This window comes from Anolis carolinensis, unplaced genomic scaffold (assembly GCF_035594765.1).
Source record: "Anolis carolinensis isolate JA03-04 unplaced genomic scaffold, rAnoCar3.1.pri scaffold_8, whole genome shotgun sequence".
NCBI classification, from domain to species: Eukaryota; Metazoa; Chordata; class Lepidosauria; order Squamata; family Dactyloidae; genus Anolis; species Anolis carolinensis.
Window position 1 is genome coordinate 8,857,261 of NW_026943819.1, and position 133,846 is coordinate 8,991,106.

Consider the following 133,846-nt stretch of genomic DNA (forward strand, 5'->3'; position numbering starts at 1 on the left):
GGTATCTATTTTTATTTCTGAAATTTACCACCCTCGGCTTATACTGGAGTCAATGTTTTCCCAGTTTTTTTGTGGTAAAATTAGGTGCCTTGGCTTATATTCGGGTCGGCTTATACTCGAGTATATACGGTATATCCTATGGATCCGGCTCTACGTGAAGACACAACCACACTATGTCCCGTTGATTTATTATTTTACTTTTACATCAAATCCCACCTTTCTTCTCGTGCAAGGCGTGCATGCTTGATTTTGTTGTATGCCTTCAAGTCATTTCCAACTTATGAGTTTTTCTCGCCAAGATTTGTTCAAAGGGTTGCTTTTGCTTTCTTCTGAGGCTGAGAGTGTATGACATGGCTGAACAGGAGTAGATTATTTAGCCTTCAATCTCTTAAAAAGGTAATAGACAACCAGAGCCAGCAGAAAATTGGGTGTTTTTGATCTCAAAAGTTTATTTTCTAAATCTATAAACACTTATGCACAGATCTGTGGGTGCCAAGCTTGGGATGAAGCAATGGCACAATACAAATTACTTTTAGAAGACTCTCAATACATGTGCCACCCTTACAATTATCAATCACACATAATTTTCTTCTATTGGTTAGGTAAACTAACATCAGCTTACATCATTTTGTTGCTGTGAGTTTTCTGGTCTGTATGGCTATGTTCCAGAAACATTCTATCCTGACGTTTCGGCCACATCTATGGCAGGCATCCTCAGAGGTTGTGAGGTCTGTTGGAAACTGGCAAGTGGGGTTTATATATCTGTGGAATGTCCAGGGTGGGAGAAAGAACTCTTCTCTGAGAGAGGCAAGTGTGAATGTTGCAACTCGCCACCTTGATTAGCATGGAATAGTCTTGCAGCTTCAAAGCCTGGCTGCTTCCTGCCTAGGGGAATCCTCTGTTAGGAGATGTTAGCTGGCCCTGATGGTTTCCTGTCTGGAATTTCTCTGTTTTTGGAGTGTTGTTCTGTATTTATTGTCCTTATTTTAGATTTTTTTAAAATAGTGGTAGCCAAAATGTGTTCATTTTCATGGTTTTCTCCTTTCTGTTGAAATTGTCCACATCAGAGGTCCCCAAACTAAGGCCCGGGGGCCGGATGCGGCCCATCAAAGCCATTTATCCGGCCCCCACGGCACAAGGGCAGAAGGGGGTTGGGCTAAATGACCCAAGGGGTCTCTTCTTTTCTTACAACCATCATCATCATCATCATCATCATCATCATCATCATCATCATCATCATCATCATTATTATTATTATTATTATTATTATTATTATTTGAAACACAACAAGATGAGTCCACAGCAGACACTCTGCCGGCTGTTGTACTGGATCACACGGCAGACACTTCCCAAGGGTCTAGGAATGTGTGATGTATCAGCAAATAATGCGTGCAGGTCCCAGTAAAGTGGCCTTCTGCAGCTGGCAGATGGTAATTTTGTCAGCGCCGATTGTGTTTAAGTGCAGGCCAAGGTCTTTAGGCACTGTACCCAGTGTGCCGATTACCACTGGGACCACCTTGACGGGCTTGTGCCAGAGTCTTTGTAATTCGATCTTTAAATCCTCATATCGTGTCAGTTTTTCCAGTTGTTTCTCCTCAATCCTGCTGTCACCTGGGATTGCAACATCGACAATCCATACTTTGTTTTTTAACACGATTGTGAGGTCAGGAGTATTGTGTTCCAAAACCCTGTATTATCATCATCATCATCATCATCATCATCATCATCATCATCATCATCATCATTATTAACATTGAGGCTGGGTGGCCATCTGTCAGGAGTGCTTTGCTTGTGCTTTCGGTGCACAAAGGCAGAAGGGGATTGGACTCAATGGCCCAAAGGGTCTCTTCCAACCCTCTTTTTTATTATTATTATTGCTGTTATTATTATTATTATTATTGATTGGTGGCCAACTATAGTCCGGCCCTCCAACGGTCCGAAGGATTGTGAACTGGCCCTGTTTAAAAAGTTTGGGGACCCCTGGTCCACATGCTTGTGGATTTCAGTCGCTTCTCTGTGGCATCTGACATGGTGGTTGTGAGAGTGGCCCAGCATTTCTGTGCTCTCAAATAATATGCTGTGTCCAGGTTGGTTCACCAGGTGCTGTGCTCTGGCTGTCTTCCCTGGTTGAGTTAGTCTGCAGTGCCTTTCATGTTCCTTGATTCATGTTTTGCCAATGCTTCGTCTGGTGGCCCCTATGTAGCCTTGTCCACGGCTGCATGGTATACGGTAGACTCCTGCAGAGGTCAGAGGATTCTTCTTATCCTTTGTTGAATGTATGTCTCCTACCCTGAGCATTCCACAGATATATAAACCCCACTTGCGTAGTTTCCAACAGACCTTCCTACCTCTGAGGATGCCTGCCATAGATGTGGGCAAAATGTCAGGAGAGAATGCTTCTGGAACATGAAAATACAGCCCAGAAAACTCATAGCAACCCAGTGATTCTGGCCTTGGAAGCCTACGGCAACACATTACATTATTTTGTTTTCTCAATGCTTTACTCCTCTGGAATGTTCTGGTCATTAAATATATCTAACATCTTCTGTTCCCACTCTTTCTGCCAATAGGGAAAGTCATTCTCATATATTAATTGAGCAAAGAGAAGACAGTTATCACTGGTCGTGCCGGCCCTTCTTTTGCAAAGCAAGCAGGATGATGTGTGCGAGAATGAGATGCCAGAGAAATGATGGAGGGTGGGTGAAGGGGGCTGTCAAGACTATTTAAACATCCAGCAAATGGTGGAAGAGTGCTGAAGATGTTCTTTACTCAAACCCTTTTAGCGAGTCATTGTCTCAACTAACAGGGTTTCTTGTTGAGGCACCGTCTGTGTCTACCTCTTAGACCCTTACTGTGTGTTCTAGACCACTTAATAGATGAGTTCAAGTTGACATTTTCAAGGACACTCACAGTTACCAAGGGACAGAGAAGACGTCCTAAAAATGATGCTATTCCAGTACATTGGAACAGATGTCATTACAGACACCAAGGGAGGTCTTTGATTTAGTTCATGTGTCTGTCTGGAAAATTGCAAAAGTGATTACAGAAAGCACTTTTCCCCCCTGCTAAGATGAAGAAAACATCATTTTCAAGTGCTCAAAAGAAGGGACAGAGTTTGGAAACATTACTTTTGGGGGCGACGTCTCTCAGGAAATCTTGCCAAGAAAACCCTATGATAGGCCTGCCTTGAGTTCAAAGTGACTTGAAAGCATACTGCATCTCTATTTCTAAAGGTTGCAGATTAAGCATTAAGGGGAGAAATCACCAAAGAAGAATTCAAACGTATAGCCAACTCTGTAGGGAAAAGGTTTGCAAGGCTAAAGCGCAAAATGAGCTCAGGCTTGTCAGGGATATTAAAAACAACAAAAAAGGCTTTTTTGCTTACGTTGGTAGAAAAAGGAAGAACAAGGAGGCGATAGGGCCATTGCAAGGAGAAGATGGGGTGATGGTGACAAGGGACAGGGAAAAGGCAGAACTGCTTAATGCCTTCTTTGCCTCGGTCTTCTCACAAAAAGAAAGCCATCTTCAACCTCAACAACATGGAATGGATGAAGGATTGGGGGAAATCCAACCCCAAATAGGGAGACAAGTTGTCCAGGAACACCTGGCCACTCTAAATGAATTCAAGTCCCCAGGGCCAGATCAGCTACACCCAAGAGTACTGAAGGAACTAGCGGAAGTTATTTCAGAACCACTGGCAATTATCTTCGAGAGTTCTTGGAGAACGGGAGAAGTCCCAGCAGATTGGAGGAGGGCGAATGTGGTCCCTATCTTCAAGAAGGGAAAAAAGAACGACCCAAACAATTACCGTCCTGTCAGCCTCACATCAATACCAGGCAAGATTCTGGAAAAGATCATTAAGGAAGTGGTCTGCGAACACTTAGAAACAAATGCGGTCATTGCTAATAGTCAACACGGATTTACCAAAAACAAGTCATGCCAGACTAATCTGATCTCTTTTTTCGATAGAGTTACGAGTTGGGTCGATACAGGGAACGCCGTGGATGTAGCCTACCTGGATTTCAGTAAGGCCTTCGACAAAGTCCCTCATGACCTTCTGGCAAACAAACTAGTCAAATGTGGGCTAGACAAAACTACGGTTAGGTGGATATGTAATTGCTTAAGCGAGCGAACCCAAAGGGTGCTCACCAATGCGTCGTCTTCATCTTGGAAAGAAGTGACAAGTGGAGTGCCACAGGGTTCCGTCCTGGGCCCGGTTCTGTTCAACATCTTTATTAACAACTTAGATGAAGGGTTAGAAGGCACGATCATCAAGTTTGCAGATGATGCCAAACTGGGAGGGATAGCCAACACCCCAGAAGACAGGAGCAGAATTCAAAACGATCTTGACAGACTAGAGAGATGGGCCGAAACTAACAAAATGAAGTTCAACAGGGACAAATGCAAGATACTTCATTTCGGCAGAAAAAATGAAATGCAAAGATACAGAATGGGGGACTCCTGGCTCAACAGCAGTACATGTAAAAAAGATCTTGGAGTCCTCGTGGACAACAAATTAAACATGAGCCAGCAATGTGATGCAGCTGCTAAAAAAGCCAACGGGATTCTGGCCTGCATCAAGAGGGGAATAGCGTCTAGATCCAGGGAAGTCCTGCTCCCCTCTATTCTGCCTTGGTCAGACCACACCTGGAATCACACTGTGTCCAATTCTGGGCACCGCAATTGAAGGGAGACGTTGACAAGCTGGAAAGTGTCCAGAGGAGGGCAACTAAAATGATTAAGGGTCTGGAGAACAAGCCCTATGAGGAGCAGCTTAAAGAACTGGGCATGTTTAGCCTGCAGAAGAGAAGGCTGAGAAGAGACATGATAGCCATGTATCGCACTCTGCACTTGCCCTGTAAGCCTTATATATCACCTGTCATATCAGCACTTTTAATCTTGTACCCATTACTCTGGCCCGGCCCAGTTCTATTGTGTTTTAGCGTATTGTTATTGCTTGTGGTTTATACTGTTTTAATTCCTTTTAATTTGCCTTTGTTTTGTATTGTTATATTGTGTGTTGAGGCCTTGGCCTTTGTAAGCCGCATCGAGTCCTTCGGGAGATGCTAGCGGGGTACAAATAAAGTATAACAATAATAATAATAATAATAATAATAATAATAATAATAATAATAATGTACAAATATGTGAAGGGAAGTCATAGGGAGGAGGGAGCAAGCTTGTTTTCTGCTGCCCTGCAGAGTAAGACGCGGAACAAGGGCTTCAAACTACAGGAAAGGAGATTCCACCTGAACATCAGGAAGAACTTCCTCACTGTGAGAAGGGCTGTTCGGCAGTGGAACTCTCTCCCCCGGACTGTGGTGGAGGCTCCTTCTTTGGAGGCTTTTAAGCAGAGGCTGGATGGCCATCTGTCGGGGGTGCTTTGAATGCGATTTCCTGCTTCTTGGCAGAATGGGGTTGGACTGGATGGCCCGTTAGGTCTCTTCCAACTCTACGATTCTATGATTCTATGAAACCCAATAATAAATCAAGAAAGACATTTTACTCGAGAGAGTATGGAGGAAAATTCCCATTGTTGCCCACCAGAATGCTTTGGGGAGCAGTGCATCTTGGGGGACAGAAGTGGCCTTTAAAGCCACCTCAGGATGAATGAGAAGTTTGGTAGGGCAGTAAGGGGGAAATGGAGAAAAAATGCGGCCGAGGCTGGACGTGGTGGACCGTCCTTATAAGAACAGGACAGCAAGGGTATTGAGCAGTAATGGCACGTAGATTTGGTCAAATTGGTCTCCTTTCTAAATTGGAGTCATTAGAGGCTATTTTCATCAGCAATGGAGTGGGAATAAGGGCAGAGGAGAGAAAGGTTGCATCACCCCAGGAAAGCAAGGCTTCTCTCTGCTGGGCAATGGCCGAGGGCCTCCTCACGCCACTTGTGGGGAAAAAGCTCTTCTGCAATCACATTCTTGCTTTTCTTAATCTATATGGTAATTCATAGCAATCAGCATCCTTCCAAGGAGAAGCAAAGAGGAGGAGGAGGGAGAAATTAACTCTCTGCAGACAAAAAGTTTCCTTGGTCATTGGATAAGGGATACTCAACCTCTCTCCTCCACTTTTGCGGTTTTGACTTTTGTGGATTTGATTTTAAATGTTTTCTCTAGGGATCTCTAGGACCTTCTACACTGCCATATAGTCCAGATTATCAAATCAGATAATTCACATTATCTGCTTTGAACAAGATTATATGAGTCTATACTGCCATATAATCCAATTCAAAGCAGATAATCTAGATTTTATATGGCAGTGTAGAAGGGGGCTCAGTCTTCCAATGCGACTCAGTTGTCAACTGCTTCCAGTGACGCTGGAGGTCATTGAGATTTCTAGAGCAAATTCCTGGCCATATAAAATCCAGTTTGTCTGCTTTGAGTTGGATTATATGAATCTACGGCCCCTTCTACGCTGACATATAAAATCCAGATTATCTACTTTGAACTGGATTATCTTTGAACTGATTTATCTGCCCATTCTACAATAGCTCCGAGCCCCCAGATGGCGTAGTGGACTAAGTGACTTGAAGGTTGGGTTGCTGACCTGAAAGATGCCAGGTTCGAATCCCACCCAGGGAGAGTGTGGATGAGCTCCCTCTATCAGCTCCAGCTCCATGCGGGGACATGAGAGAAGCCTCCCACAAGGATGGTAAAAACATCAAAACATCCGGGCGTCCCCTGGGCAACGTCCTTGCAGACGACCAATTCTCTCACTCCAGAAGCAACTCCGGTTGCTCCTGACATGGAAAAAAACCCCAAAAAAACCCACAATAGCTCCATCGTTGATGCTTTGCCATTATTACATTGCACTTTATTGTCCATTTTAGCTGTGAAACTACCTCTCCCCATTTTGGAATATTCTGCACTTTGGTCTAGATCTGTGTATTAGTCTCCTGTTTTTAACATTTTATGCTGTATGTTGATTTTAATGACTGTTTTATTGCTGCTGATGTTTTTATTGTTGCGATATTTGTTTTATTGTTTTGTTGTTGTTATTATATTGTTGTATCGGGCAAGGCCCCATGTAAGCTGCCCCGAGTCCCTTCGGGGAGATGGGGCGGGGTATAAAAATAAAGTTGTTGTTGTTGTTATTATTATTATTATTATTGTTGTTGTTGTTGTTGTTGTTGTTGTTGTTATATAGCAGTTTAGACTCATAATCCTGTTCAAAGCAGATAATGTGGATAATCTGGATTATATGGCAGTTCAATGCAGTTCCATGGTCTGCTTCCAGTGGAAAGTCACACTGGACAACCTTGAAGATTCCGAAAGATTCCTCCTGGTTTGAAAAAAAATTGCAGAATGGTCTTTGCTATTGTCGAATGCTTTCATGGAATCACTGAGTTGCTGTGAGTTTTTCAGGCTACGTAGCCACGTTCCAGCAGCAATCTCTTAATGTTTTGCCTGCATCTGTGGCTGCCAACAGAACCCCTGAAGATATCAACCACAGATGCAGGCAAAACGTTAGGAGACAATGCAGCTGGAACATGCCCAGCCCAAACAACTCACATGAACCCAGTTTGTGCCATTTTTGAGATATCCTGCACCTTGATTCAGATTATGTTGGCGGGTGGACACCATAACCTGCTCCATCTCAGGCATCAAATGGCCGTGAACTTGCTGGCTGCTTTAAGAGAGACAATGGGACATTCTGGAATGGGAGAGCGTTCCAAGAGAACCAACCACACAACAAGGAAACAGCTGAAGGTATCCTCCTCTGCCGACTCAAGATCAAGTAAGTTTCTGTTAAAAGAGGGTTAATTCCATGTTTTATGCTCAAGCTTTAGCAACCATTTCATCTGTCACATTTCTTTAACAACTTTGGTTAGTACATTCATCTAACAAAAATGGCTATGGTCAAATATAAGAATCATAATACCAGCTGTTAGGAATTGTGGGAGTTGAAGTCCAAAACACTTGGAGGGCCAAAGTTTGCCCAGACCTGCCTTGCGGTATGATATACCATAGTATGGGGTTTAGTATTAATTAGGGCTATTTTCACTCCTACTACTACTACAGTAGAGTCTCACTAATCCAACACTCACTTATCCAACGTTCTGGATTATCCAACGCATTTTTGTAGTCAATGTTTTCAATATATCATAATATTTTGATGCTAAATTCATAAATACAGTTATTACAACATAGCATTAATGCATACTGAACTACTTTTTCTGTCAAATTTGTTGTATAACATGATGTTTTGGTGCTTAATTTGTAAAATCATAACCTATTTTGATGTTTAATAGGCTTTTTCTTAAACTCTCCTTATTATCCAACATATTTGCTTATCCAACATTCTGCCGGCCCGTTTATGCTGGATAAGTGAGACTCTACTGTATTAATATTGCAACTACAGTAGAGCCTCACTTATCCAAGCCTCGCTTATCCAAGCTTCTGGATTATCCAAGCCATTTTTGTAGTCAATGTTTTCAATATATCGTGATATTTTGGTGCTAAATTCGTAATTACAACATAACATTACTGAGTATTAAACTACTTTTTCTGTCAAATTTGTTGTACAACATGATGTTTTGGTGCTTAATTTGTAAAATCATAGCCTAATTTGATGTTTAATAGGCTTTTCCTTTATCCCTCCTTATTATCCAAGATATTCACTTATCCAAGCTTCTGCCGGCCCGTGAGACTCTACTGTATTACTAATAATAACTGTAGAATGAATGTGGTTTGACAGCATTTGATCTGCCTTGGCTCAAGGCTATGCCTTGATACTCTGTTTATACACCAGCAGGCCTGTAGCGAGGGGGTGGTTTTAGGGGTTCAACCCCCCCCCCTGAAATTTTTCAGGTTATAAAAAAATCTGGTTTACTCATGAATTTTAACTGGTTAACCAAATCCCCATGCTAAGTCTATGAGACACAAAACATTAAGAGTCCCTCCAGGCACTATCTCAAGCAGATATTGACAGGTTTGTAGCGGGGAGGGGTGTGTGCTAGGGGTTCAACCCCCCCCCCCTGAAATTTTCAAAACCCCTCCCGAATTTTTTTTCTGGCTACGGCCCTGTACACTAGCATTCAATGCTGTTTATAAACTAGCAAGACAGACAACTGTACATAGATAGGGGTATATAGGCATTTCCCATCTTCGGCATCTTGGAGCCGTGTGCTTGGTTCCAGCCATGGGGGGAGGGGAGGTGTTGTCGCTCCATTTCCCTGCCAAAGAGCTTTCTTTGCAAACTTTTCCTCCTTGGTTGAATTGCCAGCATTTTTCTGGCATTTCCTTATGGGTGCCTTTAAAATACCTCTCCGTTTTTAAGCGCTACCTATTTATCTACTGACATTTTGCTTTTGAACCGGTAGGTAGGCAGAAGCTGGGCTAAAGGCCAGGAGCTCACCTTGACCTGGGCTTCGAACTGTCAACCTCTCAATTGACAGGATTTACGGCAACTGGTGGCTTAACCTGCTGTACTGGATATTGCAGGACAGTGAGCGGGTGAGCAGACAAAGAAAAGATGGATGGGCACCATCAACGAAGACATACGTGCTTCCAACTAGAGACCTGAGGATGCCCAAAACAAAGCGCTGCAGAAATGAGTCACAATGCTAACTCCTCCATTAGGAAAATAGCTTGGAAAGAAGACCCTTCCAGACAGGCCCTATATCCCAGGATCTGATCCCAGGTTTAAACTGGATTATATGAGTCCACACTGCCAGATAATTTGGGATACAGTGTTCCCTCACTACTTCGCAGTTCACTTTTCGCGGATTCTCTGTTTCGCGGTTTTCCCATAAACTCTAAAAGACTATTATAAACCATAAAAATTACAATTTACAGCCTAAGGAAGGGAGGAAGGAGAAGCCAAAGGGAGAGAAAAGGAGCCCAAATGGCAACGGGAGGAGGAGGCGGCAATTTATCAACACACGATTGGTTGATAAAGACTTAAAATAGTGTATCACTACTAAAATAATGTATAAATATTAAAATAAATATAGTGTCCCTACTTTGCGGATTTTTACTTATTGTGGGTGGTCCTGGAACCTAACCCCAGCAATAAGTGAAGGAACACTGTAAACAGAAAACCTGGGATCAGATCCTGGGATATAGGGCCTGTCGGCACAGCCAGTTAAACCGCTGAGTGGCTGAACTTGCTGACCGAAAGATCAGTGGTTTGAATCCGGAGCTCCTGCTGTTAGCCCCAGCTTCTGCCAACCTAGCAATTTGAAAACATGCAAATGTGCGTAGATCAATAGGTACTGCTCTGGCGGGAAGGTAATGGCACTCCATGCAGTCATGCTGGCCACATGGCCTTGGAGGTGTCTACAGACAACAGACAATGCCGGGTCTTCGGCTTAGATATGGAGATGAGCATCAATCCCCAGAATTGGATACAACTAGACTTTTTTTAAACAAATTTTTATTTTTTAAAACACAAAAATTACATATCGTACACATACAAAACATTTACAATTCCCACCACCAACATGAGGATTGTTTTCTTTTTACATATTCATTTCTTTGTGAGACAATCTTTATCCATTTTCATCCTATATACCAGGGGTCCTCAAACTTTTTAAGTGGAGGGCCAGTTCATGGTCCCTCCGGCTGTTGAGGGTCCGAATTATCATTTGAAAAAAAATACAAACAAATTCCTATGCACACTGCACATGTCTTATTTGTACTGCAAAAAAAAAACAAAAAAAAAACCAACAACTATTTATTTTGTTGTTGAAGGCTTTCATGGCCAGGATCACAGGGTTGTTGTATGTCTTTCGGGCTATGTGGCCATGTTCCAGAAGTATTCTCTCCTGATGTTTCGCCCACATCTATGGCAGGCATCCTCAGAGGTTGTGAGGTACAACAACCCAAACTATTTATTTATTTGCTACATTTATACCCCACCCTCTCTCACCCTGAAGAGGACTCAGAGCGGCTTACAAGTTGTATGTACATAAAATATATAATACTAGCTGTGCCCAGCCACGCGTTGCTATGGCAAAGTGGTGGTGGTATTGGTTAAAAATTGTTGTGTAATTTTTATTTGACGTTATTTGTATTTTTAAATTAATTTTATTGTAAGTTATCTTTTTATTTATTATATTTTATTATTTTTTGTATTATTTTTAGTTATTTCCTGTTATTATAGTATTTTATTGTATTAATTTTTTAGTGTTTTTAATTTTTTTTGTGTTTTTTATTATTTTTTATTGGGTTGCTAGGAGACCAAGTTGGAGGAGCTTAGCCTTCTAACTGGCAGCAATTGGATAAAAGCAATTATTCCTCTCTCTCTAATTAGGACTTAATTTTTCTTTTCGTTTTGTTCTAGCAACCTAGAGCTGTGGATGATGGGTTGTGTCGTCAAATTTCGAGGTTGGGGGGCCTGTAGTTTTGTTGTTTTGTGGGTCGCCGTGATGCCATCACTCTTTTATATATATTGATTATTGGCATAGCACAATATTAGCATTATATATTACTATATTGTCTTATACCTCTATACCGTAATATTATTAGTAATATTACATTTAATATATTATATATAATTAATATTATTATATCGTATAATTATTAGTATCATATTGTATTACATTATAATATTAGTATCAATATTATATGTATACACAATATATTCAATTATTACCATAGCACAGTATTAGTAAATGAAAGAACAACACAATATTTTAAAAAAACAAAACAATTTTAACCAACATAAACCTATCAGGATTTCAATGGGAAATCTGGGCCTGCTTCTAGCCAATGAGATAGTCAAGTTAAGTAGGATTGTTGGTATTGGCCCGGGCTGTGGCGCAAGCTGGAGAGCAGCCAGCTGAGACCAATCACTCTGACCAAGAGGTCATGAGTTCGAGGCCAGCTCGGAGCCTGCATTTGTCTTGTCTTTGTTCTATGTCAAGGCATTGAATGTTTGCCTATATGTGTAATGTGATCCGCCCTGAGTCCCCTTCGGGGTGAGAAGGGCGGAATATAAATGCAGTAAATAAAATAAATAAATAAAATTGTGTGCCTTCAAGTCATTTCAGACTCTGGACGAGGCGAAGTCCAAAACTAAGCGCGGAGGCCAGGTAAATGACCTTGGAGCAGGGGTCCCCAAACTAAGGCCCGGGGGCCGGATGCGGCCCTCCAAGGTCATTTACCTGGCCCCTGCCCTCAGTTTTATAATATAATATATTGTATCTACATATAATATTGATAATAATATTATAATGTAATACAATATAACACTAATAATAATACCATATAATAATATTAATTATATATTCTATATTACATATAATATTACTAATAATATTACAGTATAGTGATATAGTTCAATATAGTAATATATAATGCTAATATTGTGCTATGCTAATAATATAATATACTAGCTGTGCCCGGCCACGCGTTGCTGTGGCGAAGTATGGTGGTATGGGAAATAAAGTATTGAGGAATTGGTGGTAGTGAAGGTTAAAGGGTAAAGGTTTTCTCCTGACATTAAGTCCAGTTGTGTCCGACTGCACACTGAAGTGCATTATATGGCAGTGTGGAGTCAAGATAATCCAGTGCCAAGCAGATAATATAAGAATATAAATGGGTTATATAGCTGTGTGGAAGGGCCTTGAGTCTACACTGCCATATAATCCAGTGCAAATTAGATAATCTGTGGACGAAGCCTAAGTGAGGCCTAAATCTGCCTGTCCCCTCAGCTGAGTTGGTTTCTAGGAGACTAAGTGGGCAGAGATTAGTCCTCTAACTGGCAGCAATTGGATAAAAACAATTATTCCTTTCCCTCTCATTAGGACTTTATTTTTCTTTTCTTTTTGTTGTATCAACCTTGAGGCGTGGATGATGGGTTGTGTTGTCAAATTTCGAGGTTGGGGAGCCTGTAGTTTTGTTGTTTTGTTGGTCGCCGTGTGATACAAATGTAGTAAATAAATGCAGTAAATAAATAATAAATAAATTTTAGACTTAGGCTCACCCAAAGTCTGAAATGACTTGAAGGCACACAACAACAACAACAACAACTTGACTATCTCATTGGCCAGAAGCAGGACCACACTTCCCATTGAAATCCTGATAAATGTATGTTGGTCAAAATTGAAATCCTGATAAATCCCATTGAAATCCTGATAAATCCTGATGAATGTATGTTGGTTAAAATTGTTTTTATTTTTAAATATTGTATTGTTCTTTCATTGTTCTTGTTGTTGTTGTTGTTGTTGTTTTTGCACTACAAATAAGACATATGCAGTGTGCATCGGAATTTGTTTGTATTTTTTTCAAATGATAATCCGGCCCCTCAACAGTCTGAAGCAGGGGTCCCCAAACTAAGGCCCGGGGACCGGATGCGGCCCTCCAAGGTCATTTACCTGGCCCCCGCCCCCAGTTTTATAATATAATATTTTATATCAGTTTTAATAATATAATATATTGTATATACATATAATATTGATAATAATCTTATGTTATACAATATAATACTAATAGTAATACCATATATTAATATTAATTATATGTTATATATTACATATTATATAATAGTATAGTATAGTGGTATAGTTCAGTATAGTAATATATAATGCTAATATTGTGTTATGCTAATAATATAATATATTGTATGTACATACAGCTGCTCTGAGTCCCCTTCGGGTGAGAAGGGTGGGATATAAATGTAGTAAATAAATGCAGTAAATGAATAATTAATTTTAGACTTAGGCTCGGCCAAAGTCTGAAATGACTTGAAGGCACACAACAACAACAATCCTAATTAACTTGACTATCTCATTGGCCAGTGGCAGGCCCACACTTTCCATTGAAATCCTGATAGGTTGATGTTGGTTAAAATTGTTTTCATTTTTAAATATTGTATTGTTCTTTCATTGTTGTTGTTGTTTGGCACTACAAATAAGATATGTGCAGTGTGCATAGGAATTTGTTTTGTTTTTTTCAAATGATAATTCGGCCCCTCAACAGTCTGAAGGATTGTGGACCGGCCCTCTGCTTCAAAAGTTTGGGGACCCCTGGTCTGAAGGATTGTGGACCGGCCCTTGGCTTAAAAAGTTTGGGGACCCCTGGTCTGAAGGATTGTGGACCGGCCCTCTGCTTCAAAAGTTTGGGGACCCCTGGTCTGAAGGATTGTGGACCGGCCCTCTGCTTCAAAAGTTTGGGGACCCCTGGTCTGAAGGATTGTGGACCGGCCCTTGGCTTAAAAAGTTTGGGGACCCCTGGTCTGAAGGATTGTGGACCGGCCCTTGGCTTAAAAAGTTTGGGGACCCCTGGTCTGAAGGATTGTGGACCGGCCCTTGGCTTAAAAAGTTTGAGGACCCCTGGTCTGAAGGATTGTGGACCGGCCCTTGGCTTAAAAAGTTTGGGGACCCCTGGTCTGAAGGATTGTGGACCGGCCCTTGGCTTAAAAAGTTTGGGGACCCCTGGTCTGAAGGATTGTGGATTGGCCCTTGGCTTAAAAAGTTTGGGGACCCCTGGTCTGAAGGATTGTGGACCGGCCCTTGGCTTAAAAAGTTTGGGGACCCCTGGTCTGAAGGATTGTGGACCGGCCCTTGGCTTAAAAAGTTTGGGGACCCCTGGTCTGAAGGATTGTGGACCGGCCCTTGGCTTAAAAAGTTTGGGGACCCCTGGTCTGAAGGATTGTGGACCGGCCCTTGGCTTAAAAAGTTTGAGGACCCCTGGTCTGAAGGATTGTGGACCGGCCATTGGCTTAAAAAGTTTGGGGACCCCTGGTCTGAAGGATTGTGGACCGGCCATTGGCTTAAAAAGTTTGAGGACCCCTGGTCTGAAGGATTGTGGACCGGCCCTTGGCTTAAAAAGTTTGGGGACCCCTGGTCTGAAGGATTGTGGACCGGCCCTTGGCTTAAAAAGTTTGGGGACCCCTGGTCTGAAGGATTGTGGATTGGCCCTTGGCTTAAAAAGTTTGGGGACCCCTGGTCTGAAGGATTGTGGACCGGCCCTTGGCTTAAAAAGTTTGGGGACCCCTGGTCTGAAGGATTGTGGACCGGCCCTTGGCTTAAAAAGTTTGAGGACCCCTGGTCTGAAGGATTGTGGACCGGCCCTTGGCTTAAAAAGTTTGGGGACCCCTGGTCTGAAGGATTGTGGACCGGCCCTTGGCTTAAAAAGTTTGGGGACCCCTGGTCTGAAGGATTGTGGATTGGCCCTTGGCTTAAAAAGTTTGGGGACCCCTGGTCTGAAGGATTGTGGACCGGCCCTTGGCTTAAAAAGTTTGGGGACCCCTGGTCTGAAGGATTGTGGACCGGCCCTTGGCTTAAAAAGTTTGGGGACCCCTGGTCTGAAGGATTGTGGACCGGCCCTTGGCTTAAAAAGTTTGGGGACCCCTGGTCTGAAGGATTGTGGACCGGCCCTTGGCTTAAAAAGTTTGGGGACCCCTGGTCTGAAGGATTGTGGACCGGCCCTTGGCTTAAAAAGTTTGGGGACCCCTGGTCTGAAGGATTGTGGACCGGCCCTTGGCTTAAAAAGTTTGGGGACCCCTGGTCTGAAGGATTGTGGACCGGCCCTTGGCTTAAAAAGTTTGGGGACCCCTGGTCTGAAGGATTGTGGATTGGCCCTTGGCTTAAAAAGTTTGGGGACCCCTGGTCTGAAGGATTGTGGACCGGCCCTTGGCTTAAAAAGTTTGGGGACCCCTGGTCTGAAGGATTGTGGACCGGCCCTTGGCTTAAAAAGTTTGAGGACCCCTGGTCTGAAGGATTGTGGACCGGCCCTTGGCTTAAAAAGTTTGGGGACCCCTGGTCTGAAGGATTGTGGACCGGCCCTTGGCTTAAAAAGTTTGGGGACCCCTGGTCTGAAGGATTGTGGATTGGCCCTTGGCTTAAAAAGTTTGGGGACCCCTGGTCTGAAGGATTGTGGACCGGCCCTTGGCTTAAAAAGTTTGGGGACCCCTGGTCTGAAGGATTGTGGACCGGCCCTTGGCTTAAAAAGTTTGGGGACCCCTGGTCTGAAGGATTGTGGACCGGCCCTTGGCTTAAAAAGTTTGGGGACCCCTGGTCTGAAGGATTGTGGACCGGCCCTTGGCTTAAAAAGTTTGGGGACCCCTGGTCTGAAGGATTGTGGACCGGCCCTTGGCTTAAAAAGTTTGGGGACCCCTGGTCTGAAGGATTGTGGACCGGCCCTTGGCTTAAAAAGTTTGAGGACCCCTGGTCTGAAGGATTGTGGACCGGCCCTTGGCTTAAAAAGTTTGGGGACCCCTGGTCTGAAGGATTGTTGACCGGCCATTGGCTTAAAAAGTTTGGGGACCCCTGGTCTGAAGGATTGTGGACCGGCCCTTGGCTTAAAAAGTTTGGGGACCCCTGGTCTGAAGGATTGTGGACCGGCCCTTGGCTTAAAAAGTTTGAGGACCCCTGGTCTGAAGGATTGTGGACCGGCCCTTGGCTTAAAAAGTTTGAGGACCCCTGGTCTGAAGGATTGTGGACCGGCCCTTGGCTTAAAAAGTTTGGGGACCCCTGGTCTGAAGGATTGTGGACCGGCCCTTGGCTTAAAAAGTTTGGGGACCCCTGGTCTGAAGGATTGTTGACCGGCCATTGGCTTAAAAAGTTTGGGGACCCCTGGTCTGAAGGATTGTGGACCGGCCCTTGGCTTAAAAAGTTTGGGGACCCCTGGTCTGAAGGATTGTGGACCGGCCCTTGGCTTAAAAAGTTTGGGGACCCCTGCCTTGGAGGGCCGCATCCGGCCCCCGGGCCTTAGTTTGGGGACCCCTGCTCTACTGTATCATTTACTTACGGATACAACTAGACTTAATGTCAGGAGAAAAGCTTTACCTTTACCTGGATGGGTCCTAAGACCATGGATGCGCTTGAAACGGCAGGATTCTGAGGTTTCTAGTTGAGTGAGGCCCAGGCCCTGTCTGGCCAAGGCAGACTAAACTACAAGCCCCAGAATTCTGCAGGAGGCAGAGACTGGATTTAAAGTCAATCCATGTGCGCCCTTTTGCACCCGTTTGTAACGGGCTTCGGGGGCGGAGCGTTGGGGGTGGCAGGGAGGGGGTTGGTCCAGCCCCAGAGAAGAGGAAGAGGAAGAGGAAGAGGAGGAAGAAGGGGAGGAAGAAGAGGGAAGCAGGGCAAGGCTTGCAATCGCAGCCACAGCCGGCGGCGCTGGAGAGGCGCGCTGCGCGTTTTCCTTTTGCGCAAAGGCGCGCAGAGAGAGAGAGAGAGGCAGGCGCACGGAGGAGGCGTGGGTTTCTTTGCAGGCCTGGCCTGGCGGTACGTGGGAACCCACTCACTCCTGGGGGAGGCAACCAGTGTCCTGGAAGGAAGGCCCACCCAAAGCCCATCCCTGGCCGTGCAGTTTAGGACCGTTTGCCCGCTTTCCCGACCCTTTCCCGACTCTTTCCCAAGGCCTTTTTGGAGGTGCTCCTTTTTGGAGACAAAGCGGGGAGATGCATTGCCAAGGCTTGGAAAGGGTGGCTGGGTGGGATCCGGGGCTTTCCATCCATTTGGGTGTCCTTTCGTCCCTTTTTTTGGGCCCATGAACCAGATTGCCATTGGGATTGGGTCTTCATATTGGGTTGTTGCATGTTTTCCGGGCTGTCTGGCCATATTCTAGAAGTATTCTCGCCTGACGTTTCACCCACATCTATGGCAGGCATCTTCAGAGGTTGTGAGGCATGGAGACACTAAGCAAGGAAGGTCCAGGGTGAGAGAAGAACTCTTGTCAGTTGGAGGCCAGTGTGAATGTTGTAGTTAATCACCTTAATTAGTCAAGGGCAAACCTTTTCTAAATACTGTATATTCATTATTATTACTATTACAGTAGAGTCTCACTTATCCAACACTCGCTTATCCAACGTTCTAGATCAGGGGTCCCCAAACTAAGGCCCGGGGGCCGGATGCAGCCCTCCAAGGTCATTTACCTGGCCCCTGCCCTCAGTTTTATAATATAATATTTTTATATCATTTTAAATAATATATTGTATTTACATATAACATTGATAATAATATTATAATGTTATACAATATACAGTAGAGTCTCACTAATCCAAGCCTCGCTTATCCAAGCCTCTGGATAATCCAAGCCATTTTTGTAGTCAATGTTTTCAATACATCATGATATTTTGGTGCTAAATTCATAAATACAACAATTACAACATAACATTACTGCGTATTGAACTACTTTTTCTGTCAAATTTGTTGTATAACATGAAGTTTTGCTGCTTAATTTATAAAATCATAACCTAATTTGATGTTTAATAGGCTTTTCCTTAATCCCTCCTTATTATCTAAGATATTCGCTTATCCAAGCTTCTGCCGGACCGTTTAGCTTGGATAAGTGAGACTCTACTGTAATACTAATACAAATACCATATAATAATATTAATTATATGTTATATATTATCTATATTACAATATAGTGGTATAGTTCGATATAGTAATATATAATGCTAATATTGTGCTATGCTAATAATATAATATATTGTATGTACATAGAGCTGCTCTGAGTCCCCTTCAGGGTGAGAAGGGCGGAATATAAATGTAATAAATAAATGTAGTAAATGAATGAATAAATAATTTTAGACTTAGGCTCGCCCAAAATCTGAAATGACTTGAAGGCACACAACAACAATCCTAATTAACTTGACTATCTCATTGGGCAGAAGCAGGCCCACACTTCCCATTGAAATCCTGATAGGTTTATGCTGGTTACAATTGTTTTCATTTTGAAATATTGTATTGTTTCATTGTTGTTGTTGTTATTTTGCACTACAAATAAGACATTTGTTCGGTTTTTTTTCCAAATGATAATTCGGCCCCTCCACAGTCTGAAGGGTAGTGGACCCTTAAAAAGTTTGAGGACCCCTGTTCTAGATTATCCAACGCATTTTTGTAGTCAATGTTTTCAATACATCATGATATTTTGGTGCTAAATTCGTAAATACAGAAATTTCTACATAGCGTATTGAACTACTTTTTCTGTCAAATTTGTTGTATAACATGATGTTTTGGTGCTTAATTTGTAAAATCATAACCTAATTTGAGGTTTAATAGGCTTTTCCTTAATGCCTCCTTATTATCCAACATATTCGCTTATCCAACATTGTGCCGGCCCGTTTATGTGAGACTCTACTGTACTATTATTATAATGACACAAAGACATAGTATGACACAGCAAACAAGATATATATTCTGGATTTCGTATCACAAAATCACAAGTCGAACACTTCCCAAGTGTTTAGGACTGTGCCATTTATTATTATTATTATTATTATTATTATTATAGAATATACAGTATTTAGAAATGATTTCTTAATAATAATAATACAGTAGAGTCTCACTTATCCAACTTCCACTTATCCAACGTTTTGTATTATCCAACGCAGTCGGCCTTTTAGTAGCCAATGTTTTTCGTAGTCAATGTTTTCAATACATTGCGATATTTTGGTGCTAAATTTGTAAATACAGTAATTACTACATTACGTTATCATGTATTGAATTGCTTTTTCTGTTGATTTGTTATAAAACATATTTTGGTGCTTAACTTGTAAAATCACAATGTAATTTGATGTTTAATAGGCTTTTCCTCAATCCCTCCTTATTATCCAACATTTTCACTTATCCAACGTTCTGCCGGCCCATTTATGTTGGATAAGCGAGACTCTACTGTACACCACTTTATTTCTCCCACAGGATACTCAAAATTGCTTAACATAAAAACATCAGCATACAATTTAAAATATACAAATATACAAATATTAATACAGCATTAAACATCATTAGTACAGTAGAGTCTCACTTATCCAACATAAACGGGCCGGCAGAACGTTGGATAAGCGAATATGTTGGATAATAAGGAGATATTAAGGAGAAGCCTATTAGACATTTGTGTAAAATACGAAATGCAAAGTGTATCTTTTTAAATATATATATTTATATACTTTGTCTGGTAACTGTAATTCTCTTGAATGAAAAATTATTTTCCTATATGCCTATTAAGATACAGGTTAAGTATCCCATATCTAAAACGCCCGAGATCAGAAGTGTTCGGGTTTTTTTTAAAAAAAAATTCTTTTGAGTTTGGATTAGGTTATGATTTTACAAATTAAGCACCAAAACATCATGTTATACAACAAATTTGACAGAAAAAGTAGTTCAATAGGTAGTAATGCTACGTAGTAATTACTGTATAATGGCGCTCTATGCAGTCATGCGGCCACATGACCTTGGAGGTGTCTACGGACAACGCCGGCTCTTCGGCTTAGAAATGGAGATGAGCACCAACCCCCAGAGTCAGACATGACTGGACTTAACGTCAGGGGAAAACCTTTACCTTTACCTAATTACTGTATTTACAAATTTAGCATCAAAATATCACAATGTATTGAAAATATTGACTACAAAAATGCGTTGGATAATCCAGAACGTTGGATAAGCGGATGTTGGATAAGTGAGACTCTATTGTATTATGAACAATTCAAATTAAATCCATAAAAACATAAAATCACAGCAGCCCCTGACATGATCTTAAAAAATTTCTTCAAGAAGACTGTATCATCGCTCTTAACATAACAAACCTTTTGAGAACAGCATTCCTTTACTGACCTAAAGAACTCATTTTAAAGGGGATTATATGCATCATAGATGGTCTTCTTTTTTTAGTTTGGCTGAGGAAGTGACTTCTTTGTTTCCTCTTGGTAGGCCTCCCCCCCACCGTCACCCTGGCGCTGCATTGCTTAGACGGGGTCTTCCTCTCTCCCATGGAGAATGACTTCGTCAACAAGATCATTGAGGAGCTGGACCACTTCTTGCTTCAGAACCAGCTGGAGAAGTAAGAGAAAGCGCAAACTGGTGCGACTTCCCCATCACGAAAACCGAGGGCTTGAGGTTCTTTGCCACTTGTCAGCTCGTTCTGGATCCTACCTGGGATCCTGTTGCCAACTTCTGGCCACTTTAGGTGCAGCTCATGATGGTGGTTAAACCCAGCAGCCAGAACCAACACTCTTTTAAGCACTCTTAAATCTTGGAATTTCAGGTTCTTTGTATGGGAAATGAGCAGGACCATTTGGTTTTCTTTAAGCTATTTATTAGAGATTTGAGCATTGAAATACGACTAGAGTTCAAATCCTAGTCATTGAATCCTGAGCAATGCATGTATTTATTTATTTATTTATTTACAGTATTTATATTCTGTTCTTCTCACCCCAAAGGGGATTCAGGGCGGATCACAATGTATACATATAAGGCAAACATTCAATGCCATACACATAGAACAAGACCGAGACAGACGCAGAGGCAATTTAACCTTCTCCTGAGGGGATGTTCAATTCCGGCCACAGGGGGAGCAGCTGCTTCATCATCCACTGCGATGGCACTTCCTCATTACAACTTCCAATGGATGATTTTTATGGAGTCATAAATTAGTTAAATTAGCCTCCCCACTTTATAGTGGTACCTTAATTTCCTACTTGTTAGATGCAACTATCTTTCGGGTTGCTAGGTCAGCAACGAGCAAGGGCTATTTTTTATTTTTAATTCTCGGGTGCTCACCCCACCACGGGCTGGCCTCGAACTCATGACCTCTTGGTCAGAGTGATTTATTGCAGCTGGCTGCTTACCAGCCTACGCCACAGCCCGGCCCCAATGTACAGTATGGTGGAGCTACTACTTCCCTGAACTTGGAAACTATGGTTCTATAAATTTAGGACGGGACAGCATGTTTAGGCAGCATGTCTGGGTCTATTATCAAGTTATTGGGAAAGCAGTCTGATAGGCATCTTTTTGGGGTTGTTGTATGTTTTCCGGGCTGTATGGCCATGTTCTAGAAGTATTCTTTCCTGATGTTTCGCCCACATCTATGGCAGGCATCCTCAGAGGTTGTGAGGTATGGAGAAACTCACAACCACTGAGAATGCCTGCCATAGATGTGGGCGAAACGTCAGGAGAGAATACTTCTGGAACATGGCCATACAGCCCAGAAAACATACAACAACCCTGTGATCCCGGCCATGAAAGCCTTCGACAACACATTAGGCATCTTTTTGTTCACACTTTAAACTTGCTTACTGTGTTTCCCTGAAAATAAGACAATGTCTTATATTAATTTTTGCTCCCAAAGATGCTCTAGGTCTTATTTTCAGGGGATGTCTTATTTTTCCATGAAGAAGAATTCACATTTATTGTTGGACAAGAAAAATGAACATTTATAGACTGTACAGTAGTTGTCATCGCAAACCAGCATAACCAGACAAACTGTGAATCCTATCAAGAATTTCTTGTTACTACCAATATTTCCATGTACAACACTCTATGGTATGTACATTTACCGATCCTACATGCTCTGGTGTTCTCTTTGGCGGTCATGCTTCCAAACAAAACCTTTGCTAGGTCTTACTTTCAGGGGAGGCCTTATATTTAGTAATTCAGCAAAACTTCTATTAGGTCTTATTTTCTGGGGATGTCTTATTTTAGGGGAAACAGGGTAGCTGATTAGTTGATCAGTCAAAATAACACAGCACTGAATTACATTGTCTCTTATACAATTGCTATAAAGTTTTGAGTCAAGGCAGGTTCCATTCCCTCCTACTCATCCCAGTTAGTGTACATTTCATTGTTTGTCTCCTTTCAAAATGTACTGTTGTGTGACCAAACAAAATCAGAATGCACTTAGTATGGCAAGGGTTATTAATAAAAAAAGATCAGACAAGCTATGGCTGCCCAGTGGCCACCATATGTGGTGGCATGGTTATATTATTTGTCTGGTTGATTGTGACTCTCTGGTTCTTTGTGCCCTTTTCCAGGGTCCTATTGTTTCCTCCCTTGTCCAGTCGCCTCCGGTACCTGATCCACCGGACTGTTGACGATGTTGACCATCTGAGCAGCTTCTCTGTGGGAGAAGGATGGAGGCGGAGGACGGTGGTCTGCCACTCGGCCATAAGGTGGGAATCCCCCTCCCCAATCCCTGTGAAAGAAAGCCTTGTTTTCAGTGCCAGAATTCAACTCTACCTCTCCCCAGTTTTCTCTGTTTCATGAGCCTTTTTGGGAACTGGGGTGTGAAATGGAAGAGACGTTCTTATTGTTATGATTGAGCCTCATGGCTCTGTTACTGACAGACGTGGGCGTAAGACTCCTCGGGAGTCAGATACTCTCGAGGAGCGAGAGAGAAAAAGACTGCGAGACATATTTGCAGCACCATCTGACGAAGAATCTTTCGAAGGGTTTACGGAGAGAATGGAGGAGGGGCTGGTTAGCTCAGAGGAGGATGAGATGGATTGGACTCGGGTAAGGGAGGAATTGGGTGCCACTGGCCATGATGGGACAGAAGATGAATGGGGACCTTCAGGATTAGACCCATGGCTTAGCTGGAGGGATGGGACGGGATCCACAGCTGGAGATGCTGTTGGGCGTAGTCAGAGGTGTTCCAGCTCTGACGAGGAAAGTGATGAGGAAACGCCCGGGTTAAGGAGGACAGCTGACAGTGATGAAGATTTGTAACTGGCATAAAATGGGGCTTGGGAGCAATTGCAAATTGCGTCGGGCAAGGTAATCTGGGCAAACGCTTGGGATCCGTGTGTGTGTGGGACGCTTCCCTGAAGACTTGTGTGCTTTCCTGTGCTGAGACGTAAGTTGATTGGAATCCAAGGTCAGACGGCGGGAGGGATTGTGTGGGCATTTGTTTGTGCAAACCTGTGCTTACTCTTATTAGCTTGACCTTCCGTCGTCTTTCTGACGGACGCCATCTCCTGCTTTGAGAACCCGGACTGAACTGACCACGGCTTGTCTTCCCCCCTTCTTGGACTTGGAAAAACTACAAACGTCTGCTTCTGGCTTTGATCTACGGAACGGAACTGGTCTACTCTACTTCTGCAATCCTTGGCTGAATTGCTCGTGTTGGAGATCCTGTCTACTGTGTGTGTGTGGGAGCGACGCAAGTTACTCTAAGCACAGTGCTGGCAGCAGAGAGGAATCTGCTGCCAATTAGTTGCATTCTTTGTATCTTTTGTTCCTTGGCTTTTGTTCTGTTAATACCTAGGCTGAAGCAAGCAGTTTGTTTTTACCCGGATTAAACTCCGGTTTAATCCGGTTTATCTTTTGAACATTTACTTTTGTCCCTTTTTGCTACTAAAGGCAAAAAACTGCCTGGCCCTTGTGTTTTTACGGGCATTTTTGAGTTCTGTAATCTAATAAACTCTGTTACTTTGAATCTTGTGGCGTTCTGTCTTTGACACTTATTGTTTGATGTGTTTACATGTTCCCCTACCACATCATTAATTCCATGACAGGATATCTTCACATTTTGATTAATCCCACCCAGAGGAGAGCTTTGGCGACTGCAAGATGCAATGTATTGCTATCAGCTGTTTTGAATTGGAGATCTAAAAACTTGGAATGTTCCAAAAGGGTTTATTCTTATGAGTTGGTTTCTGTTGAAACACTTCACCATTCTTTCTTTGTTGGCCCAAATATGATAATATATGAGTGAAATACAGGAATTCAATTTTTTCAGTGTTTTCAATGGCAAGCTTGTTATAAAATTCTATATCTCCTGAACAACTCTGATATATTCTTTTGTGAGTCTGTTGCATATTTTATTCTTGAAATTAGTAAATTCTTAATTATTCTTTTTTTATCTGTGACTTCCTCTTATATGTGCCTGTGCTGTGATCTTGTTGTTGTATGCCAATAAAGGCTGTGTGTGTGTGTGTGTGTGTGTGTGTATTTACATGAAGAATAAAGACTATATGCATGGAGTAAATCACTGGAACTCTGTGGGAGTAAACATGTTTGTGAGTAAACATGTGCAGGTTCAACTTCCCATATTCAAAATGCTTGGAACCAGAAATGTTTTGGATTTTGGATTATTTTCACCTTTTTAGAATACAGCAGAGTCTCACTTATCCAACACTTGCTTATCCAACGTTCTGGATTATCCAACACATTTTTGTAGTCGATGTTTTCAATAAATCGTGATATTTTGGTGCTAAATTCGTAAATACAGTAATTACTACATAGCATTGTTTTGTATTGAACTACTTTTTCTGCCAAATTTGTTGTATAACATGATGTTTTGGTGCTTAATTTGTAAAATCATAACCTTATTTTGTAAAATCATAACTCCTGGGGGAGTGTTTTTATGATGTTTTTAAATTGTTAGATTTTGGCCTTTCTTGTAAGCCGCCCCGAGCCCTAGGGGAGTGGCGACATATAAGTTTAAATAATAAATAAATAAATTGATGTTTAATAGGCTTTTCCTTAATGCCTCCTTATTATCCAACATATTTACTTATCCAACGTTCTGCCAGCCCGTTTATGTTGGATAAGTAAGGCTCTACTGTACTTATATTTGTATATGTTCTGTATGTACATAATGAGATATCTTGGAGATGTGGCCCAAGTCAAAGCCCAAAATTCTTTATGTTTCATAAACCCCTTATGTATATAGCCTGATGTTCACTTTATGCACAATATTTGTAATAATTGTGTGCATGAAACAAAGCTTATTAATATAGAACCAACAGAAAGGGAAGCTATCACTTCCTCAGCCGCGCACATGGATAATTTTGGGATTTTGGATCTTTGAAATCTAAATAAAGGATGTTCAATTTGTAGTGGGTTTAGGCACCAATGGACTCCTGGTGATGAAGGCTCTTGTTTTGGAATCCGCATATTGAATTATCTCTTTCTTGACAGTTCCTTTCTTTCTTGGAGTTAGGTTACCAGATGAGCCAGAGGACCGAGATGGCTCCCATGGAAGCACCTCCACCTCAAGTCATCCTCCCCATTCAAAGAACAGAGGAGGCCGGTCAAGAGGAGGCCCAAGGGGGGGCCCACGGCACGTGGAAGCCCTGGCCGATGGCTCTCAAGCGCGGAGGGGAAACGGCCGGGGACGGAGACAGCCCCGGAAGAAGCCGGACCGAGCTCTGTATGTCCCCAGGGCCATGAGGAAGAACCCCGAGGGCTTGCAAAAGGAAGAGCTTCCTGAAATATCTGGAAGTGAGTCTAGTGGCTTTGGGACAACTGAGTATGACATTCAGAGATCAAACGTGATCAACGGAAGTGATAGGATTATTGAGTCCGACAAGTTACCTGGTCCTGATGTGGAACATGCAGAGCCTGAAATCCCCCAAGAGATGTCTACAACTACTTCAGAGTCTGATATGAAGAGTGGAAAAGGAGAGGCAAAGTGCCCAAGTTCTTCTCTGATGGAAAGTCCACCCAGTCTGCCGGAAGATGTCACCCAGCCTCATGATGAGCCAGCTACCTTCACCTTAGAAGCCAGCCAAACCTTGGATGCAACACTGAGCCCATCTACAGGTGGCAGGGATACTGTAGAACCTGAATGCTGTGAACAGTCAGACTTCCAGGAAGGCCAGAAAGAGGAGAGTCCTGCAAATGTAGTTCCAAGAGAAAGTGGGCAGCTACCATCGCTGGGAGAACAAGACAGTCTACTTCCAGAGACCACTACTGTAGAGTTGAGCATGAAGATATCAATTCTAGAAGACCAGGGAAAGAGCTGTTCGGATTCCTCTATTTTGGAAAGTGGCACCTTCCCATCCCTGCCAGAAGACTGTGAAGGGCATATTGGAGATACCATTTTGCCAAATCCTATTATTGCTCCATGCATCGTTGAAGATACTGTCAGTGGAATGGAAGAGGAGACCCAGGCGCCACCTTCTCTGGAACAGGGCACGACAGATGACGCTGTGTCGCAGTGCAATTCGGAAATGCCAGCTTCGGGAACCCCAATGAAAATCTGCTCCGATGCCTCTTTGTTCCAGTGTAGACAGACTGAGTCCTGTAGAGACATTGGGGATCAAAACAGAACTGGTTTCCATGTTCCCGGGTGGACATCCTCCCTTGGACAGAGAAGCTGCAAAGATCCAACTGTGTCGGATTCTCCAGTCTCACCTTATCTAAATACCTCTGTTTGTGAATATGGCAAAGGCGGCTGGGTTCTTGACAACCAGCAGAGAGACACACTAGACCTGGGAGGAAATCGGTGGCCTGGGCTGGAACTGTCTTCTGGGGACACAGGCCTCGGGAGCTCTGTGGTGGAAGAAAAGGACAGCAGCATCTTTGAGGAGGACTGCGGTGCTGAGCTCTTGCAAGAGGTAAAAACTTCATTTGCTGCTTGGTTTCTAAGAGGGAGACTTCAAGATACGGTACGGCACTACAGGCCTCAAGATTTAAGGCAGGAGGTGGACAACTGCAAAGGTGGTGATAGGGGAGCCATTGTCGTTGCAATGATTCTCTTTGTCATCTTTGGTTAATCTGCTTTATGCTTTAAGGACAATTTGAGATTATTTTATAGCTGGGGGAATATCTCTTCAGTTGATCTCTGGACATGTTAAAGGGTGGGCACATGTTATTAACTGCAATTAAGTCGACTTCAGCTTAAAGGTGACAAATGAGAGATTTCCACGTCCTGCAAGGGCAGATGTCTTTACTGTTGTTGTGGTTCAGTCTGATGATGGTGAAAGGGGATTTGGGGAACAGCAGTTTGTTCCAGGAAATGTGGAGCTGCAGTTTGTCCCAGGGAATGCTGTTGACTCAGAAAGGCAGGTGGATTCGGGAGCTGAGGATGGCTTGGGAAAACAGACGGAAGGGAATGTGGAAAGTTCTGTCGAGCAAAGATAAGGGCTCAGATGGGAGTGAGGGGGATGAATGCTTGTTAGACAGAGATTCCAGATTAAAGTTGAGGTCAGGCCTCCGTCGTAGTGTGAGAATAGCAGACAGACGCGGAGAAACAAGAGTGCACAAGAATGTGTTTCTGTTTTGCAAGGAGGGTTAAAAGAGATGTAATTTGGGAAAGATTCCAGTCAGAGCAACCTCGCTTTTGTAGAATCAACTCTTGCCTCGTCTCATGCCTAGAATCCGTGTTTGGATTACTTTTGAAGCTCATGTATTCCTGTTACCTTGGATTTACTGTGCTATTTTTGGGATTTTGGACTAAAATCTACGAAATCATTGAAGGTAGGTAAAGGTTTTCCCCTGACGTTAAGTCCAGTCATGTCTGACTCTGGGGGTTGGTGCTCATCTCCATTTCTAAGCCGAAGAGCCGGCGTTGTCCGTAGACACCTCCAAGGTCATGTGGCTGGCATGACTGCATGGAGCATTGTTACCTTCCCGCCGGAGCAGTACCTATTGATCTACTCACATTGGCATGTTTTCGAACTGCTAGGTTGGCAGAAGCTGAAGCTAACAGTGGTCGCTCACGCCGCTCCCGGGGTTTGAACCTGGGACCTTTCAGTCTCCAGCTCAGTGCTTTAACGCACTTTGCCACCGGGGCTCCAAAGTTTTGCTATCTTACTTCAATAAACTGAAAAGATTTTTAAAAATTTAAAAAGATTTAAGATTTAAGTCTAAGTTTTGCTATCTTACTTCAATAAACTGAAAAGATTTAAGCCTGCTGTGGTAGTTTGTGTGTTGGTGCAAGGTGAACCAGTGCTGAGGTGCGACAACTGTATCTGGTTGTCATCTCCAGTTTGTGTATTATTTCTAGCACCCACTTTTTGCTTGATATTGAAGTAGTGCTTTTTGTAGGTTCAGAGAAACTCCCAGGTATTTTGGTGTGCTGCAATGCTCCAGTGGGATTTCTTCCCACGTAATCTTCATGGCTCAAGATGCTTTCCTGTTCTTCAGATGAAAAGCACATGTCTTTGTTTTAGGTGGATTAGGAATCAGCTGGTTTTTTCTGTAATAGGCAGTAAAAACATATAAAGCTTCGGAGAACTTCTGTTCAACCATTTCAAATCTCCATGCTTGAGCGGTGATGGCATGATCGTCGACATATATGAAATTCTCCCTTCTGACAGTGGCTGGCTATTTGTATAAAGAACTTCTGGGAGTTATAGATTAGAATAATCCGCGGTGGCTGGAGGATTCTGGAAATTGTCATGCCAAATGGTAATATTTCTCGTTGTAAATGCAACTATCTATCCCCCCCCTCTTTTCCAGATCACAAATTATTTGACCATAAAGGACATAAGCATTGAGAAAATCCAGTTTGATTATTCTAGCTATGGGGAGGCACAGATCAACGAAGGAGATTTTGGACATGTGCTCGAGATCTATGATTTTTCTCCCTCACTAAAAACGGACCACCTCCTGGAGGTCTTTGCAGAGTTTCAGTAAGTAGCTGACTTTCTTTTCCAGTCTAGTTGCAGGAAATTTCAGAATATTTTTCTCCTTGTAAATTAAAATGTTATAGGAACCAATACTTTAACAGTGGATTGTTGTGAGTTTTCCCGGCTGTCTGGCCATGTTCCAGAAGCATTCTCTCCTGACGTTTTGCCCACATCTATGGCAGGCATCCTCAGAGATTGTGAGATCTGTTGGAAACTAGGCAAGTGGGGTTTATATATCTGTGAAATAATGTCCAGGGTGGGAGAAAGAACTCCTGTCTGCTTGAGGTAAGTGTGAATGTTGCAGTTGGCTACCTTGATTAGCACTGAATAGCCTTGCAGCTTCAAAGCCTGGTTGCGTCTTGCTTAGGGGAATCCTTTGTTGGGAGGTGTTAACTGGCCCCGATTGTTTCTTATCTGGAATTCCCCTGTCTTTTAAGTGTTCTTTATTTACTGTCCTGATTTTAGATTTTTTAAAATACAGGTAGTCAGATTTTGTTCATTTTCATGTTGAAATCATCCACATTCTTGTGGATTTCAATGGCCTTTCTGTGTAGTTTGACATGGTAGACAATTTTTGTGTTTCATTTTAGAGAGAGTGGATTTAAGCTGCAGTGGGTCGATGACACGCATGCTCTCGGTATCTTCTCCAGTTTGGCAGCAGGTAAGTTTTGCTCCTTTTGCAATAGCTGCTGTGTGTAGATGGGCATCAAAGGCAAAGGTAAATCCCCTCTGAAGAGATCTCCCCAAGAAATGCCTGTGATAGATTTACCTTAAGGCATTCTGGCCTATCAATCCTGTTGGGAGCTTTTCCATAGTCCACCACTTGATACCTATCTGAACAGACAGGCTGGATCAGAGTGAAAACCTATCTTTTTATGTGTGTGTGTGCATTTGTGGGTGAACATGTGCATGAAGTGTCTGGCTAACCCCATGCGTTGGGCATTGCAAGACAATTGTGAAGAATTTTATTCACATGGTGCAAATTATTTTCTTTTTGCTCTATATCTCTCCCCCATACACATGGCATTTTCCTTTTTTTCTCTCTCAAGCATCTCAAGCACTGGAACAGGGTTATACCTCCTTAAAGGTCCGGCCTCTAATCCATGGTACGAGACAGTCCAAAATCAAAGCACTTCAGCGGCCAAGTAAGAAATAATTGTGTAAATATGTTCCTTGTGATGGGAGAGGGTTGGGTTTGGCAAAAAAATGGGGATGGAAATTGACCCATCAGGGCTCAATGGAAGACAGTGTGCCCTTCAGAATAACAGAAATGTATTTATTATTTATTTATTGTGTCAGAAGCTAATTCTATATAATGTATAGACAAACCACAAACAAAGAGAAAAACTTGGCATTATACTAAATTTCCTTTGACCAGAAGCTGGCCACTTCAAGTGCTTCTGGTGTCTCTGTGAGAAGGTCCTCCATTGTGCACGTGGCAGGGCTCAGCCTGCATTGTAGTAAGTGATCTGTGGTTTGCTCTGCTCCACACTCGAATTTCGCGGACTCCACTTTGTAGCCCCATTTCTTAAGATTGACTCTGCATCTTGTGGTGCCAGAGAGCAGTCTGTTCAGCACCTTCCAAGTCTCCCAGTCTTCTGTGTGCCCAGGAGGAAGTTTCTCATTCAGTATCAGCCATGGATTGAGGTTTTAGGTTTTAGCCTGCCACTTTTGGACTCTTGCTTGCTGAGGTGTTCCTGCGAGTACCTCTGTAGATCTTAGAAAGCTATTCCTTGATTTAAGGTGTTGGCTTGCTGGCTGATATCCAAACAAAAGATGGGCCAGAGATGTCAATGCCTTGATCCTTTCATTACAGGCTGCTACTTCTTGATGGATATCAGGTGGTGCAATACCGGCTAAACAGTATAATTTCTCCAATGGCATCCCCGTGATAATGCGGCATGTCTCATTAAGACACATCCACTGTTTTAATGTGGTGAGATGTATTCCACACTGGGCATGTATATTCAGCAGCAGAATAGCAAAGCACAAAGGCAGATGTTGTGATCCCCAGGTTGTGCCAGTTAGCTTTGGTATGATATTATTCCTAGCACCCACTTTTTGCTTGATATTCAAGCAGTGCTTCTTGTAAGTCAAAGCACGGTCCAGGGTAACTCCCAGATATTTTGGTGTGCTACAATGCTTCAGTGGGATTCTTCCCAGGTCATCCTCAGAACTCAAGATGCTTTTCTGTTCTTAATGTGAAAAGCAAATGTCTGTGTTTTAGATGGATTAGGAATCAGATGGCCTTCCCTGGAATAGGCAGTAAGAGCACCTAAAGCTTTGAAGAGCTTCTGTTAAACCATTTCAAAGCTCTGTGTCTGAGCGGTGATGGCACGATCGTCAACATAGATGAAACCCTCCATCTCTTCTAGCAGTGGCTGATCATTTGTGTAAAAGTTAAAACATTTATGGAGCAAGCACGCTTCCCTGAGGCAGGCAGTTCTTCGTTCTGTTTTCGTCATCTGTTTCTCTGGCCCTGGAACTCAACAAAAAAGCTCCTGTTTTGTTTTTCCCGGAAACTGTCATCTCTGGTTGAAATTATTGTTAGCAAGCATGAATCAAACACTTATTTCTCATCCTGAATAAAAATGAACTGTCATCTCATTCTGCTTCACATCCACATCTCTGGATCCAAAAATCCTTTCTAGAGTTCAAAGCTTGTTTTGCCAGTTTCCACAGCATTCCTTGTGTTGCATTCGCTCCCTGACTGTCCCTCTCTCTTCCTCTTCCTCATCCGGGTCTCTTTAGAGCTCCTGCAACTTGCCAAAGAGCGGCCTCAGACGGATACAGCAGTGGCCAGAAGGCTGGTGTCAAGAGCCCTGGGATTGCCACGGAAAACACCACGGGACCTTCCTTGCCAATTGCCAGAGCCACAGAACGTAAAACCGGCAGAGTAAAGCTGGCTGCATGGGGCGATGATGACGATGATTGGGGTGCGGTATTAAACCATGTATACCAACAGCGTGACGGTGGCAGGTCTCATCTCTGCCTATTGGATAACCTTTGTGGGTTTGTTTTTGGGTTTGTTTTTCAGCACAGAAATGCTGGTTGTGTTAGAAACAGGAAATTACTTGTGTTGGTGAAAGTTCATGGTGAGTTCCAGAAAACCCTCATGTTTGGAAGGCCCAGGGTATAAGAAATGGGCCAAGGCATAAGAAACCCCCACTCACCCTCTTTTTTTTTTCTTTTGCAATATGGCCAGTGCATCTTTACATTTATGTGTATGTGACCAGGTTGGTTTTATTTTTATTTCATTTGTAAAACTGCTTGGAGAAAAGCTGGCAAGACCTGGAACGGACATTCTCAGTCCTAAAATAGCAAACATTCTCGGTCCAGAAGGATAACTTTTGTACTTTCCTTTCTCTCCCCTTGTTGTGCCTGTCTTCTTGGTTTTGCCAAGCAGAGCTGGGGGATGTTCTTTCCAGCCAGAAAGAACTATAAAGGAAGAGAGTGGTTATCTCCTTCACTGCCCCTATCCAGTTCAAATTTTGCAAATCTGCAAATCATAATCCCCACCCCCAGGAATTGTTTTTGAAAGTGGCTGGGAACTCTAAACTGCAGCATGACACAATGCCCCCCACCAGAAGTAAAGGAAGAATGAAGTAGCTTTCTCTCCTTTATATTTACTCCCATTGGAAAAGGTAAGCTTTCTAGCAACGTGTTGAAGATAAGAGGTTGAAATTCTGTTGAAGACTTCAGTTATGATAGAGTGATTATGTTTACTGTTGTATAAGGAGTTATCTAGGGTCTTTTTGCACCATAGTTTTGCCAAGTTAGGCAGCAGCTGCCAGGCAGTCCTTGGCACAACTGTCCCTGGTGATGTGGACCAATTTGCCATCTTCATGGCCTGAGATCCTTTGCATAAATATTCTGGTTACCATGTGCCAGCTACAAAGGGTTTCCATATACTTCTTGCCTGGGTTTTTGGCCTCATGTAGCTCACGTCTGCAAATAAATACCCATCTTTGCACCAAGAGAAGGCCAGCCTCTCCATTCCCCCAGGAGGCCTGTGTGTGAGACAAACCATAAAAGACAAAACAAAGCGAAATGTTTGCATCCGTTCAATACCTTCTTTACTCAAAGTTTGTTAAGGAGGTTTTTCCCCTCTGGTTTTGGTTTTTCGCATTAAAACTGTTTACATAAATACACACTGGTTTTTTTTTCAAAGCCTCATTGTTTTTACCTGCTGGATTTTAACAAGGACTTTATCTCATGCTCACTCATTTCAGTAGGTCCAGACATGGATCCCTTCTGGATCGTAGTGTTTGATCCATTGTGGGTAGGTTGGTCAGTTTGTCATTTCTGCCATTAAATAATCCAAACGAACACGTAACATTGTGGGGGTGAATTGTGGTCGTGCCATGGTTTGGAAATGGCACATGGTGATGAAGCATTTATCTACATCTCTTACTCCACAGCTGAATCCTTGCATTTGTTGTGGGATAGATTAGTTGGAAATGCTGCTTTGGGGTACCACAATCCCACCATTCCTCATAGGTTAGAAGACTTCTAGGAATTGTGATACCATAACATTTCCAAACTCGGACTCTGGCTTCAGCTAAATGCAGTCAGGGATTATTCAAACAGACAAGAAGGCTAGCTTCTGTTCTCATTGCTATTAATATAAAGAAAAGAGTGTGGCAATGTCACCTAGTGAGTGGTGACCACTCAAGAGATATGAATCTTGAGACTCAAAAGCCTTTCCTTAGATGACTGAATTGAACAGTTGCATGATCAATAAGTCCATTCGGGGAAATGGTGGCGGGATATAAATAAAGTTTATTATTATTATGGATAGAAGAACTCTTCTACAGCTAAATGGGAAATCAAAGGCCAGGAATGGCTGAAGGCAGACCTTGGTTGGTATCCGGTTGCAATAGTTTCACTCCCATCAAATATTCCCCGTTCTGTTTTACTTTTGGGAGACAAAGTGGAACTGGCTATGCTGTGGTCAGATGTCGAGGCAGCCATTCAGCTGCAGACCACGTCTGGGCTTCTCAATCATCTTTGATCACTTAGGAAGAAGTCTATCTGCTGCAGTGGTATTGTAGCCATCTAGGCCTTTCCTGCCTCTGTACCACTATTCATATAGTAGCAACTCCAGAGTAGGATTTGGGCTGTTCACCATTGGTCCTCCTGTTTTCATACATTGCAGCAATATAGGGTGGGGGGATTGCCAAAGTGCTAGCTTTTTCTCCTGAACCCATTGCAGAACTTGGAAAGCCCAAGCACAGTTGCATGGCATGACCATTAGTTCCCAACAGCCCTTTGAGGTAGGTTATACATGGTGATATGAACAGATATGGAACGTTTTCTACATGAATGCAAAACATTTGGATAGGAAACGTAACTCAGGATGCACTCAAAGTCAGCAAAGTACTTTGTACAGCTTTCTTGGTTAGTAAAGGTAAAGGTTTTCCCCTGACGTTAAGTCCAGTCATGTCTGACTCTGGGGGTTGGTGCTCATCTCCATTTCTAAGCCGAAAAGCCGGTGTTGTCCGTAGACACCTCCATGTCCGTAGACACCTCCAAGGTCATGTGGCCGGCATGACTGCATGGAGCACAGTTATCTTCCCGCTGGAGCGGTACCTATTGATCTACTCACATTGGCATGTTTTCGAACTGCTAGGTTGGCAGGATCGAACTGCTAGGTTGGCAGGAAAGTTAGTATTGGTTAGTATTCTCCCATTAAGTTAGTCTAGCCAATTCTTGCACCTGTTTTACTTTGTGTGTGTATGTGTGTAGATGTCTGGCCAGGGATTATTGCTTTCCCCACATTTAGCATAAGATAAAATTGGCCATGTAATAGCTTCTGAAGAAGAGAAAGCCATAATTCCTTTTAAGGTTCTCTGATTAAGCTTTTAGTACCCTGTGAATTGCATTACCAATAGTGCCAATATATACATGGTCAGAAACTTTGTCTGGCATGAATTAGTAACCCTGTTCGCTAAAACAGAGCATCCAGGGACAGAGGCGGTAAAGCTCACAACAAAGGGTTTAGGAAAAACAGATTCTTCTTTGTGTCTTCTGAGCATGCAAAGAGCCTCTAGGTTTCTGACTTTCGAAACATCATGTTTTGAAAGAAAAATTCTGATCTAGCGAAGCAAATCTAAGTGACTCCAACGTTCCAATCCCTCCTTTTTAACCGTGCGACAAAAGTGGAAAATCAAAAATGGCTCTGCTTATTGGAAATAGACAACTTGTACCACTGTTTTCTGTTTCCCTAGACATGTTGTTTGATAAAAAGCATTTTCAAGTAGTTGTGGACCTTTATAGCAACGATGACCTCAAACAAACAGAGGTACATGTGCTTAGCACCGTTAGGCGTTTAGTAATGTATCCACAAAATGAAATCAAAGGATAGCCTGGCGAAATGGGAGGCAGAGGGGACTAGTTTGAGTGGCACAAGCACAACACTAGAGTATTTTTGCAAAAAAAAAATTAATGTCATTCCATTATAGTACGGAATATGGAATGGGAGAAGGCATTGAAATGGGGCAACGGCGTTAAAATTCACAGTCTAGTGGCTTTGGAAACCAAGATATGGGGAATGCATTGAGCAATGTTTCCCCATAGTGCTGTTATCAAACCTGTGGTCAAAGCCATAAAAGGTGCTCTTGGAGAAAATTTGGAGAAGTGATGTCCGTCCAGGAAAATTCATAGACTCCGAGGACTTCCACAGGTCTTTCATCCTGCACCCGTAGTGTTGAGCGAGACCTTCAAGTCCTACTAAGACAGAATGTGAAGTTGTGGAAGAAGTTCCTTTGTGGGATGGGGGGAAGTCATAACTTGGAAACTCCAGACATCCTTTGTGTGGGTTTGTCCACGAGGTGGTGCTGCTGCCTTTGTCGTGGCAAACCAAGGTGGCCGGAGAGCGTGCAATGACTACCTTAGAGAGTCAAGATTACTTCTGTTGCTGCTGAACACCAAAAAATAGGCACCGAACACACCCCTGAAAATAACTTACAAAGCTAATTTGAAAAGTTCGTAGTTGTTTGGTTGATTACTTTCTTTTCTGAGCAGTGGTTTGGGAGATCACGGGGGAAAGGGCAACGTCATATTTCATAAAAACTGGATTAAGACACCAGGTTGGTCATCAGTCCTTTGTGGTGATTAAATTTCTCTTCTATTGAGTCGCTGTAGGAGTTGGCTGTTAGGGGAGAAAAAGCAAAGAGATGTTAATCGGCAGCTGGGTTTGTTTTTTTTCGTGTCAGGAGCGACTTGAGAAACTGCAAGTCGCTTCTGGTGTGAGAAAATTGGCCGTCTGTAAGGACGTTGCCCAGGGGACGCCTGGATGTTTTTTTGATGTTTTTACCATCCTTGTGGGAGGCTTCTCTCCTGTCCCCACATGGAACTGGAACTGACAGAGGGAACTCATCCGCGCTCTCCCCAGTTTGGATTTGAACCTGGTCAGCAACCCAGCCTTCAAGTCAAAAGGCTTTAACCCACTGCGCCATCAGGGGCTCCTATGGCAGCTGGGTTATTAGGGACATAATTCTGAATTATTTTTATTTATTTGCTACATTTATATGCCGCCCTTCTCACCCCGAAGGGGACTCAGAGCGGCTTACAAATTAAATTTACATACAATATTATATTAGCATAGTACAATACTGGTAATAAGTTACTATATTGTACAGTATCAATATATTGTAATATTATTAGTAATATTACATGTAAAATATAATATATAATTAATATTATTATATTGTATTAATATTATATCGTATTACAATATGATATGAATATTATATGTATATACAATATGTTATAATATTATATATTATATAATATGTTATAACAATATGTTATAAAAACACACACACATATATGAATTAGGTTCCTTTTTGCAGTTTTTAAAAAGTACAGTAGAGTCTCGCTTATCCAAGACTCGCTTATCCAAGGTTCTGGATTATCCAAGCCATTTTTGCAGTCAATGTTTTCAATATATCATATTTTGGTGCTAAATTCGAAAATACAGTAATTACAACATAACATTATTGCATATTGAACTACTTTTTTGGTGCTTAATTTGTAAAATCATAACCTAATTTGATGTTTAATAGGCTTTTCCTTAATCCCTCCTTATTATCCAATATATTCGCTTATCCAAGGTTCTGCCGGCCCGTTTAGCTTGGATAAGTGAGACTCTACTGTATTTGTAATTTGGGGCAGTAAGCTCAAAGGGACTGTGCAAAGAAAAAAGGCTGGAAAAGATATTGAATTACTAAGGAAGAATACAGACGTCTAACCCAAGCTTTCAGGAATAGCATAAAAAAAGCTAAAGCTCATAATGAGTAGAGAATGGCTAGGGAGGCTGGAAGCAACAAGAAGAAATATTTCAGAGAATGAACAAGAAAATAGTGGGGCTGCTGCAGCCTAAAAAGGATGACAGGTTCAGCAACTGAACATACTAGAGAGGTTTGGGGAGAAATCACCATGATTTATAGGAGTTGTAGGGACTGGGATGCATAGTTCATCCGCAGTCTAAGAGCACTCTGAACTCCACCACTTCGAACTTGGAACCCCCATGACCAACAAAAAATACTGGAGATCTTCAGAGGGATTTATAGAAGATGTAGTTTAAAGGTAAAGGTTTCCCCTGACGTTAAGTCCAGTCGCGTCTGACTCTGGGGGTTGGTGCTCATCTCCATTTCTAAGCCGAAGAGCCGGCATTGTCCGTAGACACCTCCAAGGTCATGTGGCCGCATGACTGCATGGAATGCCGTTACCTTCCCGCTGGAGCGGTACCTATTGATCTACTCACATTGCATGTTTTCGAACTGCTAGGTTGGCAGAAGCTGGAGCTAACAGCGGGCGCTCACTCTGCTCCCCGGATTTGAACCTGGGACCTTTCCGTCTGCAAATTCAGCAGCTCAGTGCTTTAACACACTGAGCCACTGGAGGCTCCAAGATGTAGTTTACCTACATCCAGAGCGCACTGTGAACCCAAACCATGATGGATCTGGATCAAACTTGACATGCATACCTGATATTCCCAAATTTGAATACTGGAGGGTTTTGAGGGGAATTGGCCTGAGAATTGTGGAGTTGTAGGTACCGGGGTGTATAGTTCACCTGCAGCCAACGTGCCCAACATAACAAATTTTAAGTACTGACGGAGTTTCTCAGGATTAACCTGGCGTGATGTCAGTTGTAGTTAATCCACAACCTGATGCATTTGTACAATTAAAACATTTACTTTTTCAGATAACCAGGGCAATGCCGGGTACCCAAGGTAGTGAATAAATAAAGAATCTCTGCAAACCAGTCTAAAAACAAGAGGGAGAACCCACCTGTATGACAGTTGTACACCCAGACGCGGTCAGACTCGTAGTTGCATTTACATTTCATAACGTTGTTGGTAAAATCCGTCTCCGACACTTCATAGTTTGGATTGCAATTGATCTGGAAAAAGACAATCAGTGGAGCCTTAGGAGGATCTTTCTCAACCTTTTTGCTTTGGAGGAATAATTTTCAGATCTTGGGGAAATCCTGCATGGAAAAGATTAAATCTACTTCTCAAAAAGTTTTTTTTTCTCTAATCACAATTTCTCATGGAATTGCTGGTGATCTCTTGTGGTCCTCTAACGTCCCAGGGAATTCTGGTTGAGAACTTCTAACCCTAGAGATTTTTTTAATTATTGTGTCTTGCAGCAAACTGCAAGTGGATTCTGGTGTGAGAGAATTGGCCGTCTGTAGAGACGTTGCCTCCCACGTTGCCTGTGGGAGACTACTCTCATGCCCTTGCATGGGAAGCTGGAGCTGACAGATGGGAGCTCACCCGATTTCATGGATTCAGGTCAGCAGTTCAACCCATTGCACCATTGCTGCTCCACCCTAGAGATAGGTTTGGTGGAAAAATGGAGAAAAAGGCCACCACAATTACAGTTCTTCTTCTGAAAGGGCCGATTCAGGACCTGGGGATGTATACCACCCAAAGTGTAGTCAACTGCATCTTATTATGTATGTATATGCTATTCCAAAATAAAATAAATTCTAATTATATATATAAAAGAGTGATGGAATCCTGGCGACCGACAAAACAACAAAACTGAACACCCCACAACCTCAAAAATTGACAGCACAACCCCTCATCCACACCTCTAGGTTGATACAACAAAAAGAAAAGAAAAATAAAGTCCTAATTAGAGGGAGAGGAATAATTGTTTTTATCTAATTGCTGCCAGTTAGAAGGCTAAGCTCTGCCCACTTGGTCTCCTAGCAACCCACTCAGCCCAGGGGACAGGCAAAGTTAGGCCTCACTTAGGCCTCTTCCACACTGCCTATAAAATACAGACACCGCCAGACAAAGCCACAGCAACGCTAGTAGTAATACAAAAAGCAAATCCAAAGTATTTCTGGTCCGAAGCATTCTGTATAAGAGATACTCCAGCGAAAACGTTACTGGTGGCATAAGCAGTTGGATTTTAGGCATTTGGACTAAGCCGACTGTGTTCTTAGCTTGCAAACCTGAAGCCTACCCGTAAGATATATTCTCCATGCTTGACATCTGACATGTCGATCCACTGACAGTCAATACTATGATGGTATGTATCGTGGCACCCAGCGGTGATCCCTTGCTCCCCATAATTGCTACATCCATACTGAGGTTCGATTCCTAATGGGAAACAAAAACAAAGGCAGGATCAGCATTGAGAACGGAAAATATCTAACAGCTTGCTCATCTTCCAGGAAGGGCCTAGCTACTGGATTCAGCTGGGATGCTCCAGATGTTCAATTGCAGCCCCAACTTTCTGGATGACGGGTTGGCTACGCTTAAATCCTCCTTTGCCCAGCTTTGCCTGGGGCTGTTCTTGATCCTACCATTAGTTCAAAGAATGTGAAAGTCTGATCCAATTTTAGTTGTATAAGCAGCAATTACAGGAATAGATGGGACACGCTGCCTTCTTTGGAGATATTTGAAGAGATCTTTGGTGGCCATCTCTCAAGAGTGCTTTGGTTCTGCACAGTACAACCTCTGTATCCATGGGACCAGGACCTATGGTTTCATTTACCAACACTTGACAAAATACACTCTTTCTAGGATTTTCTAGGTCCTCGAGGGTGATTTTGGGGTATGTTTCTACTGGAAGTTGACCACAGGATTGATTATTTATTTATTTAAAAGATAAAGGTAAAGTTTTCCCCTGACGTTAAGTCCAGTCATGTCTGACTCTGGGGGTTGGTGCTCATCTCCATTTCTAAGCCGGAGAGCCGGCGTTGTCCGTAGACACCTCCAAGGTCATGTGGCCGGCATGACGGCATGGAGCACCGTTACCTTCCCGCCAGAATGGTACCTATTTATCTACTCACATTGGCATATTTTCGAACTGCTAGGCTGGCAGGAGCTGGAGCTAACAGCGGGCGCTCACACCACTCCCGGGGTTTGAACCTGGGACCTTTCAGTCTGCAAGTTCAGCAGCTCAGCGCTTTAACACACTGCGCCATCGGGGCTCCCTATTTATTTGTTTACAGTATTTATATTCTGCCCTTCTCACTCCGAAGGGGACTCAGGGCGGATTACAATGAACACATATATGGCAAACATTCAATGACAACAGACAAACAACATACAGTATAATGTGTTGTCGAAGGCTTTCATGGCTGGGATCACAGGGTTGTTGTATGTTTTCCGGGCTGTATGGCCATGTTCCAGAAGTATTTTCTCCTGACGTTTTGCCCACATCTATGGCAGGCATCCTCACAATCTCACAATCCATAGATGTGGGCGAAACATCAGGAGAGAATACTTCTAGAACATGGCCATACAGCCCGGTAAACATACAACAACCCAACATACAGTATAGACATACACAGAGGCATTTAACATTTTTCCAGCTTCACAATTCCGGCCACAGGGGAAGCTGTTGCTTCACTGTCCACTAGTGGCTGTACTTCCTCATTCCTTTCCTCATGTTTTGCTGGCAGTTTTATGGTGCTGTAAATTAGTTAAATTAGCCTCCCCACATAAAGCATACCTAAATTTCCCTACTTAACAGATGCAACTCTCTTTTGGGGCTGCATAGGTCAACAGCAAGCCAGGCTATTTAATTTATTTATTTATTAGCAACATTTATATCCCGTCCTTCTCACCCCGAAGGGGACTCAGGGCGGTTTACAAGTACAGTAGAGTCTCACTTATCCAAGCTAAACGGGCCGGCAGAAGCTTGATAAGCAAATATCTTGGATAATAAGGAGGGATTAAGGAAAAGCCTGTTAAACATCAAATTAGGTTATGATTTTACAAATTAAGCACCAAAACATCATGTTTTACAACAAATTTGACAGAAAAAGCAGGTCAATACGCAGTAATGTTATGTTGTAATTACTGTATTTATGAATTTAGCACCAAAATATCACAATATATTGAAAACATTGACTACAAAAATGGCTTGGATAATCCAGAAACTTGGATAAGCGAGGCTTGGATAAGTGAGACTCTACTGTATATATACATACAATATACAAGTATATGTACATACAATATATTAATGGTTGGGGGCTTAACCCGACCTGGGCTTCGAACTCACGACCTCTCAGTCAGTAGTGATTTATTGCACCTGGTTACTAGCCAGCTGCGCCACGGCCCGGTCCTTTGCTTTGAAGACCCAGGATTGCATTAGATAACCCAGGATTTATAGAAAAGTGTTCTCCATAGGCATTTCCTAGGTCCTCCATGATGATTCTATGGTATGCTTAGACTAGGCATTGACTATAGACTTGTACTGGAGGAATGAAACTGCTAGAGATATGTTCTCTCTAGACCAGTGGTTCCCAACCTTTTTTGACCAGGGACCACTCTACAAACATTAGTACTAAAAGGGTTACAAATCAGTTGAGATTTGGTTTGGTTATTTGGGGTGCTGATTCAGAACATTGCATTGGATAGACCACATCAGCTCTAGATTCTGATACAGAACATATGCCATCCAGTAGTTGCCATCTGCTCACCCACAGAAAACCATATTTCATAATCTAGAGGTGATGTGGTCTATCCAATGCAATTTTCTGAATCAGCACCCAAAATAACCCCAGGAACAGGCCTAAAAACGAAGACTCCAAGGCACCCCATGGAACAGCTCCGCTCAGGGAGAGGGAGGAGGAGAAGCAGCAGTCAGAAGGCTTGTTGTTGCGCCCTTTGTGGGTATTTAGCCTCTCCCCAGACTTCTCCGTTGTCTTGGCACTATAAGAGGGTTTCGTGAAACCAGTTGCTCTCATTGCAATGATGTAGTAATGGTGAGGACCATATTTTAGTTCTTGGTGACCACTGGCAGTCCATAGACCACAGGTTGGGAACCACTGCCTTAAATGCTAGATTCCAAACTGCACTAACCTGGCATGACGAGAACTGTGAGCCTTGTCTCTGTCTATGTACTGTCTGTCTTTGTTGTTAATTGTATAATAGCATTGAATCTTTGTCATATATGTATTCTGTAATCCGCTCTCTGAGTCCCCTCGAGGACATAGAGCAGAATGTAAATATAGTATATTATTATTATTATTATTATTATTATTATTATTATTATTATTATTATTATTTTATTATGACACAGCAAACAAGATAGATATGCTGGATTTCGTATCACAAAATCACAAGTTGAACACTTCCCAAGTGTCTAGGAAGTGTTCAACTTGTGATTTTGTGATACAAAATCACATTATTATTATTATTATTATTATTATTATTATTATTATTATTATTATTATTACTAGTTTTGCCCGGCCACGCGTTGCTGTGGCTTATGCTTTCAGAGTGTTGCTCTTTATTTAATGTCCTGATTTTAGAGATTATATTGTTCTGTATTATTATATCACAGTAATTATTACGTATTATATTTATAATCTTATATTATCTGCTTAGAACTGGATTATATGAGGCCCCTTCTTCACAGCTGTATAAAATGCACACTGAAGTGGATTATATGGCAGTGTGAAGTCCAAATAATCCAGTTCAAAGCAGATAATATAAGATAATAAATGGGTTATATAGCTGTGTGGAAGGGCCTTGAGTCTACACTGCCATATAATCCAGTTCAAATCAGATAATCTGTATTTTATAGGCAGTGTGGAATAGGCCTAAGGGAAGCCTAACTCTGCCTGTCTCCTGGGCTGAGTGGGTTGCTAGGAGACCAAGTGGGCAGAGATTAGCCTTCTAACTGGCAGCAGTTGGATAAAAACAATTATTCCTCTCCCTCTAATTAGGACTTTATTTTTCTTTTCTTTTTGTTGTATGAATGAAGAGGCATGGATGAGGGGTTGTGCTGCCAAGTTTAGAGTTTCTGGGGTGTGTAGTTTTGTTGTTTTGTCCTAGGCCGAAATTTCATTACCCTTATATATATATATATAGATGATGATGATGATGAGTATTATTATTATTATTATTATTATTATTATTATTATTATTGCATAGTGATGTACGTCGTAGCCTAAAAGTCTCGAACTACTGTTCTCTGAGATTTTAGCTGACAGAATGCATACAGATGTCATGATCACATGTAAAATCAGCACTTTAGGACCGTTGTAAATCACAAAAGCACGATTCGAATTCCGTGTGCAATTACTTCTTGTCTGTGATGTTTTTGCAGATGGATTCCAACCAGCCGGATGGGACAAATGTCATGTGATAGGACCTCTTCGGAACTGCCCTCAAAGAGGCTCCCAATGCGATAAGGTCCTAAGTGGTTTATTCAAAACATTAGCAGCTGCTGAAATGTGATAAGGCTTATCAAGAAGCCTAATCTAGACTCCTGCATGAAGTGGGAAGAAATGTTAGAACACACATTGAGGGTTTATAAGAAATGTACATACCGTCTGCACAGCCTGTGTCTTCTAGGCAAAAGCTGGCCTTGTGTCCTTCAGCCACCTTGGTATCATTGAGGTCCAAGAGATCGTAATGTGTGAACACCTCCATGCTGTGGTAATGGCTGCGGGAGACAGAAGGCAAGCAAGCATTGAAATTAAGGACAGCTCAGGATTGATTAAAAAATTTCCTGAAAATCAGTGAATGACTGAAATGTTCTGAAACTTGGCAGGCTTAAAGTCATAAATGTTCCCTACAAGTGTGCCAAGTTTCATCCTGATACTAGAGTAACTTCCAGGTATTTTGGTGTGCTGCAGGGCACCAGTGAGATTCCTTCCCAGGTAATCCTCAGAGCTTGGGATGCTTGTCTGTTCTTAAGGTGAAAAGCATGCATCTGCATTTTAGATTTATTTATTATTTATTTATTTACAGTATTTATCTTCCGCCCTTCTCACCTCGAAGGGGACTCAGGGCGGATTACAATGAACACATATATGGCAAACATTCAATGCCAACAGACAAACAACATACAGTATAGACAGACACAGAGGCATTTAACATTTTTCCAGCTTCACATTCCGGCCACAGGGGGAGCTGTTGCTTCACTGTCCACTAGTGGCTGTACTTCCTCATTCCTTTCCTCGTGTTTTGCTGGCAGTTTTATGATGTTGTAAATTAGTTAAATTAGCCTCCCGCATAAAGCGTACCTAAATTTCCCTACTTGACAGATGCAACTGTCTTTCGGGGCTGCATAGGTCAACAGCAAGCCAGGCTATTTAATGGTTGGGGGCTTAACCCGACCTGGGCTTTGAACTCATGACCTCTCGGTCAGTAGTGATTTATTGCAGCTGGTTACTAGCCAGCTGCGCTACAGCCCGGATTAAGATGGATTAAGAATCAGCTGGTTTTCCCTGTAATGGGCAGTAAGAGCACTTAAAACTTCTGTTCAATCTTTTCAAAGCTGTCTGCTTGAGCGGTGATGGCACGATAGTCAGCATAGTCATTTATGTAAATGTTAAACGTTGATGGAGCAAGCACACTTTCCTGAGGCAGGAGCTTTGTGTATGATACAAAGTTTGTGTAAACTGAACCACCAGAAAGCAAAGGTATCACTATCTCAGCCTCCCATGTGGATAATTTCAGATTGTATAATTCCAGATAAGGGATGTTCCACCTTGTAGAACCGAAGGTGACATGCAAGATGCCAAACAACATCATCATAGGGAAGGGGATGAGTCTATAAGGGAAGCCCAATGTCTGAGATTCCCAACTCCTGTCCTCTACTGTCCAAATAAGGATTTGGCTGCTAGCCTTGCTTTTCTCTTCCAGTAAAGACAAATAGGACAGTTTCTTTTAAAAAGTAAGTGATCCTGTGTTCAATGCACCTCAGCTCTAGACTTCAGTTGGCTTCCTGTTGAGCAGTTCCCAGCAAAAGTGGAAAAGTGGGGCCGGGCTGTGGCACAGGCGGGTTAGCAGCCAATTGCAATAAATCACTCTGACCAAGAATTCATGAGTTCGAGGCCAGCCCGTGTCGGGGTGAGCACCCAACAATTAAAAATATATATATATAGCCCCTGCTCGTTGCTGACCTATGCAACTCGAAAGATAGTTGCATCTATCAAGTAGGAAATGTAGGTACCACTTATATGTGGGGAGGCTAATTTACGACACCATAAAAATCATCCAGCCGCCGTTGGAATGAGGAAGTTGCCGTCACAGTGGATGATGAAGCAGCTGCTCCCACTGTGGCCGGAATCAAGCATACCCTCAGGATACTGGAAGCTAGGGGAGTGGCGGCATACAAGTTTAAATAATAATAAATAAAATAAATTGCCTTTGCGTCTCTGTCTCTGTTCTATGTTATATGGCATTGAATGTTTGCCTTATATGTGTACAATGTGATCCGCCCTGAGTCCCCTTCGGGGTGAGAAGGGCGGAATATAACTACTGTAAATCTATATATATAAAAGGGTAATGAAATTTCGGCCTAGGACAAAACAACAAAACTACACATCCCAGAAACACTAAACTTGGCAGCACAACCCCTCATCCACGCCTCTACGTTCATACAACAAAAAGAAAAGAAAAATAAAGTCCTAATTAGAGGGAGAGGAATAATTGCTTTCATCCAATTGCTTCCAGTTAGAAGGCTAAGCTCCGCCCACTTGGTCTCCTAGCAACCCACTCGCCCCAGGGGACAGGCAGAGTTAGGCCTCACTTAGGCCTCTTCCACACTACCTATAAAATACAGATTATCTGATTTCCCATACCACCATACTTTGCCACAGCAACGTGTGGCCGGGCACAGCTAGTAAATAAATAAATAAACAAATAAATAACTATGCATGAAAAAGTACTATTTTTGAATGCAAAAAAAATCCCGAAGAATTTCCAGGTCCTCCAGTGTGATTCTATGGTCACCCTCTGCCAGAAGTTGACCACAGAGCTGTGCTGGAGTGAGAACAGATGAATCAAATCCACAAATAATCACATCCTCAAAAGTTGAACCTGAAAATGTGGAGGGCTGGCTGGACAACACTGCAGCCCAAATAAGAGCAAGTTGATTAATAATTGCAAGAACGATGAGATTTTGTCATAAAGGCAGAACTAGAAGCTTAGCTGTAATTCCCCAAAGGTCATGTCGTCTCCTGCTTAACTGAGTTATTTGTGGTTATTATCATCAGCGCTTCCCAGGCATCAGTCACTGTCCAGATCAGAATGTACCCCTCTCCAGGCCACCCAATTGTGGGAATTTCCTAACAACATTCCAGTGTTGTAATGTGAGCGTGGAGGAAGGAAATTAACACCATCTGGGAAGTCATGTTGTGCTGCCCCATGCATTAAAGCCATTGCATATGTGCATCACAACACAGCCACAATCAGGCATAGGTCTGCTTGTTTGCCTTTCCAGTATTGGGAGTACAGTAGAGTCTCACTTATCCAACATAAATGGGCCAGCAGAACGTTGGATAAGCAAATATGTTGTATAATAAGGAGGGATTAAGGAAAAGCCTATTAAAAATCAAATTAGATTATGATTTTACAAATTAAGCACCAAAACATCATGTTATACAACAAATTTGACAGAAAACGTAGTTCAATACGCAGTAATGCTATGTAGTAATTACTGTATTTAAGAATTTAGCACCAAAATATCACAACGTATTGAAAACATTGACTACAAAAATGCATTGGATAATCCAGAACGTTGGATAAGTGAGACTCTACTGTATTTTAAGCCCATCTTGCAAGCAGAGGGACCCACCAAGCAAATAGATCCAGTAAGTTTTTGTCCACATTTGGAAAGAGCGCAGAGATACTGATCTCCAGGTTGCAAATTCAGGAGGGGAAGTGGGTGTTCTCAATTTTGAATCAATGTATGAGGGTTGAATGAAAAGTAATGCCTCCACCTTCGTAACTCCTCAACAGATGGCAGTACTGCTCTGCGGCAGGTCCTGGCTTGTTCAGTAGACTCTCCTCTACAGTTCCATTTGGAGGGAAGCCTTAGCATTGAACGGTTGTGTTGTTAAAGTGCGAAGTATGGAACCCTGTGCAGACGGTCGGTCAATGCGACTTAAGCAACGTGCAGTCACTGAATTCTTGACAGCAGAAGGTGTCACCCCAAAGGAGATTCATCAGAGAATGCAAGCTGTTTATGGGGATTGTGTTGTCATTGGGTGAGTAAGTTTAAAGATGTTGAGGTGTGAACAGCCTGGGGCTGTGGCGCAGACAGGAGAGCAAAGCAGCTGCAATTGCCCTATAAGCCTTATATTTCACCTGTCACATCAGCACTTTTAATCTTGTACCCATTACTCTGGCCCGGCCCAGTTTTATTGTGTTTTAGCATATTGTTTACTGCTTGTTGTTTATACTGTTTTAATTGTTTTAATTTGCCTTTTGTTTTGTATTGTTATATTGTGTGTTGAGGCCTTGGCCTTTGTAAGCCGCATCGAGTCCTTCGGGAGATGCTAGCGGGGTACAAATAAAGTTTAATAATAATAATAATAATAATAATAATAATAAACTGCAATGAATCACTCTGACCAGGAGGTCATGAGTTCGAGGCCCGCTCGGAGCTATGTTGTTTGTCTTTGTCCTATGTTAAAAGGCATTGACTGTTTGCCTATATGTGTAATGTGATCCGCCCTGAGTCCCCTTCGGGGTGAGAAGGGCGGAATATAAATGCTGCAAATAAATAAATAAATAAACATCTGACTTGCATGGCAAACAAAAAGTTGGACGTCCTGTGATAGCAACTACCGAGTTTCACAAGCAAAAGGTTGACAGATTGATTCAGGACGATAGTTGTATCACTCAGAGAGAAATTTCAAGCATAATTTCACAAGAATGTGTGGGTCACATTATTGCTTTGCTTGGCTATCGGAAGATCTGTGCACGAAAGGTACTGTGAGACGCCGGCTGCGGAAACAGAGTGTCGACTTCTTCCGTGACGGCTTCAGAAAACGTGTTCATCGTTGGCAGAAATGTATCCAATTGTCTGGTGATTGTGTGGGAAAGTGAATAGTGGTAGTTAAAGAGCAGGTTCTGAGGATTATTTCTGCGTTTGATTTATTAAAATATCCTCATCCAAACCGGAGTAACGACGGCGGAGGCATTACTTTTCATTCAACCCTCGTATATGGACATGCTGTGTTTTGGGGGATTCTGGAAGCTGTAGTCCAAAGAAATAACTTCTCCAACCCACATGGAGCACCTAGCACCAATATTCATAAATTATGTATAGACTAGGCATGGGCGAACTTAGTCCCTCCAGGTGTTTTGGACTTCAACTCCCATAATTCCTAACAGCCTCAGGCCCTTTCCTTTCCCCCCTCAGCCGCTTAAGCGGCTGAGGGGGGAAAGGAAGGGGCCTGAGGCTGTTAGGAATTATGGGAGTTGAAGTCCAAAACACCTGGAGGGCCCAAGTTCGCCCATGCCTGGTCTAAACACTATCTCATCCCCAACTCTACTGTGTAAGTACGAATGCGGAGCCTAATTTACTATGGAAACCAACCTTAGAATCATATTTACAACATAAAGACATCTTAGTTTCAGTGAAGGGAAACAAAGTGATTGAAAAGTAGAACTAACTTAGCCTTTTTCACCTGTAAAAATAAATCCTAATAAGAAACATCTGATATTCCCTATCAGGTAGCAGCAACTCTATACGTCCTTGTATTTATTCTACTTAAATATGTTGACTTAGAGAGAGGGAGAAGCATTTTTTCCTCTTGGAAAGGAAACAACTTTACACACACACATACAAAGACCCAAAGTCACCATAATTAATATTTTTTTAACCAGATATTCTTTGGTTTCTCTTAAGTAGCATCCACCCCATTCCTGGGTCTCACTTCCACAGCCTGAACAAATCTGGACAGAAATGGATTGAGACAGCCGAGGAAGCAAAGAGAAAGGCTGCTTTTTTTTTTGGAGACGTCCGAACTATTTACTTTGAAGTTGGAAACTCATGCTAAGAAAAGGGAGGGGGGAGATTAAACCTCAGTCCTGACTCTGTTCCTAAAATATGTCTGCTCATTCAGATAGGTGTTTATATTATAGTGTTTACAGACTGGAAATACTGCAGAGGAATTGACTCTGCATTTCTCTGTATACTCAGCCTTTCAGCCTTCTTGTCTCCAAACAAAACATATTCAGCTCCCTAAGCCACTCCTCATAGGGATTCTTGGTTTCCATACCATTAACAATTTTGGTTGCCCTTCTCTGGGACACATCCAGCTTGACAATATCCTTGAATTGTGGGGCCCAGAACTGGACAAAGTATTGCTCCAAGTGAGGCCAAACAAAGCAGAATACAGTGGTAGAATACAGAATACTTCTCTCAATCCGGACATGATACTCCTGTTGATGCAACTAGAATCACATTTTCGGGCATCTGTCGGAGGTGTTTTGATTGTGCTTTTCCTACAAGGTAAGGGGTTGGACTATATGGCCCATGTGGTCTTTTACAACTCTATTATTCTACGATTTTACGATTGGTTTTTTAACTGCCACAACACTTTGTTGACACATTTTCACCTAGATCCCATTCACTTCCCTTGATCTAGACAATGATGGGCAACCTTTTGCGCTTGGTGTGTCAAAATCCACCAAAAAACCTAGCATGACTTGGGTGGTGTGTCACTTTGAGAAAAAAACCATAATTTCACAATATGTATAGTTTAAATAACAAAAATATATAATTGTAATATATAACTGTATTTAATAAATCAAAAACTATTTACTACTATTATTTCCATGTACAACAATCTATGGTACCTCTTGCAGTTTCCACGCTGATTTCTCTCCATTCTAGTTTCAATGTAGTCATGAATAATGAATAATATAATAATAATATAATAGTAATAATATAATAATATACAATAATAGAATAATAGAATGATTATATGTGTGTGTGTGTGTGTAATGTGCATAATTCCCATGGAGTAAACAACAAAACCACTGGACCAAATCACACCAAATTTGGCCACAAAAGACATTAGTCATCCAATCAATCTGCATGCGGCAGCATGTCAGCAAAAATGGCTAGGCGTGTCAGTGCTGACACGCGTGTCATAGGTTGGCCATCACTGATCTAGACCAAGAATGGGCAAACTTTAGCCCTCCAGGTATTTTGGACTTCAACTTCCACAATTCCTAACCGCCGCTAGGCGGTTAGGAATTGTGGGAGTTGAAGTCCAAAACACCTGGAGGGCTGAAGTTTGCTTATTAATGATCTAGAGCAGTCCAAGATGCAGGGCTGCGAGAGGAGGTGGGCAGGGCCACAAATGCGAGAGGAGGTGGGCAGGGCCACAAATGGGCAGCCAGGAATGGGATGGGCAGAGTTACGAGCTCTGAGGCAGGGCTGAGCTTCTATCCCTGTCCTGCGGTGCCTGCCAGGACACAGGGGGTGGGGCTAGAGGAGGGGGCGGGGCCTCTTCCCAAATGCCTGATGGGGCTGAACCTCTATACCCCGCCCCTGTGTTCTAACAAGTGCCTCAGGGGAGGTATACAGAAGCTCAGCCCTGTCTCACGCTCTTGGGAAGAGGCCCCGCCCCCAGCCCTAGCCCCACCCTTTAGTCCTAAAAGGCCTCTTTAGTCCTAAAAGGCCTCTCAGGAGAAATATAGAGGCTCAGCCCTGTCTTGGGCTCTTGGAAGGAGGCCCCAGCTTGTTCCCTAGCTCCGCCCTCTGTGTCCTAACAAGCGCCTCAGGAGAGGTATAGATTCTCAACCCTGTCTCGGGCCCTTGGGAAGAAGCCACGCCCCTCCCTTGGCCCCACCCCCATGTCCTAATAGGTTCCATCACCGACACCCTGGATCTCTGCAGCGCTCACCAGGGGGCAGTAGTGCCCACTTTGGGAATCACTGATCTAGACACTATACAGTGTTCCCTAACTTATCATGGGGGTTACGTTCCAGGACCACCCGCAATAAGTGAAAATCCGTGAAGTAGGGATGCTATATTTGGACACTATATAGCAGGGGTCTTCAAACTTTTTAAACAGGGGGCCAGTTCACAATCCCTCAGACCACTGGAGGGCCGGACTATAGTTGGACACCAAACAACAACAACAACAACAACAATAATAATAATAATGGTTGGAAGACACCCCTTGGGCTATTTAGCCCAACCCCCTTCTGCCTGTGTGCTCCAAAAGCACAAGCAAAGCAGGAAAAACTCAGCCGCTATCAGGACCTCAAGATTGAACTTCAACGACTCTGGCAGAAACCAGTGTAGGTGGTCCTAGTGGTGATCGGCACATTGGGTGCCATGCCAAAAGATCTCAGCCGGCATTTGGAAACAATAGACATTGACAAAATTACGATCTGCCAACTGCAAAAAGCCACCTTACTGGGATCTGCATGCATCATCCGAAAATACATCACACAGTCCTAGACACTTGGGAAGTGTTCGACTTGTGATTTTGTGATACGAAATCCAGCATATCTATCTTGTTTGCTGTGACATAATAAAATAAATACAAGAAAATAATAATAATAATAATAATAATAATAATAGCACAGCAGACAAAAAAAACAGTACAAGAAAACTGCACTACAAACTAGAGCTGACAGCTGGCACAACAAAACATTGCATGGAAAGTTCCTTGACAAAATTGAAGGAAAAGCTGATAAGGAGAAGACCTGGCTCTGGCTCACGAATGGGACCCTGAAGAAGGAGACAGAAGGCCTGATCCTTGCAGCCCAGGAGCAAGACATCAGAACAAAGGCAATTAAGGCCAAGATGGAAAAATCAGCTGATGACCCAAAATGCAGACTGTGCAAGGAAACGGACGAAACCATTGATCATATCCTCAGCTGCTGTAAGAAAATCGCACAGACAGACTACAAACAGAGGCACAACCATGTGGCCCAAATGATTCATTGGAACTTATGCCTCAAGTACCACCTCCCAGCAGTAGAGAACTAGTGGGATCACAAACCTGCAAAAGTATTGGAAAATGAGCACGCAAAGATACTGTGGGACTTCCAAATCCAGACTGACACAGTTCTGGAACACAACACACCAGACATCACAGTTGTGGAAAAGAAAAAGGTTTGGATCATTGATGTCGCCATCCCAGGTGACAGTCGCATTGACGAAAAACAACAGGAAAAACTCAGCCGCTATCAGGACCTCAAGACTGAACTTCAAAGACTCTGGCAGAAACCAGTGCAGGTGGTCCCGGTGGTGATGGGCACACTGGGTGCCATGCCAAAAGATCTCAGCCGGCATTAGGAAACAATAGACATTGACAAAATCACGATCTGCCAACGGCAAAAGGCCATCCTACTGGGATCTGCACACATCATCCGAAAATACATCACACAGTCCTAGACACTTGGGAAGTGTTCGACTAGTGATTTTGTGATACGAAATCCAGCATTTCTATCTTGTTTGCTGTGTCATACAATGTTGTTGTGTCAATAATAATAATAATAATAATAATAATAATAATAATAATAATAAATAGGGTTGGAAGAGACCGCTTGGGCCGCTGCTGCCTTGTGAGGCGAAAACAAAGCTGCGTAATGCTATCAGTGCAGCCCTTTTGCTACCTGCAAAGTTGGAGGCAAATACCAAAGGCTACCTGTGACACTCGTGCCACATCCACGCATTGCGTGCATTCTTGGGGTGGAAGTCGGCAGTTCCTATGTTCATGACCCTGGAAGAGAAACGCAGGAGCATCCTGTAGTCATCCATAGACGCATTGGCGGCCGAAGAAGACAAGCAGTTCTCCTCCTGGGCACATGTCAGCATATACATTGGTCGGAATTCGAGGTAGGAAGATTGCTCCACTGCCTTGGGATCAACGACAAGGTCTGGGGCAGCTGGAGATAAAGAAACAAGACCATTGTGATGAAGAGTTCTTGGCCCCCAAGGACCGAATCCCTGGTCAGATCCTGTGACAACCGTGCCGCATATTCAGAAATGCCCTATCTGTTCAAAGTTTGGGGCCACGGCAGGGAAAGTTTAAAATCTGAACCTGGTCCAGATTGAGTCCTCTATCTCAAAACGCAGATGTCTATAATTTACAGTGAAACGTAAAAAGGAAAGTATGGTATGTAACATATTCTTAACATATATATGTACAACAAGACAACCCTTCACATAAGTTTTAACATAAAACTGTTGTAGTCTCTAGATTGGTTACAATCTTGTCCAATCAAATAAATGAAAAACAAGCAACTGTTAAGAACTGTTTATTTACCTCGATTCAACGCTGCGACAACTATTTTGATTGTTATTAAGTCAACAATAAGACTTTATCTGGTTTTGATTTCTATTTGACAGAACTGATACTGAAACTATAAAGAAGAATAGTTTTTCCATAATACCTTTGTAAGTGTTGCTGAGTGTATTCCTTTATGTTAAGAATCATACTAATGTAGTTAAAGTGAATACAGGTAGTGGATACCTAACGTAAAGTATTCATTGTAATATGTACTATTAGTAAATGTAAGATATTCTAGAGCAGGGGTCCTCAAACTTTTTAAGCCGAGGGCCGGTCCACAATCCTTCAGACTGTTGAGGGGCCGGATTATCATTTGAAAAAAAAAAAATACAAATTCCGATGCACACTGCACATGTCTTATTTGTAGTGCAAAAACAACAAGAACAATGAAAGAACAATACAATATTTAAAAATAAAAACAATTTTAACCAACATACATTTATCAGGATTTCAGTGGGAAATGTGGTCCTGCTTCTGGCCAATGAGATAGTCAAGTTAATTAGGGTTGTTGTTGTTGTTGTTGTTGTTGTTGTAGTTGTTGTAGTGTGCCTTCAAGTCATTTCAGATTTGGGCGAGCCTAAGTCTAAAATGTATTTATTTATTTATTTATTTATTTACTGCACTTATTTACTACATTTGTATCACACCCTTCTCACCCCAAAGGGGACTCAGAGTGGCTTACAAATTATATGTACATACAATATATTATATTATTAGCATAGCACAATATTAGCATTAAATATTACTATATTGAACTATACCACTATACTGTAATATTATTAGTAATATTATATGTAATATAGAATATATAATTAATATTATTATATGGTATTATTATTAGTGTTATGTTGTATTACATTATAATATTATTATCAATATTATATGTATATACCATATATTATATTATAAAACTGAGGGGGGGGGGCAGGTAAATGACCTCGGAGGGCCGCATCCGGCCCCCGGGCCTTAGTTTGGGGACCCCTGTTCTAGAGGGCTATGATCTACCACTGTTTCTAATCAAATCCAATTTTGATTGATGTTAATAAGAAACCATAATCCCCTTCTTTGGCAGCTTGCATAACAAGTGCCACTTAAAGTTGTTTATATAGAAGATAATATTACACTACTAACATAGTACTCACACATTACATACCATACTTTCCTTTTTACGTTTCACTCCAGATTGAGTCCTGCCTGGGAAATGTCTTGCAACATAACCTCGGCAAAACAATAGCCATCTGAAATTCATAATTTGTGCTACTTCTTGGCGGGGGGGGGGGGGGGGGGGGAGAACCCAGGGTGTGTCTGTTTATGTTTTTCTATAAATCAACTCCAAATTTATTCAAATGGAATGTGGTCAGAAATAGCTATGACAAAACACATATAACTGACATTCAAAGACGGCAACCGAAGCAAGACAGAATGCACCATTAAAACCAAGATTTCACATCTAATAACAGCTCTTTATCCAAATTCCAAGTACAGTAGAGTCTCACTTATCCAACACTCGCTTATCCAATGTTCTGGATTATCCAACGCATTTTTGTAGTCAATGTTTTCAATACATCATGATATTTTGGTACTAAATTAGTAAATACAGTAATTACAATGTAGCATTACTGCGTATTGAACTACTTTTTCTGTCAAATTTGTTGTTAAACATGATGTTTTGGTGCTTAATTTGTAAAATTATAATGGAATTTGATGTTTAATAGACTTTTCCTTAATCTCTCCTTATTATCCAACATCTTCGCTTATCCAATGTTCTGCCGGCCCATTTATGTTGGATAAGTGAGACTCTACTGTAATAATCAAACACAAGAGCTTGTTGCGTTTGATCCTGCCTAATGCTAAATTTGGTTTTGCAATTACGATCAATACAGGCATGCTCAGAGAGAGGTCCGATCTCCATGCACTTTGAACAAAGAAATTAAGAGTGCTGGAAACTGTGTTGTCGAAGGCTTTCATGGCCGGGATCACAGGGTTGTTGTATGTTTTCCGGGCTGTATGGCTGTGGTGGCGAAGTGTGTTGAAGCACTGAGCTGCAGACTGAAAGGTCCCAGGTTCAAATCCCGGGAGCGGAGTGAGCGCCCGCTGTTGCTCCAGTTTCTGTCAACCTAGCAGTTCGAAAACATGCCAATGTGAGTAGATCAATAGGTACCACTCTGGCGGGAAGGTAACGGCGCTCCATGCAGTCATGCCAGCCACATGACTTTGGAGGTGTCTACGGACAACGCTGGCTCTTGGGCTTAGAAATGGAGATGAGCACCAACCCCCAGAGTCAGACATGACTGGACTTAATGTCAGGGGAAACCTTTACCTTTACCTTATGGCTATGTTCCAGAAGTATTCTCTCCTGACGTTTTGCCCACATCTATGGCAGGCATACTCAGAGGTTGTGAGTTATTACCTCACAATAACCTATGCCTGCCATAGATGTGGGCAAAACGTCAGGAGAGAATACTTCTGAAACATGGTAATACAGCCCGGAAAACATACAACAACCCAGTACTGGAAACTGACAACTGCCCCATTGAGCCAAATTGGAAGAGGCAACGCAACTACCACTTTGAGCATGTTGTTGAACTACAACTAGCATTTGTTACTATGCTGGCTAGAAGTGTTGGCAATGTCATCTTGGAAGCCTCCCCATTTGTCACCCCCAATGTAAACACAGTTGTTAGTTTCAACTAAAGCATCCCCATTAAATAAATGGCTTTCTACCTGCTTAAGCTGTGATTTGCCACAATGGCATAGATATACTGAAGTCTATTCTCATTTTTGTGTGTGTCAGGAGCGACTTGAGAAACTGCAAGTCCCTTCTGGTGTGAGAGAACTGGCTGTCTGCAAGGACGTTGCCCAGGGGATGCCCGGATATTTTGATGTTTTACCATCCTTGTGGGAGGCTTCTCTCATGTCCCTGCATGAGGAGCTGGAGCTGACAGAAGGAGCTCATCCGCATTTTCCCTGGATTCGAACCAGCAACCTTCAGGTCAGCAACCCAACCTTCAGGTCAGCAGTCCTGCACAAGAGGGCTCCGGTCTACTCTCATGATCCTGGTTGATGTAGTAGCTTGAGAGCTTTACTATAACTAGAGACCGTTGTTCAGTTCCTTGCCCACCATGGAAAATCCACTGGAGGTGCCTCTACACTGTAGAATTAATGCACTTTAACACCACTTGAATGGCCATGGCTCAATGCTATGGAATCTTGAGAGTTGTAGTTCAGTGAGGCACCAGCACTCTTTGACGGAGAGCACTAAATGCTTTGTAAAATTACAACTCCCATGAGTCTACAGCAGGGGTCCCCAAACTAAGGTCCATGGGCCGGATGCGGTCCTCCAAGGTCATTGACCTGGCCCCTGTCCTAAATTTTAGACTTAGGGTTGACCTAGGTCTACCTGGTCTTTGGAGGTCTCTTTCCTTACCTACGGCCTTATGAGACCATCTAGATGGCCTTTGAGGGCCCCTTTCCTTACCTATGGTTTTATGAGACAATCTAGATGGTCTTTGAGGATCCCCTTCCTTATCTATGGCTTTCTGGTGGCCCTGATGAGATCATCTAGATGGCCTTTGAGGGTCCCTTTCCTTACCTATGGTCCTATGAAACCATCTAGATCAGGGGTCCCCAAACTAAGGCCCGGGGGCCGGATGCGGCCCTCCAAGGTCATTTACCTGGCCCCCGCCCTCAGTTTTATAATATAATATTTTTATATCAGTTTTAATAATATAATATATTGTATATACATATGATATTGATAATAATCTTATGTTATACAATATAATACTAATAGTAATACCATATAATAATATTAATTATATGTTATATATTACATATTATATAATAGTATAGTGGTATAGTTCAATATAGCAATATATAATGCTAATATTGTGTTATGCTAATAATATAATATATTGTATGTACATACAGCTGCTCTGAGTCCCCTTCGGGGTGAGAAGGGTGGGATATAAATGTAGTAAATAAATGTAGTAAATAAATAATTAATTTTAGACTTAGGCTCGGCCAAAGTCTGACATGACTTGAAGGCACACAACAACAACAACAACAATCCTAATTAACTTGACTATCTCATTGGCCAGTAGCAGGCCCACACTTTCCATTGAAATCCTAATAGGTTTATGTTAGTTAAAATTGTTTTCATTTTTAAATATTGTATTGTTCTTTCGTTGTTGTTGTTGTTGTTGCACTACAAGTAAGACATGTGCAGTGTGTATAGGAATTTGTTTGTATTTTTTTTTCAAATGATAATTCGGCCCCTCCACAGTCTGAAGGATTGTGTACCGGCCCTCTGCTTAAAAAGTTTGGGGACCCCTGATCTAGATGGTCTTTGAGGGTCCCTTTCCTTACCTATGGTCTTATGAAACCATCTAGATGGTCTTTGAGGGTCCCTTTCCTTATCTATGGTCTTCTGGTGGCCCTGATGAGATCATCTAGATGGCCTTTGAGGGTCCCTTTCCTTACCTATGGTCTTATGAGACCATCTAAATGGTCTTTGGAGGTCTCTTTATTTACCTATGGTCTTATGAGACCGTCTAGATGGCCTTTGAGGGTCCCTTTCCTTACTTATGTTCTTATGAGACCATCTAGATGGTCTTTGGAGATCTCTTTACTTACCTATGGTCTTATGAGATCATCTAGATCAGGGCCCTCCAAGGTGACCTGGCCTCTGTCCTAAACTTTAGACTTAGGGTTGATCTAGCTCTGAAACGACTTGAAGGCACACAACGACAACAATCCTAATTTTGGACTATTTCATCCTAGTCCGCCCCACCCCCCCCAACAATCTGAGGGACTGTGAACCGGCCCTCCACTTAAAAGGTTTGAGGGCCCCTGGTCTACAGCATTGAGCCACAGCAGTAAAAGTGATATCAAACTACATTAATTTTACCGTGTAGATGCGCCCTGACAAACCTTATTGCAGTTTGATACCACTGGGGTGATTCACACGTCCTCAGTCCCAGATAACCCTGTGATAGGTTCTCCATAGGGTCACCATACATTGGAAATGACTCGAACACACACAGTAATATTACAGTGGAAAGAAAAAGGAAGCCTGAGAGAAGAAACGGGAAAGTGAAATGTAAGGGGAGATCTTCTAGAGTTCTAGCACATCAACTCCAAGGACTTACCTTCTTTGCAGGACACTCCTGCGGAATAGCCTCCGCCTCCCTTGGGGCAATTCACATGCTTATCGTGGCGGCAGTGCCACAGGCTCATCTCTGTGCCTTTACATTTCACCCCACTCATCAGAACAACACTGGAGGTGTTTTCTGTGTGCCAGTACCAGGATTCCTAGCAGGGATCACAGAAGAAGAAGAGAACTTGAGTGCAACGACTTCATTATATTACCGTATATACTCGAGTATAAGCCGACCCGAATATAAGCCGAGGCACCTAATTTGATCACAAAACAAAACCTGGGAAAACATTGACTCCAGTATAAGCCAAGGGTGGTAAATTTCAGAAATAAAAATAGATAATAATAAAATTACATTAATTGAGGCATCAGTAGGTTAAATGTTTTTGAATATTTACATAAAGCTCAGATTTAAGATAAGACTGTCCAACTCTGATTAAATCATTATTCTCATCTTCTTCAATGTAAATCTGCTTATGTATCCTTTAAAAAATAATAGAGTAAAATAATACATGTAAAAATAATAATAATAAATACAGGAAAATAATACAAGTACAGTAGAGTCTCGCTTATCCAACGTAAACGGGCCGGCAGAACGTTGGATAAGCGATTATGTTGGATAATAAGGAGAGATTAAGGAAAAGCCTATTCAACATTAGGTTATGATTTTGCAAATTAAGCACCAAAACATCATGTTATACAACAAATTTGACAGAAAAAGTAGTTCAATACACAATAATGCTATGTGGTAATTATTGTATTTACGAATTTAGCACCAAAATATCACGATGTATTGAAAACATTGACTACAAAAATGAGTTGGATAATCCAGAATGTTGGATAAGCGAGTGTTGGATAAGTGAGACTCTACTGTAATAATAGAGTAAAATAATAAATGCAATAATAATAATAATAAGATCAGAGTGAAATAATAAATGTATTAAGAATAATAATAAAAATAGAGTAAAATAAATGTAATAGTAGCAACAATAATAGAGAAAAATAATAAATCTAATAATACCAATAATAATAGAGAAAAATAATAAATGTACCAAATATTCTCGAGTATAAGCTGACCCAAATATAAGCCAACCAGGACTCTCACCCGAGTATAAGCCGAGGGGGGCTTTTTCAGTCTTAAAAAAAGGGCTGAAAAACTAGGCTTATACTCGAGTATATACAGTATATTGTGCTCGACAAGGGTATCAGGCTTGATCTTAGGGAGGAATCAAGCAAACTGAGAAGGTCGAAAAGTCTCCATAAGAAAGAAGAGCATCAAAAGTCTCACAGGCAAGGAATTCAAGGTCACAGGAATGACTTCATGTTTACGATCTTTAAATCAGAGAAGTGTCTCTTTGGGAATTCAGATCAGGCACCATCGCATTAACAGTGAGGATCTCAAGCCTTGTTTCCAGTTCATGTCTTAGTCCAAGTCTTGGGAGTTTGGATGCATAGTATAAGAAGTTTTTGTAGTCTGGCTTTTGGATCCATGTTCACGTTTTGGTCCTTGTTTCTCATGTTGGATTTTGAGATTTCTGTACTTTGTTTTGTGATACAGATTTGAACTGTTTGGAGTGTTTTCCTTTTGTCAGTTTGGTTTGGTTTACTTCTTGTTTGACTATTTTCCCCATTTTTTTAAGTTTTTAGGTTTTCCCCTGACATTAAGTCTAGTCGTGTCCGACTCTGGGGGTTGGTGCTCATCTCCATTTCTAAGTTGAAGAACCGGCATTGTCCATAGACACCTCCAAGGCCATGTGGCTGAAGCGCCATTACCTACCTGCTGAAGCAGTACCTATTGATCTACTCACATTTGCATGTTTTCGAACTGCTAGGTTGGCAGAAGTTTTCCACGTTACCGCTTGGATTTTATTATCCCCAAAGGGGACTCAGAGCCTTACAAATTAAATTTACATACAACATTATTGTATTATTAGCATAGCACAATACTGGCAATAAATTACCATATTGTACTATATATTGTAATATTATTAATAATATTACATGTAATATATAATATATAATTAATATTATATATTACATGTAATATATAATATATAATTAATATTATTTATTTATTTATTTATTACAATATTTATATCCCACCCTTCTCACCCAACAGGGGACTCAGGTTGGCTTACAATAAAACACATATATAAAATTGTACAATACATTGTGAATCAATTAAAAAGTTATTAAATTATATCAGACATTCATAAAAACACTTATAAAATGCAGATGGGCATTATTATATTGTATTATTAGTATTCTATTGTATTACAAAATAATATTATTAATATTATATGCACATACAATATATTATAATATTATATATTATTGTAAATTATATTGCCTTTCCTATGGTGATTTTTCCTTTTTATATGTGTTTTAACTGTCTTACGGGATACTTTTGGTTTCCTGGTTGGTGTTGAGGGCAAGGTGAATTCTGGCCGGGGTGCAACAAGTATAAAATATCACACAAGTTGGGCAACAGATTAGTACTCACTATTTTTGGTGTCCTTTTAACCTTGGATCCTATACAAGGAAATTCCCTCCCAAAGGGAGAATGAACTGTATGTTCCATTGCTTCTGTTGCAACACACTATGTACTTCTTTACCAATAGTCTCATTTACACACACATATGCACAGAGGTCAAGCCCTGGTCCACACATAGACCGGTTGTATATTCCATTCAAGGGTGTAGCTGGAGAGAACACAGGGACCTTTTCTTTTTCCGAATATCAGTAGCCCCAGCCGCAGGAAAATGCCCCACATCAAACAGCGCCAACCCCGCTTATGTCAACACAGCTGAGAGATGGGAAAGGATGCTGTTCAACGGGATGCAGTTGCCCTCAACTCTTGAACCAGAAGTTGGCCACCGTACAGGAAAATCAAAACAAATCTCAAAAGTGGCAGCCTTCCAGCTACGCGTTCCTAGATGAAGGCTGCCACTTCTTCTGGCATGGACAATTGAGGTGTGTGTTCTACCACCGTATTTCCTGGGGAAACGTCTGCACCACGGGTGGAGTCACTGGTCAGTCATCCACCGCTTTTAGAGGCTGAAGAAGAACAGAACAGAACAGCAAGTTCTTCCTCAAAGAAGAACACACTTCCCTGGTTGCAGATGGATAGACTGCAGAAGATAGGTAGATACGAGGGTTATCCAGAAAGTAGATTACGTTTTGGAATTAAAAATGAACAAAGTATAGGAGAAAACATTTACCATATGCAGTTGTAAGCCACACCCAAATACCACTTCTCAACATAGTCGCCATTCAAATCTAGGCACTTATCATAGTGATGAATGAGTTTGGCAACTCCTTCCCCACAAAACTCTGCCGCTTGCGTCCTCAACCAGCCGGTCACCCCTCCCGCAGCTGCGCATTGTCGCCAAAACACTGCCGGCCGTCCTCATGAAACAGCAAAATCCCCACGCTCAACTTTCCCCCATGCTCATCCTAAGCATGGACCTAAGCGTCCTAAGGTTTGCAACACCTCTTCTAAGGTTTTGCAAATGCTTGCAAACGATGTCGGCAAGGAAGGTTATGGTGACTGGGTTGTTGTATGTCTTTCGGGCTGTGTGGCCATGTTCCAGAAATATTCTCTCCTGACGTTTCGCCCACATCTATAGCAGGCATCCAGGCATGGCAGGCATGTTTCAGTTAATCACCCTAATTAGCATTGGAAAGGTTTTTGTCTCTTGCCTGGGGGCATCCTTTGTTCAGTCATTAGCTGTGACCTCAGAGTGTTGGTTCCCATCTACTGTTTTGATTTTAGAGTTTTGTAATACTGGTAGCCAGATTTTGTTCATTTTCATGGTATCTTCCTTTCTGTTGAAGTTGTCCACATGCTTGTGGATTTCAATGGCTTCTCTGTGTAGTCTGACATGATAGTTGTTGGAATGGTCCAGCATTTCTGTGTTCTCAAATAATATCCTGTGTCCAGGCTGGTTCATCAAATGCTCTGCTATGGCTGATTTCTCTGGTTGAATTAGTCTGCAGTGCCTTTCATGTTCTTTGACTCTTGTTTGGGCGCTGCGTTTGGTGGTCTCGATGTATACTTGGTGACCGTTTTTTGGGACAGGAAAGGTGTGCTTCTTGCATGGGGATTTTGCTGTTTCATGGGGCATTTTGGCGATAATGCGCAGCTGGGGGAAAGGGTGACTGGCTGGTTGAGGATGCAAGCGGCAGAGTTTTGTGGGGAAGGAGTTGCCAGGCTCATTCATTGCTATGATAAGTGCCTGGATTTGAATGGCGACTATGTTGAGAAGTGGTGGCTTTCAACTGCATATGGTAAATGTTTTCTCCTATACTTTGTTTATTTTTAATTCCAAAATGTAATCTACTTTCTAGATAACCCTCGTAGATAGATAGATGGATAGATAGATAGATAGATGATAGATAGATGACACTCTGGGGCGAAGAAGGGAAGCTGGGAAGACATTTCCATCTTGTCTTCTGTGCCATCAGCTGGAGGCCTCTCTCCCCAGTAACATGCTATCCTAATAATATAGTTTTTTTATATGTGTGTGTGTGTTTGTGTGTGTATGTGGATGTATGTATGTGTGTGTGTATATATATATAATATTGTATATAATATACAATATAATTTGTATATTATATTCGAGTATATATGGTAAGTCTCAGTAGCAACTTTCTTGAGAAGGGATTCAAGATTGGTCATGGTTTCTTTTAGCCACAGGAAAACCAAGAGGAACTGCCATCGTACCTCGAAAGCTCGGTCAGCATAGCCCAGGCCCAGCTGTCGACAAACCACCATGGCTTCCAGGATGCCCCAGTTGTCGCCGCAGACTGTCCCCCATTTCTGTGTGCCGTTGTAAATCTGGGAGACTTGCAGCAGGCCTTCCTTATACGTGCGGCCATTAATCAAACGTATCTGCAGATCAAAAGAAAGAAAGACTAAAAGTTAGTCATGTAAGAGCGGTGGCACAATGGGTTAAACCCTTGTGCCAGCTGGACTGCTGATCTGAAGTTTGGATTGCTGACTTGAAGGTGGGAGGTTTGAATTTGTGAGACAGAGTGAGCTCCCATCTGTCAGCTCTAGCTTGTGGGGACATGAGAGAAGCCTCCCAGCAGGGTAGTACAGTAGAGTCTCACTTATCCAAGCTAAACGGGCCGGCAGAAGCTTGTTAAGTCAATGTTTTCCCAGTTTTTTGTGGTAAAATTGGGTACCTCGGCTTATATTCGGGTCGGCTTATAAACTGGGAAAACATTGACTCCAGTATAAGCCGAGGGTGGTAAATTTCAGAAATAAAAATAGATACAGTAGAGTCTCACTTATCCAAGCTAAACGGGCCGGCAGAAGCTTGAATAAGCGAACATCTTGTATAATAAGGAGGGATTAAGGAAAAGCCTATTAAACATCAAATTAGGTTATGATTTTACAAATTAGGCACCAAAACATCATGTTATACAACAAATTTGACAGAAAAAGTAGTTCAATATGCAGTAATGTTATGTTGTAATTACTGTATTTATGAATTTAGCACCAAAATATCACGATATATTGAAAACATTGACTACAAATGGCTTGGATAAATGAGGCTTTGATAAGTGAGACTCTACTGTAACACATCCGGGCGTCCCCTGGGCAACGTCTCTGTAGCCAGCCAATTCTCTCACACCAGAAGCATCTTGCAGTATGTTCTCAAGTCGCTTCTGACACGATTAAAAATGCAAGTACTTCTAAAGTGACTTCCTGTAACCTTTTTCAGTAAAAACGTTAATCTGTCCATATCCATAATGTCCATTATTTTGACTAGTTCGAAGTATGGACTGGAGTCTCTTTAGAGAATACATGAAAATCTAAATGAAGTAGAAATATAAGAAAGCAAGACCGAGTTCAATAGAAACCAGAATTGGGGTGAAGAAAGATAGATAATGAAGAGAAAATGAGGATGGAAGGTGATACAAACAATTGCAAGGAAGAAGAATGAAAGTACAAATTTTCCCTAGTTTTTTTATTAAATAAAAAACACTTGTAACCATACAATAAATAAATATAATAAAACTGAGTGTGTACATCATATGTCATTGTCACCCCTACAGTTTACCCTAATCAGCCCCACATATGTGGATCTCAATCGTATTGTTTTGCTCAAGTACAGAGCCGTTTTATATGTTACTACCCTGTTTCCCCGAAAATAAGACAGTGTCTTATATTAATTTTTGCTTCCAAAGATGCACTAGGTCTTATTTTCAGGGGATGTATTATAATTCACATTTATGGTTGAATTTTTGAAAAATGAAAATTTATTATCTGCTTACAGTAGTTGTCATCACAAACCACCCTAACCAAACTGAATCCTTTCAATAATTTCTATATAATATTATATTGCTATACTGTTTTTAAATTACTGTTTTGAATTTCTGTTCGTATGTAAATTTGTGTTGTTGTTGGGCTTGTCCCTGTGTAAGCTGCCCTGAGTCCCTTCTGGGAGATGGAGGGGGGATTCAAGAATAAAGTTATTATTATATTATTATTATTTCTTGTTACTACCTTTATTTCCGCGTACAACAATCTATGGTATGTACATTTACCGATCCTGCATGCTTCCAAACAAAACTTTACCAGGTCTTACTTTTGGGGGAGGCCTTATATTTAGCAATTCAGCAAAACCTCTACTAGATCTTATTTTCTGGGGATGTCTTATTTTCAGGGAAACAGGGTAGCTGTGCCCGGCCACACGTTGCTGTGGCTATTTTTAGGTGGCTCCGTGTCTTAGAGGGGGGAAATCCTTTGTTGGGAGGTGTTAGGTGGACCTGATTGTTTCCTGGATGGAATTCCTTTGTTTTCAGAGTGTTGCACTTTATTTTGTGTTTTGAGATGAAAGAGTGATGAGTACCGAATGGGTTTGGACTTTCAAAGAGTGGGTGTTTCCTTGTTTGAGGGGGGGGGGGATCCTTTGTTGAGTGTAAGAATGTAGAGACGTGGATGAGGGGTAGTGTTGTCAGTTTTCTAGGTTGGGGGGCCTTTAGTTTTGTTGTTTTGCCCGGTGGAGCGACACCATTATCCTTTTATATATATAGATTTTTGGATCTTGACTGCACATAAAGTATGTTGTTCTGATGTGCAATTCCCAGTGCATTGTCCGTTTGATATATGAACCAATAAACAAATCTCTCACCTTCTGATACAATTTACAGTCAAATAATATATGTGCTAAATCCTAAATTTTTATTTATTAATGGTTTTTTTCTTTCTCTTTTTTTCTTTTTTGCCATCTTTTTTCTTTCTCCTTTCCTACTTTCCTTTAATACAAAATGTTCTCTCACTTTTTATGTAGTTAAAACTTTTCTTTTTAATAAAAATTATTTTTAAAAATGCAAGTACAGTAGAGTCTCACTTATCCAACATTCACTTATCCAACGTTCTGGATTATCCAACGCATTTTTGTAGTCAATGTTTTCAAAACATCGTGATATTTTGGTGCTAAATTTGTAAATACAGTAATTACTACATAGCATTACTGCGTATTGAACTACCTTTTCTGTCAAATTTGTTGTATAACATGATGTTTTGGTGCTGAATTTGTAAAATCATAACCTAATTTGGTGTTTAATAGGCTTCTCCATAATCTCTCCTTATTATCCAACATATTCACATATCCAACGTTCTGCCGGCCCGTTTATGTTGGATAAGTGAGACTCTACTGTAGAAGAAATATGCTTTTTTTGGCTGTATCCATGGGGCTTGCAAAAGGAGGGAACTGAAACTGGTCATAAAATGGGAAGACCCTTACAGTGAAATAGTGTTTCAAATGACCTGATTCTCTTTCCGGCAACTTTCTTCACTCTCCAACTTTCACAACCACACGTGGAAAGCAAATTGCGAATATATTATTTACTCATCTTGCCATTTCGCTTGGAATAATCATGTAGTTAAAAACTAAAATGTGCATGTAAAGGAGAGCATGTGAGTTTGAATGTCCTTATTATTGAAAAGCTCAGCAGAAATCCTGAAGTCCGGAGCTTGAAGCATCGCTAGGATGCTACGGAAAGGGCATTATGATTTGTGGACCTAAAGGAAGACAGATGTTTAAGTGAATGGAACAAGTGGAGCAAGGCCAGGCAACTGGGATACACATCTCGCAAGTTGTGTGGATGGCCTGCCAAGGGAGATTCTGAACCAGCATTTGGAAACTGACTTCAGGAAAAGCTCTTCCCTTTTGCACTCAAACAACTCAACATATATTCATATATCCATGGCAGGAGGAGCCCAAAGTCTGATTCATGTGACCTTGGGGTGTCAGCAGCATTACTGGAGCTACAATAGAGTCTCACTTATCCAGAATAAACGGGCCGGCAGAACCTTGGATAAGCGAAAATGTTGGATAATAAGGAGGGATTAAGAAAAAAGCCTATTAAACATAAAATTACATTATGATTTTACAAATTAAGCACCAAAACATCATGTTTTACAACAAATTGACAGAAGAAGCAGTTCAAAACACAGTAATGTTATGTAGTAATTACTGTATTTACAAATTTAGCACCAAAACATTGTAACATTTACTACAAAAACATTGACTACTAAAAGGCAGACTGCCTTGGATAATACAGAACATTGGATAAGTGAAGCTTGGATAAGTGAGACTCTACTGTAATGGAAGAGTCTGACTAGGGTTATAGTAAGTAAGTAAGTAACTTTATTCTTATACCCCGCCACCATCTCCCAACAGGGACTCGGGGCAGCTAACAAAACAAATGCAGTAGAGTCTCACTTATCCAAGCTAAACGGGCCGGCAAAAGCTTGGATAAGCGAAAATGTTGGATAATAAGGAGGGATTAAGGAAAAGCCTATTAAACATCAAATTAGGTTATGATTTTACAAATTAAGCACCAAAACATCATGTTTAACAACAAATTTGACAGAAAAAGCAGTTCAATCCGCAGTAATGTTATGTTGTAATTACTGTATTTACCAATTTAGCACCAAAATATCATGATATATTGAAAACATTGACTACAAAAATGGCTTGGATTATCCAGAGGCTTGGATAAGCAAGGCTTGGATAAGTGAGACTCTACTGTACAACAGTTAAAACACATTGCAGTAAATAAAAACACAATAAAATCAACACTATAAAACAATACATTACAATAATCATAAAACTCATTTAAAAGCATAAAATGAGTACAGACATAGTAAAATGGAATGATTATGACCTTATAGTGGTGCTACCAAGCCTTTTGCATGTCTTGGTACAGCATTTGGAGAATATTTCCATTGTGCAAAAGGGCGAGTCTCATGCCATAGGTTTAGGGCCCTCATTAACAAGCTTTTCCACTGACATTGCCAAAACAGTAGTGCAATGTGGTAATGGGTGGTGCTCTTGATTTATCAGGATATAACGACAATACCATCTGAAATTGATTGTGTTGATTGAACAAACGTCATATGGCAGATCCCTTTGCTGTACGTAGATCAAGACAGATGGACCTAAATGTCTAGTTTTTATATGGATTCAAAAATATCTAGTGGGATTTCCAGAAAAGACTGCATGTTTCTTCTCCCAAGGCCCCCTTTCTTGACTTTGCTTGCTTTTTTGTGTGCGTGCACCAGATTCCCTTATTTTTTAAAAAAGGGGTTGATTGTTCTATCATGTAAATCAGTGGTTCCCAACCTGTGGTCCGTTGACCACCAGTGGTCCCCAAGAACTAAAATATGGTCCGCGGCCTGTTACTACACCGTTGCAACGAGAGTGACTGGTCTCGCGAAACCCTCTTATAGTGCCAAGGCAACGGGGATGTCGGGAGGGGAGAGGCTGACAATAATAATAATAATAATAATAATAATAATAATAATGGAACACAACACACCAGACATCACAGTTGTGGAAAAGAAAAAGGTTTGGATAATTGATGTCACCATCCCAGGTGACAGTGGCATTGACGAAAAACAACAGGAAAAACTCAGCCGCTATCAGGACCTCAAGATTGAACTTCAAAGACTCTGGCAGAAACCAGTGCAGGTGGTCCCGGTGGTGATGGGCACACTGGGTACCCTGCCAAAAAATCTTAGTCAGCATTTGGAAACAACAGAAATTGACAAAATCACGATCTGCCAACTGCAAAAGGCCACCTGACTGGTATCTGCACACATCATCCAAAAATACATCACACAGTCCTAGACACTTGGGAAGTGTTCGACTTGTGATTTTGTGAAATGAAATCCAGCATATCTATCTTGTTTGCTGTGTCAAATAAATAAATAAATAAATAAATAAATAAATAAATAAATAAAAACTTATTTTTATATCCCGCTCCCATCTCTCCCAGGGGGCCTCGGGGCGGTTCAAATGGGGAACAAGCCCAATGTCACATATAATAAAGAGTAATATAATAAAACCAATATAAACAATAAAACCCATGAAAAGCGCAACAACAAGCCTCCTGACTGCTGCCTCTCCTCCCCACTCTCCCTGAGCGGAGCCATTCCATGTGGCACCTGGAAGAAGGGGGCCTTGGTATCTTTGTTTTTAGGCCTGTTCCTGGGGTTATTTGGGCCACTGATTCAGAAAATTGCATTGGATAGATGACATCAGCTCTAGATTGTTAAATATGGCTTTCTGTGAAAAAGCAGATGGTGACTACTGGATTGCACATGTTCTGTATCAGAAACTAGAGCTGATGTGGTCTATCCAATCCAATTTTCTGAATCAGCACCCCAAATAAACAAACTGAATCTAAAGTTGACCAAAAACTGATTCGTAACCCTTTTGGTACTAATGTTGGAGAGTGGTCCCTAGTCAAGTGGTCCTTGGTCAAAAAAAGTTGGGAACTACTGATGTAAATCATCTAGTAAGATTGATCCCAGAATAATTTAGATCATCTGTTCTTGACCTGTGAGTTCCCATGTGTTTTGACCTACAACTCCCGGAATTCCCAGCCAGTTTACCAGCTGTTAGGATTTCTGGGAGTTGAAGGCCAAAACCTCTGGGGATCCACAGGTTGAGAACCACTGAATTAGATGTTTAAGCAAGACCAAAATGAGACAGAAAGAGGAAGATTTTGATGGGAGGTTCACCCCACTCAAGATCATAGGATTTGAAAAAGGAATCACAATTGCCTTATGATACGCAAGAAAGCTCACCTGGTGTTGGTAGCCCATATCTGGGACATTGCATATCACAGCTGCATCTTGTGCATGGGTACAACTCCTTGTCTCGGTGTTGAATTTACAATCGGTGATGGACTTTTCTGTCCCTGTACAATCCACCTCTCCAAAATGAATGGGATCCATGCCTTTCGGGAGAAAGAGTGATAGAACTATATAAACATACACATTCTCACCCACAAAGAGTAAAATGAAGCATTTCCTATATTGCAGGTATTGTATTTTGTAACTTAGGAGCCATCAAGCCACAGTTCAACTGTCTTTAAATCCTTCAAAGTTAGGAAATTTGGGTTCTCAGCTAAAGACCTTTTCCTTCCAACTTGTTTTTAATAAGACTTAAGGAATTATTTCCAGTAGAGGAATTTTTTGTAGTAAGAAAATGCCAAAACAGCAGCCAGCTTTCCATTCTTCTATCATTTGCAACCTTCAACTAGAGAACTAGAAACAAAATAATATGCAAACTGGCTTTTTTGGCAGTTTTTGTCTAGTGAAAATCTGCAGTTGATCAAGCTGTGACATTTCGGTAGGAACAAAAACATAATTTTTTTTCCAGGACAATATTAAGGAACGGAAAAACAAAGGCACTCCAATGCAGGTGGGTGAACTGAGGATTCAAATATTGCTTTGATTTTCACAAGACAGGACAGGATTCCACAAGTTTATGGGTAATTGGAGCATTAAAAGTGATTTATTTTTTTGAGGGTTGAATAAAATATTTGTCCTATTTGGATCTAGAAAAGCACACATTCCCTAAAGTTAGGTTTATTAAACCAATGCTCTTTTCTCCAATAAAATTTATTAACGTGGTCCTATGTATGTTTACTCAGAAGTCCCAGCAAAACTGTGGTGACACATGCATATGCTCCAACAGTCCTGGTTTGAAGGGACAGTCCTCCAAACTATGCAAAACTATAACTTCTACAGCACTGGGGCATGCAGTTAAAGTGGGGTCAAACTGAACTAATTCTACAGTGTAGATGCTTCCGAAGTTCCCACGAAACTCCTAAATTTTCTGCTATGGAGCCACAACAGTTAAAGTACTGTAGTAGAAAACTTTGGAAAGTTCCCTTTTGGGGGGGACGATGATTGCATCTACACTGCAGAATTAATACAGTTTCACACCACTTTAAATACTGTATATACTCAAGTATAAGCCTAGTTTATCAGCCCTTTTTTAAAGAAAAATCCCCCTCGGCTTATACTTGGGTGAGGGTCCTGGTTGGCTTATATTTGGGTCAGCTTATATTCGAGAATATATGGTACATTTATTATTTTTCTCTATTATTGGTATTATTACATTTATTATTTTTCTCTATTATTGTTGCTACTATTATATTTATTTTACTCTATTTTTATTATTATTCTTAATACATTTATTATTTCACTCTGATCTTATTATTATTGCATTTATTATTTTACTCTATTTATTATTACATGTATTATTTTTCTGTGTTTATTATTATTATTATTATTACATGTATTATTTTACTCTATTATTATTAAAAGGATACATAAGCACATTTACATTGAAGAAGATGAGAATAATGATTTGATCAGAATTGTACAGTCTTATCTTAAATTTCAGCTTTATGTAAATACATTAGAGTCTCACTTATCCAACATTCTGGATTATCCAACGCATTTTTGTAGTCAATGTTTTCAATGCATTGTGATATTTTGGTGGTAAATTCGTAAATACAGTAATTACTACATAGCATTAATATGTAATGAACTACTTTTTCTGTCAAATTTGTTGTATAACATGATGTTTTGGTGCTTAATTTGCAAAATCATAACCTAATGTTGAATAGGCTTTTCCTTAATCTCTCCTTATTATCCAACATATTCGCTTATCCAACTTTCTGCCGTCCCGTTTATGTTGTATAAGTGAGACTCTACTGTATTCAAAAACATTTAATCTACTGATGCCTCAATTAATGTAATTTTATTGGTATCTATTTTTATTTCTGAAATTTAACACTCTCGGCTTATACTGGAGTCAATGTTTTCCCAGTTTTTTTGTGGTAAAATTAGATGCCTCATTTTATATTCGGGTCGGCTTATACTCGAGTATATATGGTAACTGCAATGGCTCAATGCTATGAAATCATGGAAGTTGTAGTTTAATGAGGTAAACTGGAAGAGAACTTTGGAAGAGAAGGCTAAAGATGTTTTAAAACTACAACTCCCATAGCACTTAATTGATTGAACTGCACTCATTCTACAGTGTAGATGGACCCAAAGTCCCCCATCAAACTACAAATTCCAGGATTTTTGCAATGGTGCAATTATAGTATCAAACTATGAAAAACATGGGAAAGATCCCTTTTTGTACTTTATCTCCCAGAATCCAGCAGCCAACATAGCTATGGGGGATTCTAGTTCAAAGCAGCGACTTTTCTTTTATCCATCTCTGTCTATCATTTCCAAACTAACATCTCTTTCCATAGGAAACGCAGCATTGTAACAACAAGCTTCTCCGAGGGGTCATCTTGTAATCCCTCCATATTTTAAACTCTTGGGACAAATACAAGTGCCTTGAGCTGGAAACATTTTACTTGGTGTTTTTTTATATTCAGTAAGGAAAGTGCTAAAGCAGCTGGTTCAAGTTTCCAAGTCTTGGCTGGGAGATGCGGCAGCAAGCGGCACGGGAGAGCCCGTCACGTTGCAGTCAGACTTCTTCATGCGATGCCGGCGCTTCCACGGCTGTAACAGCAATTAAATACATATCTGGGCATTCCGTGTGTAGCTTGGCTGGCAAGCTTGCATTTTTCAGATTCCAGGGAGCTGCAGTGTGGCTCATACTTGTCATTCCTTTTCCATTTCCTTCCCCAAACCACACAGGTCTGGAGGTGCTTTGCTTTACTCATTCCATTTGGTGATGTGGGTTTTCCTTGCCTCACAGCTGGCCTTGGAGAATGTTTAAAGATTGGTAGGAGCCAATGAAAAAAGATTTCAGAAATATTTGTGTTGCAAAATGCTCACCTTCCTCTATACCAGTGGTTCCCAACCTGTGGTCCATGGGCCACCAGTGGTCCCCAAAAACTAAAATATGGTCCGCAGCCTCACTGTTATTACACCATTGCAACGAGAGCAACCAGTCTAGCAAAACCCTCTTATAGTGCCGAGACAATGGGGATGTCGGGAAGGGAAAGGCTGACTACCCATGAAAGGTGCCACAACAAGCAAACATTTAATGCTGATATAAACAATGCAGAGCTAGATATAGATCTATAATTATATATACTAATTTCACATTTGCATTTTCCCCTGAAACATTTGCAAATCCTCTCTCTATAAGTGAATTTCCCTCCTGCAGTATATATGTGTGATGTCTCAGGCACCTTTGGCCCCTGACCCCGCAGCTATTGCTGACCAAACTGAAGAGGATTTGGGTTTTTTCCCAAGTGAGCAAGATTCAATTCCTTTCCAGATGTCTCCTGTTGACGTTTCTGTGCCAGAGCCAATTAAGGATGCCCTTGAGACGGTGCCGGCTCTCCCTGGCTCTCCGGAGGAATTACTGTTTGATCGAAGGGCTTTTTTGAAAACAGACCGCTCTCAAAGGCAAAGTTTAAGAAGAAGTGCCAGATTAGCAGAGCGAGGCGATTGTTGCTAAACCCAGTTCTCTTGGGAAGAATTAGGGAGACAGGCACCGGGCGTGATGTTTTGGCATTTCAGTTCTCTTGGGAAGTATTGGGGAGTCAAGCACCTGTTTGGGGGAGCTATGAACAACATTAAAATTTTTGTGCTGAGAATCTTCGGTGCGGTGTCAACTTAACTTCTGACTGGGAAGCATCGTCGTCTCTTGTTCCTGTTTTTCCAAGCGGCCTGACGGTGCACTTACTCTGGAGTAGACCTGGTGTTGGTTTACCTTCTTGCCACGTTGGGGCTGCATTTCAGCTCCTGAACATCTAGTTTTGCCTTGCCCTGCAATCCCTGCAAGAATAGATTGCCCTGCATCTATTCTAAAGGACTTTACTTGCTCCCTGCTCCTTTCCCCACTCAAAACTCAGAAGGAGTTTGAGTGTGTTTCGGTTTTTGGATTTTGAACTCTAATACTGGACATAAGACTTTATTTTATTGGACTAAAATTGATCTTTTCTGGAAGGTCAATTGCTACTTTTATTTGGCTGCTAATTTCCATTTGGAACTTTATTTGCTTTAATAAAGATATTATATTGTTATTGGCTTCTGTGTTGGTTCCCAATGTTCGCGCCGCCCAGGAGTGTTACAATATGTATGCAAGCAGTATATATCTATGTTTATATCTAGACATCTGTGTCTGTGTGTGTGTGCGTGCATTTTCCCTGCAATATTTACAAGTCCTACATATCTATATTCATATCTATCTAGATGTCTATATACAGTAGAGTCTCACTTATCCAACATAAACGGGCCGGCAGAATGTTGGATAAGCGAATATGTTGGATAATAAGGAGGGATTAAAGAAAAGCCTATTAAACATCAAATGAGGTTATGATTTTACAAATTAAGCACCTAAACATCATGTTATACAACAAATTTGACAGAAAAAGTAGTTCAATATGAAGTAATGCTACGTAGTAATTACTGTATTTACGAATTTAGCACCAAAATATCACGATATATTGAAAACATTGACTACAAAAATGGCTTGGATAATCCAGAACTTTGGATAAGTGAGGCTTGGATAAGTGAGACTCTACTGTATGATATATGCAGAGGCAAAGTTATATATGCAAAATTTTACTATTTTCTGGCTTATGGTCCCTTCACATTAATTTCTTCATATTCAACAATACCTTATTAATGACTGTCAAGACTTTGGCAAAGTCTTTATTACAGAAAGTTGAGCATAACTTCACTTGCTTGAGAAATGAATGCAGTAGTTTTGTGGTTACTGCTATCTCTGGCCCCCTCCACACAGCTGTATAAAATCCACATTGGACTGTGTGTCCCCTTTCTTGGGGACTAGAATGCAAATGGGGAGTTACCAATCTGTATTCATTTATATATGAATTTCCCCCCCACATGTTTGCAAGTCTTTGCAAATCCTATACAGATATAATTATCTATATAGAGAGAAATGTCTAGATAGATAGATAGATAGATAGATAGATAGATAGATAGATAGACAATGTAAGCTCTTTGTATGAACCCTGGGCTGGCGCTTTTCTCTAGAAGGTTCTGAGGAGAGAAGCTAGCTTGGAGTAAACAAGTTAGGCCACAGATACCACCTGTGCCAAAATAGGTGTGGAGATGAAGAAGACCATCAGCAATAAGCCAAGATATATATTCTTTGTTAACTGCGACACGCTTCGCAGCAACCATTTGCATGGTACAGACCTTTGTGTGTGTACGGCTGTTTGCCTTATCATAGCTAAGACAACAATAAATATTTTGATTTTTGTTCTCTCACGAGACGGTTTTCTGCCTGATTGCCTCCTGAGCCAGAACCCTTTTGAGAGAAATGAATAGGGACCGATTAAGCTAATTTCTACCAAATAAGTCTACTGTCCATCCTGTATTGTCCATTTTGACTTGCAGAGACTACACAATCATTTAAACTGGAAATACCCAGGGATCAGATGTAGAATACAAAACTGGCCCTTTGGTCATTTAGCACAGTGCCAACCACTGTGGTTGGCAGCAGTTCTCGAGGGTTTCAAGAAGATGGCCTTGGCTTTTTGTGAACAAGAGATGCCAGGAATTGAATGTGGGACCTGCTGCACAGGCTTACCTTGCCCCATTCCTGCCCCCAAAACAGCATCCTTGGCAGACCCGTAGCCCATTTCTCGGCAGGCCACGCTGGCCGATAGAAGGTTCCAGTTGTCGTCGCAGATAGTTCCCCATTGCCCGTTCATCAGCACTTCCACGCGGCCTGATCCTTCGCTGGGGCCACCCTTTAACCTCACCAGTGAGGGCTGGAAAAAGACAAACGCACAAGGGAAATATATAAGGAATATAACTGTGGATCATGTGCTTATTATTCTACATCACTTGCCTAGTTCTGCATGCAAAAATAAGGAGCACCTCCTAACTCGATCCTACCAAAAACTACTTCATAACAAGAGATGGCGATTGGCATAGAGCTGGGATGTCTAACATTTGGCTTCTTGAAGTATCGTCTTGGGCCACACATAAAATACGGTAATACTACCAATAGCTGATGAGCAAAAATAAATGGTCTATACATAATTTCCATGATTTCCACCACCACAGGTAAGCAAAAAATAAAATAAAAAATAAAGTCTTCATAAAATAATCCTATTTACAGTAGAGTCCCGCTTATCCAACGTAAACGGGCCGGCAGAATGTTGGATAAGCAAATATGTTGGATAATAAGGAGGGATTAAGGAAAAGCCTATTAAACATCAAATTAGGTTATGATTTTACAAATTAAGCACCAAAACATCATGTTAGACAACAAATTTGGCAGAAAAAGTAGTTCAATACGCAGTAATGCTATGTAGCAATTACTGTATTTATGAATTTAACACCAAAATATCACGATATATTGAAAACATTGACTACAGAAATGCGTTGGATAATCCAGAACGTTGGATAAGCGAGTGTTGGATAAGTGAGACTCTACTGTACTTCCAATAGCTAATGAGCAAAAATAAATGGTCTATGCATAATTTCCATGATTTCCACCACCACAGATAAGCAAAAAAAATAAAATAAAGTCTTCATAAAATTATCCTATTTACAGTAGACTTCCGCTTATCCAACGTAAACGGGCCGACAGAACGTTGGATAAGCGAATATGTTGGATAATAAGGAGGCATTATGGAAAAGCCTATTAAACATCAAATTAGTTTATGATTTTACAAATTAAGCACCAAAACATCATGTTATACAACAAATTTGACGAAAAAGTAGTTCAATACGCAGTAATGCTATGTAGTAATTACTGTATTTACGAATTTAGCACCAAAATATCACGATTTATTGAAAACATTGACTACAAAAATGCGTTGGATAATCCAGAACGTTGGATAAGCGAGTGTTGGATAAGTGAGACTCTACTGTATTTATTTATTTATTTATTTATTTATTTATTACAATATTTATATCCCGCCCTTCTCACCCAATAGGGGACTCAGGGCGGCTTACAATAAAACACATATATAAAATTGTACAATACATTGTGAATCAATTAAAAAGTTATTAAATTACATCAGACATTCATAAAAACACTTATAAAATACAGATAGGCATGTTCGAGTCTAAAAGACTGGGTCTAATTCTAACCATGCATCACCCTGTTCAGAGAGTCTTTTAAATTTGTCAAGCAAATTCTTTTGCTGAACTGTTTGAAATTATAATGCAATTACTACAGATAATACTTTGATATTTGTGGATGTAACATACTCTATTCCATTCTATTGTCATCTACAAAGTTCACGCTCAAGAACAGTGCAATCAAGTTATTTAAAAAGTCTTAACATTTTAAGTACTGTATATACTCGAGTATAAGCCTAGTTTTTTAACCCTTTTTAAGGACTGAAAAAACCTCGGCTTATACTCGAGTGAGGATCCTGGTGGGCTTATATTTAGGTTGGCTTATACTCAAGTATATATGGTATATTAAAAGGAGCCCCGGTGGCAAAGTGGGTTAAAGCACTGAGCTGCAGAATTTTCAGACCGAAAGGTCCCAGGTTCAAACCCCGGGAGCGGAAAGAGCGCCCGCTGTTAGCTCCAGCTCCTGCCAACCTAGCAGTTTGAAAACATGCCAATTTGAGTAGATCAATAGGTACCGCTCCAGCGGGACCGTAATGGCACTCCATGCAGTCATGCCGGCCACATGATCTTGGAGGTGTCTACGGACAACGCCGGCTCTTCGGCTTAGAAATGGAGATGAGCACCAAATCCCAGAGTCAGACATGACTGGACTTAACGTCAGGGGAAACCTTTAAGTAACAGTTTCCCCTGACATTAAGTCTAATCAAGTCCGAATCATCTCCATTTCTAAGCCGAAGAGTCGGCGTTGTCCATGTCGCCAGCATGACTGCATAGAGTGCTGTTCCTTTCCTGCCGAAGTGGTATCTATTGATCTACTCACATTTGCATGTTTTCAAACTGTTAGTTTGGCAGAAGCTGGGGCTAACAATAGGAGCTCACCCCGTCCCATGGATTTGAACTGCTGACATTCCAGTCAGCAAGTTCTGCAGCTTAACAGTTTAACCACTGCGCCACCACGGCCCCATAACTTGAGATATGCTTCTAAATGAACTCAGTCGATTAGATGCCATTTTTTTAATGGCATATTGTTAAATAAAATATGTAGCAGATTATTTGTTTAGAGAGGATGGGTTATTTCATAGCGAAACACTACAGAACAGGACTCACAGTCCTGGAATAAGACAGTTTCTGTTAGAGTCTGATAAAAAAGACAACTTTTTTGCACCATAACTCCTTGAATTTCTCAGTGTGCAGACTAGATGATGCAATTCCAAATTTGGCAGTGGGTACATTTGGAGCTGGTACAGAATCTGGATTTGTTTATCATAGGATGTGCTATATCCTACGTAAAGTTGTCATATACTGGATATACCCAGCCGTCAAACTCTAACACCTGAAAAACGGAAAGTAAAAACGAGCATGGCTGTATCGCACTTTGAAACGTCAGAGCCTTATGGTTTTAAGAAACTCTTCAATCCCAAGGAGAACATCAGCTTTAGCAGGAGCCATCGGAAATATTTGAAATAAGCCGAAAACAAGTTCAGCATCCAAGGACATGATGCACATATTTTCCCATAAGTTGAGGGGAGACAAAAATGCTTATGTCCAAGTCAAACGATTCTCCAAGCCTTAAAGAAACGTGTTTTCTCAAATTATTTGCACAGTAACGGATTGTCCCGTGACTTCCACCCCAGGAATTTTGGAAGTGTTTTCTGAAACTCAGTCATGACCACTTTGCCTCTGGTGACCTATGTGTACGAAAGGGGAAAGTCCTCTAAATTTGGTAACCTAATTTGCTGGAAATCAAGGAGGGTCAATAAGAGCATGATGTTTCGTATAAGACATGCACAGATTTGCAGTATCAAAGTCATCAGCATCACAGATTTGTTTAAATTAAAAAGCAACTTCAGCTTATACTGGATGTTCCTTTAGGGCAGGGGTCCCCAAACTAAGGCCAGATGCGGCCCATCGAAGCTATTTATCCGGCCCCCACGGCACAAGGGCAGAAGGGGTTTGGACTAAATGACCCAAGGGGTCTCTTCTTCTCTTACAACCCTTATTATTATTGTTATTATTATTATATTGTATGACACAGCAAACAAGATAGATATGCTGGATTTCGTATCACAGAATCACATTATTATTATTATTATTATTATTATTATTATTATTATTATTATTATTATTAACATTGAGGTTGGGTGGCCATCTGTCAGGGGTGCTTTGCTTGTGCTTTTGGTGCACAAAGGCAGAAGGGGATTGGACTAAATGGCCCAAGGGGTCTCTTCCAACCCTCTTTTTATTATTGTTGTTGTTGTTGTTGTTGTTGTTATTATTATTTATTATTATTATTATTATTATTATTATTATTATTGACAAAACGACATTGTATGACACAGCAAACAAGATAGATATGCTGGATTTCGTTTCACAAAACCACAAGTCGAACACTTCCCAAGTGTCTCGGACTGTGTGATGTATTTTCGGATGATGTGCGCAGATCCCAGTAGGGTGGCCTTTTGCAGTTGGCAGATCGTAATTTTGTCAATGTCTATTGTTTCCAAATACCGGCTGAGATCTTTTGGCACGGCACCCAGTGTGCCCATCACCACCGGGACCACCTGCACTGGTTTCTGCCAGAGTCTTTGAAGTTCAATCTTGAGGTCCTGATAGCGGCTGAGTTTTTCCTGTTGTTTTTCGTCAATGCGACCGTCACCTGGGATGGCGACATCAATTATCCAAACCTTGTTCTTTTCCACAACTGTGATGTCTGGTGTGTTGTGTTCCAGAACTTTGTCAGTCTGGATTCGGAAGTCCCACAGTATCTTTGCATGCTCATTCTCCAATACCTTTGCAGGTTTGTGATCCCACCAGTTCTTTGCTGCAGGGAGGTGGTACTTGAGGCATAAGTTCCAATGGATCATTTGGGCCACACAGTTGTGCCTCTGTTTGTAGTCTGTCTGTGCAATTTTCTTACAACAGCTGAGGATATGATCAATGGTTTCGTCAGCTTCCTTGCACAGTCTGCATTTTGGGTCATCAGCTGATTTTTTGATCTTGGCCTTAATTGCCTTTGTTCTGATGGCTTGCTCCTGGGCTGCAAGGATCAGGCCTTCTGTCTCCTTCTTCAGGGTCCCATTCGTGAGCCAGAGCCAGGTTTTATTATTATTATTATTATTATTATTATTATTATTATTATTATTATTATTATTTATTGCTCGGTGGCCAACTATAGTCCGGCCCTCCAACGATCCGAAGGATCGTGAACTGGCCCCCTGTTTAAAAAGTTTGGGGACCCCTGCTTTAGGGACTTTGGCGGTGAAAATAGGCTATTTTTACATACAAGCCCCTGATGTACAATAGTCTGCATTTCACATTTACATAGAATAACTCGCTGTCTCAAAAAAAACCCCAAACAAACCTGGAGCCGGCCAGATAAGCAGTCAGTTGATTCCAAGGAAGAAACAGAGAACAAGAATGTGGCAAACAGTTTGCCAAGAGCCAGCAATAAAAGAAACTCATGCTGTCCTTAACCAACAGAGCCAAAACAAGAAGAAAGTCCTGCAATAAAGTGAATTATCACCTTGTTCCAATAAACATGTTGCACTCTGAGTGAGGATGGATAAAGAGGTCGAAGGGGCCTGGGAGAGAGAAGAGTTCCTGTATTTCCCAAACAAACATATATTTTGACATTTTGGGATCATGAAGTCTGGAAAAACAGGCCACACAGACGGTTTATCCGAGACCTACTTGCCTTTTGGAAAGCCTGCAAAACCTTGCTCTTCCAACAAGCTTTCGATGGGTGAAAAACTCGGGGCTATGTCTGTTTTTATTGTTGTTTTTATTGTTGTTTTTATTGTTTTTATTGTTATTTTAAAGTTAAGTGTATTGTTTTAATCTATTTCTGTAAACCGCTCCGAGCCAAACTGGGAATAGCGGTATACAAGTATAATAAATAAATAAATAAATAAATAAATAAAAAGTGGAGGAAAGAATCCCATGGTGTTGGGCATCACGGCCACTCCTTGGCTGCATCTACATTGAACTACCATGGCTCAATGCTATGAAACCATGAATGTTGCGGTTCTACAAGGTCTTGAGCCTTCTCTGCAAAAGGGAGCTAGTGCCTCACCAAACAGCAACTGCCACCTGAGCCATGGCAGTTAAAGCAGTATCAATCTGCATTCATTCTGCAGTGTAGATCAGGGGTCCCCAAACTTTTTAAACAGGGGGCCAGTTCACGATCCTTCGGACCGTTGGAGGGCCGGACTATAGTTGGCCACCGGGCAATAATAATAAACAACAACAACAACAACAACAATAATAAAGAGAGTTGGAAGAGATCCTTTGGGCCATTGAGTCCAATCCCCTTCTGCCTTTGTGCACCGAAAGTACAAGCAAAGCACCCCTGACAGATGGCCACCCAGCCTCAATGTTAATAATAACAACAATAATAATAATAATAATAATAATAATAATAATAATAATAATAATAATAATACAGGATTTTGGAACACAATATTCCTGAACTCACAATCGTGTTAAAAAACTAAGTATGGATTGTCGATGTTGCAATATCAGGTGACAGCAAGATTGAGGAGAAACAACTGGAAAAGCTGACACGATATGAGGATTTAAAAATCGAATTACTGCTGCACCACCAGCAGTATAATTCATTTATTAGAAAATTGCCATCTTTACAAGTTATGCAACAACACTTATTTAAAATGCATAGAAGGGGAAGATGATAATTCCTAGAATCCCAAAGTTATTCAGATGCTTCTAGCAAGTGGAGGTTATTATCCCCAAAGTGGCTTTTCTAAGCTGAGGTCCTTCAGCAAAATAGTCCTCTGTCTTACCTTTGGCCAGAAGGCTTTGCGGAAACCGTAGTAACCTTTGGGAGCAAACGCACGTCCAGGGATGCAACTGACCACCACCGGCATCCCATACTGACAGGTAGCATTCACCTGAGCCGGGCCCAGTTTGCAGCTGGAGAGATGGGATTCGTTGCCTGTACAGTCCACGGAATAAGCCCAGTAGTTGTATTTTCTTCTGTATGCTGCTATCCTAGAAAAACAGAAATGAATCAAGACAAACTTAATGTAACACAGTTTTATTGTTTTGCACAAGAATTTCATTTGCTGGTGGCTTGAATTCTGGTTAACTGAGAATCTCATGTAATTGACTAGCTTGCTGAAATAATACATCCATCAGGAAGTAGCAGCCTGTAATGAAAAGACCATGGCAATGACATTTATTTATTATTTACAGTATTTATATTCCACCCTTCTCACCCCGAAGGGGACTCAGGGTGGATCACATTACACATATAAGGCAAACATTCAATGGTTGTTGTATGTCTTTCGGGCTGTGTGGCCATGTTCCAGAAGCATTCTCTCCTGACGTTTCGCCCACATCTATGGCAGGCATCCGGAGAGAATGCTTCTGGAACATGGCCACACAGCCCGAAAGACATACAACAACCCTGTGATCCCGGCCATGAAAGCCTTCGACAACACATTAAATATTCAATGCCTTAACATAGAACAAAGACAAGACAAACACGGGGCTCCGAGCTGACCTCGAACTCATGACCTCTTGGTCAGAGTGATTTGTTGCAGCTGGTTGCTCAACAGCCTGCGCCACAGCCCATCCTCTGTTTGGATATCAGCCAGCAAGTCAACACCTTAAATTAAGAAATAGCTTCCTAAGATCTACAGAGACACTCGCAGGAACACCTCAGCAAGCAAGAGTCCAAAAGTGGCAGGCTAAAACCCGGAACCTCAATCAGTGGTTGATACAAAATGAGAAACTCCCTCCTGAGCACACAGAAGACTGGGCTACTTGGAAGGCACTGAACAGACTGTGCTCTGGCACCACGAGATGCAGAGCTAACCTTAAGAAATGGGTCTACAAAGTGGTTTTCACAACATGTGAATGTGGAGAAGAGCAAACCACAGACCACTTACTACAATGCGGTTTGAGCCCTGCCACATGCACAACGGAGGACCTTCTCACAGCAACACCAGAGGCACTCCAAGGGAAATTTAGTATAACACCAAGTTTTTAACTTTGTTTGTGGCTTTTCTATACATTATAACTGTATTCTCAATTCATTTCTGACACAATAAATAAATAAACTTAGCTTCCTTCCTCCTTTGCTACGGTGCCAGGACTCACCCTCCACTCTGTCCAGTCTCTACATTTTGGCTAGATGAATAAAGGTAAAGGTAAAGGTAAAGGTAAAGGTTTCCCCTGACGTTAAGTCCAGTCATGTCTGACTCTGGGGGTTGGTGCTCATCTCCATTTCTAAGCTGAAGAGCCGGCGTTGTCCGTAGACACCTCCAAGGTCATGTGGCCGGCATGACTGCATGGAACGCCGTTACCTTCCCGCCGGAGCGGTACCTATTGATCTACTCACATTGGCATGTTTTCGAACTGCTAGGTTGGCAGCAGCTGGAGCTAACAGCAGGCACTCACTCTGCTTCCGGGATTTGAACCTGGGACCTTTCAGTCTGCAAGTTTGGCAGCTCAGCGCTTTAACACACTTTGCCACCGGGGCTAGATGAATATAGACTAAATATTCCTTCTCAAAATGAGAAGAAAGATTCCTCTCATAACACCTTGACCTGAGAGCAGACCTTTTAGCTACCGTGTTTCCCCGAAAATAAGACAGTGTCTTATATTATTTTTTGCTCCCAAAGATGTGCTAGGTCTTATTTTTAGGGGATGTCTTATTTTTTACATGAAGAAGAATTCACATTTATTGTTGAACAAAAAAATGAACATTTATTATATACTGTATAGTAGTTGTCATCACAAACCAACATAACCAAACCAGACAAACTATGACTCCTGACAATAATTTCTTGTTACTACTGTATAAATATAAATAATATAACATTAATATATTATTACCATTATTTCCATGTACAACTGGTATGTGCATTTACCGATCCTGCAAGTTCTGGTGTTTTGTTTGGCAGGTGCCGGGCATGCTTCCAAACAAAAACTTTGCTAGGTCTTACTTTTGGGGGAGGCCTTATATTTAGCAATTCAGCAAAACCTCTGCTAGGTCTTATTTTTTGGGGATGTCTTATTTTCTGGGAAACAGGGTATGTCTTCCGTCTTAATCCTCTTTGATCTCCTTACGTCTTGTGTGTTTGAAAGGCAAACCTTCAGGAAAAGATGGTTAAAGAATCAGGCTCGCCTCCTGCTCTGTCTTCAGAAACGGAGCTCCAAAGAGCTCAGCCAAGATAACATAGTAGGATAGGAAACTCTTTGAGTTTTTAAAGTTTATATTTCCTTAAACATAAACTGCACTGTCAAACACAAAGAAACTAAATTGCATTCCAGGATGAAAGTCTGGCAGCAAGAAGGGCAATGAACTAAGTTGTTTTCTTAACTGAAGAGCCATCTGTGAATCATTTTGCCTCCCGCTATCCTGGGGGGCCAGAGCCTCATAGGGGTGACCTCAGCATCTAGAAGCTGCCGTTCGTTTTGGGAATTAAAAATGTGGTTCTGTGGGCCGGCAAGGAGGGTTCCTTTTAATCTTGCGGTTACAAAAACAGCGAGCCAGATCAGTGGAACTGAAACCCAGTTTGGAAACTGGTTTCCCAGCTGGAGAAGCACAGTGTAAATGAGAGGCTGCACGTTTGGGAAGGAGCCTGTTTATTGGAAGCATCACGTGGAATGCAGCCAGAGAAATGAACGGTCCACCAATGTGTCTTTGGAGTCACGTGTAAAGAGAAACAGATCCAAGTGACCAGTGAGAAAGTCAGGGATTTTTTTTTTTTGCTTTCCATTTAAAGAAGCATCTGGATATGCTGGCCTTATAGCAGCGAAGGAAGCTGCTGGATGACCTCTATATACACCACACCAGAAGACTGATGCCCTCCTTTCCGAACATAGAACTTGCCCCGATTGTTTGGCTCAACATATAACCTTCACATCTCGGAAGAAATGTTTTTCTTGTCCACATCTGCCAAATAAATCCTCCATGTGCCATTGGGCAGAGTGATGTAGCCATTTCCTTTTGGGCGTCATGAATGGCAATAACTGCTCAGTCATTTAATATAATTATTGGATTTCAGTAATGCTGGCAGGGAGAAATGCTGATGAACTTTTCTGCCTCCTGTGCAAAAATAACTTGGCTACTACTTTGCACAAGGAACCCCGGTGGCGAAGTGTGTTAAAGCACTGAGCTGCTGAACTTGCAGACTGAAAGTTCCCAGGTTCAAATCCCGGGAGCGGAATGAGCGCCTGCTATTAGCTCCAGCTTCTGTCAACCTAGCAGTTAAAAAACATGCCAATGTGAGTAGATCAATAGGTACCGCTCCAGCGGGAATGTGGCGGCAGTCATGCCGGCCACATGACCTTGGAGATGTCTACGGACAACGCCAGCTCTTTGGCTTAGAAATGGAGATGAGCACCAACCCCAGAGTCAGACATGACTGGACTTAACATCAGGGGAAAACCTTTACCTTTACCTACTACTTTGACTTGAATGGGGAAGCAACATTTGTTGCTACACTACATCAATGCCTCTTTCGTGGCTTATGGAGACCCCAAAGTGACCCCGTAATGGGGTTTTCTTGGCAAGGTATGTTCAGAACGAGTTTGCCTCTGTGTTCTTCTGAGGCTGAGAAAGTGTGACTTGACCTGAGAGGAGCAGGGATTTGCATCACACCAACTAAATTAATGTCCTGTCAAATGAAAACAAATCCACATGGAACAGATGGTTCATTTTTTTGGACCCTGTACTACTCTGAGAATTAAACAATAGGTTTTTGAGATCTGAAGAGAGAAAAGATAATCAATCAGCATGGGATCAGCTGTCCCTATGAGCAAAACAAAACACCCGATCACCCGGAAATACTTATATATACTGTACTTCAATACTCTCTTTATGGCTGGATTGGCCAAGGCAAAGAGACACTCATAACTTTGCACAATCCCAAGCCATTAATCGTCCCTTGGTTGTTTTCTTGTAACACCTCACACCTGACACCTCACACCAATTAGATTAAATCAAATTGATAAGAAATACTCTAAGCAGTGATGGAGGGGCTGTCAGGAAATCAGTACATATATACATATGTGGTGGCCCTGTAAATATGTTCAAAAATTTTGGGAGAACATTTTTAAAGAAATAAAGGGAATCACCAAAACAGAAATAATAGGAATGCCTGAAATAGCCCCCGGAGCCCCCGGTGGCGCAGTGTGTTAAAGCGCTGAGCTGCTGAACCTGCAGACTGAAAGGTCCCAGGTTTGAATCTGGGGAGCGGAGTGAGCGCCCGCTGTTAGCTCCAGCTCCTGCCAACTTAGCAGTTCGAAAACATGCTAATGTGAGTAGATCAATAAATACCGCTCCGGCGGGAAAGTAATGGCGCTCCATGCAGTCATGCCGGCCACATGACCTTGGAGGTGTCTACGGACAACGCCGGCTCTTCAGCTTAGAAATGGAGATGAGCACCAACCCCCAGAGTCGGTCACAACTGGACTTAACGTCAGGGGAAAACCTTTACCTTTATGGTTCCCGTCCCCTTGATCTGGTCATTTATTGTTATAATTGTATTATTTTACTTTGTTTAATAATGTGTATTATGTTGTTATGTAATGTTTGTGTTTGCTTTTATGACTATAAACCACCCTGAGTCCCATCTGGGAGATAGGGCGGTATATAAATAAAGTTTTATTATTATTATTATTATTATTATTATTATTATTATTATTATTATTATTATTATTATTACCTTTACCTGAAATAGCACTGTTGTCATTTATGGATAATATTCAAATATCAAAAGAGTTAAAGGAACTAATTGCCAACTTGGTAACAGCAGCAAGATTGTTAATAGCAAAAAAAAAAAATGGAAAGGAGGGGGGAGTGCCAATTGGAAGAACGGTATAAGGAGATATGGGATATTGCGATAAATGATAAATTGGCATATAATATTAAGATTAAATGAGGGTTACTTAAAAAGGATGATTTTGGGAAGATATGGGGAAAATTTATAGAGTTCGTATATGTAGAAGGTAAGGGGAACAAACCTATAAAAGAAACAATGGAATTTTGGAAATAAATATTGTAATTGGCTGGTCTGGGGTGAAGGGATAGCACTGGGTGAAGGGTAACAAAAGGTAAATAATATGAGTATGTAATAAAGTTAGAGAGTGAAAATACAATAGGAGCTATGATATACATAACTCTGTACTGCAAATTTGTTAAAGAATGTATAAGAAGTTTTAAGTACCAAATATGTAAAATTCACAATTTTTCAATAATTTAAATTAAAAACTGAGAAAAAAAACGACACACAGCCAATGGAAATGTACTGGCATGAACAATCTTCACGGAAGTCAGAAGAACAAGCATATCAACGACAAACTTTGGGCCTTTGGGTCTTCTCCACGCTTTGTTTTGCCTCAATAGCACATTGTTTTGGAGAAGGAAAATTAATACATGGTGATTTCTCTGCCTAAGTTGTTCTGCAGCCACCTGGGTCTCACTTGGTATAAATTGTGAAGGAAAATCCAAGGAAATTGTGAAGGAAAACATTTCAGACATAGAAGGAGGAACTGAAGCTATGTGCCTGTTCCCACCTGAAGTCCTATTCTAAACATCGTACCTGCCAACATTTCATGAAAATTAGGAGACCGTTGGCTGAGCCACATCAGAATAGAGTCAAAAGAGTGCACATGTTATTGATGAGGATGAATATGTTGGGCTCAGGAAGAGGTTGGGGATTTCTCAGAGGATGAGGGGGATGATGGGTTTCAAACTGAGGAGTCTTGTGTATGATTGGGGAGAATTGCAGGTTTAGATCAGAGAGAATTGCAGGCAGTTGAAGATGAGACCGAGGATGTTTTGGATTCTGATGTTCATTCCTTATCAACAGAGGAAATGGAAACCAGTGAAAGGTCAATTTCTCTTGGGAATAGCCTTCAGCTGATAGGGAGTTTCCCCAGGAAATCAAATTAGGTCTCTGGACAGAGGGAGTGAAAGATAGATTAAACAGACTTCGTGAGAAGTCCTTAAAACCCAGATGTGTGAGGCATGATTTCAGTCAAACTTCTTCTTCTTAGTCAAACTTGGGCTTAAATTAAGTGGTGTTTACTTGGTGTCTCTCAGAGGAGACAATGTGGCCAAAAGGTTCGTGTTCCTGTCTCAGCTCTCAAGTTTCCTTTGTTTGCCTATGTTCCTGAAAGAGTTGGCCTTGGAAAAAGTTCCTTTTTTTAATGCTCATGGATTTATTTCTGTGATTTTGACTCTTGACTTTATGTACTTTGCCATTTTTGGACTACTGCTCTCTTGTATATGGACTACTGCTATTTTGTAGTTCCTTTTCTCCTGCTCTTTTGGGAAATGCCCTTTTCCCTTTTGTACATGCTTTTCTTAATAAACTGCTGTACTTAGTACTACTGGACTCTGGTGTACTGCTGGGTGAAAAGGTGTCTCAAGGCTAGAGTGCAACAAAATACCGTAGATAAGCCGAGTTTTTCAGCCCTTTTTATGAGCTGAAAAAGCCTCCCCTGGCTTATAATGGGGTCAAGGTTAAGGCCGGGCAACAGAACCTGGAGGCCATTGCTTGCAATATATGATATATTTCTCTCTTACTCTCCTTTATCAGTGTGTTTTTCAAAGCCTCCATCACTCTTAACCAAGGGAATGTTTTGAAAAGGGAAAAAGCCACCCTTGCAAGTCAGAAAGAAGAAAAATATATATCCATCAATCTTATAAAAGCATTTTCCCCTGAAATATTTGTCAAACTCTCCTACAGATATATAGGCATTAACCTCCTGCATGCATTTGCAATCACTATGTACTTATATATCTCTATCTATCTATCTATCTATCTATCTATCTATCTATCTATCTATCTATCTATCTATCTATACACATTAATTTTATATATGAATTTTCCCCTCATATGTTTGCAGGTCTTTGCAAATCCTATATACATATAGATCCATGTACCTGTATATCTATATCCGGGCTGTGGCGCAGGCGGGAGAGCAAGCCAGCTGCAATTAACTGCAATGAATCACTCTGACCAGGAGGTCATGAGTTCGAGGCCCGCTTGGAGCCTATGTTTGTTTGTCTTTGTTCTATGTTAAAAGGCATTGAATGTTAGCCTATATGTGTAATGTGATCCGCCCTGAGTCCCCTTCGGGGTGAGAAGGGCGGAATATAAATGCTGTAAATAAATAAATTATATATATATATATATATATATATATATATATATATATATAGTCTCACTTATCCAACACTCGCTTATCCAACATTCTGGATTATCCAATGCATTTTTGTAGTCAACGTTTTCAATACATCGTGATATTTTGGTGCTAAATTTGTAAATACAGTAATTACTACGTAGCATTACTGCATATTGAACTACTTTTTCTGTCAAATTTGTTGTATAACATGATGCTTTGGTGCTTAATTTGTAAAATCATAACCTAATTTGATTTTTAATAGGTTTCTCTTTAATCTCTCCTTATTATCCAACATATTCGCTTATCCAACGTTCTGCTGGCCCGTTTATGTTGGATAAGTGAGACTCTACTGTACATTATTTAACCTACTGATGCCTCAGTTAATGTAATTTTATTGGTATCTATTTTTAGTTTGAAATTTACCAGAAGCTGCTTCATTTCCCACCCTCGGCTTATACTTGGGTCAATACATTATCCCAGTTTTTTGAGGTAAAATTAGGTGCCTCGGCTTATATTTGGGTCGGCTTATACTCAAGTATATACGGTACACCAAACTATATTACGAAGTTCTCGAAGTTCCTAGAGTTACTTTTTACACTTTGAAATGCATTTGTCATAACTGGTGCTGAAGAAGAAAGCAGGAGGAAGACAGAAAAACCAGGACGCTTTAAAAGCAGCTGAAAAAGTGGGAGAGCAGAGAATCAAGAGCTTGATTCTACCTCTTTCCTTATGTTCAAAGCCTTCTCTTACTTGTAAACTTTGAGGTTGTACTTCTTCTCGCTGGGAAACCCAAGCATGCCGCAGAAGACGCGAGAATTCTTCTGGGTCCACTTTACATTACAGATCTGCTTCCAGACGCCTCCTTCTTTCACTTCTGGAAAACCTTCGGTGACCGGGATGCTCTTGCGATAGTGAGACAGGATGGCCCGCAGCCGAGTGTCTTCCAAGTGGATATTTTTATTCTGAAAAGAAGGGAAATAGAGTAGACATGGGTTTGCCAACTGAAATAATACAGAACTACATTTGCCAATTGGTTGCTGAACTACAAGTTTTATTATGCCTCAGCATTGGGCTTTGCTCGCTAGGTCTAATGGAAGCGAGATGGTAAATCTATGCTGTAGGATTAAAGCACTTTGACACCACTTCAATTGCTATGGTTGCATGCTATGGAATCCTGGGAGATATAGGTTTTACAAGGCCTTTGACTTTTCTAACAAAGTGTGTAGGTTCCCCACCAAACTACAAACTACAGCATTGAGCCATGGAAAATCAAGTGGTGTCAATCTGCATTAATTTTGTAGTGTAGATGGACCCAAATGTCGCACCTCAGAATAGTTCACCTTCCTATTGACACCAGGCCACACGCAGAAGATAGTCTTTTGTAGTTAAATTGAGCAAAACCAGTATATATATATACAGTAGAGTCTCACTTATCCAAGCCGGCAGAAGCTTGGATAAGTGAATATCTTGGATAATAAGGAGGGATTAAGGAAAAGCCTATTAAACATCAAATTAGGTTATGATTTTACAAATTAAGCACCAAAACTTCATGTTATACAACAAATTTGACCGAAAAAGTAGTTCAATATGCAGTAATGTTATGTTGTAATTACTGTATTTATGAATTTAGCACCAAAATATCACGATATATTGAAAACATTGACTACAAAAATGGCTTGGATTATCCAGAGGCTTGGATAAGCGAGGCTTGGATAAGTGAGACTCTACTGTAGCAAAGCAGGAAAAAATAGAGTTCCTAAAGTAGTTGTAAAATAGAGTCATTAAATTCAATGATCCATAGGCAAAAAGCAAGAGTTTATTTCCAAAGATACAATAGTCCACAGGTTACAGTAGAGTCTCACTTATCCAACACTCGCTTATCCAACGTTCTGGATTATCCAACGCATTTTTGTAGTCCATGTTTTCAACACATCGTGATATTTTAGTGCTAAATTTGTAAATACAGTAATCACTACATAGCATTACTGTGTATTGAACTACTTTTCTGTCAAATTTGTTGTATAACATGATGTTTTGGTGCTTAATTTGTAAAATCATAACCTAATTTGATGCTTAATAGGCTTTTTCTTAATCTCTCCTTATTATCCAACATATTCGCTTATCCAACGTTCTGCCGGCCTGTTTACGTTGGATAAGCGAGACTCTACTGTACTAGGATTCATGAGCAGGAGAATTTCCAAGGCATGAAGACATGTTGCTTCGACGCGGTCTGGATTAAGGTTTTTGTACAAGGTCTGGCGGATGAATGGCACAAGCATTTTGCACTGTTTTAATTTTGTTTATTGTATATTATGATACTATTTTAAATGTTTTAACTGTTTTAATGTTATTTTATTGTATATTGGTGTATTGGCATTAATTGCCATTTTTGTAAGCCGCCCTGAGTCCTCTCGGGTGAGAAGGGCGGGGTAGAAATGATAGAAATAATCCATCCACTCTGGTGAAGCGAGAATTTGCTTTGACGGAGGTTTGTCTCCCAACACACAGTTTTAAAAGCAACCCAAAAAGGAAAATGCTCTTCCCTTCAGTGGCCTCCCGTTTTCCAGCTAATCTCAGGCTACGCTGAGGCATTCCTTTCCATTGCAAACGATCTGCCTGAGATAGCAATGGAGCATCTTGAATGTCAAGGCCAAAGAACTCATTATCTTGCACCTAAACAGGATCCTGAAGACAAATCAAGCTCATTATTTCCCATGGGAATGTCTCCCTGGTTTTCATCTGTGACAGGCTGGTTCAGGAGTTCATCCACAGGCTGCACTTCTGAACCAGCCTGTGTAACTCCATGATTCACTGCTAGTGGTAATATGAAAATAACTAAATAAACTCAATGTATATATTACAATAACATATATCCAAAAAACAGGACTGTTCCAATCGCATAGAAGTAGAAACCAGCGGTTCTTCTCTTGAATTATAAAGCCAAGTTTTTCATGTAAGTAAATGTCCTGTTCTTTATTACGTATGAGTAGACTCCAGTTCTCATATAACTTGACTCAAACCTGCCACAGAATAAAACTCCTTGCAGAGTACATGGTTTAATAAAGACAAACTGTGAGTATCATAGCCTTTTTTGGGTTCACAGATTTTATATTCTTCTATATATGTTCTATTATTCATGTCATAATGTAATACTACCTTTAGCCACTATCTATGTCCCCTTAGGATCCACCTATTCAGAAAACTGATGGTGAATTTCTCACCTCAAAAGTTGAACTTTTGTTGATTATTGAAGTAAGTAGATTCTCTGAATATACTTTTTTGTAAACTTTTTCGTAAACTTTCTGCAGGTTTGAGTCAAGTTATATGAGAACTGGAGTCTACTCATACGTAATAAAGAACAGGACATTTACTTACATGAAAAACTTGGCTTTATACTTCAAGAGAAGAAATGCTGGTTTCTACTTCTATGCGATTGGAACAGTCCTGTTTTTTGGATATATGTTATTGTAATATATACATTGAGTTTATTTGGTTATTTTCATATTACCACAAGCAGTGGATTTTGGTCTCCACAGTTTTAGGGGAACCCATTGTTCTTTAAGGTAGCTCCATGATTCCCCATCCCCATGACATCATCCTGAAATTCATCCTGCATCCCATCATCTGCTGATTCTTGCATCTGTAACCCAAAATCCCCTTCCTCATCTTCACTCTGGCTCTGCTGCTGCTGCTGAATCACAACGCCGAAGTCCTACAACCTCCACGCCTGAACAAATGGGTTTTCAAAGACTTCTGTCCTCATTTCAATAAATGCATCCTTCTGCACTGGAAGAGCCCGTGTTTCCCTTATAACTGAAGAGATGGGATATGAGTCATAAGAAGGGGCTTTCACATTTTGCAGACCAAAAGTGTTGCACCAGATGGGAATTTTAAAAGTTCTTGGCAGCTAAAAGTTAGGAAGGTTAAGGAGAGAACAAAGGAAATAAGCTACCGGAGGTTTAGATTACGTTTTCGAAAGAACTTATTTCCTAATCTGAAATTAAAAAATGACATAGCTCTTCCATCATTACCTCACCGCCATGGAATTCCTCCCTTTCTAGTCATAAATGTAATATTTCTGAAGGTGGAAAGGAGAGTTTGCTAGAAACATGTATTAGAAATCAGTCAAATGTGTAGGTTATGACAATTGGTTTTCCCTTGTACCTTTGTGCAATTATTAAGCAGAATTTCCTTAGAGCACTCAAACCAGCACATCATACTGATTATTATTATTATTATTATTATTATTATTATTATTATTGACACAACAATGTTGTATGACACAGCAAACAAGATAGATATGCTGCATTTCGTATCACAAAATCACAAGTCGAACACTTCCCAATAATAATAATAATTATTATTATTATTATTATCCCACTTCCCTCTCTCAAACAAGACTTAAAGCAGATCACAATACAGATCACAATTAAAAACCTACAATGTATGAGCGTTAAAATAGAATGGAACGTATAATGATTAAAAACAAATAATTACAATAATCCAAAAACATTAAAAACTGTTAAAATATTATTATAGTAGAGTCTCGCTTATCCAAGCTTCACTTATCCAATGTTCTGTATTATCCAACGCAGTCTGCCTTTTAGTAGTCAATCTTTTTAGTAAATGTTGCAATGTTTTGGTGCTTAATTTGTAAAATCATAATGTAATTTTATGTTTAATAGGCTTTTTTCTTAATCCCTCCTTATTATTCAACATTTTCGCTTATCCAATGTTCTGTCGGCCTGTTTATGTTGGATAAGTGAGACTCAACTGTATTATTATTATCATTATCATTATTATTATTAAAATACTGCAAGTCATTTCAGGAAGAACGGCCTGCCTCAAAGGAGCATACTTGCTCCATCAATGTATAACATTTACACAAATGATCAGCCACTGCCAGAAGGGACAGAGTTTCATCTATGCTGATGATCGTGCCATCACCGCTCAAGCAGGGAGCTTTGAAATGGTTGAACAGAAGCTCTCTGAAGCTTTAGGTGCTCTTACTGCCTATTACAGAGTAAACCAACTGATTCCTAATCCATCTAAAATGCAGACGTGTGCTTTGTCAGAGTAAATCGCAGCGTAGCAGCAGTTGTATGTTGTCAATGGAGCGCAGAAACGAAGAGACGTCAGAAATGATGTTAAAAAGTATATACAAAGCTTTACTTTACAAGACAAACAGAATTACAGACGAACACAGGCTTGGCTTTCACTCTAGGCAGACACCAACTCAGAACAGAGCAAGATCTCAACTGACACAATCAGTAATGTACAAAAACACTTGAGTCTGGACACTCCCAAGGTTCCAGCCACTCATCAAGGTCAACACAGCTTCTCAGTCATTAACTCTTTACAGACTATAGCATACTCTGGATGATGCAACCTGTATGCAATACATGCCAGTCACAAATTTCATTTAAACACTACCAATACACAAATCCCACATTAACATGCTTTGCATCTTAAGAACAGACACACATATCGAGCTTTGATGATGACCTGGGAAGGAATCCCACTGGAGCATTGCAGCGCACCAACATACCTGGGAGTTATTCTGGACCGTCTCTGACTTGCAAGAAACACCGTAACCTCAATAACAATATTTATTTAACAATAAATAAATATTGTTTAAAAAAACTTTAAACCTAGTTTGGCAATGTAATTACCAAAATCCTGTTCTTAGCACCTGATCCTAACATGGAAACCATGGGGCAGCATTCTGCTGTTCATCCAATAATTATGTCTTTCTTGCACATTTCATGATAAGTTTCCCAGCACGTGAAGAGGCGGCACATGGAAATCAGGGGGGGGGGGGGGGGAATAACCCACATCTTTTTACCTTTGCTAAGCTTATCGCGGTGTAAATGAGTCATGTGCAAGCCATTCTAAATGTTTGCACCATATGCTTCTACCATAAAAGTCTTGGCTTTGCTTCCCCACAACCAGCAACATAAATAACAAGCTATGAGCCCAGCTGAACATTGTGGCCACTGAGTCCAGATGTTTCTTTCCAGGGATTCTGGAATAAACAGGGGCACTAAAACGCAAGCAAGTATTTCCAGACTGAACTTCTTGCTGTATTGTTTTTCCATATTGTTTTCCCATTTGAAAACCATGGGAATATGAAGCTCGATGGGATATAGGAAACAAAAAAAAAGAAGTACCTTGGAGAGGGCAAATCATTAATCCACTTTACTGCATTAATGCAAACTATGGTTTGGAGTTCCTGAAGCGTAAATCTCCCTTCCAAGTGGAAGAGAGCAAACTAGAAAGCCCCAGCTGAACACGTAGAGAAGCTGTTCTACAATTCTTTTTTTTTAATTTTTAAAATTACAGTACGACTCTATGTATTTGAAAGGGATACGTTTATCCACTTTGCATGGATACCTGAAACCATGGATAATAGGGAACTCTGTTGAAATTTAGAACCTGTGACCAAAGGACATTATAGAATTGTGCCGGAGGTCCTAAAAATGCTAATGTTGGATGTGGATAAATGAAACCAGATACTAGTCCGGTGGATACGGAGGCAGGAGGAGGCTGAACTGTATATTGTAATTGTCCCCACCTCCCTTCATCCCTATTTAGTTCAGTGATCTTGTACATAGGAAAATTAGGACAGTAAATAAAGAGCAACACTCAAAAAACAGGGGAATTCCTGACAGGAAACATTTAGGGCCAACTAACACCTCCCAACAAAGGATTCCCCCAGGCAGGAAGCAGCCAGGCTTTGAAGCTGCAATGTTAATCAAGGTGGCCAATTGCAACATTCACACTTGCCTCCAACAGACAAGAATTCTTTCTCCCACCCTGGACATCATTCCACAGATATATAAACCTCACTTGCATAGTTTCCAACAGACCTCACAACCTATGAGGATGTCTGCTATAGATGTGGACAAAATGTCAGGAGAGAATGCTTCTGGAACATGAGCTCTTTCCCCTAAACATTTCTAAGGAAGAAAGGAAAGGAGGGATCTCGTCTGGTTTGTGCATTGCATGGAAAAAATCTTCCTTTGTTCTTATTATATTCATCCTGTGTTGGCTAAGAAAGCATATGACCAATTTCTTCAGAAATATATCATACTTTTTATCCTTGGAGGACATTCCAGCCTTCTAATGGTTTTACCAAGTCAGCATAATGCAGCATTTTGAGATCAGCCAGGAGAGCTGACTTGTTCCTTTTTTCCCTCTTAATATTTGTCCAAACTCACAGCTTACGGGCCTTTAATAGCTCAATATATCTGCTAAAAATGAATTTGTAAAAGATACCTAAAGATTGCTTTGCCAGACTAAAGGCTGTTCTTCATCGGAAAACAATTTGATGTTCAGAAGGGAGAACCAGCTCTTGAAGTACCATTAGGAAGCAAAATTTTGATATAATATTAAAAAGTGTTAGTGGTTAGATCAGGCATGGGCTAATTTTGGCATTCCAGGTGTTTTGGACTTCAACTCCCACAATTCCTAACTCCTCCATCCAAATAAGAGCAGAAACAAAGAGAAAATAAATACTGTATATACTCGAGTATAAGCCTAGTTTTTCAGCCCTCTTTTTAAGACTGAAAAAGCCCCCCTCGGCTTATACTCAGTTGAGGGTCCTGGTTGGCTTATATTTGGGTCAGCTTATACTTGAGAATATATGGTACATTTATTATTTTTTCTATTACTATTGGTATTATTACATTTATTATTTTTCTCTATTATTGTTGCTATTACATTTATTTTACTCTATTTTATTATTATTATTATTATTATTAATACATTTATTATTTCACTCTGATATTATTATTATTATTATTATTATTTTACTCTATTTATTATTACATGTATTATTTTCCTGTATTTATCATTATTAATACAGTAGAGTCACACTTATCCAACATAAACGGGCCGGCAGAACGTTGGATAAGCGAATATGTTGGATAATAAGGAGAGGTTAAGGAGAAGCCTATTGAACATCAAATTAGGTTATGATTTTACAAATTAAGCACCAAAACATCATGTTAGACAACAAATTTGACAGAAAAAGTAGTTCAATATGCAGTAATGCTACGTAGTAATTACTATATTTACGGGTTTAGCAGCAAAATATCATGATGTATTGAAAACATTGACTACAAAAATGCGTTGGATAATCCAGAACGTTGGATAAGCGAGTGTTGGATAAGTGAGACTCTACTGTATTACATTTATTATTTTACACTATTATTATTAAAAGGATACATAAGCACATTTACATCGAAGAAGATGAGAATAATGATTTAATCAGAGTTGAACAGTCTTATCTTAAATTTGAGCTTCAAAAACATTTAACCTACTGATGCCTCAATTAATGTAATTTTATAGGTACAGTAGAGTCTCGCTTATCCAAGCTTCTGGATTATCCAAGCCATTTTTGTAGTCAATATTTTCAATATATCATGATATTTTGGTGCTAAATTCGTAAATACAGTAATTACAACACAACATTACTGCGTATTGAACTACTTTTTCTGTTAAATTGGTTGTATAACATGATGTTTTGGTGCTTAATTTATAAAGGTAAAAAGGTAAAGGTTTTCCCCTGATGTTAAGTCCAGTCATGACTGACTCTGGGGGTTGGTACTCATCTCAATTTTTAAGCCGAAGAGCCGGCGTTGTCCGTAGACTCCTCCAAGGTCATGTGGCCATAGGCATGACTGCATGGAGTGCCGTTACCTTCCCGCCGGAGCGGTACCTATTTATCTACTCACATTGGCATGTTTTCAAACTGCTAGGTTGGCAGGAGCTGGGGCTAACAGTGGGCGCTCAATTCCACTCCTAGGATTTGAACCTGGGACCTTTCGGTCTGCAAGTTCAACAGCTCAGCGCTTTAACACACTGTGCCATCACCAGGGGCCCAAATTTGTAAAATCATAACCTAATTTGATGTTTGATAGGCTTTTCCTTAATCCCTCCTTATTATCCAAAATATTCGCTTATTCAAGCTTCTGCCGGCCTGTTTAGCTTGGATAAGTGAGACACTACTGTATTTATTTTTATTTCTGAAATTTACCACCCTCGGCTTATACTGGAGTCAATGTTTTCCCAGTTTTTTTGTGGTAAAATTAGGTGCCTCAGCTTATATTCGGGTCGTCTTATACTTGAGTATATAAGGTAGTTACATTCCAAAGGGGACAAGGGAATCTCTCAGCATATTTTACGCAAATTAACTACTCCTCATTGAGGACTGCAAACATGGGCAGTGTGGGGTTGAATTCAAACAATATCCTCCAAAAGCAATATTTCCAAAGTGCAAACTAATCTGAACAGTTTTGTATCACTGAGCAGGAAAAGGACATGTTTTGCAGTTCAGCTTTAAAAATGCTCACTTGCTCACCGCCAGCTTTCTAGTCTACGTCCTATTGTCTGGGGAAAACATCACGCCTCCCATGTCTAGGGAATGATCCCCACTGTCTTGAGACAGTCACTTGCTTTGAAATCCGACAGAGCAGACCCACGTGGGATAAAAAGCACGTGGAATAAAAAGCCTCCGTATCTTCCTTTAACACTGCAGAGGAGACTTCTGTAATGGAAAAAGTGATCACTCAGAAGCAAAGGCTGGTCACACAGCTGTTTATGCCATTATCACTCATCGTACACTATAAGCAAATGGAAGCAGTTTATCCTGCAGAAGAGAAGGCTGAGAGGAGACATGATGAGGGCCATGGATCAAGATGTGAGGGGAAGTCACAGGGAAGAGGAAGCAATCTTGTTTTCTGCCACCCTGGAGACTAGGATGAGGAACAATGGCTTCAAAGGGTTGCTGTATGTCTTTCGGGCTGTGTGGCCATGTTCCAGAAGTATTCTCTCCTGACGTTTCGCCCACATCTATGGCAGGCATCCTCAGAGGTTGTGAGGTATGGAGAAACTAAGTAAGGAAAGGAAAGAATATATATCTGTGGAGAGCCCAGGGTGTGGCAAGAGTCCTTTGTCACTGGGAAACCAGCATTAATGTTTCAGTTAATCACCCTAATTAGCATTGGAAAGGTTTTGTCTCTTGCCTGGGGGCATCCTTTGTTCAGTCATTAGCTGTCCTCTGCCCTCAGAGTGTTGGTTCCCATGTTTAGAGTTTTTTAATACTGGTAGCCAGATTTTGTTCATTTTCATGGTTTCTTCCTTTCTGTTGAAGGTGTCCACATGCTTGTGGATTTCAATGGCTTCTCTGTGTAGTCTGACATGATAGTTGTTGGAGTGGTCAAGCATTTCTGTGTTCTCAAATAATATGCTGTGTCCAGGCTGGTTCATCAAGTGCTCTGCTATGGCCGATTTCTCTGGTTGAATTAGTCTGCAGTGTCTTTCATGTTCTTTGACTCTTGGTTTCAAACTTCATTAAAGGAGATTCCACCTGAACATTAGGAAGAACTTCCTCATCGTGAGAGCTGTTCAGCAGTGGAACTCTCTGCTCAGGAGTGCGGTGGAGGCTCTTCTTTGGAGGCTTTTAAGCAGAGGCTGGATGGCCATCTGTTGGGAGGGCTTTGGATGTGGTTTTCCTGCTTCTTGGAAGAGAGTTGGGTTGGATGGCCCATGAGGTCTCTTCCAATTCTATGTTTCTACCCCAGGAAGAAGCATTGGACATGGAAACAAAAATGGTGACGGTCACAACCCCTCCTGCAGAGCCACCCTGATCTAAATTGTACACAGCACCACAACAGTCTGGCTTTTACTAGGAAAGGCAGAGCAAGAAGTGAGTTTTGGCATGCACATTAAAGCCTCAAAGAACTGTTTCCACTGCTAGAAGGATCAAGACAGCTATGAGGTGAGCATGGCTGTTTTTGTCCATGTAAAAGGTAAAGGTTTCCCCTGATGTTAAGTCCGAAGAAGCCAAGATGTGGTCGGAAAAGCCCAACATGACTTCTCCAACCATGATGACTATTTCCCAGCAGCTACTGAAATACAGTAAAAGAGCAGGCATCTGGGAAGCAGTAGGTCATAAGTTTTAGTAGGTAAAGGTAAAGATTTCCCCTGATGTTAAGTCCAGTCATGTCTGACTCTGTGGGTTGGTGCTCATCTCCATTTCTAAACCGAAGAGCTGGTGTTGTCCATAGACATCTCCAAGGTCATGTGGCCGGCATGACTGCATGGAGCGCCATTACCTTCCCGCCGGATCTACTCACATTTGCATGTTTTTGAACTGCTAGGTTGGCAAAAGTTGGGGCTAACAGTGGGCGCTCATTCGGCTCTCGGGATTTGAACCTGGGACCTGTTGGTCCGCAAGCTCAGCAGCTCAGCGCTTTAACACACTGTGCCACCAGGGGCCCTTTTTGTCCATGTAGAAATCATTTGTAACTTTTTAGGACCTATCTACATTTGTCCATGTAGATAGGTCCTAAAAAGTTGCAAATGATTTCTTCTCATATTTATAGTGTAGCAGTACAAGTCCCTGTTGGACCCTCCTCCATTTGCTCTAATTATATGTATGGTCTAGTATAGTTTTAAGTGTGCAAAAGCACTTCTGTCCATCATAGAAAGTTAACACAGAATGTAATTTCTTCCCACCTCCTCCTACTATCAAAGCTGTAAACTTCTGCAATTTCTTAGGAAGACTTGCGTCAGTCTAAACTGATTAATCATTACTGGCCTTAAATTAACCTCATGCACATTAGTCCTTAGCAAATGGAGGAAGAAAACGGAGGCAGGGCAGCTGGTTTGAATGATTAATATTTGAAGCATCCCAAGGAGATATGACCTCTGTCCAGACGGCTCTGTGTTTCCCTTCTCAGCCTCCGCTTGAGAAAGTCAAAGGCAGGCAAAGCGATCTTGGATATTTCATGAGCATCTTTCCAAAGGAAATTCCTGCCGGGAATTAAAAGATGCCTCCTGCTCATCAAAAGAGATGTTCTAACCATATTTGGTGTTTCCTGAATAAAGCAAGCCAAAAGACAGGCAAATTTCGAGTCAAGGCAATTTTTTTTTTCAAATTGAGAAACTGCAAGTCACTTCTGATGTGAGAGAATTAGCTGTCTGAAAGGATGTTGCCCAGCGGACACCCGGATATTTGATGATTTTACCATTCTTGTGGGAGGCTTCTCTAATCTCCCTGCATGGGGAGCTGGAGCTCACAGAGGGAGCTCACCCACTCTCCCCGGATTCGAGGCCATAATTCAGATAGACATAAGCTCACACTTTCCCTGGGCTTGTAGAAGAGAGGTACACAAAACAGAGCCAAATTCTGGAGTACAGTGAGCCCTGAGCCTTGGGTATCAAAGTCAATGGGTGCTCAGGTCCCATTATATACAACGGTGTAAAACGTCTCCCTTATATAAAGTGACAAAATCAGGGTTTGCTTTTTTGGTATTTAGAAAAATATTTTTGAGTGATGGCTGGTCAAAGAATAATAATAATAATAATACTTTATTTTTGTATCCTGCCACCATCTCCCTGAAGGGACTTGGGATGGCTAACATGGAGCCAAGCCCAAAAACAAGGTGTAAACAAAGTAAAATTTGCAAAACAAACAATAAAATCTGCCCATTTTATAATAGCCCCATTCTTGAGCTGTTGCCAATGTTATTTTGCACTTTATTGTCCATTTCAACCGTGAAATACTTTCCCCATTCCGGCACATTCTGTACTGGGTTTTATGAATTAGTCTCCTGTTTTATGTAAGTGTGATTTATTGTTATAATTGTATTGTTTTACTTTGTTTAATAATGTGTATTATGTTGTTATGTAATGTTTGTGTTTGCTTTTATGACTGTAAACCGCCCTGAGTCCCATCCGGGAGATAGGGCGGTATATAAATAAAGTTTTTTTTTAATTATTATTATTATTATTATTATTATTATTATTGTATATTTTTATGTCGATTTTATCAATTGTTTTATTGATAATTGATGTTTTATTGGTATAATTGTTTTATTATTGTATCATTGATATTTGATTGTTTTATCAGGCCAGGCCCCATGTAAGCCGCCCCGAGTCCCTTCGGGGAGATGGGGCGGGGTATAAAAATAAAGTTATTATTATTATTATTATTATTATTATTATAAAATAACAATAACAGTATAGCAATCAAATAAAACAAATTTAGGCACCATTTTACAATAAAACCATGGAAGAAGAATAAAAAGTCATGGATATAGAGAACCAATTGCAACCAAGTTTTCCATCTTTCCTGGAGAAGCTGGCATTAGAGACTGGCAAGAAAACAACTCCATGCCATCATAACAGCCTCCTGTGCAAACTACTGACTATTGGTTACTCCTTTCTACAATCATAACGTCACTTCTAATCCTTATTTGGAACCAAGATCTCTTTCCTGTCCCAAGATCGGGCCCTTCAAGTTGGTTTCAGGCATCCTGGTATTGAGGATACCCACATCAGGTCTAATGCTATCATCGGTTTGACCTTTGATATTTTCCTCCGACAGCAATGTGTGTGTAAGACCCATGGACTGCTTTTTCCCTGTCCCTTTTCCAAATGGAATCTGAATACGATGCCCTGGCCAGCAATTCATCATGTGCTAAATCAGGGGTCCTCAAACATTTAAAGCAGAGGGCCGGTCCACAATCCTTCGGACTGTGGAGGGGCCGAATTATCATTTGGAAAAAAAACCGAACAAATTCCTCTGCACACTGCACATGTCTTATTTGTAGTGCAAAACAACAACAATGAAAGAACAATAAAATGTTTAAAAATGAAAACAATTGTAACCAACATAAACCTATCAGGATTCATTTACAATATTGGTAAATGAAAAAAAACAATACAATATTTAAAAATAAAAATAATTTTAACCAACATATTGTAAACTTAACAGGATTTCAGTGGGAAGTGTGGGCCTGCTTCTGGCCAATGAGATAGTCAAGTGAATTAAGATTGTTGTTGTTGTGTGCCTTCAAGTCATTTCAGACTTTGGGCGAGTGTAAGTCTAAAATTATTCATTTATTCATTTACTACATTTATTTATTACATTTATATCCCGCCCTTCTCACCCCAAAGAGAAGCTGTATGTACATACAATATAGCATATTATTAGCATAGCATAATATTAGCATTATGTATTACTATATTGAACTATACCACTATACTGTAATATTATATGTAATATATAATGTATAATTAATATTATATGGTATTGTTATTAGTATTATATTGTATAACATTATAATATTATTATCAATATTATATGTATATACAATATATTATATTATTAAAATGATATAAAAATATTATATTATAAAACTGAGGTCAAGGGCCAGGTAAATGACCTTGGAGGGCCGCATCCGGCCCCCGGGCCTTAGTTTGGGGACCCCTGTGCTAAATGAACTTCAGCCTTTGCATTCCAAATAATTCTTACCTGGTTGTCATAAGATTTGAAGCCCGGGAGTCTCTTGTCACTGCAAAGGACACCCACGTCCTCAGTATGTCTGCAGTCTGAGACACCCCAGCCATTGGATTTACACTGAGCTAATGATGTTTCTGTGCCGGTACAGTAGACATTGTCCATCCAAATTCTGCCTGTAGAAGAAGGAAAGAAGAGTCTTAGAAGGTCCTAGATTGTGGATCATCAATATTAGGCAAGGATTCTGAGTGGTCGGTTCCCTTCAGCCAATTTGGCTTGTTTGGCTTGGCCAGGAGGCCATAACAGTAAGGGCATCTCTTCCTTAAACCCATTGCTCAAACCCAGATTTACTTGATAAGAAAGGGTCCCAGAAGGGGTGCTTCCTTAACCCTGTTGCTGAAATCCAGACTCCCTTGAAAGGCTGAAAAGAAAGAGTCCCAGGAACAGAAAGCAGAGCCTTGTAAGTTAGCCATTGTTACCAATTGGCCGGATCTTTTGCTGCCTAGCCGAAAACAGATATTTCCATTAGCCGATTTTCGGGAAGCTCCCGAAAAACGTATCTGGGTACCCAACGAAATTCGGATGGATGCCAAAATCGGATTGCCCTCCAGCCAAATTTATTTATTTATTTATTTATTTGCGACATTTATATACCGCCCTTCTCACCCTGAAGGGGACTCAGGGCGGTTTACAAGTATATATACATACAATATATTATATTATACAACTATATCGCAATATTATTAGTAATATTGCATGTAATATAAATATACAATTATAATAGTGAATTATAATAATTATAATTATAATAAACATTGCACAAGCCTAATCAATATTACTCGAACCATCAAGGTAGTGGCAGATTTTTGTTGTGTTTTGTTTTGTTTACAAAAGGAAGCAATGTATTTCAATAACAACTGCAAGCTCATCTGCATTTCACAGATGAAACGTGGAATGCATGTGTCCAAGTAACATCAGATGGAAAATGTTATTAGTGAGGAGGAGCACACAAACAGGGATAATAATAATACAGTAGAGTCTCACTTATCCAAGCCTCGCTTATCCAAGTTTCTGGATTATCCAAGCCATTTTTGTAGTCAATATTTTCAATATATCGTGATATTTTGGTGCTAAATTCATAAATACAGTAATTACAACATAACATTACTGTGTATTGAACTACTTTTTCTGTCAAATTTGTTGTATAACATGATGTTTTGGTGCTTAATTTGTAAAATCATAACCTAATTTGATGTTTAATAGGCTTTTCCTTAATCCCTCCTTATTATCCAAGATATTCACTTATCCAAGCTTCTGCCGGCCCGTTTAGCTTGGATAAGTGAGACTCTACTGTAATAATAATAATAATAATAATAATAATAATAATAATAATAACTCGGCCGCTATCAGGACCTCAAGACTGAACTTCAAAGACTCTGGCAGAAACCAGTACAGGTGGTCCCGGTGGTGATCGGCAAATTGGGTGCCGTGCCAAAAGATCTCAGCCGGCATTTGGAAACAATAGACATTGACAAAATTACGATCTGCCAACTGCAAAAGGCCACCCTGCTGGGATCTGCACGCATCATCCGAAAATACATCACACAGTCCTAGACACTTGGGAAGTGTTCGACTTGTGATTTTGTGAAACGAAATCCAGCATATCTATCTTGTTTGCTGTGTCATAATAAAATAAGAATAACAACTTTATTTTTGCCACCACCATCTCCCCGAAGGGACTCGGAGCGGCTTACATGGGGATAAGCCTAATTAGTCACATTTACATCATAAAATACAATTTAAAACACAAGTATCAACTACACTATTTTGCTTTTGCCTGAATTTGCTGGGAAGGGCAAGTTTCTTCTTTCCTCGCTTCTCTTCCCTGCAGAATTAGATGACTGCAAACTACTTTGGCAATTTGAACTCAGTTTGCATCAGTTGAAACAAGTTGAAAACAAGTAGGAAATTGGGAAGAAAAGAGAGCAACCAGGACAGTTTTAAACTGGGAGTCAAGGCTCTTCTGGACTCTTGGACCAGTTCTTAAACACGCTTCTGGAATGAGCATTGTGTATTCCAAGTAGACTGGAACGTACTTAATCCTAATCTTTTTTTATACTGGTTTTAAACCACTTCATTGGATGTGTTGCAATAGCAGATTCCTAGATTAGCTTAGTGTTTACACCTTCTTTTATTTTTTTGGTTATTTAATATTTAACGTTTATTTTACTTAAGTGATATTTATCTTTACTGTTCTAAGGTAGCACAAATCCTATGTAAAATCATACTACGCATTTTTGACATTAATATTGATATCTGAAATATATACAGAAAGTCTTTACTTTCTGGAAACAACGGATTAATATGGACTGGCCAAAGTGACCATGAAAGGTGGAGCTGATGGGGCCAATGAGAGGTATCCAGAAAACCAAATACAGTAGAGTCTCACTTATCCAACACTCGCTTATCCAACGTTCTGGATTATCCAACGCATTTTTGTAGTCAATGTTTTCAATATATCGTGATATTTTGGTGCTAAATTCATAAATACAGTAATTACTACATACCATTACTGCGTATTGAACTACTTTTTCTGCCAAATTTGTTGTCTAAATTTGGTGCTTCATTTGTAAAATCATAACCTAATTTGATGTTTAATAGGCTTTTCCTTAATGCCTCCTTATTATCCAACATATTCGCTTATCCAACATTCTGCCGGCCCCTTTATGTTGGATAAGTGAGACTACTGTATTTGGAAAGCAAGCCAGCTGCAACAAATCACTCTGACCAAGAGGTCATGAGTTCGAGGCCAGCCCGTGCCTGTGTCTTGTCTCTGTCTCTGTTCTATGTTATGGCATTGAATGTTTGCCTTTATGTGTGCAATGTGAGTCCCCTTCATGGTGAGAAGGGCGGAATATAAATGCTGTAAATAAATAAATAAATAAATAAATATTTCCCTCTTTTGAGTTCGGGCAAGGAATCCAAACACGTACAAGTTCCCCTTTCCATTTAATATTTGATTAAGATTCCCTTTGCCATTTGAAGCCCATCTGTTCTTAAGGGGTGATGGGGGTAGTGGTGGAAACAGGATACAAATAACCTCAATCACAAAGCCTTGGTGAAATCTACAATGATCTTTATCATACCCTGTTAGCTTGAGTGGCTGAGTCAGTGTTTCCAGTTATCAGACTGAAGGTTTTCTTATTTTTAGCATCTCTCCGCCAACAGAAATAATTACCGGCTCTTCAGCCAGTGCTTCCGGACGCAACTAATAAGCCACTGAGCATGTAAGGTCGCATCTGCATTGTAGAATTAATGCAGTTTGATACTGCTTTAACTGCCATGCCTTGATGCCTTGCAAATCCTGGGATTTGTAGTTTTGGTGAGGCACCAGCAGAGAAAGTTAACACCACAACACCTGTGATTTCACAGTATTGAGCGATGGCAGTTAAAATGGTGCCGAATTGCACTGATTCTACAGTGTCCTAAGACACATAATGGTTAGAGCAGAGTTAAGGTAAAGGTTTCCCCTGATGTTAAGTCCAGTCGTGTCCGACTCTGTGGGTTGGTGCTCATCTGCATTTCTAAGCCGAAGAGCCGGCATTGTCCGTAGACACCTCCAAGGTCATGTGGCCGGCATGACTGCATGGAACGCCGTTACCTTCCCGCCGGAGCAGTACCTATTGATCTACTCACATTTGCATGTTTTCAAACTGCTAGGTTGGCAGAAGCTGGAGCTAACAGTGGGCGCTCACTCCGCTCCCCGGGTTTGAACCTGGGACCTTTCGGTCTGCAAGTTCAGCAGCTCAGCGCTTTAACACACTGAGCCACCAGAGGCTCCAGAGCAGAGTTAGGACCAATGAAAAGCAAAATGAAATCCAACAGAAGGACCTACCTTCTCCCTGGCCGAACTTGGAACCAGGGAACCAGGAGATGGCCTCCTCGTAGCCAAGCTCCCTGCAGACCACGTGTGCATTGTAGATGGAGAAGTCGTCATCGCACACGGTGCCCCACTCCGAGTTGTGGAAAATCTCCACGCGCCCCTCGCGGGGATTCTTCTTGGAGCTTACTAGGCGGACCACGGGTTTGGGAGTGGTGGTTCCATCATCTTGATGTGGCTTTGGAAGCCCATCATCCTGGGCAAAGGTCAGCTGGCTCAGGGACACAGAGAGGAATAACGTGACCAAACAGTGGTTGAGGCTGAAATCCAGAAGCCTTGCCATTTGGAGAGATGGGCTTTCTCTTTCGAAGCCAAGTGCTTTCAGTGGCTGAGACCAGAGACGGGTGCCAAGAGGCAGTCTATTTGCTGGAACAAAAGGAAAGAAATCAAGCATAAAAAGGGTGTATGACAAAAGATATCAACCTTGTTGTTGCAAGGGTTCTTTCTCCAAGCCTGGTCATTATTCCACAGATATACCGTATATACTCGAATATAAGCCAACCCGAATATAAGCCGAGGCACCTAATTTTACTACAAAAAAACCTGGGAAAACATTGACTCAAGTATAAGCCGAGAGTGGTACATTTCAGAAATAAAAATAGATCTGAACAAAATTACATTAATTGAGGCATCAGTAGGTAAAATGTTTTTGAATATTTACATAAAGCTCAAATTTAAGATAAGACTGTCCAACTCTGGGGCCGGGCTGTGGCGCAGCTGGCTAGTAACCAGCTGCAGTAAATCACTACTGATCGAGAGGTCATGAGTTCGAAGCCCGGGTTGGGTTAAGCCCCCGACCATTAAATAGCCCGGCTTGCTGTTGACCTATGCAGCCCCGAAAGACAGTTGCATCTGTCAGTTAGGGAAATTTAGGTACGCTTTATTTTATTTATTTATTTATTTATTTTTCAAACTTATATGCCGCCACTCCCCTAGGGCTTCCAGAGGGTATGCTTGATTCCGGCCACAGGGGAGCAGCTGCTTCATCATCCACTGCGATGGCACTTCCTCATTCCAACGGTGGCTGGATGATTTTTATGGTGCCTCCCCACATATAAGTGGTACCTAAATTTCCTACTTGATAGATGCAACTATCTTTCGGGTTGATAGGTCAGCAACAAGCAGGGGCTATATTTTTTTATTTTTAATTGCTGGGTGCTCACCCCGACACGGGCTGGCCTTGAACTCATCACCTCTTGGTCAGAGTGATTTATTGTAGCTGGCTGCTAACCAGCCTGCACCACAGCCCGGCACATGGAACGACTCTGCTCAGGGGGAAGGAGGAGGAGGAGAAGCAGCAGTCAGGAGGCTTGTTGATAATCAAATTATCAGCTTACAAATTAAATTTACATACATTATATTATTAGCATAACACAATACTGGCAATAAATTACTATAGTGTACCATATAAACATATTGTAATATTATTAGTAATATTACATTTAATATATAATATATAAGTAATATTATTATATTGTATTATTAGTATGATTTTGTATTACAAATTTTGTAAATTATATTGTATATATGTATACTACTACTACTAATAATAATAATAACAATGTAGCGGAAGCATGGACAACAACAACAATAAAGAAGAGGGTTGGAAGAGACCTCTTGGGCCATTTAGTCCAACCCCCTTCTGCCTCTGTGCACCGAAAGCACAAGCAAAGCATCCCTGACAGATGGCCTCTCCGCCTCAATGTTAATAATAATAATAATAATAATAATAATAATAATAATAATAATAATAATGAGGGTTGGAAGAGACCCTTGGGCCATTTAGTCCAATCCCCTTCTGCCTTTGTGCACCGAAAGCACAAGCAAACCACCCCTGGCAGATGGCCACACAGCCTCAATGATGATGATAATAATAATAATAATAATAATAATAATAATAATAATAATAATAATAATAATAATGATAATAATGATAAGGGTTGTAAGAGAAGAAGAGACCCCTTGGGTCATTTAGCCCAACCCCTTTATGCCCTTGTTTTGTGGGGGCCAGATAAATGGCTTCGATGGGCCGCATCCGACCCCCGGGCCTTAGTTTGGGGACCCTGATTTAAACAAAGCAATTCCTTTGTGGTTTTTGACCTTCATGGAAATCCTGTACTCCTAATCCCAGTCAATGTGGAGGGCTGGGAGTATTGTTTGCCCTTCCTCTTTTTAAAAAAATCCTGCTTGTTGTTAGGTCCCTTCCCCCCAAAGTCACACTGTTAACAAAAGACAGGAGGATGCCAAAACGTGACTTATAGGTTGATCTCTTTTATAGCTTGTGGTTCGCAATAAAGACAGCCCCCTTCCATCCAAGGCTGCCTGATATTACATCACAATATAAAATTTCCATGACTGAATGTCTGGTTTTAGACCACCATCTCTAGCAAGGAATGACACTCTCTCCCCTTTAATGGAGAAGTTTGGCATCTGCTGCCTGTGGTTCTCCGAAGCCCACAAAGTCCAGCCAATAGTTCAGAATTTGGTTGCTCGGCCACATTGCCTGGAAGCGTTTTGAGGCTCTGAGATTTCACAGGCAAAGGACTGAAAACAAGGGGGGAAACGTGAGCAGAGCCATCCCCTCCTCCTTTTGTTATCCAGCCCTGCTTCACGTGAAACGGTCTGGGAGGCCATGTGTGTGGAATAGATTGCAGATGAAAAGAAGCCAAGATGTGGTTGGAAAAGCCCAACATGACTTCTCCAACCGTGATGACTATTCCCCAGCAGCTACTGAAATACAGTAAAAGACCAGGCATTTGGGAAGCAGTGGATCATAAGTTTTAGTATCGAGTAGCAAAAGGGATAAAAGGGGAAAAGATTATTATTTTCATCACATTTGCTTCTCTGGTCAATGTTATTTAAGTTTGTCTTGAAAACTGGAAGTAGGCTGCCTAATCACAACAAAAGTCTACGGCCAGATGTGTTGTCGAAGGTTTTCATGGATGGAATCACTGGGTGGCTGTGAGTTTTCGGACTGTATGGCTATGTTCCAGAAGCATTCCCTCCTGACGTTTCACCAACATGGTAGGCATCCTAAGAGGTTCTTAGGACAAGAGGGATCCTCTCACCTATGGAGGAGTCTACCGTATACCATGCCGCTGTGGGCAAGTCTACATAGTAAAGGTAAATTTCTCCCAAGGGAAATTCGGCTAGCTGCCACCTTGGAAGGGTTTAGGAAAAGCCTGGAAACTTGGCTGTTCCCACAGGCTTTTGAATAAGTACCACCCTCTTGAATGTTAAATTCTTGTACATTGTCCTTGATCGGTTGCATCCGCATGGGTAAGTTCTCGATATAGCCTCAGGGTTCAACTCACTTTTGGGCTTTCCCCCATGTTCTTATAGCACTTTTAACTTCCTCCATGTTTACAAGTCTCAGTGCACTTTGATCAGCCCATCCTTATGTTTTATCGCTGCGTTTTAACTTTGTCTTATTAATGGTGTGATTTAAATCGTATGTTTTAATTTTTCATTTGTGCGTTTTCGGTATTTGATGTTTTTGTATGTATACTTGTTTTGCATTTGTAAGCCGCCCTGAGTCCCTGCGGGGAGATAGAGGCAGGGTGCAAGAATCAAATTATTATTATTATTATTTTATTATGACACAGCAAACAAGATAGATATGCTGGATTTCATATCACAAAATCACAAGTTGAACACTTCCCAAGTGTCTAGGACTGTGTGATGTATTTTCGGATGATGCGCGCAGATCCCAGCAGAGTGGCCTTTTACAGTTGGCAGATCGTAATTTTGTCAATGTTTCCAAATGCCGGCTGAGATCTTTTGGCACGGCACCCAGTGTGCCGATCACCACCGGGACCACCTGCACTGGTTTCTGCCAGAGTCTTTGAAGTTCAATCTTGAGGCATTATTATTATTATTATTATTATTATTATTATTATTAAGGTTTCCCCTGATGTTAAGTCCAGTCATGTCTGACTCTGGGGGTTGGTGCTCATCTCCATTTCTAAGCCGAAGAGCCAGCGTTGTCCGTAGACACCTCCAAGGTCATGTGGCCGGCATGACTGCATGGAGCGCCGTTACCTTCCCACCGGAGTGGTACCTATTGATCTACTCACATTGGCATGTTTTCGAACTACTAGGTTAGTAGAAGCTGGAGCTAACAGTGGCCGCTCCCGCCGCTCCCGGGGTTTGAACCTGGCACCTTTCGGTCTACATAGGGACCACCAAACACAGCATTGCCCAAACCGAATCAAGGAACATGAAAGGCACTGTGGAGTAAGCCAACCAGAGAAGTCAACCATAGAAGAGCACTTGATGAACCAACCTGGACACAGCATATTATTTGAGAACACAGAAATACATCCAAGATGGTGATCTTTGCCACTACAAAACATCATTTAACAAGACAAAGCAGAATTTGGGTTGCTGTGAGTTTTTTAGATTGAATGGCCATGTTCCAGCAGCATTATCTCCTAACGTTTCACTTGCATCTGTGGCTGGCACCTTCAGAGGTTCACAGGTTCACAGAATCTCTGAAGATGCCAGCCATAAATGCAAGCAAAATATTAGGAGAGAATGATGCTGGAACACGGCCATTCTGTCTGAAAAACTCACAGCAACCTAGTGGTTCCAGCCATGAAAGCCTTTGACAAAGCAAAATTTGTTCATAAATGAATCTTCCATGTGCCATTTGCTCTTTTTCTCAAAAGCAGAAAGCAAAACATCCACACGCATTGGAAAGCCATTTGGAGAGATCCCATTCCTCCTGCTTCCGGTGATGATTAATCAGGCTTAATAGCTTTACAAGGCAACATTTGCTGAAAAGTTTTTGTCTTAATGTTTCATTGCATCACAAAATCCCAGCTTGGAAGTCACCAAACAGAGTTGAAATTCAGTTCCCTGCCCCTAAAGTAGAATTCTAGACACATTTCTGCCTCTCTCTCTCTTTTTTTTTGATGTTTCAGGAGAGTTATCCCACTTGTGCAGCACATTTATGAAATCATGTTATTGTCGGGGAAGGAGAAGGTTTGAAGGACTGGGTTGCTGTGAGTTTTCCAGGCTGTATGGCCTGGCTGCAGAAGCATTCTCTCCTGATGTCTCGCCCCCATCTATTGGCAGGCATCCTCTGGTGCCAGAAACACTTCCAGGGATATACTGTTTTCTGCTGTTCAGAGGTATGTTACTCAGTATTAATAACCAGGGGCCCCTGGTGGCACAGTGTGTTAAAGCGCTGAGCTGCTGAACTTGCGGACCAAAAGGTCCCAGGTTCAAATCTCGGGAGCAGAATGAGCGCCCGCTGTTAGCCCCAGCTCCTGCCAACCTAGCAGTTTGAAAACATGCAAATGTGAGTAGATCAATAGGGACCGCTCTGGCAGGAAGGTAATGGCGTTCCATGCAGTCATGCCAGCCACATGACCTTGGAGGTGTCTAGGGACAACGCTGGCTCTTCGGCTTAGTAATGGAGATGAGCACCAACCCCCAGAGTCAGTCACGACTGGACTTAACGTCAGGGGAAACCTTTACCTTTATTAATAATCAAACAGCACATGAAATTCTAGTGCTTTGGAAAAAAAGACAGAACAAAGTTTGCACAATGCACACACGCACAATGTGAGTTGACACAACGTTGAACTCGCCTGGCTGAGAATATTCACCCAGCAGTTGGCATCATTGGCACAGTCATTTATGCGGTTTCCTCCGATCATATTAAGTTGCGATTTGCAGGAAAAGGTTTTATGACAGCTCCACGTGGCTGCCAACCGCAAAGGGCCACCGCGTGTGGCCTGACGGTTTTGCAAGCATTTGAAGCATCCAATGTCTTTCTCTTGACAAACAGTTACTGTATATACTCAAGTATAAGCCTAGTTTTTCAGCCCTTTTTTTGACTGAAAAAGCCCCCCTCAGCTTATCCTCGGGTGAGGGTCCTGGTTGGCTTATATTTGGGTCAGCTTATACTCGAGAATATATGGTATATTTATTATTTTTCTCTATTATTATTGGTATTATCACATTTATTATTTTTCTCTATTATTGTTGCTACTATTACATTTATTTTACTCTATTTTTTATTATTAATAATACATTTATTATTTCACTCTGATCTTATTATTATTATTATTATTATTATTACATTTACTATTTTACTCTGTTTATTATTACATGTATTATTTTCCTGTATTTATTATTATTATTATTTTATTATGACACAGCAAAAAAAATAGATATGCTGGATTTCGTATCACAAAATCACAAGTCGAACACTTCCCAAGTGTCTAGGACTGTGTGATGTATTTTCGGATGATGCGTGCAGATCCCAGTAGGGTGGGGGACATGATAAAAAAAATAGTCTGGGGGACATGATAAAAAAATAGCTGGAATTCAGTATTGCAGTTACGAATTTCTAACCATATGGTTGGGCTTACAAATTATAGGAGGATAGATTTTGGTTGAACATTAAAGAAAATCTTTCGGCAATAAGAGGAGATCAGCTTGGTCAGCTCCGTTAGGGGGTTTCAAACAGAAATTGGACACAGGGATATAGTTATGCTGGATTTCCAGTAGTAAGCAGTGAGTTGGACTAGATGACCTCTAGAGATCCCATTCCAGTCAATTATTCAATGTGGCTTTCACTGTAGTGAATCAACTCTTCTAATTCTTATGGTTTTGTGTTCAAGGCAGTAATTGACTAGCTTCTAGATTTGGTGCTGCCCCTTCTTTTAAAAAGTGCATCTTTAAAGTGAAGGTGCATCTTGAAAGTGTACTTTAATTCAATAGTGTTTTAAAACTATATTTCATATAATGGTGCATTAAGTGCTCTGTTTTATATACCTGTTTTAATGTTACTGGATCCCACCATGAGTCCAATTTCTGGGAGAAAGGTGGGGCACCAGACAAACTGGGATGTGGAGCCTGAAAAAATGGCCTTTTTATCATGTCAGGATGACTTGAGAACATACTGAAACTTCTAGTGTGAGAGAATTGGACGTCTACAGAGATGTTAGCCAGGGACGCCGGGAGGCTGGGAGGTTTCGTGTCCTTGCAAGCTAGAGCTGACAGACAGGAGCTCACCCTGTCTCCTGGATTCGAACTGGCAACCTTCAGGTAAGCAACCCAGCCTTCAGGTCAGCAGTTCAGCCGGCACAAAGGTTTTATATTGTTATTGTTTTTATTCGGGCTTGGCCCCATATAAGCTGCCTTGAGTCCCCTTTGGGGAGATAGAGATGGGGTATAAAAATAAAGTTGTTATTATTATTATTATTTTATTATGACAGAGCAAACAAGATAGATATGCTGGATTTCGTATCACAAAATCACAAGTCGAACACTTCCCAAGTGTCTAGGACTGTGTGATGTATTTTCGGATGACGCGTGCAGATCTCAGTAGGGTGGCCTTTTGCAGTTGACCGTGATTTTGTCAATGTCTATTGTTTCCAAATGCCGGCTGAGATCTTTTGGCACGGCACCCAGTGTGCTGATCACCACCGGGACCACCTGCACTGGTTTCTGCCAGAGTCTTTGAAGTTCAATCTTGAGGTCCTGATAGCGGCTGAGTTTTTTCCTGTTGTTTTTTGTCAATGGGACTGTCACCTGGGATGGCAACATCAATGATCCAAACCTCCTCCTCTTTCTTCTTCTCCTTCTCCTTCTTCTCCTTCTCCTTCTCCTTCTCCTTCTCCTTCTCCTTCTCCTTCTTCTTCTTCTTCTTCTTCTTCTTCTTAACCCATTGAACAACTGTGGCTTCTGAGAAGGTGCAGAGTGCATTTATCTTAGCAGTGAGCTCTACATAGGGCTTCAACAAGCTTTGGATTTGGGTAGTTTTTTCCAACCCTTTATCCTGGAGGAATAAATATCAGGTCTGCATCAAAATCATTTTCTCTCTTGCAAAATCCCTAGAGTTTTAGAGAATCCTTGTTGAGAAACCCTGGGCTGAGAGGAGCCTTCTTCAGATCAGAGAAACTACTGTTTCCAGATGGACAACCATTATTTTTCCTTAAAAGACCCAAGCTACAAATTAGGATGATCTCCGCTATTTCACAGAATCCAAGCAAAGCAATGAAGAAGCTGCCCGTCCCACTTGAAGCACATGCCTCACTTTGCTCAGAGAGAACTATCCTGTCCATTCCAACCACTGCCGGTGGTCCAAACCACAGATCGCCACAAAACAGCGCTCGCTAGCCATGGAGACCAAAAATTTAAGAGAGAAAAAGGAACTCCCACATAAGTACTTCTTGGGTTACGGTTCTCAGAATCTCCCAGCCACTGACATACACTTGGTTACGGATTATGAGAGTTGCGGTCAAAAAGTAAATGTTAAAGCTCTGTTCAAATTACAACCGATTGAATCACAACTAAACAACCGCAGTGGCATCTGTGTATGTTCGCCCAGAGGTTAATCCCAACATTTCCAGTGAAGGGTTGTTGTGTGTTTTCTGGGCTGTATGGCCATGTTCCAGAAGCATTCTCTCCTGACGTTTCACCCACATCTATGTCAGGCATCCTCAGAGGTTGGGAGGTACCTCACAGCCTCTGAGGATGCCTGCCATAGATGTGGGAGAAACATCAGGAGAGAATGCTTCTGGAACATGGCCATACAGCCCGGAAAACACACAACAACCCTGTAATTCCAGCCATGAAAGCCTTCGACCAACACATTTCCAGTGAAGTTTGTTCACAATGAAGGCTGTGTCTGCACTGCACAATTAATGCCTTTTGGCACCACTTTAATGGCCATTGCTCAATACTATGCAATCAAGGAAGCTCTAGTTTTACAAAGCCTTCCCTGCCCAAAACTATAACTCCCAGGATTCCACAGCATTGAGCCATGGCTGTCAAAGTGTTATCAAACTGCATTTATTCTACAGTATAGATGCACTTGTAGACAACCGCAGTGCTACCTATGTATAACTACTTAGAAGTACGAGGGTTGAATGAAAAGTAATGCCTCCAGCTTCGTTACTTGGGTTTGGATGGGAATATTTTAATAAATCAAACGCAGAAATAATCTTTAGAATGTGCTCTTTAACTACAGTAGAGTCTCACTTATCCAACATAAATGGGCCGGCTGAACGTTGGATAAGCGAATATGTTGGATAATAAGGAGGGATTAAGGAAAAGCCTATTAAACATCAAATTAGGTTGATTTTACAAATGAAGCACCAAAACATCAAGTTATACAACAAATTTGACAGAAAAGTAGTTCAAAACACAGTAATGCTATGTAGTAATTACTGTATTTATGAATTTAGCACCAAAATATCATAATGTATTGAAAACATTGACTACAAAAATGCGTTGGATAATCCAGAACGTTGGATAAGTGAGACTCTACTGTACTTTCACTTTTCCACATAATCCCCAGACAGTTGGATACATTGCTGCCAATGATAAAAAAGTTTTCTGAAGCTGTCACGGAAGAAGTTGACACTCTGTTTCTGCAACCAGCTTCCCATTGTGCACAGATCTTCCAATAGCCAAGCAAAGCAATAATGTGACCCACACGTTCTTGTGAAATGCCGATTATGCTTGAAATTTCTCTCTGAGTGATACGACAATTGTCCTGAATCAATCTGTCAACCTTTTGCTTGTAAAACTTGGTGGTTGCGGTCACAGGACGTCCAACTTTTTGTTTGTCACACAAGTTAGATGTTGCCTGTACGTTGCTTAAGTCACATTGACCGACCGTCTGCGCAGGGTTCCATACTTTGCACTTTAACAACACAACCGTTCAATGCTAACGCTTCCCCGTTTGCGCAAGGTTCCATACTTTGCACTTTAACAACACAACCGTTCAATGCTAACGCTTCCCCGTCTGCGCAAGGTTCCATACTTTGCACTTTAACAACACAACCGTTCAATGCTAAGGCTTCCCCGTCTGCGCAAGGTTCCATACTTTGCACTTTAACAACACAACCGTTCAATGCTAAGGCTTCCCCGTCTGCGCAAGGTTCCATACTTTGCACTTTAACAACACAACCGTTCAATGCTAACGCTTCCCCGTCTGCGCAAGGTTCCATACTTTGCACTTTAACAACACAACCGTTCAATGCTAACGCTTCCCCGTCTGCGCAAGGTTCCATACTTTGCACTTTAACAACACAACCGTTCAATGCTAAGAGTCTACTGAACAAGCCAGGACCTGTCAGATACCAGGACTGCCATCTGTTGAGGAGTTACGAAGGTGGAGGCATTACTTTTCATTCAACCCACTTATGTCTTTAGTGATGCTTGCTCACAGCTAAGTGATATAGACACGTTGCGCCTTGATATTTATGTGGATCTTCCCAATTTAATTTGCAGTGTTTTCTCCCATCTGCAACAACCCTGTAAGGTAGATCACTACTATTCCGCATAAACTGCCAGACACCTTGAGACATCAGAGTCATCTTAATCAGAGCAATTTCTATCCGTATAAAGAGCCGCTGGGGGGGAAACAAGCCAGACAGATTCCTGAACCAAGTGCTAAACAACTTTGCCGCACACTTACTGCCCCAACTTGCAAACAATTAGTAACCGTCTTCTTTCTGCCTCATTAACGGAGAATTCACGTCTGAGAGATTCTGGACGGCAACAGACTCATCTTGCAAATTCCCTCTTAACACAAGGAGACTCTTTAGGATGCTGGAGATGGGCATTTCATTCATATCATAACATCTTGCAATGCATTTCGTTGGCAGAGATAAAGTTACAGTAGAGTCTCGCTTATCCAACATAAATGGGACGCAGAACGTTGGGTAAGCGAAAATGTTGGATAATAGGGAGAGATGAAGGAAAAGCCTATTAAACATCAAATTACATTATTATTTTACAAATTAAGCACCAAAACATCATGTTTTTCAACAAACTGACAGAAAAAGTAGTTTAATACACGGTAACGTTGAGTAGTAATTACTGTATTTACGAATTTAGCACCAAAACATCGCAATGTATTGAAAACATTGACTACAAAAACATTGACTATAGAAGGCAGACTGTGTTGGATAATACAGAATGTTAGATAAGTGAGACTTTACTGTACTATTGTTTTACCTTGTTTAATAATGTGTTATTATGTTGTTATGTAATGTATGTGTTGTTTTTATGATTGGAAACCGCCCTGAGTCCCATCCGGGAGATAGGGCGGTATATAAATAATAATAAAAATTATTATTATTATTACTATCTTTCTATACAAGGTGAATTAGGTGCCAATAATGCGCCCGATACAATATCAATTAGTGAAGCTTGTGATTATGTACAGTAGAGTCTCATTTATCCAACACTCGCTTATCCGATATTCTGGATTATCCAACACATTTTTGTAGTCAATGTTTTCAATACATCGTGATATTTTGGTGCTAAATTCGTAAATACAGTAATTACTACATAGCATTACTGCGTATTGAACTACTTTTTCTGTCAAATTTGTTTTATAACATGTTTTGGTGCTTAATTTGTAAAATCATAACCTAATTTGATGTTTAATGGGCTTTCCCTTAATCCCTCCTTATTATCCAACATATTCGCTTATCCAACATTCTGCCGGCCCGTTTATGTTGGATAAGTGAGACTCTACTGTATTTGAATTTGGGCTTCACCAGTCCAAATCGAGCACTTCCCTAGCTTTCCTATTCTTCTCCAAAAACAAGGAACGTAATTGTAGAAAGACACTGAACTGTAGCACAAACTTTCTTCATCATGCAAGTCTAGCATCCAAGGGACAGAAAAATGGTTGGGTTGGATAGATTAGTTAAGATTGATAACTACCAGACTGAATGGAAATCAGTCAGCATGCCAACAGCTTAAATCAAGAAACAGCTAAGATCCACAGAGATACTCACAGGGATACCTCAGCAAGCAAGAATCCAAAAGTGGCAGGCTAAAACCTCAAACCTCAATCCATGGCTGATACTGAATGAGAAACTTCCTCCTGGGCACACAGAAGACTGGGCGACTTGGAAGGCGCTGAACAGACTGCTCTCTGGCACCACAAGATGCAGAGTCAAACTTAAGAAATGGGGCTACAAAGTGGGGTCCGCGACCACTTACTACAATGCAGGCTGATAACTACCGTGTTTCCCCGAAAATAAGACAGTATCTTATATTAATTTTTGCTCCCAAAGATGCACTAGGTCTTATTTTCAGGGGATGTCTTATTTTTCTATGAAGAAGAATTCACATTTATTGTTGAACAAAAAAAGGAACATTTATTCTATACTGTACAGTAGTTGTCATCACAAACCAGCATAACCAGACAAACTGTGAACCCTATCAAGAATTTCTTGTTACTATCATTATTTCCATGTACAACACTCTATGGTACGTACATTTACCGATCCTGCATGCTCTGGTGTTCTGTTTGGCGGGCATGCTTCCAAACAAAAGCTTTGCTAGGTCTTACTTTCAGGGGAGGCCTTATATTTAGCAATTCAGCAAAACCTCTACTAGGTCTTATTTTCTGAGGATGTCTTATTTTAGGGGAAACAGGGTACCAGACTGAATGGAAATCAGTCAGCATGCCAACACCTTAAATCAAGAACCAGCTTCCTAAGATCCACAGAGATACTCACAGAGATGCCTCAGCAAGCAAGAGTCCAAAAGTGGCAGGCTAAAACCTCGAACCTCAATTCACACTTGCCTCCAACAGACAAGAGTTCTTTCTCCCACCCTGGACATCATTCCACAGAGACATAAACCCCACTTGTCTATTTTCCAACAGACCTCACAACCTCTGAGGATGCCTGCCATAGATGTGGGTGAAACGTCAGGAGAGAATGCTTCCGGAACATGGCCACGCAGCCCAGAAAACTCACAGGCAATGTGTCTTGAAAGGAGGATGGATAGATATAACAAACTCTTCCCACAATATCTATTGCACTGTGACCTCACCAAAAATATAGTTTAAAAAAAACTTTTAAATTGTTGCTCTTACCTAGTATGGGAAGTGAGAGGAGCTGCTATCCTGGCATAAAGTGCTTCTTCTCCTGGACTGAGCTTGGGAGCAGTTGTGGGCTGCTTCTTGTTCTGGCACATTTCAGAGTTCTCCTCCGAAACCCCTCCCAGGGCCCACCCCTTCCAAAACCCAACCAACAGGCAACTCGGATGAAATGGGTGATATCATGCAGATGTTTCTTCCTCACTCTCCCCCACCCCTAGTAATCTGAGAGCTGCCTTTTGGCATTCCTGGAGCACTTCTGCTAGGAAGACATAGGCTATGAAGGGGAGTGATGGGGGCTGGACTGCTTTCTAGGAAAACTGCATAGAGAAACCATCAAGGTGTGTGTCTTTTGCTAAGGATGCCGAAGCCTTGAAGATATCATATTCCACAGATGCAACTGTCTATGTCAGGAATAGGCCAAGTTGGGTCCTGCAGGTGTTTTGGACTCCAACTCCCACCATTCCTAACAGCCTCAGGCCCCTTCCTTTTCCCCCTCAGCCGCTTAAGCGGCTGAGGGGGAAAAGGAAAGGGCCTGAGGCTGTTAGGAATGGTGGGAGTTGGAGTCCAAAACACCTGCAGGACCCAACTTGGCCCATGCCTGATCCATGTCTTGAAAATCCCAATCTTGTTATTTTATATAAGGGGAGTACTACGTCACCGGATACATACAGCAATGCATCCACTGGTTTTGTTATCCACAGATTGAACGGACTACACATCAAAGCGTAGACACCTTAATGGTGAATTTTAACTGTATGCCTGATTTTTCGTATTTGATACGTATTTTGTGGACTGGATGTGGAAAAAAACCCATTGTACTTTCAACTTATTTCTAAAGCAACTTTGCCTCCTTTTCCCCCAGATAACCTGCAAAAGGTTGGCATCTCAAGGAAGAGGAAGGAGGGAGGGAGGGAGGGAGGGAGGGAGGGAGGAAGGAAGGAAGGAAGGAAGGAAGGAAGGAAGGAAGGAAGGAAGGAAGGAAGGAAGGAAAGAAGGAAGGAAGGAAGGAGGGAAGGAAGGAGGGAAAGAAGGAAGGAAGGAAGGAAGGAAGGAAGGAAGGAAGGAAGGAAGGAAGGAAGGAAGGAAGGAAGGAGGGAAAGAAGGAAGGAAGGAAGGAGGGAAGGAAGGAGGGAAAGAAGGAAGGAAGGAAGGAAGGAAGGAAGGAAGGAAGGAAGGAGGGAGGGAGGGAGGGAGGGAAAGAAGGAAGGAAGGAAGGAAGGAGGGAAAGAAGGAAGGAGGGAAAGAAGGAAGGAAGGAAGGAAGGAAGGAAGGAAGGAAGGAAGGAAGGAAGGAAGGAAGGAAGGAGGGAAAGAAGGAAGGAGGGAAAGAAGGAAGGAAGGAAGGAAGGAAGGAAGGAAGGAAGGAAGGAAGGAAGGAAGGAAGGAAGGAAAGAAGGAAGGAAGGAAGGAAGGAGGGAAAGAAGGAAGGAAGGAAGGAAGGAAGGAAGGAAGGAAGGAAGGAAGGAAGGAAGGAAGGAAGGAGGGAAAGAAGGAAGGAAGGAAGGAGGGAAAGAAGGAAGGAAGGAAGGAAGGAAGGAAGGAAGGAAGGAAGGAAGGAAAGAAGGAAGGAGGGAAAGAAGGAAGGAAGGAAGGAAGGAGGGAAAGAAGGAAGGAAGGAAGGAAGGAAGGAAGGAAGGAAGGAAGGAAGGAAGGAAGGAAGGAAGGAAGGAGGGAAAGAAGGAAGGAAGGAAGGAAGGAAGGAAGGAAGGAAAGAAGGAAGGAGGGAAAGAAGGAAGGAAGGAAGGAGGGAAGGAAGGAGGGAAAGAAGGAAGGAAGGAAGGAAGGAAGGAAGGAAGGAAGGAAGGAAGGAAGGAAGGAAGGAAGGAAGGAAGGAGGGAAAGAAGGAAGGAAGGAAGGAAGGAAGGAAGGAAGGAAGGAAGGAAGGAAGGAAAGAAGGAAGGAGGGAAAGAAGGAAGGAAGGAAGGAGGGAAGGAAGGAGGGAAAGAAGGAAGGAAGGAAGGAAGGAAGGAAGGAAGGAAGGAAGGAAGGAAGGAGGGAGGGAGGGAAAGAAGGAAGGAAGGAAGGAGGGAAAGAAGGAAGGAGGGAAAGAAGGAAGGAAGGAAGGAAGGAAGGAAGGAAGGAAGGAAGGAAGGAAGGAGGGAAAGAAGGAAGGAAGGAAGGAGGGAAAGAAGGAAGGAGGGAAAGAAGGAAGGAAGGAAGGAAGGAAGGAAGGAAGGAAGGAAGGAAGGAAGGAAAGAAGGAAGGAAGGAGGGAAAGAAGGAAGGAGGGAAAGAAGGAAGGAAGGAAGGAAGGAAGGAAGGAAGGAAGGAAGGAAGGAAGGAGGGAAAGAAGGAAGGAGGGAAAGAAGGAAGGAAGGAAGGAAGGAAGGAAGGAAGGAAGGAAGGAAGGAAGGAAGGAAGGAAGGAAGGAAGGAGGGAAAGAAGGAAGAAAGGAAGGAGGGAAGGCGGGAAAGAAGGAAGGAAGGAAAGACATTTCCACAATGAATAAATGAAACTTTATTTACAGCCCACCGTATCTCCCCAAAGGGACTCAGGTCTGCTTATAACAATATTCGCAATGGCAAACTATCAATGCTGGCAGTAATATAAAAACTAATCAAAACAACTCAATCTATATATATAAAAGGATAAAAAAAATTCGGCCTAGGACAAAACAACAAAACTACAGATCCCAGAAACACTAAACTTGGCAACACAACCCCTCATCCATGCCTCTGTGTTCATACAACAAAAAGAAAAGAAAAATAAAGTTCTAATTAGAGGGGGAGCAATAATTGGTTTTATCCAATTACTGCCAGTGACAAGGCTAAACTCTGCCCACTTGGTCTCCTAGCAACCCACTCAGCCCAGGGGACAAGCACAGTTAGGCCTCAGGCTTCTTCCACACTGCCTATAAGAAACAGATTATCTAATTTGCACTGGATTATATGGCAGTGTAGACTCAAGGCCCTTCCACACAGCTATATAACCCATTTATAATGTTATATTATCTGCTTTGAACTGGATTATCTTGAGTCCACACTGCCAGATAATTCACTTCAGTGTGCATTTTATACAGCTGTGTAGAAGGGGCCTCATATAATCCAGTTCTAAGCAGATAATATAAGATTATAAATATACAGTAGAGTCTCACTTATCCAACATAAATAGGCTGGCAGAATGTTGGATAAGTGAATATGTTGGATAACAAGAAGGGATTCAGGAAAAGCCGATTAAACATCAAATTAGGTAATGATTATACAAATTAAGCACCAAAACATCATGTTATACAACAAATTTGACAGAAAAAGTAGTTCAATACGCAGTAATGCTATGTTGTAATTACTGTACAGTAGAGTCCCACTTATCCAACACTCGCTTATCCAACGTTCTGGATTATCCAACACATTTTTGTAGTCAATGTTTTCAATACATCGTGATATTTTGGTGCTAAATTCGTAAATACAGTAATTACAACATAACATAATCCCTCCTTATTATCCAACATATTCGCTTATCCAACGTTCTGCTGGCCCGTTTATGTTCGATAAGTGAGACTCTACTGTATTTACAAATTTAGCACCAAAATATCACAATGAATTTAAAACATTGACTACAAAAATATTGACTACTAAAAGGTAGACTGCGTTGGATAATCCAGAACACTAGATAAGCGAATGTTGGATAAGTGAGATTCTACTGTAATATGAAATAATTTCTATGGTAATCCAGTCCAACCCAATTCTGCCATTGGATGATACAATCCAAGCACTCCCAACAGATGGCCAACCAGCCTCTCAATAATAAGAATAAGAATATCATACAATCCTAAGGTTAGGAGAGACTCCTAAGGATCATCCAGTTCAACTTCCTTCTACCATGCAGGACGACACAAACCAAGCACTCCTGACAGATGGCCATCCAAGATCTGCACAGTAATAATACAAATCGAATAATAGAATCAGACAGTTAGGAGAGACCCCTAAAGGCCATCCAGTCCAACCCAACTCTGCCATTGGACGATACAATCCAAGCACACCCAACAGATGGCCAGCCAGCCTCTCAATAATAATAAGAATATCATACAATCCTAAGATTAGCAGATACCCCTAAGGATCATCCAGTTCAACTTCCTTATATCATGCAGGAGGACACAATCCAACCACTCCTGACAGATGGCCATCCAATATCTGCACAATAATAATACACATCGAATCATAGCATCAGACAGTTAGGAGACACCCCTAAAGGCCATCCAGTCCAACCCAATTCTGCCATGCAGGACACAATCCAAGCACTCCCAACAGATGGCCACCCAGCCTCTCAATCCTAATACTAATAATAATAATAACATCATCATACAATCCTAAGGTTTGAAGTGACCCCTAAGGATCATCCAGCTCAACTTCCTTCTACCATGCAGGAGGACACAATCCAAGCACTCCTGACAGATGGCCATCCAGCCTCTACATAATAATGATAATAATAATAATAATAATAATAATAATAATAATAATAGAACCATAGAATCCAAGAGTTTGCAGAGACCCCTAAGGGCCATCCAGCCCAACCCTTTCTACTATGCAGCAGGACACAATCCAAGCATTCACAACACATGGACAACATATAAATACTACACAATACTACACAGGGACATAGACTCCCCTCTACCCTCACCACTTCCACAGTACACAAACAACCAAATGCATACTAAACATAAAGACAACCATACAACAGACATTCATTACCACCACTAGCTCAACAATTTCTCACCGACACCACCAGACAACGCCACAGCAACGCGTGGCCGGGCACAGCCAGTACATTATAAAGCAACGTAAATAAACAAGACATAACACAATGCAATAATTACCAACATTACATACTTAAAATCTCATTAAAATCTCTAAAACTGGACTCAAATTGTTGGATGGGAGATGGTGAACAGCACATTAACAGGGTGGATGATTGCAGCTAGGCAAAAGTGCATATAGCTGTACTTAATCCTCCTCCTCTCACAGAATCATAGAATTCTTGAGTTGGAAGAGACCTCGTGGGCCATCCAGTTCAACCCCATTCTGTCAAGAAGCAGAAAAATTACATTCAAAGCACCCCCGAAAGATGGCCATCCAGCCTCTATTTAAAGAAGGAGCTTAAAAGCCTCCAAAGGAGGAGCCTCCACCACACTCTGGGGCAGAGAGTTCCACTGCTGAACAGCTCTCATAGTTAGGAAGTTTTTCCTCATGTTCAGGTGGAATATCCTTTCCTGGAGTTCAAAGCCATTCTTCCTCTCTTTATAAGCTTTTTTTTTCTTTTCTTTTCGTGTCAGGAGCAACTTGAGTTGTTTCTGGAGTGAGAGAATTGGCCGTCTGCAAGGACGTTGCCCATGGGACACCCAGAGGTTTTGATGTTTTTACCATCCTTGTGGGAGGCTTCTCTCATGTCCCTGCATGGAGCTGGAGCTGATAGAGGGAGCTCATCCACACTCTCCCCGGGTGGGATTTGAACCTGGCAGCTTTCAGGTCAGCAACCCAACCTTCAAGTCATGAGGCTTTAGTTCACTACGCCATCAAGGGCTCCTTCTTTATAAACTAAATTGAATAGATGTGTCTACTTGAAGGTGGGAGCCCGAGACAGTTTGGGGATTCTGCTGGTGTACTGTCCACCCCGCGACCCAGCAGTCTCTCTGTCTGAGCTTGCAGAAGTGGTCTCCAATTCGGCCCTGGTCTCCCAACAACTCATAGTTTTGGGAGACTTTAACATCCATGCCGAGACCACATTGATAGGTGCAGCTCAGGATTTCATGGTTGCCATGATGACCATGGGGCTGACTCAAGTTACATCTGGGCCCACACATCAGGCGGGACACACGCTGGACCTTGTCTTTATTGTGGACGGTGGGACAGTTAGAGTGGAAGAGCAAAACATCCTTCCATTGTCATGGTCTGACCATCATCTGATCTGTTTAAGTTTCGCCGTGGCTTCTAACCTCCGCAGGGGTGGTGGACCCACTAAGATGGTCCGCCCCAGGAGGCTGATGGATCCGGATGGACTCCTGAGGTCTCTTGGGGATCTTCCTGTTTTGGAGACTGGCGATCCTGTCGATGTCCTGGCTGAATGCTATAATAGTGAGCTGACAAGGGCACTGGACATGATCGCTCCCGAACGTCCCCTCTCGCTGCGTAGAGTCACGTCGACTCCTTGGTTCACTGAGGAGCTGGCTGTGATGAAGCGTGCGAGGAGGGGACTAGAGTGCATCTGGAGGAAATCTCAGGATGTGTCTGACCAAGCACGGGCTTACTCCGTGGCTTTGCGAGCAGCCAGGAAAGCTTTCACGACTGCCCGCATAGCGTCTGCGGCCAATAGGCCATCAGAGCTGTTCCGAGTTGTTGGGGAGCTCCTGCGTCCCTCTGAGGCCCAGGGGCTTCCTGATGACTTGGCAACTCAGTGCAGCGATTTCGCGCACCACTTCGCAGGCAAAGTTGCTCAGATACGCTGTGAGTTGGACTCCAGCTTAAATGTAGTTCCAGCGGAGGTAACCGAGATACCTGTCTGTCCGATTTTGTGGGATTCTTTCCGGCTTGTTCTTCCTGATGACGTTTGAGGGGATTCTTGGGTCTGTGAGGGCGACCACTTGTGCTCTGGATCCTTGTCCCTCTTGGCTGGTTAAACTGGCCAAAGATGGGTTGTTGGATTGGTTTGTGGCTATAATAAATGCCTCCTTGGGTCAGGGGACAGTTCCATCCTGCTTTAAGCAGGCGGTGGTAAAACCGCTATTAAAAAAGACCTCCCTGGACCCATCTGTATGTATCAACTACAGACCAATTTCCAACCTCCTGTTCCTGGGCAAGGTTCTGGAGCGGGTGGTTGCCACGCAGCTCCAGGAGTTCCTCGATGACACTGATTTTCTGGACTGCTCGCAGTCTGGCTTCAGGCCTGGGCACAGTACCGAGACGGCTTTGGTGGCCTTGGTGGATGACCTCTGCAGGGAGCTGGACAGGGGGAGTGTGACCCTGCTGGTTCTCTTGGACATCTCAGTGGCTTTCGATACCATCGACCATGGTATCCTTCTGGGGAGGCTCTCCGGGATGGGGCTCGGTGGCACGGTTTTTCTGTGGCTCCGGTCCTTCCTGGAGGGTCGTTCCCAGATGGTGAAGCTGGGGGATACCTGCTCAGACCCCTGGCCTTTGACCTGTGGGGTCCCGCAAGGGTCTATCCTATCCCCCATGCTATTCAACATCTACATGAAACCGCTGGGAGAGGTCATCCGGAGTTTTGGAGGGCGTTGCCATCTCTACGCAGATGACACGCAAATCCACTACTCGTTTCCATCTGACTCCAAGGAAGCCCCTCGGGTGCTGAACCAGTGCCTGGCCGCTGTGGCGGACTGGATGAGGAGGAACAAGCTGAGGATCAATCCTGACAAGACAGAGGCCCTCCTGGTCAGTCGCTCGTCTGATCGGGGTATTGGGTGGCAGCCTGTGCTGGACGGGGTTGCACTCCCCCTGAAATCACAGGTCCGCAGTTTGGGGGTCCTCCTGGACTCAGCGCTGACGCTTGAGGCTCAGGTGTCGGCGGTGGCCAGGAGGGCCTTCGCACAACTCAAACTTGTGCGCCAACTGCGACCATACCTCGTGAAGTCTGACTTGACCACGGTGGTCCATGCCTTAGTTACCTCTAAACTGGACTACTGCAATGCGCTCTACATGGGGCTTCCCTTGAAGACGGCCCGGAAATTACAATTGGTCAAGCGGTCGGCGGCCAGACTAATAACTGGGGCGAGTTACAGGGAGAGATCCACTCCCTTGTTCAAGGAGCTCCACTGGCTGCCATTTATTTTCCGGTCCCAATTCAAGGTGCAGACCATCATTTATAAAGCCCTAAACGGTTTGGGACCCACCTACCTTCGTGACCGTATCTCCTATCATAAACCTGTCCGATCCCTTTGATCGTCAGTGGAGGCTCTCCTGTCGCCACTGCCGATATCTCAGGCCCGCCTTGTGGGAACAAGGGAGAGGGCCTTCTCTGCTGTGGCCCCTCAATTGTGGAACTCACTGCCTGGTGAGATTAGGCAAGCCCCCACATTAGTAGCCTTTAAGAAAGCTCTGAAAACATGGCTCTTCCACAACGGAGAGCAATCACTACATACATCCCTTTTGCTGCTCTCCTTCAATATTTGTCCTCCAGATTGCATCGCCACTTTATGACCCTGTCCTCTGTGGTTTTTACTCCTACTTCCTTTCTCACCCCGAGTTTTAACCTAGTGTACATGTGGCCCACCCTTGGTTTTATTGTTCTTTTGATCTTGTTTAATGTAGTGTATATTTTCTTTTATTGTGTTGTTTAATTTGCTATGATTTGTTGTTCTATTATATTTTGTTATATTGTATTGTTCTGGGCATGGCCCCATGTAAGCCGCCCCGAGTCCCCGTTGGGGAGATGGTGGCAGGGTATAAATAGAGTTTATTATTATTATTTATTATTAGATGTGTTTTTAATAGCTTTTTAAATTAGAGGAGAGCTGAGGCCATTTTTAATTCTTTAGGGAGGGAATTAGGGCTTTATAGGTAACTAGCTGTGCCCTGCCACGCGTTGCTGTGGCCAATTGGAATTGCAGTGAATAGCCTCGCTGCTTGAAAGCCTGGCCGTTTTCTACATAGGGTATCCTTGGTAGGCCAGGTTGAATGAGATGGAGTAGCCTCGTGGTTTTGAAGCTGCAAGGTTGTTCAGTGTTAATCAAGGTGGGCCACAAAGGGGTTGATATATGTGTGGAATAACGTGCAGTGTGAAAGAACTGTTGTCTGGTTGAGGCAGGTGTTGCCATGGATCTCCTTGATTAGCATTGAATAGGCATGCAGCTTCAAGGTCTGCCTGGTTAGTACCCGGAAGAATCCTTTACTGGGACATGTTAGCTGGGTGTGATTATTTAAGTTGTTTAGCATTGAATGGTCTTGTAGCTTCCAAGCCTGGCTGCTTTCTGTGTGAGGGAATCCTTTGCTGGGAGGTGTTAGCTGGGCCTGATTGTTTCCTGTGTTCTGAGTGTTGTTGTTTATTTAGTGTCCTGATTTTAGAGATTATATTGTTGTGTATTGTTATTAGAGCACAGTAATTATTATACATTATATTGCTAATGTTATATGATTTGCCTGGAACAGGATTATATGAGGCCCCTTCTACACAATGGTTTAAAATTCACACATAAGTGGGTTTTTTTTTTTTGCTGTGGCCTAGGAGGCAGCCTGGCTTTGAAGCTGCAAGGCTGTTTAGGGTCAATCAAGGTGGGTCACAAAGGGGTGCATTCCAGTTTTTTGGGGTTTTTTGGCCCCATAGAGGTTAGGGATGTGTAGTTTGTTTGTAAGAACGTAGAGACGTGGATGAGGGGTTGTGTTGTCAGTTTTCTAGGTTGGGGGGCCTTTAGTTTTGTTGTTTTGCCCGGTGGAGCGATGCCATTGTCCTTTTATATATATAGATGACTAACACTTTGTATTTAGCCCAGAAGCAGATCGGCAGCCAGTGGAATTGCCATAACATAGGAGTTGTCTGATCCCTGTACGGTGCTCCAGTTGGTAATCTGGCTGCCGATCTCTGAACCAGTTGTAGCTTCCGAGCTGTCTTCAAAGGCAGACCCATGTAGAGAGCATTGCAGTAGCCCAAATGGGATGTTACCAAGGTGTAGCAAGGTGGCCAAGTCTGGTCTCTCAAGATACAGGTGCAGCTGGCACACAATGCAAAGGTGCTCCTGGCCACCGCCGACACATGGGATTCCAGGGTCAGCGATGAGTCCAGGATCACCCCAGACTACAAACCTATGTCTTCATGGGGAATGTGACCTCATTGAATACAGGCTGTAACCCCACACCCTGATCTCCCTTCCGAATGACCAGGAGAACCTCTGTCTCGATTTACTTTCAACTTATTTAGGCCTCATCCCCCAACGAACATGGCTCTTGGATTCTGGGAATTGTTGTCCCATCAAAGGCTTTCGTGATCTGATTAAAGCAACGTCATTCACAAGAGTGGCCAAAAAGGCAGCCAAAAGAAACAAAGAAAGGACTGAAAACAAATAGAAGAACAATAGAAGCCAGGAAATACGACAGAAAGGTCTTTGCTTGGCGTTGCAACGACGTCAAAGTAATTTCATCAGACAACCCTACCTGAAGGGAGTATGTTACATTGGACAATCTAGTTGAGCCAACCCAAGCAAGAACTGGGGAAGAGAACGGCCTCGGATGGCACATTATGAAATGCGGCAGCAAAGCGCAAGGGGAGAGAGCTATGTGTCGTGTGGTGTGCATGGTGCTCTTTGCTAGGTCCAGATGCAATGATAGATATTGTCCAATTGCCTGCATCAAAGACAGAACCAACAGACAGCAGCTTCTATTTATGGAATAAAACTGGGTTTGAAGGGACCATAAGCCAGAAAATAGTAAACTTTTGCCTATGTGGCTGCATATGCCCCTCCCTTTCTGTGAGCTGGTGCCTTTCACCAAGAAAGTTCTAAGGAGAAGAAAGCTCAGAGTAAGCAAGTTAGGTCATTGGTATCACTTGTGCCAAAGTAGGTGTGGAAGGTGAGGAAGACCCTCAGCCATTGGTCAAGTTTAGATAAGCCAAGATATATATTCTTTGTTTACTACGCCAGTCTTCGCGATGGCCATTTGCATGGTACGGACCCATTGAAGTGCGTATGTTCTGCCTTATCATAGCTGTAATAATAAACTTTGCTTTTTGCATCTCTCATGAGACTGGGTTTTCTGCCTGATTTCTCTCCTGAGTCAGGACCCTTTGAAGGTAATTGCCTTACAGGTTTAGTATACCTCATGCAGAAATGGACAGATATCTTTTGTACAACTCCAAGTATTCTCCAGGAAGCATGGCCCTTGGATTCTTCCTCAAGGAGAAAAACACCCATTATTGGGCAGTTTCCAAAGGCTTCTGTTTAAGGCGCCTTTGATCACAAATGATTTCCCCCCATACTTTGTTCCCCAACCCCAAAGGGTGATGGATATGATTATATGGGGCCCCTGGTGGTGGGACAGTGTGTTAAAGCGCTGAGCTGCTAAACTTGTGGACCAAAAGGTCCCAGGTTCAAATCCCGGGAGCGGAATGAGCGCCCGCTGTTAGCCCCAGCTCCTGCCGACCTAGCAGTTTGAAAACATGCAAATGTGAGTAGATCAATAGGTACCGCTCCGGCGGGAAGGTAACAGCGCTCCATGCAGTCATGCTGGCCACATGACCTTGGAGGTGTCTACGGACAATGCCGGCTCTTCGGCTTAGAAATGGAGATGAGCATCAACCCTCAGAGTCGGTCATGACTGGACTTAACGTCAGGAGAAAACCTTTACCTTTATGGAGTAACAAATAGGGGAAAGGGCTGCTCCCCAGCTTTAAAAATTAAAAAGTAGAAGCATTCATCAATCTCTGTGAGCCAAAAACTGATTCGTGGGGGGAGCCAAAAAATGGAAAGGAAGTGAGGAGTGCCAATTGGAAGAATGGTATAAGGAGATTTGGGATATTGCGATAAATGATAAATTGACATGTAATATTAAAATTAAAAGAGGGTTATTAAAAAAGGATGATTTTGAGAAGATATGGGAAAAAATTATAGAGTTTGTATACGTAGAAGGAAAGTGGGAAAGACCTGTAAAAGAAACAATGGAATTTTGGAAATAAATATTGTAATTGGCTGGTCTGGGGTGAAGGGATAGCACTAGGTGAAGGGTAACAAAAGGTAAATAATATGATATGTCCTATAGTTAGAGAGTGAAAATACTATAGGAGCTATGATATACATAACTCTGTATTGCAAATTTGTTAAAGAATGTATAAGTTTTAAGTACTGAATATGTAAAATTCAAAATTTTTCAATAATTTAAATAAAAAACTAAAAAAACAAAACAAAAACTGATTCGTGTCTCAGTGGATGGGTTCAGATGGGGTAAACAGAGAATTTGGACAGCTACTGAAGCCCAAAAAATAACTTTCCCAACTTCAGGATTCAGTTTGCAGCAAGACTCATACTTTAGCTATGAACCTTCTTTAAAAAGCTGTTGGGTGCAAAGTGAGGTTCTTTGCCCCAGACACAAGCTTGCATTGCTTTCTTTCCAGCCCATCCTCCAACCTGCTGTGACTGGAAGGAACTCATGGAGCTATGCCTGCATTTGATGGCATCCGTGGGCACCTCTCCTGTACTAACAGCTCTGCCCATGTGGACCAAACTGAATGGTCAACTGTCATGCAGCTCAGACAGACCAGAGAGTGCTGGTTCATTCCAGAGAGAAGATGCAAAAGCATCCAGTTGACAGTAGCTGCTGAACAAACAAGAGGTGGAAAAAGCTTCTCAGTTGCAGAGGGTGGCAAGCTCTCCAGTGGAAAATCTCCTGATGCTCCACATGGTGAATAAGGTAACCAGGTTGCTGTGAGTTTTCCAACCATGTTCCAGAAGCATTCTCTCCTGATATTTCACCCACTTCTATGGCGGGCATCCTCAGAGGTTGGGAGGTCTGTTGGAAACTAGGCAAGTTATCTATATATATATAAGAGTGATGGAATCAGGGCACTGGACAAAACAACAAAACTACAGGCCCCCCAACCTCGAAATCTGACAACACAACCCATCATCCATGGCTCTAGGTTGATATAACAAAAAGAAAAGAAAAATAAAGTTCTAATTAGAGGGAGAGGAATAATTGTTTTTATCCAATTGCTGCCAGTTAGAAGGCTAAGCTCCACCCACTTGGTCTCCTAGCAACCTACTCAGCCCAGGGGACAGGCACAGTTAGGCCTCACTTAGGCCTCTTCCACAGATTATCTAATTGGCACTGGATTATATGGCAGTGTAGACTCAAGGCCCTTCCACACAGTTATATTACCCATTTATAATCTTATATTATCTGCTTTGAACTGGATTATCTTGACTCCACACTGCCATATAATCCACTTCAGTGTGCATTTTATACAGCTATGAAGAAGGGGCCTCATATAATCCAGTTCTAAGCAAGATAATATAAGATTATCAATATAGTCTCACCAACGCGTGGCTGGGCACAGCTAGTATCTTTATATATCTGTGGAATGTCCGGGGGGAACTAGGACAATTTACAAACAGTTCAAAAAGATGGCAGAAGATTCACTGGGACTGTCCCTGTCAAATATACTGTCCTGGTATATTCTCCCACCAATTTAGTTGTCCTGTAACTTGGCACATTATTTCACATATTGAATTAGAGAGACAGGAAATGCTACCTTTGGAGGATTGCAGATCCCTGTTGGGGAGAAGCTCTGATTTTGGAGGCATAGTCTACAAATGTGTCAATAATACATCAGAACAATCAGAACAAATGCAATTAAGGCCAAGATCGAAAAATCAGCTGATAACCCAAAATGCAGACTGTGCAAGGAAACCGACGAAACCATTGATCATATCCTCAGCTGCTGTAAGAAAATTGCACAGATTGACTACAAACAGAGGCACAACTATGTGACCCAAATGATTCATTGGAACTTATGCCTCAAGTACCACCTTCCA

The 133,846-nt window shown here is 41.5% G+C and overlaps 2 protein-coding genes across 3 annotated transcripts; one reads left to right on the top strand and one right to left on the bottom strand.

Annotated features, from left to right (window-relative positions):
* The first annotated feature begins 7,496 nt into the window (after positions 1 to 7,496).
* Positions 7,497 to 33,180, top strand: r3hcc1 (R3H domain and coiled-coil containing 1). 2 transcript variants are annotated; one of them, XM_062961286.1, is made up of 8 exons: positions 7,497 to 7,737; positions 20,606 to 20,735; positions 22,705 to 22,842; positions 25,617 to 27,015; positions 28,862 to 29,034; positions 29,622 to 29,692; positions 30,081 to 30,176; positions 31,783 to 33,180. In XM_062961286.1, exons 1-8 carry the CDS (start codon positions 7,512 to 7,514, stop codon positions 31,929 to 31,931), a joined length of 2,382 nt encoding a protein of 793 aa, XP_062817356.1. In that variant the 5' UTR covers positions 7,497 to 7,511; the 3' UTR covers positions 31,932 to 33,180. The 2 variants fall into 2 exon arrangements, with proteins under 2 accessions (XP_062817356.1, XP_062817357.1); XM_062961287.1 differs by lacking the exon at positions 7,497 to 7,737 and adding an exon at positions 9,333 to 9,455.
* On the bottom strand, positions 33,091 to 120,462 carry loxl2 (lysyl oxidase like 2). Its single transcript, XM_062961289.1, has 14 exons — positions 120,378 to 120,462; positions 107,465 to 107,875; positions 103,585 to 103,745; positions 90,009 to 90,220; positions 81,896 to 82,103; positions 75,589 to 75,772; positions 69,846 to 69,997; positions 63,459 to 63,626; positions 58,725 to 58,887; positions 52,930 to 53,170; positions 43,846 to 43,961; positions 39,519 to 39,655; positions 38,331 to 38,442; positions 33,091 to 36,184 (listed from the first exon to the last, which is right to left on the bottom strand). The coding sequence occupies exons 2-14, from the start codon at positions 107,790 to 107,792 to the stop codon at positions 36,111 to 36,113; spliced, it is 2,256 nt and encodes a 751-aa protein (XP_062817359.1). The 5' UTR covers positions 107,793 to 107,875; positions 120,378 to 120,462; the 3' UTR covers positions 33,091 to 36,110.
* Between the last annotated feature and the right edge of the window lie 13,384 nt (positions 120,463 to 133,846).

What these genes read in the sequence shown, in the direction of transcription:
- r3hcc1 (XM_062961286.1), top strand. Translation starts at nt 7,512, where the DNA reads ATGAACCCAGTTTGTGCCATTTTTGAGATATCCTGCACCTTGATTCAG. An exon ending in GTCTGCCACTCGGCCATAAG is followed by an intron (nt 22,843 to 25,616) that starts GTGGGAATCCCC and finishes TCTTGGAGTTAG; the next exon opens with GTTACCAGATGAGCCAGAGG. An exon ending in GAGGTCTTTGCAGAGTTTCA is followed by an intron (nt 29,035 to 29,621) that starts GTAAGTAGCTGA and finishes GTTTCATTTTAG; the next exon opens with AGAGAGTGGATTTAAGCTGC.
- loxl2 (XM_062961289.1), bottom strand. Translation starts at nt 107,792, where the DNA reads ATGGCAAGGCTTCTGGATTTCAGCCTCAACCACTGTTTGGTCACGTTA. An exon ending in ATATGGGCTACCAACACCAG is followed by an intron (nt 63,627 to 69,845) that starts GTGAGCTTTCTT and finishes TTTGATCTGCAG; the next exon opens with ATACGTTTGATTAATGGCCG. An exon ending in AGGAGTGTCCTGCAAAGAAG is followed by an intron (nt 53,171 to 58,724) that starts GTAAGTCCTTGG and finishes CTTTATCTCCAG; the next exon opens with CTGCCCCAGACCTTGTCGTT.